Genomic DNA, 144179 nt, shown 5'->3' on the forward strand with positions numbered 1-144179 from the left:
GGTTCCTGAGATTAGCATTAGAGAGAGCAGGTTGGAGAGCAGAGTAAGGGCATGTGGAGGAGAGGAGAGGCAGCCAAGATGGTGGAGTGCTGAAAGAGAAGCCAGTTAGTGCAGAGTTTGTGTAGAGAGAAGGAGATGGGGAACAAAGGAGAATGAGGCTAGTGTAAAGCCAGTTGCTAGGGTCACCATCACAACCACCCAGTCTGTACAGGTTTGCATTAGATTCGGACAGACAGTAATGAAACAATGGAGCCACGAACTAGGCCATTATCTTTAATCCTAGCTTGCACCCAGCGGGCAAGTAAAAACACACACTGGGCTCCAAAACCCACTCATTCAGCGCTCACAAAGCTACTGACTTATCTGAGTTTCCTAAAATCAAAGGTTTCTACCTCACCAGCCTTATTCACCTCTGTTCCCCATCTCCTTCTCTCTGCACAAACTCTGCACAAACTGGCTTCTCCAACACTTTACCATCTTGGCTATTTCTCCTGGCCTCCTCCACATGGCCTCTCTCTGCTCTCTCCTCTAATGCTAATCTCAGGAACGAGAGAGCAAGCCCCAGTCTGCCCCACTTTACAGTGCAGAAAGCAAAACCTTTAATCCAATATACAAAATAGGGAAGTCTCTAATACAAAGTCACTTATCTGAGGCATGATGGGATTGCATCACCCCACATCAAAAAGGGTGGGAAAGGCTTAGTCCTAAAACCAAGCCCCAGGCTACAGGATCCTTCTTGTCCACAACCTGCCCCCAACACACATTTTTTTTTTTTTTTTTTGCATTTTTTTTTCTGAAGCTGGAAACAGGGAGAGACAGTCAGACAGACTCCCGCATGCGCCCGACCGGGATCCACCCGGCACGCCCACCATGGGGCGATGCTCTGCCCACCAGGGGACGATGCTCTGCCCATCCTGGGCGTCACCATGTTGCGACCAGAGCCACTCTAGTGCCTGAGGCAGAGGCCACAGAGCCATCCCCAGCGCCCGGGCCATCTTTGCTCCAATGGAGCCTTGGCTGCGGGAGGGGAAGAGAGAGACAGAGAGGAAAGCGCGGCGGAGGGGTGGAGAAGCAAATGGGTGCTTCTCCTGTGTGCTCTGGTCGGGAATCGAACCCGGGTCCTCCGCACGCTAGGCCGACGCTCTACCGCTGAGCCAACTGGCCAGGGCCCCCCAACACACATTAATATCACCTGGGCGATGGGCATTCACGTGAGCAGCGCCATCTTTAACAAAGTGAGCATAATATATTTTATCTGCCCAACAGCTAGTGAGCTAGAAACCTTTGATTCTAGGAAACTCGGATAAGTCAGTAGCTTTGTGAGCACTGGATGAGTCGGTTTTGGAGCCCAGTGTGTGTTTTTACTTGCCCGCCAGGTGCAAGCTAGGATTAAAGATAATGGGCCACCAGTTCATGGCTCTGTTGTTTCATTACCGTCTGTCCGAATCTAATGCGAACCTGCATGGGCCAGGCGGCTGTGATGGTGGCCGTGGATTCTGGTTTTACAGAAGAGAATGTGCAAACAAACGAACCCTTTTTCTGCAAACACAACAATTAAAGTAGAGAAGGCAAGCCCCAGCCTCCCTCTGGGCCAGGAAGTCCTTTTTTTTCTTTTTCTTTTTTAAAAATTTTAATTTAAATTATAATTTATTATTATTATTATTGTTATTATTATTATTATTAGAGAGAGGCAGGGAGAGAGAGACAGGAACACTGAACTGCTCCTGTATGTGCCCTGACTGGGAAATTGAATAGGCAACCTCTGCGCTCTGGGACGAAGCTCCAACCAACTGAGCTAGGCCAGGACTTAATCTTTATTGATTTTTAAAGAGACAGAGAAAGGGTGGGAGAGAGGGGAAGGGGAAGGGAAGCATTTGTTGTTCCACTCAGTTGTGCATTCTTTGGATGCTTTCCATGTGTGTCCTGACCAGGGATCGACCCTGCAACTTTGTTGTTTTGTGTTAACTCTCTAAACTGACTATGTTAACTGGCCAGGGCCCAGGATGTCTTTTCTATTGAACTCAGCTCCCTCTTGCTGGGGTATTTTCTCTCATTTGGCTTCTGAGTGCTGAAACTCTGAGTTCTTACAGTTAAAAGCACATTGTTAAGAAGAATCAGTCATACCGGACCAAGCGGTGGCGCAGTGGATAGAGCGTCGGAATGGGATGTGGAGGACCCAGGTTTGAGACCCCAAGGTCACCAGGTTGAGCGCGAGCTCATTTGGTTTGAGCAAGGCTCACCAGCTTGAGTACAAGGTCACTGGCTTGAGCAAGGGGTCACTCGCTCTGCTGTAGCCTCCCGGGTCAAGGCACATATGAGAAATCAATCAATGAACAACTAAGGAATTGATGCTTGAAGAATTGATGCTTCTCATCTCTCTCCTTTCCTGTCTGTCTGTCCCTATCTGACTTTCTCTGCCTCTGCCACAATAAATAAATAAAAAGATATTTTTTTTAAAAAAAAGAAGAATCAGTCCTGCACTCTTAGCCGCTAGATTGGTCTCAATGGTAATCCTAGGTGACTGGTTGTCTGGATACCTGATCATTCCCTCCTTAGTCCTTTGTGAGGGTAACCAGAGGGTTATCTGGAGATGTGATGTAAACCTAGGCATTGACACAAGACTGAAAAGTTAAAATTTTTAAATTTCCAGTTAAAGCAAGAATAGAATCATTTCCTCATGCCTCAATCTACTTGATTTTAGTAATTTAGCAGCTTGACTATAGCAACTTCATTTTATTTCTTCACTTTGTTCCTCATGAGGCACCCTCCTTCTGTGTAACAGCTATTCAGAGACTTGAAATCTGCCACTCCAGTTCCTTAGTCTTTGCAAATGTCACATGAAAGAGAACAAGGCGATTTAGTCTCTGCCTGCCATGTATCCCTGGTTACTTTTCTAATTGCATCTCACATCCTTCTCCTCCTCATTCTGCTTCGTGTGCTCTAACCACACCAGGCTTCTTTCAGATTTTCAAATGTGCTACCACAGGCCCTTTGCACTTGCTATGTGTCAGACACTTTGAAACACACTGCCTGTGGTACTTCCCACGCTGTTCATGACCTCTCATTAAGTTCAGGGTTCAACTCATATGTCACTTCTAGAAGGAAATTTGCCCTGCCCCCCATCCCCGAGATCAGAATCTCCTATTTTACATCTGCAGAACACCCTGTATTTTTGGGTGACTGATAATATCTGCTTCCCATTAGATTGTCAGCTCCAAGAGGACAGGGCCCATAATGGGTTTACTCCCATGGTATCCCCGGCACCTAGCAGCAGCTTTGAACGTAGAGTAGCTGATCAATATATATATGTGTTGCCTGAATGATCACAGAATTCTCAATTTAGTCTACCTGTGTAGGATGTGGCCTTAGGCCTAGAATGAGTCCAGAACTCATTCCCAGACTTAGTTGTGTGGAAACTTGGCCAACTGACTAGATGTGCTGACTAAGGACAGCCCTGGCAGCTCAGCATGTTTTTATCTTCCTCTGAGTGAACTGCCCCACTTAGGAATCTTCCTAGTCTTGGGCAGGCCTGTGCTGATGGAGGGCCTTGAGGGCCAGTGGATAGGAAAAGTCCACCCCTTATGCCAATCCAGATGTGCCCGCCAAAATAAGAGTCCAACCAAAATAAGAGTTTTTCATGTTTTTCGTAAATTGTGTAATTTTCAAGACACTCTTTGTAATTGACCTTAATTTCCCAATGAGGCGTATTAGGCTGAGAGAGTTTGAGTGACAAGTTCAAGGTCATATAGTTAGTAAGGTGACTAAGGGGAAACTGGAATGTAGGTCTTTTGAAGCCAGCCAGTTTTCTGGAGGCAATTAGACAAGTAGAGGAGATTCTGGCCTGGCCTTTTGGGCAGTTATTGGATTCTTTCATTTTTTTAAATTAATTCCTTCATACATGCATTTATTCATTTTTTCAGGAGACACGAGGTTCAGTCATTGCCTCTAAGGGGGCCACAGTCCAGGGCTAGTATTCGGAAGCTATGGTCCATAGTGAATGTTCTGCCTTATTTATATACTGTTTTGGTGTTTATGTACACATTTGCCTTTTTCATGTAAACTTTCAAAAGGTTCCATGACTTCAGTTCCCCTTCCCTCCCGGCCCTGCAAAAATGTAAGAATCTCAGTGTGACACATACTGCTTAGTGTACAAGGACAGCAGCCAGGGCTCATCAGTCTCTCCTGCATGTTTGGGTGACTAAGGCCCCAACACGTGACCATCTCTGGCCCAAGTGATAAACCTGGTGTCTGGACCACATGACCAACCTTGGACAGCTCCTCTCAGCCACTGCTCCCAGAAAATCAGACAGAAACACTCACATACACACATTCACACCCACACCCACACAGGACTGCCCATGCTGCTATGCTTTGGAGGGCATGTGTGTGTCAGACACTGTGATACTTACACCCTCATTTCTTTAATTCCTACAACAGGCCTGTGAACTTGGGAATGCGCCCAAGTTCACACAGCTGGAAAGAGGTGGAGCTGAATTATAAGAGGGCATCGTGGGGGCAGGGTAGGGGGTTGGGCAAAGCTGAATTTGTGTGTGTGTGTACGTGTGTGTATGTTTTAAAATTGGTTTTCCTGAGGTCGCCGGTTTGAAACCCTGGGCTTGCCTGGTCAAGGCACATATGGGAGTTGATGCTTCCAGCTCCTCCCCCCCTTCTCTCCCTCTGTCTCTCCTCTCTCTCTCTCTCTCTCTCTCTCTCTGTCTCTCCCTCTCCTCTCTAAAATGAATAAATAAATAAATAATTAAAAATAAAATAAAATAAATTTGGTTTTCAGAAAGACAGAGGAAGGGAGAGACAGAGAAAGAGAGACATCAATTTGTTGTTCCACTTATTTGTGTATTCGCTGGTTGATTCTTGTATGTGTCTTGACCGGGGATTGTACCTGCAACTTTGGTGCATTGGGATGATGCTCTAACTAACTGAGCTAGCTACCTGTCTAGGGCCAGGACTAAGGTGAATATGTTTAAGATCCTTCAGGGATGAGGCAGTGGTCAGGGCTATTAGGCTCCCCATGAGAACTGAAGCCCACACTAAGCATTTTCCTGAAATTATTCCTTTTTTTCTCTTAGCTAATTTTTGAGCATCTTCTATATGCCAGGTATGTGTTAGAGATTGTGGTAGCCAGCTTCCAAGATGGCCTCAACATCTGTGCCTGGTGTCTTCACCTCCGTGCAGTCCCTTCCCCCAGTGTGGGGCTGGGTGAAGGTGGCATTGTGCAGAAGCCAAGGTCCGTCTCTTCCAATACAGGTTAGAAAAGGCAGTGGCTTCTGTCTTGGGTGCTCTCTCGCTCTCCTCTTGCCCTCTGCTTTGGATCACTTGCTCTTAAGGGAAGCTGCCATGTCGCAGACAGTCCTCTAAGGAGGCCCACAGGGCATGGAACTGAAGCCCCCAGTCAGCTGCCTGCAGATCCAAGGCCTGCCCCCAACCAATGAGTGAGCGTCAAGGCAGACCCTCCAGCCTGGTTCAGCCTTAAGATGACTGCAACTTCATGAGGATTCCTGACTGTGGAGATAATACATATTTTTTTAAAAATGTTTATTTATTGATTTGAGAGAGAGAGACAGACAGACAGACAGACAAACAGACAGAAACACCGATCTGTTCCTGTATGTGCCCTGACCAGGGATTGAACCTGCAACTTTTGTGTGTGGAGATGACACTCTCACCAACTGAGCTATTCAGCAGGGCACATCCAGTTTCCAGTCCCTGCCACAGGCAGAGGTAACAGCAGGTGCAAAGGCCTTGAGATAAGAGTATGTCTGGATCATGTGACCCGCCCAGAGAGTGCACTTTGTATATTTTGCCACTAGATTGATTGTCCTCACTATCCCTGGCTTTGGTCACCTCCTGATGTGACCTCCAGAGGCAGGGAGATGAGTTGCTGAGCCACCCTTGCTCTCTTGTTCCCTCCCTGGAAGGCCTGGCCCCAGACCTTGGCTCCATGGCTGTGCTCCTGGAGTGAGTCGCATGTTCTCAGGAGGTGGAGACAGATGCAGTGACCATATTTTCCCAGCCTCCAGGTGATCTGGGACAAAGTCACGTGAAACTACAGGTTGAGAGAAATGATCAAGGAAAAGCAATTTGGATGCAGAAAGACTCAAATTCCAGAGGTCCTGCAATATTTATAGGGATAGCAGGTAGTATAACCTAACGCCAGCTTCGTTGCTGTCGTTGTAGGTTAGTCTGCAGTTTCCTCTTTGGAGCAAGCAAAATACATAGTGTATCTCTGTACGCGACAGAAATTGCCAAACTAGCCTGACTTTCCCATTGGGCATGCGCATCTGCCTTGCCTCCTGGTAACCGATTTGTTGCTTTTAAGTGACTCATGGACATGAGGACTCCCTCATTCTGTGTCTTCCTCACTCTCAACCCAAAGAAGCCGTTCTCTCTTACAGTGCATCCTCAGAGCTTCTTGAGGCTCCCACCAACAAGCAAGCTTATGGCCATGGCAATCATATTTTCCAGATCAGATAAATAGACAGTGCAGCAAACTTGAAGTTGCCTGACTAGGCGGTGGCGCAGTGGATAGAGCGTCGGACTGGGATGCGGAGAACCCAGGTTCGAGACCCCAAGGTCTCCAGCTTGAGCGCGGGCTCATCTGGCTTGAGCAAAAACAGCTCACCAGCTTGGACTTAAGGCCGCTGGCTCGAGCAAGGGGTTACTCGGTCTGCTGAAGGCCCGCGGTCAAGGCACATATGGGAAAGCAATCAATGAACAAATAAGGTGTCAAAACAAAAAACTGATGATTGATGCATCTCATCTCTCTCCGTTCCTGTCTGTCTGTCCCTATCTATCCCTCTCTCTGACTCTCTGACCCTGTATAAAAACAAAACAAAACAAAAAAAACCTTGAAGTTATGTACAGAGGAAAAAGCAACAGAACACTGAAGTCAAGGCTTCTAGGAAAACGAAGGGCACAAAGTAGCAACCCCCCCCCCCCCCCCGAGAGACCCACTCATCCTGAAGGGGTAGAGCAATCACTCATTTATTCATTCATGTGTTCTTTCAACACATTTTCCTTGAACACGTTTTGTATGGCAGGACTGGGCTAGATGCTGGAAAAACAATATGAGCAGAAAGATTCCCTGCCCTGGGAGCATTTACAGTCAGCTAGGGAGACAGACAAGTGCATTGGTGAGGGCCTGGTGCTTCTGGTGAACATGGGCAGGACACTCATCCCAGTGCAAGGGGAGGACCCGGGAGACTGTGTATGTGTGGTGATGTCAGCTCTGTGACAATTGACTTCTAAGCCAAGACCTGCAGGGTGAGTAGGAATTAGACGAAGAGGAGAACTGTATCTAGGCACAAGGAAAGCCTATGCAAAGGTCCTGAGGTGAGAGAAATGGTACAAAGGGCAGAGGAGAAGGGTCTTATGAGCTTCACCCCTAAGGGCCACGAGGAACCACTGAAGGTTTGGAGCTAGAAGGTGACACAATCACATTTGCATTTTAGCAATACCACTTTCATTGCTGTTATTGAACCTTCACCCCACCCTTGTCGTGGCCTAAAGCTGAGCATGCCTAGATGAGGCAGGGGCCTTGGGGAGACTATGGCCCAGGCTGACCCAGTCCCCAGGGTGTTGGAGGGGTTATGACAGGCTCTCTTCTTTTCTGCACCCCACCCCACCCCACCCCACCCCACGCCAGCAGACTGCAGGGTCAGGCTGCTATATTGAGCTCTCGTGGGTGAAGGTTTCATCCCGTCTCTGCCCACATTGGCCGGCTTCCCCCAGGATTGAAGAGTCATTTGTATCTCCAGGGTGGCAGGGCCTCCTCCCGAGAGCCACAGCGCCCAAGATAACAGGGCAGCCTGGGAGCTGTTTATGAAAAGGCAGTCTAGCGGGGTGGGGGTGGGGGGGTGGGCAGGGCCCTCGGAACGGTGACTGCTGCCACAGATAGCAATTGGGGCGGGGAAGGCTGTCTAAATTACAGCTCCCAGAATAGAGGGCCAGAGGGAGTGGAGGGAGTGGCGGGGCATCCTACCAAGGAGGCCCTGGCAGCCTGCCAGGCACGGCCGGGCTCCAGTCCCTGCCGCAGGCAGAGGCTGGTGACCGCACGCCAGTGGGGCCATGGGTGATGCCGTTCATCCTTGGCCAAGACAGCTGGCAGCTACAAGGTGGGTTCCGGCCCTGGCAGGGAGGCCCCTGGGGTTTGGGAAAGAACTAGCCCAAGGTGACCTCCTGGAAGCCCGAAGTGAGGGTAGAAAAAGGCTGAGATGAGGGAGGGGGGAGATCTTGCTTGCCCCCAGAGGAGATGCTTGCTCACGTCTCTGTGGATATCTCACATAAGGAGTGTGAGATACTGTAAGAAAACAAGAATGACAGGCATAATAATAGCAGCTATGTGTCAGGCATTGCTCTAAGCAATAACATACATCACTCCATCCCCACAGCTCACCAGTATTATCCTCATTTTACAGATGAGGAGACTGAGCCCCATGGAGGTCCAGCGCGTGCCAAGCGGCTTGTGAGTGGCGGACCTCGGACGAGAGCCCAGGTTTGTCTGACTCCCAAACCTGGGCTCTGATGCCGGGAACCTGGCTGGAACCTTCGCCTTGCTGGTGTTCTCTTTGATCACACGGATCATTCTCGTGCTCTGTATCCACCTCCCAGAGCTCTCGGCGGAACCACACGTGGACAGCGTGATGTGCTGGGAAGAGCTTCAAACCCAAGGCCTGGCTGAGCTCTGTGACTCCCCCACTTCAGGCCTCTGTTTTCTCATCTGCAGGATGGGGATCATTGTAGGTAATGATCCTCTAAGAATCTGATGACAGTGTGTGTTCATCAGAAAGTGCCACATGTCCAATGATTACCGTGTGGAAGCTGAATGTTTATAGAGGAGATGGTTTCCAGTTGACCAGGGAAGCTCACATGCACAGGTGCCCAAGGAGCAAGCAGCCTTCTTCAAAATGAGGAACAAGGCCCTGGCCGGTTGGCTCAGCGGTGGAGTGTCAGCCCGGCGTGTGGAAAATCTGGGTTCGATTCCCGGCCAGGGCACCCAGGAGAAGCGCCCTTCTGCTTCTCCACCCTTCCCCCTCTCCTTCCTCTCTGTCTCTCTCTTCCCCTCCCGCAGCCGAGGCTCCACTGGAGCATAGTTGGCCCGGGTGCTGAGGATGGCTCTGTGGCCTCTGCCTCAGGAGCTAAAATGGCTCCAGCCACACAGAGCAACGCCCCAGATGGGCAGAGCATTGTCCTCTGGCAGGCATGCCAGGTGGATCCCAGACGGGAGCATGCGGGAGTCTGTCTGACTGCCTCCCTGCTTCTAACTTCACAATAATACAAAAAAAAAAATTTAATTAAAAAAAAAAAAAGGAAGAACGAGCCCTTTCTTTATCCTTGGTAAATGTTTGGTTTTCCTATAAGTAGCGACTTAAAGCAAGGCACCCCTGCATTCATTTTCTGTGAGGGTTTGCTGCTTTGAAACCATATTTCTTCAAACGCTTGTAGCTGAAGTGCTGATTTTCAGCTCAGGTTGGGGACCCATCCACCCTCAAGTTCCCTGCACCAGCTGTTTCCCGGGCTGAAGTTCTCCATACAGAGACACAGGCGTGCTTGGCCCTAGATGACCCTTGTCTCAGGCTGCTGCTGACTTTCTGAGCCTCCTGCCCTCCCAGGGGTGTTACTTAATGTCGTGCAAGATCCTCTCATCCCAAGGGAAGTGCTGCAATGGCCCCCGGAGGCTGGAACTTGCTGAGTCATCTGAGGAGCCAAGGGCAGGTTAAGGACAATGAGGCAGGGGCGAGGGGGTACCTGGCTGGCTGCCTCACTGACACTCCGTCGTGACTGCCTCCTCCCTCTCTTGGTTCCCCTTGGCTCAGTGTCTGTGGTGACCAAGCAGCACGCAGGGAGCAAGGAACCCCACCTTTTACCTGCTCCTCTCAAGCCCTATGGTGGTCCCTTTCCAAGGCCCAGTCTTTTGCTCTCCCCCTAGGATCCCTGTCATCCACCGTGACAAGCTGGTTCAACTTGGCACCTGTACCTTCTGGTAAGATTTGTAATGCTGCTGTTAAGACTACTCATGGCGTGGCGAAATAGTACCAGAACATACTGGCTCTTACTGTTCACAAAATCCAAGCTCCTGGCCATCGTAAGCACCCCTCTCCATCCTAGGGAGAGATCTGCAGAGAGGAAGGCTGTAAGAGGGAGCCGCTCGTGCACTCCTTCATTCGACGAATGCTTGGTGAGTGCCTTCTATGTGTCTGGAGCTATTCTAGGCAGCACAGCACAGACGACTTTTGCCCTCAAAGATCTAACATCTAGCCTGACCTGTGGTGGCGCAGTGGATAAAGCATCGACCTGGAAATGCTGAGGTCGCCGGTTCGAAACCCTGGGCTTGCCCGGTCAAGGCACATATGGGAGTTGATGCTTCCAGCTCCTCCCCCCTTCTCTCTCTCTGTCTCTCTCTCCTGTCTCTCTCTCCCTCTCTCTCTCTCCTCTCTAAAAATGAATAAATAAATAAAAATTAAAAAAAAATAAAAAAAATAAAAAAAAAGATCTAACATCTAATGGGACAGGCAACCAAGTAAAGATATAGAATGCCAGGAAGTGACCTATGCCATGAGAACAGAAAGCAGGGAGGGTGTTGAGAGTAGGGGGAGGAGCGAGACTTATTCAAAGCTGGAGAAAGCCTCACTGAGGTGTGGGCACAGCGAGCGACCCAGCTGCGCAGATATGGGGGGCAGCCCTCGGCAGAGGGCGCGGCTATAGGAGGACAGTGTGTGCGTGGAGGAGAGTGACCCAGGGGCCATCGGAGGGGAGTGCGGGGGAGGAAGAGTTAAGATTTGTGGAAAGAAGACCCAGAGGATGGAAGAATTCACTGCGAGGATCTGCTGAAACTCTAGCTCAAGTTTCTCAGATCGGTTAGTCTAATTAAGCTGGGGGTAGGGTCCCAATCTGCCGCTTCTTGGAGTCTGACCACGACTCTAATGCATCTCGAGGGACAGTGGCCGAGCGTCCCTTGGAAGGTAGTTCTCTACCACCCTGTAGTTCCTTTTCACCCCACCAGCGCCAGCCTTTCCCGGCCTCCCCCCCCCCCCCCCCCCCGTCCAGCCCTTCCCCTGCTCCCCTGTATCCAGAGAGGACTCACCTGCCTGCCCACCTGCCTTTACCCCACCCAGCAGACCCCTGTCTAATGTCCTTATCACTTCTTTTTCTATCTGCGCTCTCCAGCTATCATGAGAGCCATGAGAGGGAGGGACTAATTTCAAACTGCTTGGAGTTTATTGCGCGGGCACATCCGGGGTCTCCGTAGCTGCGCCTGAATCGATCCGGATGTGGATGCTCAAGGGAGGCCATCTCTCTTCATGGGGACACGTGGACTCCGAGCGGCCTCTGTACAACAGCCCTCTGTGGCCTCGAAGGATTTGAGAACCGGAGTTGACGAGGCTCGAGGGCCGGGGTAGGGAGGGGTCCAGGGCTCACATCCAGAGCCTTGAGCTGGAACTCTGGTTTCCTTCTCCCAGCTTGGATTTGAATACCAAGTTCCTGTCGCCTCTAGGATGTCACCTTAGATGAGAATGTAGTCTTGCAACCCCAGGGTTCCAAGGAGGCTCCCCGAGTTCGCTCTACCACACCCCCACTTCAACAGGAGGAGGAGCTCTGCCTTTATTTCACACGTGCTTACAGCTGTGATTTCATTTCAAAAACAGCTTCGTTTCTAAGGACACGCACACAGTGTGCGCAACACTGGTGTAGCTGGAAGTGTCGCAAACTCTGGTTCCAGACCTGGCATTCTCTGACCAGGTCTGGGCTCAGTCTCCTCACCTAGAAACAGGAACATGTGAGAGTGAATCCCTTTCCAACCACAGGGTGAGAGCCGTCGAACTGGTCAGCGCCGTGTCCTCTGGCTTTAACGCCTGCTATCCAATGAGCCCACACTGTGGTGACTCCGATGCAGGTGGCCTAGAGACCACGACTTGACAAACATTGCTTTTTAAAAACTCCTTAAAAGAGGATGTTTGATTTCTGAAGGGATATGTGAGAACCCAGTGAGAGTGGGCTCCTCTGGGAAGGCACTAGGGGGCCTGAGAGCATGTGAGGGCGGAAGACTGACCTCTCCCTGGATTCTCTTTTCTATGTTTTGAATTTTGTACCACATGCATGTGCATTTTGGCCATATGACAGTACAAATAAGTGTACATTTATTTGAGAAAATACATTTTAAACATTTAGAGCATTATTCAAGTACAAGGTAAAAAACCCAAATACCCCAACTAGGACCACTTGCTGTGTTCACACTGCAGATGGGAGCTGAACCCCAGGGAAAGGCGGGAAACCGAGTTCCGAGGCCTTTGGGAGGGGTCACACAGAGACCCCCAAGAAAAGGGGACAGAGGAATCACCCAATAAACCTCTCCCTTGGGTGTGTCACTCAAGCTGGGTGAAGGGTGACAGACCCTGAACTGTGAATGTTTCCCTTAAGGGAGATGCCAAGAATGCCAGAGATGTTCAAACAAAGCAAAGCAAAACAAACCAACCCAGTACGCGGGGAGGGAGGGCCTGCAGCACCTGCAGCACGCTTTATGAAAACTGCCCGGGGGGGTTGTATCAATCTGTGTACTTGGTGTCCCCTACCCTCACTGTCAATTCCTCCAAAGGCCATGTCCTGTTCCTGCCTCTGCCCAGCCCTGTTTATGAACCAGATGCAAATACCTAAGGAGAGAACACTTCTCACGGCCCAGCGCCAGGCATCAGCGTTATTGCTAGAGCAGGTTACAGCTTTCAAACAGCCTTCCCTTCTCTTCCAGCCATCCTGTAAAACAGGCATTATTATGATCTGCATTGAACAAATGAGGAAACGGTTTTGTGTCTATGTAAAGCCAGTAGCCAGGGCCACCATCACAGCCACCTGGCCCATGCAGGTTCGCATGAGATTCGGACAGTCGGTAATGAAACAACGAAGCCAAAAACTGGTGGGCCATCATCTTTAATCCTAGCTTGCACCTGGCGGGCAAGTAAAAACACACACTGGGCTCCAACACTCATTCATTCAGTGCTCACAAAACTACTGACTTATCCGAGTTTCCTAGAATCAAAGGTTTCTAGCTTACCAGACTTATTCACCTCTGTTCCCCATCTCCTTCCTTCTCCCTGCACAAACTCTGCACAAACTGGCTTCTCACTCAACACTCCGCCATCTTGGCTGCCTCTCCTGGCCTCCTCCATGTGGCCTTTCTCTGCTCTCCTCTCCAATGCTGATCTCAGGAATCGAAAGAGCAAGCTCCCGGTCTGCCCCACTTTATAGTGCAGAAATCAAAACCTTTAATCCAATGTACAAAATAGGGAAGTCTCTAATACAAAGTCACTTATCTGAAGCATGATGGGATTCTTCATGAAAGTGTACCATCCCACATCAAAAAGGGTGGGAAAGGCTTAGTCCTAAGACCAAGCCCCAGGCTACAAGGATCCTGCCTGCCCACAGCCCGCCCCCAACACACATTAATATCACCTGGGTGGCCCTGGCCGGTTGGCTCAGTGGTAGAGCGTCAGCCTGGCGTGCAGGAGTCCTGGGTTCGATTCCCGGCCAGGGCACACAGGAGAAGCGCCCATCTGCTTCTCTACCCCTCCCCCTCTCCTTCCTCTCTGTCTCTCTTTTCCCCTCCCGCAGCCAAGGCTCCATTGGAGCAAAGTTGGCCCGGGCGCTGAGGATGGTTCTGTGGCCTCTGCCTCAAGTGCTAGAATGGCTCTGGTTGCAACAGAGCGACGCCCCAGATGGGCAGAGTATCTCCCCCTGGTGGGCGTGCCAGGTGGATCCCGGTCGGGCGCATGTGGGAGTCTGTCTGACTGCCTCCTGGTTTCCAACTTCAGAAATATCCATGTGGGCAGCGCCATCTTTAACAAAGTAAGCATAATATATATATTTTATCTGCCCAACAGTCTACCACCTTGTATTCTGTGGTATGTTCTTTTTCTTTTTTTTTGTATTTTTCTGAAGCTGGAAACAGGGAGAGACAGTCAGACAGACTCCCGCATGCGCCCGACTGGGATCCACCCGGCACGCCCACCAGGGGCGACGCTCTGCCCACCAGGGGGCGATGCTCTGCCCCTCTGGGGCGTCGCTCTGCCGCGACCAGAGCCACTCTAGCGCCTGGGGCAGAGGCCAAGGAGCCATCCCCAGTGCCCGGGCCATCTTTGCTCCAATGGAGCCTTGGCTGCGGGAGGGGAAGAGAGAGACAGAGAGGAAGGGGGGGGTGGAGAAGCAAATGGGCGCTTCTCCTATGTGCCCTGGCCGGGAATCGAACCCGGGTCCCCCGCACTCCAGGCCGATGCTCTACCGGTTGGCCTGTGGTGTGTTCTTGGCCAAGGCGCTTTTGTTCGATTTTAGCATCTGTAAAATGGGAGCCATTGTATTATTATTATTATTATTATTATTATTATTATTATTATTTTAGTGAGACAGAGACAGACATACAGAGAGGAAGGGAGAGAGATGAGAAGTATCAACTTGTAGTTGCATTACTTTTCGTTGTTCATTGATTGCTTCTCATATATGCAGTGACTGGGGGGCTTAAGCTGAGCCAGTGACCCCTTGCTCAAGCCAGCGAACTTGGGATCATGTTGATGATCCCAGACTCAAGCCAGTGACCCTGTGCTCAAGCTGGCAAACCTGAAACCTGTGCTCAAGCTGGTGATCTCAGGGTTTTAAACCTGGGTCCTCAGTGTCCCAGGTCAACACTCTATTCACTGCATCACTACCAGTCAGGCAATGGGAGCCATTGTTGATGATATATCCACAAGCCAGGAAACACCCAAGAATGCAACGTTCAAAAGGGCAACTGGCCAGAGGCAGTAAGGGAAGGGCAGAGATCAAATTCACGCCCAGCTTTTTTTTTTTTTATCCATTTATTTATTTTTGTGGCAGAGACAGAGAGAGTCAGAGAGAGGGACAGATAGGGAGAGACAGACAGACAGGAAGGGAGAGAGATGAGAAACTCTCATCAATTCTTCGTTGTGGTTCCTTAGTTCTTCATTGATTGCTTTCTCATATGTGCCTTGATGGTGGTCAGGGGGCTACAGCAGACCAAGTGACTCCTTGCTCGAGCCAGCGACCTTGGGCTCAAGCTGGTGATCACGCCTTGCTCAAACCAGATGAGCCCACGCTCAAGCTGGCGAACTCGGGGTCTCGAACCTGGGTCCTCCACATCCCAGTCCAACGTTCTATCCACTGTGCCACCGCCTGGTCAGGCCACACCCAGCTTTTAAACTGAAATATTTCTGCTGCCCCACCAGCCCTCAGAGGTTGTTCCTCATCCTGCAAGGTGGTGCAGAGATATTTGGAAAGGGTTGATAAGCCTACATATTTTTCTCTTCTTGCTTTTGGTCATCATTAGGAATTTGTTAGAAGAAAGGGAACAGGCAGAGGTATACCTTTATACTTATTTAATAACCTTTTATTGAGTAATACTATGTGCACAGGTGCCAGGGAGCCAAGTACAGCGGAAAGGAAGAAAATTTAATTCCTTATGGTGGGTTGTTGCCTGTGGAGAAAGTAAGTGAATGAGAATTCTGGAATATTTGTGCTGGAAGGCTTCTTAGGAGTTACTCGTCCCTCTTATACAGATGGAAAAATTGAGGCCCGGAATGGGGAAGGGGCTTGTCCAAGTTTTACAAAATAGAACACTCAAGTGGTCGTTAATGAGATTTATTAATGAGAAAATAGGAGTGTTGGTCCTTAGCCTCTGATTCTAATGGAGTAAAGCAGGGAAAGGTGGAGTATGGGGTGGGGGTGGGGAGGACAGGATGGGGTAGGACAGAGTCATCCTGCAGAAGGAAGCCCGAGAGCCCAGAACAGAATCGAAGACCTGGGTCCTCTCTCCTTTGTGGCTTGCAGATCCTGAAGCCTGCTATTCCCTCACCAGAGGATGCGGGCAGAAAAAGGGGGAGATGGTTGGCCCATCAAATTCTGAGCCCAGGCACAGAGGGCCTTCTAGAGCCTCACTCCTGGGGCTGACAGTGGAGGGACAAGAATTCTCTCATTTCTGCTAGTTTTATCTCTGGATGTGCTTTTGGTCAAGTAACTATGCCCCTTAGTTATGCCATCTGTAAAATGGGGCCATTGTCCCTGCCACATCACAGGCCAGGACGGAATGAGAGGATCAAAAGAAAGAAGCGCAGTGCAAGGTTATTTGTGCCTGGCTTTCACTGCACACGGATTTCTCCCTCCTCCCCCAGGACCTGTCCCAAAGAGGAGTCTGGAAATTCACCAGAGCCAGTCAGTCTGGGAGTTAAACAATCAACAGCCCAACGAGGGGGTCCGCCAAGACAGAAAGCTATTCAGGCGGCGGGGGCGGCGAGCGGGGGCCAGAGCAGCGAAATGTGGAGAAAGAAGCGTTTCACACGCGTCCCCGGGCCCACGCCCGTTGCCATGGCCGCCCCCCTCCCCTCTCGGCTCGCAGTCTGCCGGGAACCCTGGCCTCCCACTGGCCCCCGGCCCGCCGGGCTTTCCCCCGGGCTTCCTGGTTTGCAGTCGAGGGAGCGTGTCGGGGAAGGGTGAGTCGTGCGCTGCGAGGATCCGGAGTCCCGTGGGCGGCGGCCCCGCCCAGCCCAGCCACGCCTCTACAGGCGCCACGTCCCGGGACACGCGCGATCGCCTGGAGCGACGCCCTCTCGCGGCTGTGCCGGGCCGCGTCGGGACGGGAAAGGCGAGCCCCCGATCGTGACCCAGGAGCCCACGTGTCCGCCGCGCCCTCCACGCCTACGTCCCCGCCGCGCCTGGGACTCGGGAGCCCCGTGTCCCTGACACGCCCGTAACCCAGTGGCCGTGGGTCCGCCACACCCAAGACCTAGAGGTCCGCGTCCCCGCTGCGCCCCTTCCCCGCCAGACGCGGCGCTTTGAGGAGCGCGGGGTGTCAGCTCGCAGTTTGGAGGCGCACTGTTTCTCACTGACCTCCTTTTTCAGCTCGGGACACCTGCCCAACTGAGAGTTGCCAACTTGGGGCCCAACCATCTGGGGAAGAGACCCAACTTCCGCGGCATTCCCGCCTCCGCCACCTCGAGTCGGGTCTGAGAGCTTCCCTCCACGCTTGGCTAACATTCCCCTGTCCCCGTAGGAACTGTAGGATGACAGACAACCTAGGGCAGAGGAAGGTCTAGAGCGCCTATGGGGCAGCCCTGCGCGTTTTACTTATGAAGAGACAGGCGCAGAGAGAGGGGGCCTGACTTGTTCAAGGTCCCACTGTAAGTTATGGCGCAGCTGGGAACTAGAACCCACTTTTTAGTCGTCCAGCCCAGGGCCCTTTCTCCACACTCCCATACCCTACCCCAAATTAAATCAAATCCACCCAGGGGCTAAGGACAGCCAGACTTTTTTTTTTCGCCCAGAGTGGTTTGGCTAAAGTTGCGACATGCCAGAAAAATGGAAGGTTTCTAATAAAAGCCGTCTCCACAGGCCCAAGCGCTCACCCACTGGCTCCACACATCACCTGCACAGCCTCCTCAACATTTGCAGCCTGGCAGCTGCAGGCCCCCCTGCATCCCCTGACCCCCACTCTTTGGCATTTTCTTCTCTGGAACCTGGAAGGGGCAGAAATGTCCAAAGCCTGGTTTGACCTCTACTGCGTGTGTGTGTGTGTGTGTGTGTGTGTGTGTGTGTGTGTGTGTGGTGTGTTTCTCTGCCCCTTTAAATAATGCTTGGGGCTGGGGAAATGGGAATGGCTGGTAGGTTTGATTTTTCTGCTATCTTATACCTCTGGATGAGATTCTTCCAGGCTGTCCACAGGCGGTTCTCAAACCCTGTCCCATAGTTATATTTAGACATTCCTTCATTCCCAGTCTTTATGGAGGGCTAATTTAGACATTATCTAAACACACCATGACAATGTTTCAAACCACACCAAGGAGGACCCTCTGCTTAAAAGTTCCACATCAAAAGTAGGTTTTCCTAGATCCCTGCCCTGCCCCCAAACAGTCGGGAGAGGACACGGCCAGCTGCAGCTCTTGTGGTAGATTGCAAACCTCCCCCTGGCCAAGGCTTTCTTTGGCCAGGACAACCCAGAGGGGGGACAGAGAAGGCCGGCTGAGGATATGGCTCACCCTCACCCTGAGTGTGCTTTAATCAGATTTGCCCCCTTAGCCACCCATTCCCCATTCCCTTGGAGACCCACACCATCTTCTCACCTGTTAGAGAAACACCGTCTCGTGGGACACTGTGGTGACAGGCCTCACAATGCTTTCTGATGACTGATCTATGCTCACAGGAGGAAAAGAGGTACATCTAGCCCCCAAGTTCTTGTCATACCAGTGTCCATGGTGTTTCTGTCTCAGGGACCAACTAGGTTGGGACATGCTTGGTTTGAAGGTTTAGGAATCTTAGGTCTTTCACTTCTTTGTGCCTCTCAGGCATTAGGGCCCAATCCTGGAAGTGAGCTTGAGGTCATCACAGACATTTTTTTTTTTTAAGTGAGAGAAAGACAGGAAGGGAGAGAGATGAGAAGCACCAACTTGTGTGGCATTTCAGTTGTTCATGGATTGCTTTCTCATATGTGCCTTGACTGAGGGGTTCCAGCTGAGCCAGTGAACCTTTGCTCAAGCCAGTGACCTTTGGGCTTAAGCCAGCGACCATGGGGTTATGTCCATGATCCCACGCTCAAATTGGCAACCCTGCGCTCATGTTAGTGCGTCCACACTCAAACTGGCGACCTCAAACCGGGGTTTCAAACCTGGGTCCTCAGCATCCCAGGTTGACGCTCTATCCACTGTGCCACCACCTGGTCAGACATCACAGATTCTTAAGTAAGGAAGCCACCTTCATGACCAGCCAGCCTGACCATCTCATTTTGGTGTGATTCCATAATTATTTATTTGTGTACTGAGTACCTGCTGTGTGCTATAGCTAGAAAGATGAAAAGATCAAGACAATTCTCTTTCCTTGAGGGACCCAAGATAGGACTAAGAGACAAGCGAGTCTACCAATAATTACAAACAGTTGCTAATAACTCTGACAGTTCTGTACAGAGCGCAGGAGGCTCCAGTTCTGCTTGGGGAAGAATCAAATACACAGAGCAGGTGATGTTTGAGCTGGGTTTTGAAGAAAGGTGGGTTGGGAGAGAGGCTGCATTGGGACTAAATTCCGATTTCTAGGCTGGTGCTCTTTCCATGTAGGCTCACTATTTCTATCACCTTGAGGTGACTTGCTGAGGAGTCTGGAGCGCTGAATTCCCAGTTGCCTGAGGTGGGGCACCCATATCAGCATGTCTTGGCCGAGCATCCATCAGCAAGACCAAACCTGCCTGGGCGACAGAGGGAGGAATTGAGAGTCAACCTTTCAGGCAGACGGCAGTAAAGATTTGACTCCTTCAAAATCTTAGCTTGGGCCTGGCCAAGCGGTGGCGCAGTGGATAGAGTGTCGGACTGGGATGCGGAAGACCCAGGTTCGAGACCCCGAAGTTGCCAGCTTGAGCACGAGCTCATCTGGGTTGAGCAAAAAAAGCTCAGCAGCTCGGACCTAAGGTCCCTGAGCAAGAGGTCACTCAGTCTGCTGAAGGCCCATAGTCAAGGCACATATGAGGAATCAATCAATGAACAACTAAGGTGTCGCAACAAGAAACTGATGATTGATGCTTCTCATCTCTCTCCGTTCCTGTCTGTCTGTCCCTGTCTATCCCTCTCTCTGACTCTCTCTCTGTCCCTGTAAAAAAAAAAAAAAATCTTAGCTTGGGCCTGACCTGTGGTGGCGCAGTGGATAAAGCATTGACCTGGAAATGCTGAGGTCACTGGTTCGAAACCCTGGGCTTGCCTGGTCAAAAGCACATATGGGAGTTGATGCTTCCAGCTCCTCCCCCCTGTCTCCTCTCTCTCCTCTCTCTCCTCTCTCTCTCTCTCTCTCTCTCTCTCTCTCTTTGTCTCTCTCTCTCCCTCTCTCTCCTCTCTAAAGTGAATTAAAAAAAAAATCTTAGCTTGGGCCCTGGCCCGACAGCTCAGTTGGTTGGGGCATCATCCTGAGTGCAGAGGTTGCTGGTTTGATCCTTGCTCAGGGCACATACAAGAACAGATCGATGTTCCTGTCAACAGCTCAAGCTCTCTCTCTTTCTCTCTCTCTCAAATCAATAAAATAAACATGTAAAAAAATAATTTTTTTAAATCGTAGTGTGACCTGAGGGATAACAGGGTCTAGTTGTTCCGTTTGTCCTAGGCAGGGAGAGAAGAGGCAGTCTCCATTTCCCCCTCCGTTCGTAGGCATCAGGACAGCCTGACGCAATTGAGTCTGGAGTCTCTGTGCGTGGCTTATCCACTAGTGAAGAAACTTCCAGACTCTGTAGTCCCTGACATCTGGTTTGGGATGCTCAGAGGATGCCAATGTCTTAGCACAAGACAAACGCAGCTCAGAATGGCAACTTGCTATATTAAACATGCAATGAATTATAGAATGAATATCCAATAAAAATAAAGTTGGAAAAAAAAGTGAAGTTGGAACCTACTGCTCTTTTCTGGATTAATTTCTATATTGGCCCTGACCAGTTGGCTCAGCGATAGAGTGTTGGCCTACCATGTGGAAGTCCTGGGTTCAATTCCCAGTCAGGGCACACAGAAGAAGTGACCATCTGCTTCTCCCTCACCCCCATTTTTCTTTCTTCCCCACCCGCAGCCATGGCTCAAATGGTTTGAGCAAGGTTGGCCTTGGGTGCTGAGAATGGCTCCGTGGCCTCACCTCAGGTGCTAAAATAGCTCAGCTGTAGAGCAATGGAGCAACGGCCCAGACAGGCAGAGCATCGCCTGGTAAGGGGCTTGCCGGGTGGATCCTGGTCGGGGTGCATGCGGGAGTCTGTCTCTGCCTCCCCGCCTCTCACTTAATAAAAACAATTTCTTTATATATATATTGCTTCCCTTCCTTTAAAATATGAATGAATTAAGAAGTATGAATATACAGCCAAAGAAAATGATTTGACTGTGGGTGATGGGCACACAACACAATCAACAGTTCAAATGCTGTAGAGATGTTCACCTGAAACCTATGTACTCTTATCGGTCAATATCACCCCATTACATTTAATTTCTAAATAAAACATGAATGAATTGGAATTTCTATATCTATTTGAATAACTGAAATACGAGAAATACCAATTTGCACGTGACCAGTTGAGTAGGGAGTGCTGCAGGGAGGTCCTGGGACCATCGGCGGAGGGTGCAGCCTCGCTGGGCCATGAACTTGCAGTGTGGCCTTCTGTGCCGGACGGAGCCGGTTCCCTCGTAAAATGAGGGATGAGACACCAAGGAACGTGCCGCATGGAGTTTTGACTTAGAGAGCTTTGACTCTCGAACCTAAAGCCCAGCTGTTCGCCGTGTCTCCTGGGATTGTCTCGCACATCGATGGAGAACAACAAACGGAAGGAACGTGGCAGGATGGAGGAGAAGGCCATGCCCAGGGTGGCCCTGGGGGAGCGTGTGGGAGGATCCGCTCAGAGACCGGAGAGGGGCCGTGGGGGTGAGAGGGTGGGCCCGCAAGAAAGCAGAGGAGGCAGAAGGGGCTGTAGCCGGCCTGCCAGTTACAGGTCAGGTGACTTAGATGGAGCCTGCTTTCCTGCCATTCCCCCCAACCTGTGGTTTTATTTGCGGCGGCAACCCTCAGTATTCACTCCAGTGGTCCCTGAGTTGTGTGGAGGTTTCCACTATTGGTCTCCTGAGCTGAAGTCCCCAGCTGTCCCCTTGACCCATCCCTGGGGTCTGGGAACTTGGATCATAAAAAGGTGGAAAAAACCAACCTCTTTGAAAAGGGCCCTGTTCTTCTACTCAAGACAGTGGGTGTGGGTCTTAACAGACCCAACCCAAACATGGCCAGTACCTAATTCTAGGTAGTCTCCTGTGGCAGCAGCCTGGGCAGAAAGCTGTGGCTCCCTGAGGACATGCAAGGTAAATAAGGCAGTCTTAATTTGTAACTAGCACTTATTTGAAGTTCTAATTTTGTAGCTTTTCAGGGTGAGCACTATTTTGTGGTCTAAGATGGTCTGGGATACTATTTGCTAACCCAAACCACTGTCGTTCACCTCAGCTCGCCTACATTCCTCCTTAAAACTGCTGTCCAGGCCTGCCTTGGGCTGGCCCCTTCCCAGTGAGCTTGCTGGATTTGCTGGCTTTTAACCCACTGTGCTGGCTTACAGTAATGAATTCTCCTCTCACCTGGGCCCAGCATGAGGCAAAGTAAAACCCAGCTGTGAAACCAGTGCATCAGTCAAAGCAGCTCAGTGGCATTCTAAACTGATTTTGCAAAGTCACAACCAGAAACCAAGAAAAGTAATTTCCACATGCTAAATACCAACTGTTCTTATTTTTCAGTTCAATTTCCTGACTCCAGGGGAGCATCTCTCATTCCTCCAACTGGTCGAGATATCATTCCTCAGCTTCTGACCCCTTTCAGGGCTTGACCTGGTCACCTCATATTTGAAGGACTGCAGGGGACTGTGCTTCTGCATCCATCGTACAGGGACCCCAGACCGTCACCCCACATCAACACCTGTCCATTTACTCAAGGGAGGAAGCCCTCTCAGCAAGTCTTCTTTGGATGAGTCTTACCCACCCACTCAGTCTGGCCACACTCTAGTTACCATTCCTGTCATCCATTGACAACATTACACATGTGATTTACCACCATCTGTGGTTATTAACATTTCCTGGGCCTCAGTGGGCAGCACAAAATACCAGCCTCAAGAGTTCTGATCCTGAAAAGTTCTTTCTCTTTCTCTCTCTCTTTATTAAGTGAGAGGTGGGGAGGCAGAGACAGACTCCTGCATGTACCCCAACCAGGATCCACCCAGCAACCCTCCTACTGCTCCGCCCATTTGGGGCTGTTGCTGTGTTGCTCAGTAACCAACTATTTTAGCACCTGAGGTGAGGCCATGGAACCATTCTCAGCACCTGGGGCCGACTTGCTTAAACCATTTGAGCTGTGGCTGTGGGAGGAGAAGAGAGAGAGATGAGGAGGGGGAGGGGGGGAAGTAGATGATCACTTCTCCTGTGTGCCCTGACTGGGAATCGAACCTGGGACTTCTACACACTGGGCCAATGCTCTACCATTGAGCAAACCAGCCAGGGCTCTGAATAGTTCTCTTATTCCCTGGTATTGTCTTTAACATCAAGTCCATGTTAACACATGCCACACACTAGGTGCTTAGGACAAGACATGGCCTTAAGTCGGGTTCCCTGGAAACTGCTGATCTGGGAGTGGAAGACTCTACTGCCCACTGTCACTTCTGTTTTCTTAAAATAAACCCACAGATAGTGATGCTGACACAGACCCATGTCAGTCAGGGCCCTGCTGGAGAACACAATCAGTAGATGTGTGTTTCATATCTACTTTTATTCATAGGTATAGTTTTAGGTATAGATAGATAGAATTGATTTATTGCAAGGCACTACACAATTGTGGGAGGCTGGCTAGATGAGTCCAAATCTATATATTAGGTGGGTGGCAGGCCAGAACGCTCAGATAGGAGCCGCTACTGCAGTCCACAGTGGAATTTCTTTGTTCTCAGTGTTGATCCTAAGGCCTTTCAACTGATTAGATGAGGCCCACCCAGATTATCAAGGATAATCTCCTTTATTTAAAATCAGTTGACTGTAGATGGTAAATACCATCACAGCAACACCTGTATATGCGTTTGATTGAATAAGGGTACTATCACTTGACCAAAATGGCACATAGAATGAAGCATCACAGGCCTTGTGGCAGGAAAGGCAACCCCATCCCCAAAATATGTGTTGATTCCAGCCAAGGTGAATTGTTGCCTCATCCAGACTGGAAGAGATCCGGTGTAATCTACTTGTCTTCAAGTGGCTAGTTGAGCTCTGAGAAATAGTGGTGCTGTATCGGGTCCATGGCATTGGTCTCTTTTTTTTATTTTTTTATTTTATTTTTTATTCATTTTAGAAAGGAGAGAGAGGAGAGAGAGAGAGAGAAGGGGGGAGGAGCAGGAAGCATCAACTCCCATATGTGCCTTGACCAGGCAAGCCCAGGGTTTTGAACCGGCGACCTCAGCATTTCCAGGTCGACGCTTTAACCACTGCGCCACCACAGGTCAGGCCGGCATTGGTCTCTTACTGGAACATTGGTTGGCAGTAGCTAAATGAGTCTTGGTGAACGAGAGCCCATGGTATTTTGCCCAGTTATATCTTCCATTCCCTGTCTCCATGAATCTCCACGTACCCACTGAGTGAGCACTGGATTGACCAATGAAGAAGCTGGCTAATGGCAATTGACCCAGTTATTCTGTCAACGTAGCATGTACTTCTTCTTCAGTGGTGCTCACTGATGGGGGTTCATGAGGAACGTGAAAATCTTCACATTTCATGCCCATTCCCATAGATTCATCCACAATCTCTCTCCCATACCTTCTTGTCCCTGATCCTTCAAACTTTATTTCTCAAGTCTTAAGCCCCTGGCCAACTAGTCAAGCCATTTGCCACTGTGTATGCCTCTGATATAGTCTTTTTTGTGTGTGTGTGTGTGTGTGAGAGAGACAGTTATGTCACTTTAGCTGTTCATTGGTTGCTTCTCATATGTGCCTTGACTGAGGGCTCAAGCTGAGCCAGTGAGCCCTTGCTCAAGACAGCGACCTTGGGCTTCAAGCCAGCGACCTTGGAATCATGCAGGCGTCCCCAAACTACGGCCCGGCCCGCGGGCCACATGCGGCCCCCTGAGGCCATTTATCCGGCCCCCTGCCACACTTCCGAAAGGGGCACCTCTTTCATTGGTGGTCAGTGAGAGAAGCACTGTATGTGGTGGCCCTCCAACGGTCTGAGGGACAGTGAACTGGCCCCCTGTGTAAAAAGCTTGGGGACCCCTTTTTGTTGATGATCCCATGCTCAAGCTGGCAACCTGCGCTCAAGCTGGTGAGCTTGTGCTCAAGCTGGATGAGCCCGCGCTCAAGTAGGTGGCGACCTTGGGCTTTTGAACCTGGGACCTTAGTGTCTCAGGTTGATGCTCTATCCCCTGTGCCACTACCAGTCAGGCATTTCTGATATGTTCTTACCTTGAACAACTTCTCCTTCCCATTCTCCTCACCGCTGTTTTTCAGGACCTCCCAGAATAGGACTGGAGTGTAGCCGTAGCCTACTCCCAGCTTGCATCCACCAAGCCGACCACTCTGTGAACGAAGCTCTGCTTTTCTCAGATGACCATAAGGAACCACCCGGCCCCGCTCCCATGCGGCCAGCACGCATGTAAGCTATAGGAGAGGTACCATGGTGACGGTGGTGGGTGACCTGGGGCCCAGGCTGTGTGCTTGTGTAGCTTCCTCGTACGTCTTGCTTCTGTTTTCTTTTCCTGCTCAAGTTCAATCCTGAATATATTCTGGCATCTTAGAGTACTGCTAGGCCCACCTGACCTTCTGAACTGGTGGGTCTGACAGAATTGAGCTCTTGATGGGCAGTTCTTGCTCTATGGATGTTGATGGCCATGCTCAGGTGTTCTGTTTCTACCCGAGTCCAGTGGCATTCCAGAAGCTGTGTTACAAAAGGTTTATACTGATCTTGTACAGATGGTATGGACCTGCTCCAGACTGTATATGTGTCTACATAGTTCTCCTGGTGGGGTCTGCATAAACTCCACAGCATTTCTTCAGAAATAGCTCTAAGTTCATCGTTGTCTTGTTCTTTGTTTTTTTTTAATTTTCATTTATTATTATTATTTTTTTTTACAGAGACAGAGAGTGAGTCAGAGAGAGGGATAGACAGGGACAGATAGACAGGAATGGAGAGAGATGAGAAGCATCAATCATTAGTTTTTCCATTGCGCGTTGCAACACCTTAGTTGTTCATTGATTGCTTTCTCATATGTGCCTTGACCGTGGGCCTTCAGCAGATCGAGTAACCCCTTGCTTGAGCCAGCAACCTTGGGTCCAAGCTGGTGAGCTTTGCTCAAACCAGATGAGTCTGCACTCAAGCTGGCGACCTCGGGGTCTCGAACCTGGGTCCTTCTGCATCCCAGTCTGACGCTCTATCCACTGCACCACCTCCTGGTCAGGCCGTTGTATTGTTCTTATCTGCAAGTGGTCGGCCTGCCTAAACCTGCGGAAGACCCTTTTCTACTCTGGACCCCACACAAAGTGGGCATCCTTCTGTGCCACCAGTTATATGAATTGACACGGCATTACTAAGTATGCAAAGGCCCCAGGACACATCAGGCCTCCAAGGCATTGGACTTCTATTTATAGGGCTTAGAACCATCTTCACTGAGCAGGCAATGGAGGATATATGTGGAGCTAAGAGGCAAAAAGTGACAACTGGCATGTCCTTTTCTTCCTTTAGGAAGGCCAGCACTTCCCTGACCAGGTTATGCTGTGACTTGACTACTTATTAGTCTGGTGGCCAGGAGGAGAGGTGAGGTAGACCCAGAGAGGTGTGCGTTACTACAGGCGAGGCCTTGGCATCTTCTTCAAGCAACTGGGGAATGTCAGCCTCTTACAGGGAGGAGCGAACCGCTCCTGCAGTCCCAGCAGGTGCAAGGAGATCTGGGATTGCACGAACCCAGATGTTGCCATTAGAAATCTCAGGGCCCCTCCCCTTCCCAAGCAGAGCCCTGAGCGTGCCATAGTAGGCTGGCAGTGGATGAGAACTCAACTGGACCTGGAGCTGTGCTGCTCATATAATGAAGTCAGGGGCCTGATCCTCATCTTTTCTGCTTTCTGGCTACAGGAGGTGAGAGTTTCTCTCTCTATATGGCTGAGGCAGTTGATTTTCTATTGCTGTATTGCAAGTTATCACAAAAAGCTGCTTAAAACAACATCTGTTTACCATGCAATTCTGTAGGCAGGGCATCTGGGCAGGCTAGACTGGGCTCTGCTCAGTGTATTGGGTCAACGGTGCCATAGAGCATAACATAATCACAGGACTAGTAGCTCATCATATTAATGAGTTCCAGGGACTAGGGTGTGACATCTTGGGGGACCACTTTTAGAATGCTGCCTCCAGCAGTCTACCCTCTGGCCCCCCCGAATTCACATCCCTACCAAATGTAAAATACATTCATCTCCTTCCAAGGTTCTCAAGGGTCTCACCCTATTCCATCATTTATTCAAAGTCCAGAATCATCTAAACATCATCAGCTCAAAAGTCCAAAATTTCATCATTTAAGTCAGGTACAGATGAGTCCTTGGAATATAACCCTGTAAGCACAGCTCCTGGACACAATTCTTTTCTGTCTATAGGCCTATGAAACTAAAGAAATAAATTATTTCCTTTTTTTGTTTTGTTTTGTTTTTATTTATTGATTTTTAGAGAGAGGGAAGGGGGAGAGAGAGAGAGAGAGAGAGAGAGAGAGAGAGAGAGAAGAGGAGCAGGAAGCATCAACTCCCATATGTGCCTTGACCAGGCAAGCCCAAGGTTTTGAACTGGCAACCTCAGTGTTCCAGGTCGATGCTTTATCCCACTGCGCCACCACAGGTCAGGCCAATAAATTATTTCTTTACTTATGCTCCCAACGCTCCCAACATACAATGAGGGGACTGGCATAGGATGACAGTTACAAGAACTTTGAGGGAGTGTCAGCCCTGCATGTAGATGTTCCAGGTTCGATTCCTGGTCAGGGCACACAGAAGTGACCATCTGCTTCTCCTCTCTTCCCCCTTCTCTCTCTCTCCTCTCCTCCTCCCTCAGCCATGGCTTGATTGCTTTGAGCACATGCCCTTGGCGCTGAGGATGGCTCTGTGGAGCCTCCGTGTGAAGTCCGCTGAGGCCTTTGATATGCACACATCACACTTCACCCCTGCGCCCTACTTGATCCCGTCCATGCCTCTAGCAAGGGAAACTTGGAAGGAGATGAATGTATTTTACATTTCGTAGAGATGTGAATTTTGGGGGGCCAGAGGGTAGACTGCTGGAGGCAGCATTCTAAAAGTGGTCCCCCAAGATGTCACACCCTAGTCCCTGGAACTCATTAATATGATGAGCTACTAGTCCTGTGATTATGTTATGCTCTATGGCACTGTTGACCCAATACACTGAGCAGAACCCAGTCTAGCCTGCCCAGATGCCCTACCTACAGAATTGCATGGTAAATAGCTCAGTTGGGAGCATGGCCCCAGACGGGGCTTGCTAGGTAGATCCTGGTAGGGGCGCATGCAGGAGTCTATCTCCTGTTAAATTCTCACATTAAAAAAAAAGGAAAGAAAGAAAGAGAGAGAGAGGGAGGGAGAGAAAGAAGGAAGGAAGGAAGAAATAAAAAACTTGTGTGCTTTGCATGGACAGCACAGAGATTCACTCCATTAGGCAAAAGGTTCTCCCAACAGATCTTTCTGGGATAATTTCTCAGAATTTAGCTTTTGTTGAGAAAGCAAAGGGAAAATACACCCTTAGCCTCCTAGAGGTGCGCTGGTTTGATTGAGTTCTGAAGAATACCCTTGCTAGAGGCATGGACAGGGGTCAGGTAGGGCACGGGGTGAAATGTGACGTGTGCACATCAAAGGCCTCAGCGGACTTCACAGGGAGCTTAGGAGAGGGTGGCGCTTCAGAACTGCCCCGCTTGAGGCAGTGGGTCTTGGTCTTAGTGCCTCTGCACCAACCAGGCATTGGGTGTGGGCTGCCCCTGGGGAGAAGCGCAGGTGTGACTGGGGAGGTGGCGCTCTTCAGCTGAGAGCCACTCCTGGAGAGGACCTCAGATAAGAGCTGGTGGCACTGGAGAGGACCTCAGATGAGAGCTGGTGGCACTGGAGAGGACCTCAGATGAGAGCTGGTGGCACAGACACTTGGGGGCAGCTGGGAGAACGAGTGCCTCAAGCCCGAAGGGGAGAACGCGGGGCACCCCACAGCGCCCACTCCAGTGACCGTTTCCTGTGTCTCCTAAGAGCTAACATCTGTACTTTTATTAATTGTCTACTGCTGCATGATAAATTACCCCCAAACATAGCAGCTTAAAACAACAAATAGTGACTATCCATAGTTTCTGTCGGTCATGAATCGGAGTTCAGCTTAGACAGTGTCTCTGGCTCAGGGTGTCTCTTGGGGTGGTCATAAGCTACTGGCTTGGGCTACAATCACCTCAAGACTCTCATGGGGCTAGAGAGCCCGTTTCCAGCTCCCCCGTGTGGCTGCTGGCAGGCCTCGGAAGACCCACTGTCAAGGTCATTTACGTGGTTGCTGGCTCACTTCAGTTCCTGGTCATGTTCTCCTTGGGCTGCCTAAGTGTTTTCATGACATGGCAGCTGGTGATTGGAGAGTGAGAGACCACACCCAACTAATCTTGGAAGTGACATCACATCACTTGTCATAGTATTCCTGAGAAACAATCACTAAAGGAGAAAGGACATACAAGGCAGTGACTACCAGGAGGTGAGGGTCACTGGGATATCTTAGAGCGGCCTGTCACAAATACAAACTGACAAAGGCTGAACTGAGCGTTTCACCTGCCTTGCTTTATTTAATCCTCACACTGACCTTAAGGGAGTTGCTATTAATATCCTCTTTTGCAGACGTGGGAACAGGCTCAGAGTGGTTAAATAACTCGCTCACAGCTACACAAATTACTGTGTGGGAGAGAGAAGGCTGAGCCCAGGTTTTTCTGTGAACAAGCCTGGGTGTTTCTAACTCCTTTATTGTACTGTCTCCCTCAATGACATCTTCGGAAGGTCCAAGATGTTGCAGAGCACTGAAGCTAAACAGGGTTCTATTATGCTTTGGGTGCAGGGACTAAGGGACACGTCAGAGGGCTCTAAAACCAGGCATTTTCTAACTCAGGAAGGTCAGGAATAAAGCTGGGAACGTAGAAGAGTGAGCAGGCCAGAAGACTGGGCGGAGAGGGATTCTGAATTGTGTTATTGGTGAAATCAGCTGTGAGCATGAAGCCCTCCTTCCTTTCCAGTTCATAGTGTCTAAGTATGGATTGGAAAGAAAGGTTGCAGGGACCTAGAAACAAATGAGCTAAAACTATTACTTGGCTAAGGCCAAGAAGTCCAGCTTCTTTTTCTTTTTTTTCACAGAGACAGAGAGAGAGAGAGAGTCAGAGAGAGGGGTAGACAGGGACAGACAGACAGAAACAGAGAGATGAGAAGCATCAATCATTAGTTTTTCATTGCGCGTTGCAACACCTTAGTTGTTCATTGATTGCTTTTTCATATGTGCCTTGACTGCAGGCCTTCAGCAGACCGAGTAACCCCTTGCTTGAGCCAGCGACCTTGGGTTCAAGATGGTGAGCTTTTCTTTTGCTCAACCAGATGAGCCCGCACTCAAGCTGGCCACCTCGGAGTCTCGAACCTGGGTCTTCTGCATCCCAGTCCAACGCTCTATCCACTGCGCCACCGCCTGGTCAGGCAAAAAGTCCAGCTTCTTGCATAAGCTATATGCCCAGGTATAAGCTCTTAGTGACTGTCAGACCTAAAGCCGAGGGCTGTTCCAAGTTATCTATTGCTGTGTAACAAACCACCCCAGATCTCAGTGGCTTGTAACAATAATAGTTAATTTCTAGGAATTTTTTGCATTGGCTGGGCCATATTCCTCCAGTCTCACCTGGGCTTCCAAGCTTGTGTTTAGTGGGAGGGTCTGAGATGTCCTCACCCACAAGTCGGGAGCCTCGGCTGGACAGCGGGACCTCCCCGCGCTGCTTCTCGTCCGCAGTGGTCCAGCCTGAGCGTCTACCTGCGCAGTCGCGCTCCAAGAGAACGGAGGCAGAAGCTGCAGGACACCTCGAGGCACAGGCTCCAGGGCTTGTACATTATTTCAGCCACTTTCTCTCTTGGTCACAGAAATCACAAGCCCCGCCCAGATTTTATGGAGTTGAGAATGGCCACTCCTCTTATTGGGAACTTAACTGGGAGGAAAGGAAAGGACACACTACAAAAGAGCATGGAGGCCCTGGCCGGTTGGCTCAGCGGTAGAGCGTTGGCCTGGCGTGCGGGGGACCTGGGTTCGATTCCCGGCCAGGGCACACAGGAGAAGCGCCCATTTGCTTCTCCACCCCCCCCCCCACTTCCTCTCTGTCTCTCTCTTCCCCTCCCGCAGCCAAGGCTCCATTGGAGCAAAGATGGCCCGGGCGCTGGGGATGGCTCCTTGGCCTCTGCCCCAGGCGCTAGAGTGGCTCTGGTCGAGGCAGAGTGATGCCCCAGAGGGGCAGAGCATCACCCCCTGGTGGGCAGAGCTTCGCCCCTGGTGGGCGTGCCGGGTGGATCCCGGTCGGGCGCATGTGGGAGTCTGTCTGACTGTCTCTCCCCGTTTCCAGCTTCAGAAAAATACAAAAAAAAAAAAAAAAAAAGAGCATGGACACAAAGAGCTGTGACTCATTGATGATCATTGTTACCATTTGCCATGGAGATCTGGAAAAGGGAGTTCATGTTTAAATTATAAGGAAGTAGCTCTAGTTACTTTGGTATGGGCAGTGGTTACAGTGGGTTACATGCAAGAAAGGGCTGGAATGGGCCTGAGATCTGGTGTCCCCACCGCAGGCACTAGAATGAGACCACCTGTGCAGGCAGCCGCAGAGCTTGGACCCAGTCAGCAGTAGAAACGTAAGACCTCAGATACTGGAAGAACTACGTCAAACAATGTGATTCTACACCAAACTGAGTTCAGGCTGCTGCTGGCGCACAGTGACATGCGGACGCACCGTGTAGAACAGGCCTCTCCCAGCTGCAGGCTGCTGCTGGCGCACAGTGACATGCGGGCGCACAGTGACATGCGGGCGCACAGTGACATGCGGACGCACCGTGTAGAACAGGTCTCTCCCAGCTGCAGGCTGCTGCTGGCGCACAGTGACATGCGGACGCACCGTGTGGAACAGGCCTCTCCCAACTGCAGGCAGGACTGCTCAGTGGGTGCTAAAATTAATTCAGTAGTTCATGACCAGCCTTTAAAAAAGTGGAAAATATCAAAGTGCCACGCAAAGGTGTTTACTTGAACTTTTAATTCACTTACATAAATAAGCTCATAAATATGTGTATCGGGAAACCAAGCGATGGAAAAACACATCTTCCTCTGGGTCATGGTCAAAGTTTGAAAGCCACTGATGCAGTATATTTTGGGGTAGGGGAGTATCTACTTTAAAGCCATGGAAGAATGTGTTAACAACAGTATCTGGCCAGAGTTACAAGATGATAGAGAATAAGAACGGTAATTCTATGGTCCGGGCAGTTTCCTGCAGTTGTAAGAGGTTTGAAACAAAGGGAACCTTGAACAATATGATTTCCTTCCCAACTGCTTAACTCCCTCATTGGAATCAGACAGAACAAAACAGGGTGGATCCGAGCTGGGAAGACTTGTGGCAGAAAGTAGCTGATCTTCCGGGTTGGCTGCAGCGACAGCTCCGAGGCAGGCCTGACACTGACCTCCCCCCGACATTCTACCAGGTAATGGTTTCCTGTGGAGCTTCCTCCCCTGGAGCCCGGGCCCCTCAGAGCAGGGGCTCTGTCTGTCTGGCGCATGGCCGAGTCCCCAGTGGCTAGATGGGTGCTCAGCACATCCTAGGCACTCAATCAATGCTTGTGAAGTAAATGAGTGGACGGATGAATGGTGTTGGGCAGATAAAAAAAATTTTTTTTTTTTTACAGGGACGGAGAGAGAGTCAGATAGAGGGATAGATAGGGACAGACAGACAGGAACAGAGATGAGAAGCATCAATCATCAGTGTTCCGCAGCGACACCATAGTTGTTCATTGATTGCTTTCTCATATGTGCCTTGACCACGGGCCTTCAGCAGACTGAGTAACCCCCCAAACCCCCCCCCCCCCCCCCCGCTCGAGCCAATGACCTTGGGTCCATGCTAGTGAGCTTTTTGTTCAAGCCAGATGAGGCCACGCTCAAGCCAGCAAACCCGGGGTCTCGAACCTGGGTCCTTCCACATCCCAGTCCGACACTCTATCCACTGCGCCACTGCCTGGTCAGGCCAGATAAAATATATTATGCTCACTTTGTGTTTATTTTTTGTTCTTTTGTGGGTTTTTTTTGTATTTTTCTGAAGCTGGAAACGGGGAGAGACAGTCAGACAGACTCCCGCATGCGCCCGACCAGGATCCACCCGGCACGCCCACCAGGGGTGAAGCTCTGCCCACCAGGGGGTGATGCTCTGCCCCTCCGGGGTGTCGCTCTGCCGCAACCAGAGCCACTCTAGTGCCTGGGGCAGAGACCAAGGAGCCATCCCCCAGCGCCCGGGCCATCTTTGCTCCAATGGAGTCTTGGCTGCGGGAGGGGAAGAGAGAGACAGAGAGGAAAGGAGGGGGGGGTGGAGAAGCAAATGGGTGCTTCTCCTATGTGCCCTGGCAGGGAATCGAACCCAGGTCTCCCGCACACCAGGCCGACACTCAACCACTGAGCCAACCGGCCAGGGCCTATGCTCACTTTGTTAAAGATGGCACTGCCCACATGGAAGTGCATTGCCCAGGTGATATTAATGTGTGTTGAGGACGGGCTGTGGGCAAGCAGGATCCTTATAGCCTGGGGCTTGATTTTAGGACTAAGCCTTTCCCACCCTTTTTTTTTTTTAATTTTATTTACTTTTTATTTATTCATTTTTAGAGAGCAGAGAGAGAGGGCGAGAGAGAGACAGAGATAGAGAGAGAGAGAGAGAGAGAGAGAGAGAGGAGAGAGAGAGAAGGGGGGAGGAGCTGGTTTCGAACCGGCGACCTCAGTATTTCCAGGTCGAAGCTTTATCCACTGCACCACCGCAGGTCAGGCCTTTCCCACCCTTTTTTTTTTAATTTATTTATTTATTTATTTTAATTTTTTTTAAATTCATTTTAGAGAAGAGAGAGAAAGGGAGAGAGAGAGAGAGGAGAGAGAGACAGAGAGAGAAGGTGGGGAGGAGCTGGAAGCATCAACTCCCATATGTGCCTTGACCAGGCAAGCCCAGGGTTTCGAACCAGCGCCCTCAGCATTTCCAGGTCAACGTTTTATCCACTGCGCCACCACAGGTCAGGCCCTTTTTTTTTTTTTTTTAATATTTATTTATTTATTTTATTCATTTTAGAGAGGAGAGAGGGGGGAGAGAGAGAAAGAGAGAGAGAGAGAGAGAAGGGGGAGGAGTAGGAAGCATCATGTGCCTTAACCAGGCAAGCCAGGGTTTTGTTTTTATTTTATTTATTCATTTTTTTTTTTTTTTAGAGAGGAGAGAGAGAGGGAGAGAGAGAGAGAGAGAGAAGGGGGGAGGAGCTGGAAGCATCAACTCCCATATGTGCCTTGACCAAGCAAGCCCAGGGTTTCGAACCGGCGACCTCAGCATTTCCAGGTCGACGCTTTATCCACTGCGCCACCACAGGTCAGGCCCTCCCACCCTTTTTGATGTGGGGTGGTACAATCCAATTATGCCTCAGATAAGTGACTTTGTATCAGAAACTTCCTTATTTTGTATATTGGATTAAAGGTTTTGATTTCTACACTATAAAGTGGGGCAGACCGGGAGCTTGCTCTCTTGGATCCTGAGATTAGTATTAGATACCAGAGCAGAGAGAGGCCATGTGGAGGAGGCCAGGAGAAACAGCCAAGATGGTGGAGTGTTGAGTGAGAAGCCAGTTTGTGCAGGGAGAAGGAAGGAGATGGGGAACAGAGATGAATAAGTCTGGTGAGCTAGAAACCTTTGATTCTAGGAAACTCGGATAAGTCAGTAGCTTTGTGAGTGCTGAATGAGTGAGTTTTGGAGCCCAGTGTGTGCTTTTACTTGCCTGCCGGGTGCAAGCTAGGATTAAAGATGATAGCCCACCAGTTCGTGGCTCCATTGTTTCATTACTGTCTGTCCGAATCCAATGCGAACCTGCATGGGCCAGGCTGCTGTGATGGTGGCCCTGGGTACAGGCTTTACAGATGGAGATGGGGGGATGGGAGGATGGGGCACCTCATGCTAAGTGCCGTATTTTATAGGTACTGCTTTTCACTGAATGCACTTTGTAAGCTGTTTCCATCTGTGCTTATTTTTATTCAAACCAGTTCAGATCCTTTTTTTCAAATACTGCGCAGCTGGACAGTCGTGTTACTGAAACCGTCAGCATGGGGCCAGGCAGCACCGAAAGAAGAGAAGCATCGCTCTAACTTTGGCGGGCAGCCCTGTAGACACGTCCTTCAGACAGAGGTGGGCGGGGTTTGCGGGCTGGCAGCCTATCCCCAGGGCCAGAGACAACTGATAATAGCAGATAAGGATTGTTCATGTTACAGAAAAAAGACAACTCGTTGAGCAAGGAGACCTCAAAATGTTGTGAATGGAGGATGAGGAAGAAATGAAGAAAGACACACAATGGGGGGAGGGGAGAGGATATGGGGGGCTAGATGGTGATGGACGCAGACTCGACCTGGGTGGTGAACACACAGTCCAGTGGACAGATGATGTGTTATGAAAATTTGCACCTGAAACTTGTATCATTTTGTTGACCAGTGCCATACCCCCAAAAATTCAATAAAAAACAAATAAATACAGATAAACATAAGAAAAGACAACAGATAAGGCTTTTTGTATTTTTGTTTTTTACTTTGAACATTAGCATTAAGTCGGTTACCGTACACATCCAAAGGCCCAGCATCTCGGAAATATTATGAAGTGGCACACCGTGCACCAGAGTCTCACAGAATAAAATAGACAATGCTACATCAAGTGGTTAAAAATACACAAAAAGTAGTTTTAACAGTCTATAAATTTTTTATACTTAAAATCATGATTGAGTTGAAATAAAAAAGTGCATTTCAATTGCTAAAAAAATAATATTGGTACAGTTAACACAAGGGGGGATCAGTACACGGGGGGGGGGGGGGAGCTGACAGGATGCTGGAGAACGTGACTCAGGGAGCGAGGCTAGTGTGCACATCCTGGAGAGCGTGGGCCCGCCGCACCGCGCGCCTGCGGCCACCGGCTCTCCTGACCCCAGTATCTTTCCCATCTCAGGAGATCCTGTCCTCCCGACCTGTCACACCCCCAACCGAAAGTCTCTTCTAAACTTCATTGCAGCATGAGAGTACCTGCCCTACACGAGTCAACTTGACCTTCAATCGCGCCTTGGCAGAGGGAGGACTGCGCTTGACACAAGTACCCCAGCCGCCGGCCTGGATCTCCACGACCGGGCAGGCAGAACAGGGACCGAGCAGCTTCTGTTTTGTCAAACTCCTTTGGACAAATGTTCAACATTCAACAACAAGCTTTGTAAACCTAACACTAAACAATTTCTGGCAAGCAAACTGGATTTTCTTTTCTAGAAGAAACGAGGAAAAGTGCAAGTGATTTCGGTACTGTTGGGGAAAACAAAAAATTCAACAAACAAGCTACACCCGGCCACCTGTCACCTAAACAAATCACAGCTTCAGTGTCATTTTTTTTGTCAAGTGTTGGAGTCACAAGCGGACACCTCTATCTACCTGTACTGCTCAGGGTCAGACGTGGCCGGGGGGAAGGAGACGGGTATGTGTTAGGAAGGCCATTCCAGGGGTAGATGCCTCCTGGCTCTACACGGAACAGTTATGGTCCGCGGTTGCGAGGAGCCACAACTAGATGGAGGTCAGAGAGCTGATGAGGGTTAGGGGCCCTAAGACAAGGAGGTGACAGAGAGGGAACACAGACGGAATTCCAGCCTGGAGGCCTCCGGGACCCAGGGACTGCTCCCTGGTGTAACAGACAGCCACGTGGAGCGGAACAGGGGAGAAGTGATACCTTCCCGAGTTACCCACTCCACTCTTGTCCTCAGAGATGTGTTGGGCCTGCGCTGGTGGTGGGATTTGGAAGAAGGAGGGTCGCCTTCCTGCTTCAGCATGGAACACATCTCCCACGGGAAGGTCCTGGCTTTGACTCTCGGGCACCATTATTTTAAAAGCCTAATTAAGATGCCTGACCCACAAGGACCTCTGACCCACACATCAACCGTTGTTTGCACTGTGAAGGCTGAGCAACTACTGGACATAGTAACAAGGGAAAATGTCTTAAAAACTATGATCTATAAGTAAGCATTGAGTCAAGAGAGGATATTCTATAGGAGACTTAAAAGCGCGCTCTTTCTTTAGAAGGCTTAGAATTAAGAAGCTGAAGTACTTTGTTGCCCCCTTGTGGACAAAGCCAGTACTGCTGATGAAATAGAATCAGTTCATGTCAAGAAATGAATAAATGCATATTCCAAGGACCCATCTGATTTTCAGAGGCTGTATATATATCCTTGGGGACACAACTTCAGAAGTAAACAGAAAAAGTATGCCATATAGTTTTTCTTTTAACTTTTGAAAAACCTAATGAGTTGAATAATCAAGCACAGATGAGATATTTCTGGGAGGGTTAGATTCTACTTTTTTTAAAAAATTTTTTTATCCCATTTTAGAGAGAGAGGAGAGAGAGGGTGGAGGGGGGAGGGAGGGAGGGAGGGAGAGAGGGAGGGAGGGAGAGAGAAAGAGAGAGAAGGGGGTTAGAAGTAGAATGCATCAACTCCCATACCTGCCTTGACCAGGCAAGCCCAGGGTTTCAAACCAGCAACCTCAGCATTCCAGATTGACGCTTTTACCACTGCACACCACAGGTCAGGCTGGGAGGGTTAGATTCTAAAAGAATATTTCTCACCAACTTGCAAGTGCAATTAAACACAGCCCCAAGTCCTATGCAGGATGTGAGTTGGCATCCCTGTCCTCTGACCACACGGTCCCCTCACTGTAAAAGACAGGTAGGGAAGGCAGCTGTGTTTGTTCAGGAGCTGGATATTAAGAAACGACTTGATTCTTTGGTAAATCCGGTACAGAGACAGGCTCTTTGGTTGATCAAAACCAACAACACAAGTATCAGATTTCTTTCTGAAGTTCAGCAAAATTCAGCTCCTACCCTTTCTTGCCCCATCTCAATTTCCTGCATGTCCCCCAAATCGTTTTCAAGTAATCTGTAACATGCCCAGTCTCACCAGCAAAGCTCAAATCACGTAAAAGGAACCTGGAACTAGAAAGTGGGGGGGCATTTCTCAGGGGCAAGGGCCTTCTGACACTTGCACCAAACGTTTCCTATCATAGAAGACACGAAACAAGCCAGCATTGTCTCTGGGCGCAGCTCCTCCAAGTGGGAAGCCACTACGGCTCTCCACTCGTCCTGCCCGTGACTCAGATGAGAAAAGACATGCGTTTCCAAGTGGTTACTTTAGGTAGCCAGTTACTACCAAAGAGAAGCAAGCTTCCAGGTCAACAATAGGAGACTATCAAGACAAATCAAAGCCAAAAGTATTTAAAACAAGAAACCCTTGTTAGTTATTTCTGTAGAAAGAGACTTGTTGTGCTGAGTAAACTGGTCTTCCCATTCCAAATAGCCAGTGAAGGTTTCCAAAGTCTTGAACTTACTCATTATCAGACACAAACCAATTCTCACAATTTTGCACCGTCCCACCAAAACATACTGTCACCAGACAAAAATGATCAAGAATTATTAACAGCTGCCTTCTTAGAGTCCCACTTCATGTGGTTATTAGTCTTGAAAACCTGAGCATTACTATTATTAATTTGAAGGAAAGAGGCATGATATTTTAAATCAAAAGGGAAGATTACTGACTAAGGCCAAAATACTCAATGCAATAGTTTTCGTTCATTGAAAAAAATAAATAAACCTCCTCAATCCAGTTTCCTCATTTTGAAGTTTTCAGTTTGGGGGGAGGACTGGAAGGGAACCAGAGACCTGTACACAGCACAGGCTTCCGTTCTGACTGAAAGGTTAGCCAGTTGCTACAGTTTTATTAATAAGGTGCTCATATCACATAGAGAACACATGGCAACCCCCTTTTTATTACATCCTTCATATATTATCTATCAACCATATTTCAATTAGATGAGAACAAGTAGGAAAGAAAGTATGAGGGACAGGAGGATGAGAGGCAGGTCAAAAATCAATCAAGGATTTTTGAAAAACCCAGAGAGCACTTTTCATGATTTGATAAAAATAAAAGCATGGGTACAACCTTGCAAACTGTCTCTGGAAGAGAGAGGGCACACAGGAACAGGGCATAGCAACAGCAGCATCAGGACCCCTTAGAAACAGGAGGCATTCAGGAAGACTAGGGTGAGCAGAAGGTGTTCCAGAGAGATACTCAACAGCCTTTTTCGTTTGAGAAGAACATCTGGCTTCCGGTGAAAGAAGAGCAAATGAAGAGCAAGGTAAGGATAAAGTATTTTATCAATAGAGATGAAACATGTGAAGAAATAAGATAGAAATAAAAGCTAAAAATGCCACCTACACATGACGGGGGAATAAAACCAAAGCACGTTTGAAACTCTGGTCCAAGGTTTCAGCTGTTTTGTAGAGCCACAGCCATCGGAATAGGGCGATTCCAATACTCGTGGAGAATGAAATAATCAGAGGTAGGATTTAAACCAGGAAAAGAATGTTCCAGGACGCTGGCTTTTCGAAGGCACTCAGGAACAGAAGCTGCAGTGAGCTAGTTGAGGGTGGGAGAGAGGTGTATGTTCATGTATCTGTTGTGTGGAAATAAAAACTCCAGGAACATTGTGACAAGACATGTATTACCGAGTAATACACGGCGGAACAAGGTAGAAATCCACTTTATAAGTGGTTTCTTACAAGAATATATTTTTGCTTCCACTTAGGAAGGAAGAGAAATTCACTTTCTGAACAGGCAACTCTGCAAAAACAGTTTGGACTTAAATGAAGAATTTGAAAAATGGTACATTATCTGGTTCTTTATTCAAATTTACTGAACCTCAAGCTTCAAAGTTGGGACAACCAAGGGGTTTGGTTTTCTTTTGAATCTTGCAAAACCTATCCTCTGAGTCTAAGACAAAAAGACCTGATCATAAAGTCTATAAAAAGTCTAGAGAGTATAAAAGTATGGAACTATGAAAGTGGATATACTGATGGCGACTTTTATGGCTTCCATAGAAAGTGTAGAGAGGATCTCTGGTTTGCTTTAACGAGGTAGTGTTCAGGGTGGGAAGGTCATTGTTACCTATAATAAATGCTACAGATGACAGAAGCAGGTTCACAAGGGTGTTGTTATTGCATAATAACGCCACTATCTCATTATAATGGCTAATGACCTCTCACTCCTGAAAAGAAATGACCTTTTGGGAAATTTCTTATCATGGTTCAGGCAAAGGAAAATGAAAACCCAATATTTACTTGCTCCATTTTACAGTCTGAAGAGTTTCAAGTGAGTTTATTTTTGCAAATATACATAACTGGTCAAATTCTTAAATGGAACCTAACCCCTTTTCCATAAAACACTTCCCATACAGTCTAAACAGCACTGAAATGTTCATCATGTAGATCAGCAATGTAATAAAAGCTGCCGCTTCTATACACTAGCTCAAACAGAAGGGTTTTCTAACTTTAGTTTTCTTTCTTTTTTTCCTTACAATAAAACCCATCACCATCTGTGTTTCACAACTGAAATCTGCTAGGTGGGGTGAATATATATACATCTGCAATGGATTTCTATTTCTGCTTGATCTTTTTCTTGAAATTTAAAACTTCTAGTGAAATAAAAATTAAACATACATATCCACTCAACAAACATAGAAACTGAAAATTTTTCAAGAAGTAGAAAATTTAAAGTTCGCAAGCATCTCTTGAGAGTAGTTTGCCTTCACTTAGAATGTGAGGGACAATCAAGTTACAGGGAGCATCCGACCACAGTGGAAAGGGGGCTCCAATAAAAGTAGTTTTTAAAAAGATGGTACAGCTATGGCGATGCCTGTGCTCGGTCATTAATGTAATGAAAGTCAATGTAAATGGTAGACTGGAAAAGCATACGCAACTGATTTGCAAAGGTTTCTTTAAACTCCTGTAAAGTTTTATGTGGCAACCTCCCTGCTTGCTAAAAATAAGAATCAGATCACAAATATACGTGGAAATGAAGCCACGTACCATTAAACTGATCATCTTATATTCCTCATTCAAATTTTAAAAATCTAACTCGGTATGAGCTCACCTGATTTAATTTGAGAAAGCAGCAAGCAGCCTTTCATTAAGGCTGAGAAAGAGTTTATATTTGAATAATCTATGAGAAAAAAAATAGAAAAATGGGGAAAAAATGACCAGAATCAACTCAAGAAAGTCCTTGTGAATTTTCCTCAAGTAAGTCTTAACCCTAGCAATGAGACAAGCCTCTGAAGACAGTAAAATTAAGTGTTGAGAAACAGACTCAATTTGATATCTGTATAATGCTGTGATGGGGCCACTGTCGTCTTAAAATGACTTAAGTACAGACAATGGCTGAGAACTCCAACTCCTCCATAGTTATTTTTTCACAAACAGACAGCAAATAGGAAGAATTCTGAAAGGCGTCACGGGGCGCCGTTACCTGGGAGAGCACACACCATGCAGTGCCAGCTCTCATCTTAGAAACGAGTCTCAATCACATGTTCAGCCCCGAGTCTGAGTCTCGAGCATGTTAAGCCTGACGTGCGTTTAAGGCTTAATCCTGCAGTTCTTATATTCAGAAGCATTCAAGTTGTGAATATTCTTAATGCATTTCATTATTCACATGTAATATGACACTGACGAGGAGTCATTACGTTCTGGGCAATTTTCCTGAAGACCACAAATCAGGAAAGGCATACTTATATAGGAAAAAAGATGGAATTTTCCAGATTGTTCCACAATATACTTTACTGAGAACTGTATCGTGTGACAATTCTGATTTTTCTAAACCCCCCTATTTTTTTTGCTTCTGTTAAGGGTGGTGGTGATGACTTGCTTAATACTGGTTTTCCTATGTAGAAGATACTTTCCTTATGGCTATATTCACTTGAATAAAAAAAATTAAAGATGACTACCTGGATGTTCCAGTTTATAATTGTAGTACACCTCATAAAATCATTGCTTCAGTGGTCTCAAGTCAAGAATTCAGAATTGTTGCCCTATACCAGAAATTCACTTACAACAAAATGAGGGATAGCCAATTAACTGGTCTGCAATTTACATCTTTAAGAAATAATTTTAGTATTATAGGTTTGGCTATGAGATAATGGTATGTTTACATAAAGGTGTATAGACCCACAAACTTGTCATGAAATTCAAAGGAAGAGTGTGGGGGCAACAGGAGGCAGTCACTGAAGATAGAACACTCATAAACAGGAAATTAACTTTCCTTATTGGTTTGGGTACCTGGGTGTCCCAAGAATGTATAAAAATGTTTAAAATACCACTCTTTCAAACTTATATGCAAAACCAGGAAAAAAAGTGAGTTTTGATATACTTTTCTGCCTCATTCCAAAATTTTTCTAGATCTATAACAGAAGACAAAGGTGAAAATCAGAGGGAAAAGGGACATATTAAACCAAAAAACTAATAGAGATTGCAATCTTTTAAAAACAGTGATTTAACCTCAATGGAAAAAGTTTTATTTTTTCTACCACAGAGCTAATCAGCCAGAAAGGTGCTTAAAGTATGTCTGCATATTTAATATTAAACACAAAAATAAATAAAAGCCAGGGTTCTGATTCAGGCAATGATCTATGAGCCTGAGGAAAGAAAATGAAGAAATTTTGAGATTAAAAAAATCAAGGGAGGGAGAGAAAGGAAGCAAACCGAACTTTGGAACTCAGTTCTCAGAGATGGAAAAATAAAAAAATTTTAACTACATTGAATCAGGATAAAATTGATCAGTTAGATACATTTATGTTAGCCCTTCTGTCCAGCCTTTCCTATAATAAGCTCCTGATTGTGCTCTTTCGAAGTTTTCCAAAATTAGAAAGGTAGACCGCCTAACGGTATTAGAGCCGCCGCTCTCCCTACCACCTACGAACACTGCTAGGACATAATTATTTGCAGAGGACAGGGCAACAAAACGCAGTTTTCTTTCCCTCATTGCAGTTTAAACTGCGCTGGAATAAGCTCACAGTTGTGGACCATCCAGTGATATCACGGACATTGTAAAACGCAAGCAATCTGTGTTCTCATCCAAATTTCTCAGCCACTAGCAGCCACGTCATGCTTGTGATTTTAGTATACTGTTTCATCTTTTCATGACGATTCTAGAAAAATAAAGCAATCTCAAAACGGGAAGTGTATTCTGAGACTTCAGCTTGCCATCCCACCAAGGTTGATGGGAGCACAGTTCCTCGGGAAGTGAGAAGCCGATGCAACTGGGATGAGCCAATCTCCACGACTTCCTCCTCCGGACAATGAACAGCTCTCCTCAGATTTTCAAAACATGCACGCTTCAGGTGACTTCCCTGGAAAAGGCCCAACACTCTGCAACCATCCATTTAATGTGCTAACTGAACCAAACAAAACATGGAGGACAAGAGCGTGTCAGTGAGCCCAACAGACACTTGAGTGTTAAGCAGAGATTAAAAAACTACCCAGGACTAACGCCAAGTTCTGAAAGCAAAACCTCGTTGTTGTAGGAACTTGGTCTGGAGACCTTCTCAGATACAGCTAGTTTCTGAAGCACCTTTGAGTTGTACGGATGTAAGAATAACTTTAAACTATAGAAGTTATATGCATCTTTAAGAATCACATTTTGATGATTATAAAAAATTTTTTCTATTATACAACATAGGTCCAGCTACACTGAAAAAATTACACCGCTTATTGAAATACATTTCATTTTAGAAACAGATTACTAAAGAAGTCTATACAAAAACTCTAAAATAATTTCTGTAGTAAAATAAAGAGTGTGTTAGGAGAGCTACACAAAGAAGAAAATTTCCATTTTTTCTATAATGCTTGGTATACTGTGAAACACAGCCAGCTCAACTCTGCAGCCAGCACCAAAAGCTGAAAAGAATTCATTACGATACACAGTGATACAATTAATGCTCTGGGTTAATCTCACAGCCTTCCCGATTAGTACAAAGGACACCAGGCCTATCCCCTCTTTGAGGAGAAGTCCAGGATATAAAAGCAAGCATACCTCATCAGCCGATATGAAATTATAAAATTCCACAAGTCTGAGTATTTGAAATTTATAAAAGTCCCCAGAAAATGCAAGCGAATTGGGCTCTGGTTTGGTGGTTCCCCTGGTTTAGGTGACAGTTCCCTCCGTGAGCTCAAGGTCATCTTGTTCGTGTTTGGATGTGTGGACTCACCCAGACAACGACGACAACGACGACAACGACGAGGCTCTAGGTGGAGGCTGAGGAGAGTCTGCCTGCCACAGAAACGCGCAGCGACTCCCTCTGCGGATCACACGTGGGCACAGAACTCGAGGAGAACGCACTTAAGGGGACGGATGTTAGTGATGCTGTGCCGAACTGTTCTTCTCCGCCAGGTGCCGCAGAAAGTTGTCCTCGCCCTGGCCTCTGTGATTTAAAGGCTCGCTCTTAAAGAGAGCTGGAGGTGGGGGGAGGTGCGGGACTGGAGGGATGGGCAGGTGGTGCGGATGGTGCGGGTGCGGGTGGATGTGGAGGTGCGAGAAGGGGTGGGGCACGGGCCGAGGGGGCAGCGTGCTCACAGGACTCATGTTGATTGGAGGGGCTGGGGCTGTGGGCGTGTTCACCACAGACGGGACTGGGGCGGCGGGGGAGGTGGTGAGCGGGATCTGGACAGCAGGCAGCACGTTCACGGGGCTGGTCACCCGGAAGCACTTCTCCTTGTGCGCCTTGAGCATGTTGGAGAAGCGGAACCGCTGGCCACACACGTCGCACGGGTAGGGCTTCTCGCCTGTGTGAGTTCTGCGGTGCCTCTTCATGTTGGGGCGGCTGGTGAAGCTCTTGCCACAGATTTCACAGATAAAGGGTTTCTCTCCTGAGAGGGACACAGACACACAAAAATGATGAACTACGAGGTGGAAAAGATGTGCTTATGTGATTCCGCAGATTTAAAAAGGAGAGTACTATTCCTCTCCTGCGCCATATTATGTTTTCATTGTCAAAAACGAGTCTTCCAAAGTTGGGACTTGACAAATATGAGCAGGTACGAGTCAAACTTACACACAACCTGTCATCCGGGCTTGGTTAGAAACAAAAACAGGGGGGGCCCTTCACATCCCACAGGAAAAACTGCTCACATTGCGTTCCTGTGCTCAAGGGGGCTAACACTGCTGATGAATCTCCGCCTCTAAATTTGGACAAGTTACTCTGTAAGCAGCGTCTGACACTCCAACCAAAAGTAAGACTGTGCTGGAAATGTCCCGTGGTGCTGACTCGTGGTGGTGCAGTGCCGCCAGTTTGAAACCCTGGGCTTGGCCAGTCAAGGCAGATACGACAAGCAACTATGAGTTGATGCTTCCCACTTCTCCTTGTCCCCTCCCCTTCTCTCTCTTTCAAATCAATAAAAAATGAAATCTTAAAAAAAAGAATCTGTCCTGTGGAGCAAATACGTCTCGGTGTCCACTTGTGCCTAATCCTCAGCATGGGCTTCCTCTTTGGTACTAGACTTGGAAAACACTGGCCTGGCAGCCTACAGCGTAGATGTCACACGGCAGAGTGTTTCTCAATGGAGGGCTACGGGCACTCCCGCTGACAATCGTCAGTATGTGGGACTGTCCTGCACAGCAGAGAGCACTCAGCATTCCTGCTGCCAGCCTACTACTGCCCCCAAGAGATTCTGACAATCAGAAATGTCCCCATACCATTTCCAATGTCCATGGATACAAGGAGAGTTGAGGGGGCATGGGCTATAGCTTCTGGTCGAGAACCACTGGGCCGGTGCGTCAAAAAGGAAACGAAATCCCAAAGTTCTAAGAGCATTTAAGGAGAAATTGGGTTTGGGTTCTAAGAACTTGATGTTGAAGCTTCCTAACTTCCTTTGGACTTTCTGCTTAGTTCTGTGCTGCGTCTGCCTGCTTCTCTCCGCAGGCTCTGGGGGGACGCAAGATGACAGTATAGGGTCCATCAATCACTTCACGTGGGATGCCGAGGTGAGGGGCGGAGTGCCTGTGGACCCGGGCTTCCGTGACCACACGCTTGTATTACCAATTCCTTCACCCAAGCTCAGTGTATATAGCTTGTATCCTTACAGTAACTCCTGCTACAGTCTGCTGTCACTCCAGTATTGCTCCCTTTCTTCCCACTTGGTGGCTTTACTCCATTTTATATAGATGCTATTGTATACGGAGCCTACTGTGTGCTCTGGTCTCATTTTTTTCAGAGAGAGGGTTAGACAGGGACAAACAGGAAAGGAGAGATAAGAAACATCAATCATTAGTTTTTTGTCGCACACTGCGACATCTTAGTTGTTCATTGATTGCTTTCTCATATGTGCCTTCAGAAGACCTGGTGATCCTCAGTGACACACCGATAGACCGACAGACCCTATGAGCAAGGTTTGTTATCATCCCTATTTTACTGATAAGGCCATGACAAAACCTGCCCAAGATTCTATAGCTAGTGAACAGCCAAGATTTAAAACTCTGCATTCGGCCTGATCAGGGGATGGCGCAGTGGATAGAGCATCAGACTGGGATGCAGAGGACCCAGGTTCAAGACCCCAAGGTCACCAGCTTGAGTGTGGGCTTATCTGGTTTGAGCAAAGCTCACCAGCTTGGACCCAAGGTCGCTGGCTCGACCAAGGGGTCACTCAGTCTGCTGTAGCCCCCTGGTCAAGGCACATATGAGAAAGCAATCAATGAACAACTAAGGTGTCGCAAGGAAACACTGATGGTTGATGCTTCTCATCTCTCTCCGTTCCTGTCTGTCTGTCCCTATCTGTCCCTCTCTCTGACTCTCTCTCTGTCTCTGAAAAACAAAACAAAACAAAGTAAAACAAAAAAACCTCTGCATTTGAGGCCTGGCCGGATAGTGATTAGAGAAAGCATTGTCTTAATATGCCAATATGCAGGTTTGACGCCTAGTCAGGGCACATACAAGACTCAACCAATGAATGCATAAATAAGTGGAACAACAAATCGATGTTTCTCTCTCTCAAATCAATCAATAAAAATGTTTTAAAAAGAGAGAAGGGGGCCCCTGATCTCACATAGGCCCCACCCGTTCCCCTGCAAAAACACCTGCGTTCTAGCTCGAGTCATAACAGCAGCCCTGCCCACCTCACTGCTCTGTGCATCCCAGCACTCACCAAGGAACGCTCTTTTCTTATGCTGCCTCCACCTCGGGACCCTGGTACACTCACTAGGAGCGAACACCTCCTAACCCACATGGAGTCCTTATTCTATCTCCCCGCCTCTAAGGGCGGCTCTGGTGCCCTCCTGCCATCTCCTCACTTCCCTGAGTGACGGACTGGACAGTCAGGAGGGCTGTTTTCTCTGTAACCACCAGTACTATTTTCTGACTGTCATATTTCTCTTATCTTTCAGCTTCTCATTGTTCCATCACTGCCACAGCGAGGCTCTTGGCTGTGATTCATATCCCTCTTTCTGGGTACGTCCCGAGCCCAGCCTGCTGTCCTTTCCAATCCATTTCCTCCAATCACCTTAAAATTTTCAAATTCTAGGCCTGACCTGTGGTGGCGCAGTGGATAAAGCGTCGACCTGGAAATGCTGAGGTTGCCGGTTCAAAACCCCGGGCTTGCCTGGTCAAGGCACATATGGGAGTGGATGCTTCCAGCTCCTCCTCCCTTCTCTCTCTCTCTCTCTCTCTCTGTCTCTCTCTCCTCTCTCTCTCTCTCTCTCTCTCTCTCTGTCCTCTCTAAAAATGAATAAATAAAATAAAATTTAAAAAAAATTTTCAAATTCTATATTAAAATCAATTGGTTAAATCAACTGATTATGATATAACCACCTGATGGAAGTAAATTAAAAACAATAATATAAAAATATAGAAATGTAATTAACAAAAATCTATGATCACATCTGACCAGGCGGTGGCGCAGTGGATAGAGCGTCGGACTGGGATGCTGAGGACCCAGATTCGAGACCCCGAGGTCACCAGCTTGAGCATGAGCTCATCTGGTTTGAGCAAAAGCTCACCAGCTTGGACCCAAGGTTGGTGGCTTGAGCAAGGGGTTACTTGGTCTGCTGAAGGCCCGCGGTCAAGGCACATATGAGAAAGCAATCAATGAACAACTAAGGTGTCGCAATGTGCAACGAAAAACTGATGATTGATGCTTCTCATCTCTCCGTTCCTGTCTGTCCCTGTCTATCCCTCTCTCTGAAAGAAAAAAAAAGAATAAAAACCTTGTTTAAAAAAAATCTATGGTCGCTTAAAATTATCTATAGTCTACTAAGTAACAAGTTATAAAAATATACACATGGCATACCGGGTAAAAATCGCTGCTGTAGACTAACAGAACCTAGAATCTTATGATTAGATTTTATTTAGAAACCTGGAAAATATTTCATACTGTTCAATTTGTGCAAAGACGCTAATCCCACAATATCAAGTTAAGACTGAGATAAAGGGGAGCTGTTATTTTAGTCAGTTCCCTGGAAGCTAGATAGTCAAAATGCTATGAGATTCAAACCCATGGAGCTACAGAGCATGTAACCTTAGAAACACAATATGGTTAAAGTAGTTTTTAACCTCATTGGGTGGACGTGTTCCTGAAAAGCAGTGAACTTTGGTAAACCAAATCCAATTAAACTTCTAAGAGTACTAAGAGGGTATTCTACTTAAAGTAGTCAGTGTCCTCCAGTTTTTAAAAGTCCAGAACCCTTTCCTGAGAAAAAATACACCGAAAATAGGTTTCGCACCATTTCAGCAGACCCTGTGCCCCAAGTGAAGAATTCATCCTCTTGAATAAACCTCCAGTTACAAGGCACTAACAAATAATCCTTTTAAAAATAGTTATAGAGCCTAACTGCTCAGTATTATATACTATATTTTTATGTATCAGGTTTGTTTAAAGTGAAACTTCCACTTAGAATGCAAATTGGTGGTTTGGACTCGGAAAGAAAAAGCCTCACAGGTGGCCATGCACCAGTACCCGGGACACTACTTTCCGAGGAGCTCTTACCAGTGTGTGTTTTCATGTGCTCGTCGAAGTACTGCTTCATGTTGAAGTCCTTGCCGCACCACTGGCACATGAACTGCTTGTGCCCGATGTGGATGCTCATGTGCGAGCGCAGCTGGTACTTGTACTGGAACCTTTCGTCGCAGTTCTGCATTGGACACATGGAGCCCTCTGAATGCCAAGCGTCAGAGCTGCCCCTGAGCCCACCCGACAGAGGCGGCAAGACCGGTTTCCTTTTCATACCCAAAACAGAACCCGCTTCTATCAACTCTGGCTCTGCCGTAATTCTGTAGCTGGGTTATTAATAAAAGGGAAATTTCTCATAGTAGGATCACTGAATTATTAAAAGAAAAAACACCCATGTTATTCCCAAATTTAACTTAACCCAAGAAATGAATGTGTTAATGGGGACACTTGTCTCCCTAGCAGGGAGGGAGCTCGCGCTGCTCCTGCTCCCAGCACGCGGCTGGGGGCTCGGTGCAAACCCGCCCAGGGCCTTGCACTGCAGCACAGCCTCTCTCACTCTGCTCCATGTGGACAAGCGCCAGCCGCCGGCCTGGGCCTACTGGGGGCACTCCTTACCTCACACCTGAAGGGCTTCTCTCCTGAATGTTGCAAGGAGTGCACCTTGAGTGACATACTGCGTTTAAATGATTTCCCACAGGTTTCACATGTAAAAGGCATGTCTTTCGTGTGTGCTGCAAGACAGAATGCACTTACACTCAGTTCACCCAAAAGCTCAAACTGAAAAAGACAGGTGTCCTACTTGCAAGGTTATTGTGCCATCTTGATTTTCTACACTAATTTGTGAGGCTTTAACAGCAATGTCCCGAAAAGGAAAAGAAACAACAAAGCTGAAAAGAAAGCTAGGTGTGGAAACTCCCAGTCAGTTTGGCGGTGCTTCCTGAGACATGTTGCATTTGGTTTCAACAAGTCAAAAGTGACTAAAGCAAGGTAGTCCCTCATATCCTGCCCAATCCTGGGCATAAAACACACCAAAGAACAAGGGAAAATTATAGGTGTGAGAGAAAAGAAGCAGACAGAACTTACCAACCATGTGTTTCCGCACATGAGCCATGGTATAGAATTTCTTCTCACAAATTTCACAGGAAAATTTCTTTTCTGCATATCCATGGACAATCTTGATATGTTCATGAAGAGACCAGAGTTTCTTGAATGATTTGTTACAGGAAACACACTGAGCAGGATAAAGAGAAATAATCTTTATTTATAGGGGCTGGCAGAAGGCCACACCTGCCTACTGGCAGATGACAAGGGGGTGTTTGGATTCACGGCACAAGGCCAGAATCCAAACAAATGCTATACTTCCATGGAGTCCAGGTTCCAACAAATATCTGTGTGTTCTACTTTCCGAGATGCATCTTTGAGAGACACGTTGGGAGTATGAAAACAATGTCAAAAAGTAAGACAAGAAGAGATGGAAAGTTCCACTAATATCAAAGAATTGACTGCTTTTATCAAGTCTGTATTATCCCTATAAAAAGAACCTTCAAGTTAATTTTTTTAAAAAAAATATGGATTACCAAAAGCAGCCACTACATAAGGGTCACTAATAGGTGTTTACCAGAAAATACAAACTAATTTAAAATTACAATAAAAGCAAGAAAAAATACATATTAATTGTTATAGATCTGCAGAAGGATAACAATGATTCTGTACCTTAGAGAATGTATTTGGAACTTTAATGAACACAAATTATTGAGATTTCATATTTTTCCAAGTTTAATTTGCTCTAATATTAAATATTTCCCTCTGGGAGAATTTATACAACCTCTAAACTGTCAGTATCATTCCCCCTTTTCCTTTATAACCCAGCTTGAGATGTCTCATACAAGTATCTATTGCAGCGATTTTCAACCGGTGTGCTGCAAAAAAATTTAAAACATGCTACACCTTACTACTTAGGGGCACTGACCTCTTTTTCCTTAGAATGTCAAATAAAAATGACAACAGCCAACACAATAATACCCAGTGTAAATGAATCAAAATTATAACTATTTTTTGTCAGATCAGCAAAAAATATATTTTTCAGTGTGCCGCAGAATTTCAATAATTAGTCTAGTCTGTGTGTGCCCTGAGGTGAAAACGATTGAAAACCGCTGACCTATAGGAAACACATGCAACACCACTATGAATCATTAATAGTCTGGAATACCAGGCATAAAGTGTATAGAAATAAAATGCTTCTGGTTGAAGCAAAACAATACTAGAAAGTTCTAGGTAACCATCAGACTCTAGGATACTTAAGAGAACAAGCTGGTATTTCACTGTAAATAAAGATCTCTTAACATTACTGTCACTTCAGGGAACAAGGAGACTGAGATACTGTGTGAGAAAAGGGCAGACAGCTCCTATAAACCACTGTGTGGGGCCAGGTTTTAATTTTCGCTTCTTACTAGGTCATCATGACTATTAGGTTCCATACTTAAGAACAAAGCAGTGTTTTTTTTGTATTTTTCCGAAGTGAGAAGCAGGGAGGCAGTCAGGCAGACTCCCGCATGCGCCCGACGGGGATCTACCCGGCACGCTCACCAGGGGCAAAGAGAGATAGAGAGGAAGGAGATGGGGAAGGGTGGAGCAGCAGATGGGCACTTCTCCTGTGTGCCCTGATCAGGAATCGAACCCGGGACTTCCACAGGTCGGGCCCATGATCTACCACTGAGCTAGCCAGCCAGGGCTAACAAAGCAGTGTTCTTGAGGAATGTAAAGGGCGTTCACTTAGCACCAACCAAACCCCGGAATACATGTTTAAATGTACTACGGTGAGGGATAGTGAGGAGAGTCACAAAAAAGATTTATTAAGTGTTTTCATTTCTCTAACTTAATAAAGTAAACAAGATAAAAAGTAAAAACTATATAAAGGTCTTCAAGATCAAGATACACCTTTTCAGCAATGATCGTACGGAACCTATTTTGACCCCTAGGGGGCAGCACCACATCACACTCCTTTTGGCCTGAACTGGTGCACCCACTTCAACGCCAAAACCCTGTAGTACTGGAAGATATGGGCGCCATGACTCAGTCTTCTTTTATTTACCCAGCGTTTGCGAGATCAAATCACAACTGACAATCCAAAAGCACTGAATTTTTAGCGAAGGTAATTGATATTTTTTAAAAACTCTCTTCAAAGTAAAGCAATGATCTCTGCTGTTGATTAAAAGCAAGAGGAAATGTGAAAAATAAGCAGTACTCCAGGAAACAAACCAAAACAAATTTTAAAAGAAATTTAGCTTAAATTTGGTATAAAATATGTCTATTTTATGGATGTATTAACAGACTTACCTTTCATAAGTACTCATTAATATGCTTTCATATATGCAAACCATATAGTTCAATATAATAATTCATTCAATGTAATATAATTAGCACATCTAGTCCTTTCAAGGCACCAGCCTGCTTTGAACACCAAAATTTGTTACCTTAACGATACGGTACAGTAGCATTATATAACCCTACTGCCAGGTGGGCATTTTCAACCAGCTCAGCCTCTGTTTAAAGTTTGCATATTCCCATGGGCTCAGCCTCTTGACAAATTTAATGTTGTCATCTCTCCAATGGCAAAAGCAAACTCACTCCTGGAGATCTTCCATTTCCACTGGTCTGAGTCATGAATGACGGTGTTTGTCCCCATCGGCTGCCCTAGAATCTGGCATCCTTTTAAGCCTAGAATGGGACTGCTCTCTATTCCTGAATTTTGCTCTATATTTCCCACCTTGACAGAGAAGATGCCAGAATGAATTATAATACATGTCCCACAGCTGTGACTGTCAGTGCAGGGTCGGTGTTGACTTTACCTCCTGGGCACTCACCTCTAACAAATCCCCCTTCCAATGTACCTGGGTTCCCACTAGTCCAGCGTCAGGTCAATTTAGTGCTTTTGAAATGAAATGTTAAGCCCGGGTTGTGAAAAGACCAAAACAGGGGCTTTTAAAGAGATAAACTGGTGAAATCTGTCCCTTCAGCCTCTATTGTACTTATTCTCTTGGGCAGATACCAGGTGCGTCTGAACAGCCAGGTTCTATCCTGGAAAGTGCCCTCTCGGTGATGAAACCTACCTGAATATTTTTTTCACAGTCTGTTTGCTGGTGAAGGGACAGCTCACTTTCCAGGACAAACTTCTTGCCACACTTATCACAAATCTGCATGCGCCTGTGAGTAACGTTCATGTGCTTCTCCAGGTACCAGCGAGTATTAAACACCCTGGGGCACTTCTCACAGGTCAGAGTCTCTTTCTCTTCACACTTAGCTCTCTGGACTGGCGCTTTGGGCTCCTTTGCGGCCCGCTTCTTACGCTTAGGTGGCTCTACACTCTTCCTACGACCTCGTGTAGTTCTGGGAGTGGGGGAAGTGGTAGCTGCGGCAACAGAGGCAGCTCTCCTCGTTCTCCTCTGTGCAACGCTGACCTTCTCCACTATCTTCTTCTTCTTCTGCCTTTCGTTCTCTCCGTAGTCGTTGCTGTCATCTGTGGCCTCTTCCTCACCCTCTTCCTCTTCCTCCTCACTGCTTGTCTTAAGAACAGGAGTCTCTTTGGACTGAGAAGAGACACCCTTTTCCCCTTTAGATACATTTAATGTTTGATTATTAAGGTTTACCTCCACTATGATCTGCTCCCTTTTGTAAGAGACTTCTTCCTCCTCCTCCTCCTCCGTGTCATCGGAATTCTCCCGGTCTTCCTTAACAGCATGCACGTCAGACACGGCCCTTGTCTCCCTGAAATATGGCTGTTCTTCTGTTTCATGGAGATGCGGTTTGCTCATCTTGGTGTCCACTAACACAGAATAAGGACTTCCCGATTCCCTCTTGTACACTTTGGTGGACAGGTCGAGTTCTTGGTTGGCACCATGATAAAAGGTAGATGGCACTTGACCACGACGGCTGTCTTCCTGTGCCATCCCTGCTGCATGCACAGCACAGTTTTCAACCAGCTCCTGGCAGGCGCTGGCTGTGTGGCTCATTGGTATGTGGCCCACTTTATTAAGCAGTTCAGACTATAGAGAAATAGCTTTAAAACAGTAATTATCAAGACTCAAATCTTTTTCCATCCACAAAGGACCACTCAAGTGGAGAAAAGGTGCCCCGGAACCTGGGCGCAAGCCTTCCGGCGCTGCAGCACCAGCGCGAAGTCGGGTCTGGTTGCAGCAGGAGCAGAGCACTAGTGATTTTTCTTTTGAAGACAGCTGCAAGTGGCTTGGAGCATCTTATCTACAAAGAAGAGCAAAGAAAAAAAGGTCAGACACCACTATTTCCTTTGTACAGCATGCACTTACATCATACAACAAACACAGCTTAGAATGATTCAACTCTTTATAATATACATTGCTTTATCCTGCTTAAATGGTTCAGTGTGGGCCATTATTTCACTGAGTTACATGAATTCAACAAACATTTTGTTAGAATTAGATTCTAAGTAAATTTAAAAAAATTTTTAAATTGATTTTAGAAAGAGAGGGAGGGAGGGGGAAGAGAAGAGGAGGAGGAAAAGGTAGGGAGGGATGGAGAGAGAGAGAGAGAGAGGAGAGATCGAAGATCATTTTCTTTTCACTTATCTATGCATTCATTGGTTGTTCTATGTGCCCTGATCTGTCATCAAACCCATAAACTTGGTGTATTTAGATGAGTTTCTAACCAACTGAGCTAACCAGCTAGGGCTCTAAGTAAATTCTAAGATGGCAGGAATCACTATCCCTCTACTGAAATAAGCTTAGAGCTTAGCACAGTGCCTAGCACTTAGTATCGTGTGTTCAGTATATATTTGATGACTGAATGAATAGCTACTATTTGCATAGCATTCATTACCCTAGATGCTATGGGGCATACTGATATGCCAAAATGTATGATCTCTGTCCACAAGGAGTTTACAGTCTTGTTATACAATATAATGCGTGTTGTACACGAAACACACAAGAGCTTTGCGCTGGCTTTCTTTTCAATATCAGACACCATCGTCCACTACAGTGAGAGAACTCATAGAACAAAGATGGTAGTGGGCTGTTCACTGCAGACCAGGGAAATAAAACAGCTAATTGACATAACTAGTCAAGAGAGAGAAAATGTCCTTGCCTTTAAATAATTTTAAACTAGATATAGATACTACTACAGATGCTATTGTTTTCAGGCTTATCATTGTAATTACCAAGTTGCCAAGCATTTTAAAATTTGTTCTATGCAGGGCTCCCTAGATCCATTCAGTAACTGGATGGTTTTTCATGTGTCAGTTGCACAGAAATCTAAATTCCAAGAAACAGTAACCATCATGTTGATACAGTTCCAAGAAAAATAAAACTATCAATTAAAAAAAAAACTCAGAAAGTCACATAATTTGCTTTGTGACATACCTCACACTGCTGTTTGGCCAACCTCCTAACCTCTGAGTCATATATTTTTGCAAACACATACCCTGTCTAGTTGACTCAAGGAAGAAACGTAGTAGTTACTGAATGCCTGCTACGTGCACATGCGCTGTAAAGGGGCTTATTATCTGTGATTTCTATTTAATAACCACCACAAAACTTTAGAGTTGATTTTAAAAATTATTCTTCTCTTCCACTTTCTTTTTCTTTATGGATTTATTATTTTTAAATTTTTTTTAAGTGAGAGGAGAGAAGACAGAGAGACAGACTGCCGCATGTGCCCCGACCAGGATCCACCCAGCAAGCTCACTAGGGTGAGATGCTCTGCCCACCTGCAGCCGTTGCTCCATTGTTCTGCAATGGAGCCATATTTTAGTGCCTGAGGTAGATAGAGGCCACAGAGCCATCCTCAGCGCCCCAAGGCCAACTCTCTCCAATAAATTCAGCCATTGCTGCAGGAGGGGGGGAGAGGGGGAGAGAGAGAGCAAGAGAGAGAAGGAGGAGGGGGAGGAGTGGAGAAGCAGGTGATTACTTCTTCTATGTGCCCTGACCAGAAATCAAACCTAGGACATCCACATGCCAGGCTGACGCTCTACCACTGAGCCAACCAGTCAGGGCTGGGTTTATTCTTTTAAAAATAATTTTACTTTCATTTCAGTGGAATTTCAGAAAGAAGTGGTAATAAGTGCTACCATGCTTTATTTGATATCTGAATAGATATATTTATACTATTTTGTATTTACTGAGAAAATTATGCCTCTAAGAGGCTAATTTGTCTAAGATCACATATCTATCCAATGACAAAGCAATGTTCGACCCCAGGCCTGCCTGACTCCAAAGCTCGTGGTCTATCTTCACTGTGACAAATGACAAGCCAAAAAAATCATTTAAAATCAATTACTGATGTAACCATGTGTCTTTTTGCAACAGTTTCACACTTCATATTTTAAGTAGGAAAATCCTAGTAGCTTTATTTTGCATATGCCAAAACTTCTGACCCATGGAAATAATGTAAACTACTATAAGTGCTGTTATATAAACTTACATTAATTATCTCAGATTAAGCAAGGGAGGAGAGACAACAGAATTCAACTAACCAGCAAAAGCTAGAGTTAAATAAAATTCAGGGAGCCTGACCAGGCAATGGCGCAGTGGATAGAGCCAAGTTCGAGACCGTGAGGCCACCAGCTTGAGAGTGGGCTCATCTGGTTTGAGCAAAAGCTCACCAGCTTGGACCCAAGGTCGCTGGCTCGAGCAAGGGGTCACTAGGTCTGCTGAAGGCCCATGGTCAAGGCACATATGAGAAAGCAATCAATGAACAATTAAGGTCTCACAAGGAAAAACTAATGATTGATGCTTCTCATCTCTCTCTGTTCCTGTCTGTCTGTCCCTGTCTATCCCTCTCTCTGACTCTCTTTGTCCCTGTAAAAAATAAATAAATAAATAAATAAATAAATAAATAAATAAATAAATAATTCAGGGAGACAAAGAAAAAATAAATGAAGAAAAATCCTCTGTGGTAGTCAATATTTCTGGGTGCATGGTAGAACAGACTTTCAACCCTGCCCCCTCCCCTATAGTTGGGTGGGGCCCTCTTACTACTTCTGGCCAGTACATCAGGAATAGATGTGACACACAGACCAGGGCGTTTGCTAACCAGCATGAGACCCTCCCGACCTATTTCCTCTGCCACAGGGACCAGCAATCTTCAAGGTGATGACTGCTGTCACTACTATCAACCTGGGTCCTTGAGGGACTAAAAGGACTTATCTTTATTATATGCGGCTTAAATGTCTGTTTGTCGCCAATAGCTTATTGGTTGCTTGCGTAACTGTACTAGCCAATGGGGTGAAGTTGCCACAGCATTCAAATAGTCCCGCCTTCTGGCATGCCACTTCACAAATTGAGGTTAAAGATTGGAGCAATTATTATGCTGTTAAGAAATCTTAACACCAGAAGGGGTCTTTGCAATGGTACAAGACTAGAGGTTCTCCAATTGAAAAATAATGTCATAATAGCTAAGTCTTTGACTGGCTCCTCTAAAGGTGAAATACATGTCATTCCAAGAATTGATTTGGCTCCATCTCAAACAGGGTTGCCGTTTCAATTGAGACGTAGACAATTTCCTGTAAAACTTGCCTTTGCTATGACCATCAATAAGTCTCAGGGCCAAACGCTTAAGCGTGTTGGCATTTTTTTACCTGTGCCTGCATTTGGACACGGTCAACTTTATGTTGACTGTTCAAGAGTTCGTGAAAGAATGGACGTAAAATTAAAAATAATTGATGGTCCTCTGCAAGGCGAGCTTAAAAATGATGGAAAGATCTACACAAGAAATGTTGTGTACAAAGAGATCTTTGACATGTGAATTAACATTTTATTATTTAAATCGCCTTTATTTATTGAGCTAGCGGTGGCTCTTAAGAAATGTACCGCCAGTGGTTTCCTTCATTGCACTCTACTTTAAGCAATTAAGCAAATAGAAGGGGGAAACCCCGTGGGGCAGTAAGCAAAGGGGCGTCCTCGCCGCCTGCCGTGGGTAATTCAGTTTGAATTAGCAGACACCTTTGCACAAATCATTTTAATTACAATTTATAATATCTAGAACAGCAGTCATTTCGTATGACCGCCGGGCTTTCTAGTAGGATATATGCACAGTGCAGTGATTTTTTAAAAAATCAACTTTTACCTAGAATGTGTATTTAAAGATTTTATTTATCGATTTTAGAGATAGGAGAGGGGCGGGGAGAGCAAGAAGCATCAACTTGTAGCAGTTGCTTCTCATCTGTGTCTTGACCAGGTAAGCTCAGGGTTTTGAACAGGCAACCTGAGCATTCCTGGTCCACACTTTACCCACTATGCCACCACAGGTCAGGCCATAAAGTGTGTTTTTAAAGCCACTGAGATCTTGTGCTGTTTACTACTGCTGCATAACCTGGCCTATTCTGATACAGGTGGAGTCTAGAAGTGGAGTGCTGCTTCATTGAAAAACCTAAAATATATAAAAAAGGGCTAGGGGCTGGATAGGAGGAGGCAAGAAAACTTATTGGAGGTAAAAGAGGAGCAATTTATATTATGCAGTCGTGAATTACTGGTGAAACTATCATCTAATTATCTCACAAGGTAGGTAATACATATGACTCAAAACTAAAGCTCTAGTGGGAAAGTGGACTATTAAACTATTAAGAGATTGTGCTGGTTACTGTTGGCTGTATTTGACAAATTACTACATACAAAGAATGAATTCATAAAAAAATGATCAGTTTAGCCTGACCAGGCGATGGCACAGTGGATAGAGCGTCAGACTGGGATGCTGAGGACCCAGGTTCAAAACCCTGAGGTTGCCAGTTTGAGCGTGGGCTCATCTGGTGTGAGCAAAGCTCACCAGCTTAAACCCAAGGTTGCTGGCTCAAGCAAGGGGTCACTCGGTCTGCTGTAGCCCCCCGGTCAAGGCACATATGAGAAAGCAGTCACTAAGAAACTAAGATGCTGCAACAAAGAATTGATGCTTCTCATCTCTCTCCTTTCCGGTCTGTCTGTTCCTCTCTCTGTCTCCCTTCTGTCTCTGTCTCTGTCTCTGTCTCTCTCTCTCTCTCACACACACACACACACACACACACACAAAGATCAGTCTATACACAGGAATAAAAGGAGTCCAGAAAGCCAGCAATCTGTAGGGTTAGTTAAGCAAGTGCTTAACATAAAACTAAGGTCTTTGAGCTACAACTGCTGATTAGAATTCATGCTGGAGGCAAAATCAAATATTTGGACTACATAACCATTGATAAAACTTCCCAACTGATAAAGGTGGGGTCCAATAAAACAGCTTTTCTAAAATGAAACCAAAGATGAGGTTCCCTCCTCAAAGTAGTCTCTTACTCTATTTTGTTACAAAGCATATTTCTCTAATGTGAATTAGTTCAAATGCTACTAGTAAATAAAGAAATGAACCCTGGCTGGATAGATCCATTAGCATCATCCCAAAGTGCAGAAGTTGCCAGTTCAACCCTGGCCAGGGCATATATGGGAACAGATCAATGTTTCTGTCTCTCTCTCTCTCTCTCTCTCTCTCTCCATTCCTCTCTCTCTAAAAATTGATAAACACCCTGATTGGTGGTGGCGCAGTAGATAGAGTGTTTAACTGGGATGTTGAAGTCCCGGGTTCAAAACCCCGAGGTTGTAGGCTTGAGCACGGGCTCACCAGCTTGAGCATGAGGTCACTGGCTTGAGCATGAGATCATCAACATGATCCCACAGTCACTGGCTTGAAGCCAGGCTTGCTGGCTTGAGCCTAAGGTCACTGGCTTGAGCAAGGGGTCACTGGCTCAGCTGGAACCCCCCCCCCTTCAAGGCATGTATGAGAAGCAATCAATGAACAACTCAAGTGCTGCAACTACAAGTTGATCCTTCTCATCTCTCTCTCCCTTTCAGCCTCTCTCTCACTCACGTGCACTAAAAAAGAGAAAGAAAGACAGATGTCAGTATAACAGAAATCATGTTGGTTCCCATGAAATTTTCCCCTGCAAGTTAATGTTTGAGGTCATCAAGAGAACCTTTCTCTAAATTAAAAAAAAAAGCCCTAGTAATATCTGAAGGCCTTAAGAATAAAGCTAAGTCTCCTACTTCTGTACCTTCCTTTCATGCAGGTGGTTAGCTGCTTCATGGTCACTACACTTTCCACTTTATGTCTGGTGAATTTGAGGTTATGTTTCTCCACCTGTTTTTTTAAAAAGAAAGTTTTTGACTGCTGAAGCCTACACCACACCATAGACAAATATTTTACTGTAAGAAAGTGTTTGCTACTGTAATGTCTTTACGACCCCAAAGCTCAGAGGAGGAAGCAACCACCTAGGGGATTACATCTATAAAGAGTCACTGACTGATGCTGGGTACATGAGCCAGTGGAGATTTAATATGTTGTTTTATTATAATTATTGTTTCACTAGTGCACTGGTTAGTGTTGCACAGATTTTGAGTAGTCTGCCTTAATCCATAAGCCCTGTTTATTTTAGCATACAATTTTGCAGAATTCAGGAAGGCTTATATGGCATTGTAACAGAAATATCTGTACTGAAAATTAAGTCAAGGAAGAAGGGAAGAAGTATGGGACAAATAAGGCAGACTTACGCAGCAAACCTATGAAATATGGTTAGAAATGAACTCTGGATGCAACTAGGGCACATGGAGCTCCCTGGAAACAAGTAATAAAAGGCCAAGTAACTTTTTGAAAGTTACAATGCCAAGCCTGACCTGTGGTGGTGCAGTGGATAAAGCGTCAACCTGGAATGCTGAAGTTACCGGTTTGATACTCTGGGCTTGCCTGGTCAAGGCACAGATGGGAGTTGATACTTCCTCTTCCTCCCCCACTTCTGTCTCTCCTCACTAAAATAAATAACTCAAGATTTTTTCTTAAAAAAAAAATTACAATGCCAAAAGAACCACCAGCCAGGGCTAAAAGAGGTTGTGATTATTCAAGACTTAAAATGGTCTTTGGACCCAAGTACTTTGGGGCAGGAAGTGGGCTAATAAAGCTATTCATCTCCCTAAGAGGGCATATTCCTCACTGCCCATTTTAGATATAGCTAAGGAAGATTATAGAAACAAAAAGAGGATCCAAGAGGATGAAGCTAAAGAGCAAAGAGAAAACCAGACAGGCGAGCTACTGCTAAGAAGCCAAATCAGGGTCTATCCAAGAACATTCCCCAGCCCTGGGGGGCCCTCTCAATGACTGCTCAGAGGGATTTCAGAATTCGCACTGACTGCTATATGTCTCCCATCCCTCTTCTCCTCCTTTCAAATGAGAGTTGTTGTTTTTAAAGTTTTTATAAGATTTTTGATTTATTGGTTTTAGAGAGAAGATCAAAGAAAGGGGGAGGGGCAGGAAGCATCAACTCAGAAGTTGCTTCTCATATGTGCAACACCTGGACCTGATGTAGAGACTACTATGCACTGTCTCCTAACGAACTGGCCACTAATCATCGTACCCTTGCATTACTCAAGAGATCCTGGACTTTGAGCCTGATGGTTGGTAAGACCTTGGGGTTCTCTATAACTGGGTAAGAAGTGAGAGGGAGCAGAATGAATATCTAATGACCAAAAGGATGATACTATTTATCAAGTATTTTCAGCTGTCCACCTGGCACAGGCAGTGCTGGACTTGCTGGCCCTCGTAGTTGTCCGGGACATGACTAGTTCTGGGCCACCATGTCATGAAATGATCGATGCGAGTCACTTCTGAGCTACCACACTTCACTGCTAGAGATGGCACTCCGGACCTACGGTGATGACCAATAGTGTACAAGAAGATGCTTGCTCTGTCAGCGGGTCACTGAGTGATATGAGTGGAGCTCCCTGCTCCTCTGTCATGGCCTGTAGTGAGAAAGAAATCCTTCATTGTTTTAAGCTACCTAGATTGGGGGGGGGGTGCATAACTTAGCTAATATAGTGTTTTTTTAAAGATTTTATTAATTTTATAGAGAAAGGAAGGGATAGGAAACAAGAAGTATCAACTCATAGCTGCTCACTTTAGTTGTTCATTGATTGCTTATCATATGTCTTGACTAGGCAAGCCCACGGTTTCCAACTGGTGACCTCATGCTTATCCACTGCACCATGACAGGTGGGGATAATACAGTTCATTACAAATATGCGTATGTATGCACATTATATGTATCAATTGCCTGAGTCTTAAGCTAGACAGCAGACATAGTTGAATTACTAAGTGAAAGTTAAAAAATAAAAAAGACAAAGGACTGACTTAATAAAGGAATTCTCTAGTTAATAACTTAGAAAGAAAATAAGATGATTCTTCCTCTTAAAAATCAGAATTAAAATGTTTTATTCTATTTTAAATGATGTGCACATATATGCACTCCCATATGAACCTGTGGCATCTCACCACTATTAAAATCAGGAAAACTTACAGAAACATCAATAAATCACATTGTCAACACAGAAGGTGCAGTCTAATCATTTACTTTGAAACATACATGGGCTTTCTGCTCACATTTTACTTTCTTCTTTAAAAAAAATTTTTTTAAAGATTTTATTTATTCATTTTAGCCTGACCAGGCAGTGGTGCAGTGGATAGAGAGTCGGACTGGGATGCAGAGGACCCAGGTTCGAAACCCTGAGGTTGCCAGCTTGAGTACAGGCACATCTGGTTTGAGCAGGGTTCACCAGCTTGAGCCCAACATCGCTGGCTTGAACAAGGGGTCACTCGGTCTGCTGTAGCCCCCACCCCGGTCAAGGCACATATGAGAAATCAATCAATGAACAACTAAGGTGCCACTATGAAGAACTAATGCTTCTCATCTCTCTTCCCTCCCTGTCTGTTCTCTCTGTCTCACACACAAAAAAATTATTTATTCATTTTAGAGGGGGGGGGAGAGAGAGAGAAAGAGAAGGGGGGAAGAGCAGGAAGCGTCACCTCCCATATGTGCCTTGACCAGGCAAGCCCAGGGTTTCAAACCTGTGACCTCAGCATTTCAGGTTGACGCTTTATCTACTGCGCCACTACAGGTCAGGCCTCACATTTTATTTTCTTCATTTGATTTTGGTACCTTTCCCATTGTCTGAGTTTTGGTGCTAATCTTTATTTTCTTTCCAGAATCCTTAAAATATCTCCTAAGGGCAAAATAAAGTAGCCTTTACAAAACCAAAAACACATTAGGGAAATCAGAATATTCCCTGTTCCATTATCCAACTCTTTATTTATTATTATTATTATTTTTTTACAGAGGCAGAGAGAGAGTCAGAGTGAGGGATAGACAGGGACAGACAGACAGGTACGGAGAGAGATGAGAAGCATCAATCATTAGTTTTTCGTTGCGCACTGCGACACCTTAGTTGTTCATTAATTGCTTTCTCATATGTGCCTTGACTGTGGGCGTTCAGCAGACTGAGTAATCCCTTGCTTGAGCCAGCGACCTTGGGTCCAAGCTGGTGAATTTTTGCTCAAACCAGATGAGCCCACGCTCAAGCTGGCAACCTTGGGGTCTCGAACCTGGGTCTCGAACCTGGGTCTTCCGCATCCCAGTCTGACGCTCTATCCACTGCGCCACCGCCTGGTCAGGCCATTATCCAACTCTTAATGTGCATTCTCAGTTCTAACTCATAGTATAAATCATCTTAAGTTAGTTTTTTAGAAGAGTAGGTGAATACATTGAGTTCTAAGAACCTGAAAGTACACAGAAAAAGCAAATAATAAATAACCCTCATTGATTGATATTTAAAGCTGTTTAAATTAATCTCTTATGGTATTAAGATAACACAAGTTCATCTGCTTTTAGAGATCATTTTCTATTGTTTCATAAAATAAAGTAGGTCAGTTTTTAGTGTCTTGCTATAATGAATGTATACAACTTATGGAAAAATAAGGTGTGTATGTTGGTATACAAATTGAGAAGCAACCAGTCCTACTATTTAAATTACAATTTAAAAAATTAGAAAATGATAGTATGTTATAGATAAAAATACCATTTTTCCCCAAATGGTCTATAAAATAAATTTATATAGTCTTCAACAGTGTTTAAACTGAAAAAATTCTGTTCCCTGAAAAGTTTTTTTTGTTGTTGTTTTGGGGTTTTTGTATTTTTCTGAAGTTGGAAACGGGGAGGCAGTCAGACAGACTCCCGCATATGCCCAACTGGGATCCACCCGGCATGCCCACCAGGGGTGATGCTCTGCTCATCTGGGGCGTTGCTCTGTTACGACCAGAGCCATTCTAGTGCCTGAGGCAGAGGCCATGGAGCCATCCTCAGTGCCCGAGCCAACTTTGCTCCAGTGGAGCCTTGGCTGCAGGAGGGGAAGAGAGAGACGGAGGGGAAGAGAGAGACAGAGAGGAAGGAGAGGGGGAGGGGTGGAGAAGCAGATGGGCGCCTCTGTGTACCCTGGCCGGGAATTGAACCCGGGACTCCTGCACGCCAGGCCGATGCTCTACCACTGAGCCAACCGGCCAGGGCCCCTGAAAAGTTTTAATAGTTCTTGACAACAGGGTTTTGCCCCTATTAGAGTATGTACCTATGCATCCTCCTTATATTTCGGATGCGTCTTACCAAGTTGAAAGGGCAACCTTGCAAGGCATGTCCACGCTTCCTCTGCTTCCTCTACTTCCTTTGGAACTACTTCCAGCGACCTGTTTCCAAAGCTCAATCCACTCAGGTGGATTGCCCTAGCCCTTGGTCTTAGGCAATGGATACAGTTTTAAAGCATACAACTATCAACAAGGATCAGGCCCAAACTAAAACTACAAAAAAAATGGAAAAAAACAAGGAGGGGCAGTTAAATGCATACTGGCAAAATTTAAAAAAAAAAGAGCCACTAGGAAGAATGGACAAGTGACATTTGGGTCTGTGATAGTAATGCTCTGGCACTTCATTTGACTTTTGCCAAATACCAACTAATCTTAAAGTCTTTGGACAGTTAACAACTACTATACACCTAATATGAGTAAAAAAAAAAGTAGAGATCTGAAGGTTTAGAAGAGAGAGAAACCACACTCAGTTGGGGAAATTGGGAAAAGGATAGTACATTTAGGAAAACCTTAAAAGGCAGGTATATTTTGGATTAGTAATGAAGGTCAGTCTTCAGGGTAGAAAAAGTCATTTGTAGTGAGGGAAAATCAGAATGGGATGATAATGGAGTACATTCCTGAACAAGAGACAGTTTCAGTTGTTCAGCTGTGCTAGAATACAGGGCTCAGGAAAGGAAGAGATGGTACAAAAGGTGAATTACTGCCACATTGTGGCCAACTTTGAAGTGCGATGGAGTCTGTAGTTAGTACAGATAGGCAAGGCAGAGCCATCAAAGGTTTTTAAAGAAAAAACTAATCCGAGTTGTGCTTTAGGGATCAAATTATATGACAGCAAACAATTGTAGGCCTATGTTTAAGTATATCTTTGAAATATATATATATATAATAAAACAAATATACAACTAAGCAAGATAGAAGAGATTTAAAATAAGGAAGTTTAAATAGAAAAAAAGTAGGAAAGTAAGATATACCTGGATTAAAAAAAAAAAAAGCACAAACTCATCAGTATTGACCAAAACATAATTTAAAATATTTGAATTATATATTTTAACATTTTAAAAGAATGTGTTCCTTATGAAACAATTAATTTCCTTACCTAGTAATTGAGTTTAAAACTCATGTCCACACTAAAAGCTTTTTTCTCAGTACTTGCCTGATATGAATGAAATCATAACATGTCCTATCTTTCCCTTAAAAAGAATCTCTAAGAATAAGAAACCTTTTAGCATAGTTATGGTGTACATTGGACATCTGAACTACTTACAGTGCTAAACTACTATGTAATTTTAACAAGTGTAGTTAGAGTCATTTAGACCAGTGGTCCCCAACCCCTGGGCTGTGGACCGGTACCGGTCCGTGGGCCATTTGGTACCGGTCTGCAGAGAAAAAATAAATAACTTACATTATTTCCATTTTATTTATATTTAAGTCTGAATGATGTTTTATTTTAAAAAATAACCAGATTCCCTCTGTTACATCCGTCTAAGACTCACTCTTGACACTTGTCTCGGTCACATGATACATTTATCCGTCCCACCCTAAAGGCCGGTCTGTGAAAATATTTTCTGACATTAAACCGGTCCATGGCCCAAAAAAGGTTGGGGACCAATGATTTAGACCCCTCTGATCTTGTTCTTTTATATAAAATAAACCATAATATTATGGCAAAGAATGTGTGACCAAACAGGCTAATCACGGGATAAATAACGCTCAGTTTAAACCTAATTTTTGGTACTATAAACCCTTTGCACATTTTTTACTTTTGTGATTTTATTGATTTTAGGGAGAGGAGAGAAAAAGAGAAAGGGGGAGGAGGAGGGAGCATCAACTCATATAGTTGCTTCTTGTATGTGCCTTGACCAGGCGAGACCAGGGTTTTTGAATTGGTGACCTCAGTGTTCCAGGCTGATGCTTTATCCACTGCACCACCACAGGCCAGGCGGTCCTGTCAACCCTTAAAATTTTAGCATTTCATATACTTCAATCTGTCAACTTGAAAACTGGGAGCCAAGAAAAACAAACTGCAAAACTGAAAAGCTCAGTAAATTATATACTCTGACCTACAAAATGAATATAGTCATAGCGATACTAATTTGCATTTATATGATGCTTTATAGCAGCGGTTCTTAACCTGTGGGTCACGACCCCGGCGGGGGTCAAATGACCAAAACACAGGGGTCACCTAAAGCCATTGGAAAATACATATTTATTATACAATACATTTTTAAATAAAATATGTTGAGAACCGCTGCTTTATAGTTTACATAAAGCACATTTAGCACACTTTTGTTAACCATTTATTAAGTGCCTACTGTGTTATTAGGCAGCGTAGGAGCTGGAGCCATTCAGGTGTTCAGAGATCTAACTGGGGAGACAGACATGAAAATTGCAATCAAAATACAGTGTGATAAGGACAATTACAAAAGACAGCGTAGCACAATGGTTAAGAGCACAAATTCTGAAGCCAGAATGCCTGCGTTAAAAATGAATGCCGACTTTCAGCCCTGGCCAGTGCTGCAGTGGAAAAAGCATTGTTCAGAGGCCGAGGTTGACAGCTCTATCTAGGCGGCACCTGCTTGACCCAGGTCGCCAGTTCCAGCCCTGGTCAGAGCGTGTATAAGAAGCAATCAATGGGTACACAACTAAGTGAAACAATGAGTTGAGTTTCTCTCCCTCTCTCTATTCCCCTTCTTTACCCCCCCTCAAAAAAAAAAAATTCTGGCTTTCATTAGCTGGGAAGCCTTGGACACATTACTTAATTTCTCTATGCCTCATTTTCTGCATCTGTAAAATGGAGATAATAGTATCTACCTCATGGGGCTGTTTCCTGGGATTAAATGAGGTATACATAAATGTTTACAAGAGTCTTGAGCAACAGTGAGCTCTCTTGTGTTTCTTAAATAACCACCCTCACCCATACACATAATGTACAGTGGCAGTGTGGGAAAGGCCACTAACTGGTGTAAAAGGTGGTGAATGCGCCAAAGAAAGTTTCAAAGGTGAGACAAAGCTGGAGCTGGTCTCGAAGGACAAGCACAAGTCAGAGATGGAGAAGGGAGGTAGGCAAATTGCACACAAGAAACATTGTATGAAAAAAGACAGTAATAAAACTGCATAGGTTTTTGCTTCTTTTATTTAAGTGTCACTGCCCTACAATGACTTGGACTGTCGTTCCTTTTCCACAGCCAAGACTCAGTTTAGTAACTTTCCCATTGTCACCGCTGGCAAGAGATGAAGCAACGGCTAGAATTCTGGTTTTCTAACTTGTAGTCCCAATGGACTCACCATCCCCTGTTGACTAAACGTAAACAACAATTATCTTAAAAGATGCACTTAGGCCCTGAACAAAAAAATACCTACACAACACAAAGTAAAAATATAAATTTTCAGGCTAGTATTTAAAGGTCTAAGTTTTATCCTTAGCTGGTGGAATCGGCACCTTCCATCAGAATGCCCTGTAGTTTGTGTTTCACAGCAGCCACTCTGACAAACTACAGATTAAACATTTAAATTATATTTTAGTTCAATTTCTTGCAACAAAATTAAGTTTTCAGTGGATGAAACCTAAATAATTTTAAACTGAGTGTGTAAAGTGGAAGTTACAGATACAAAATTTACAGGAAAAAGAGGTAGGACCAGTAGCATGCTTATAAACGCCCTTCACTTCCACAGATGCTCACAGAATCAGCCTGGGACAACAGAAAAGCCACCAGTACTGACATGTAAAAGTCAACTTTCAACAAACAAAATCTCAAATCACATGTATCACTGGGCTATATTTTATTTTATTTTATTTTATTTTTTATTTTTTTATTTTATTTATTTTATTTTAATTTTATTATTTTGAGAGAGGAGAGAAAGAGAAAGGGGGGGAGGAGTGAGAAGTATCAACTTGCTGTTGTAGTTGCTCCCCATATGTGCCTTGACCGGGGCAAGCCCAGGGTTTCTCACTGGGGACCTCAGCGTTCCAGGTCAGTGCTGTCCACTGTGCCACCACAGGTCAGGCACTAGGCCATATTTTAGATAAACATTATAAGGTGTCCTCAGAGGCCTGTATTTTATAAATCACTGAAAAATATTAATTTAATGCAATCTCATTTAATAAAATGTAATGTCAAACAATTATTTTGAAGCAGTCCATCTAATCCATTATCTGTAAGAAATGGAATTAGAAATGCCTGTCACCTTCAGGTGTAGACAAAGCTTTTATAAAAATAAATTTTCACTGTAGTTTTTTTACACAGACATCTAAATGACACTGCCATTGTGTTTTCTCAGTAACATGCAACTGAAACTAGTACGTAAGGACAAAGGGGAGGTACTCCCCCTAGGCACTACTTAATTACCTTCCAGCATCAACAGCCTCACATTTCCATATAAGACAATAAAAACTAATGAGCATTACTCATCACACAGTTGGCTTAAGCAACTTTAACTTTTACCAGTAACCCCCTCAGGCCAAAGAAGAAATCAAATCCTAAGTAGGCTATATACTTCAGGACCTCATGATCACATGTATATTCAAATCATCTTTCTATTATTCAATTCCATTTACAAACATTATCAACAGAACATTAATTTCAGCAAAGGAGTTATTTTTTAATTTTTCACTGATTTGAGAGAGACAGATACAAGCATCAACTACATGTTCCACTAAGTTAAGTTGTTCCATTTAGTTGTGCATTCACTGGTTGCTTCTTGTATGTGCCCTGACCAGGGATCAAACTTGTGACCTAGATGCACCAGGACGACACTCTATTATCCACTGAAAACACCCGGCCAGGGCCAACAAAGGAGTTCTTTTTAAAAGAAGTGTAAGAGTTTTGTACTACTGTTAACTTTCTTATAAAATCTATAAATCCCTGACTACATGAATGCTCAAATAAAATTCAGTGCCCTTAAAAACCACCAGAAAAACATATCCACAATATACATAATCTTGGAAGGTTGCCTGATCAAAGGTTGTTTTACGAAATGCAATTACTTTAATGAACTAGTCCATTTTCAAAACGCTTTCATGGTAAGTACCTTGATAATTATTAATTGATATTCTGCCTGTTAACTTTGCTAAGAAAAATTGGAAACCTAAAAGGCCTTGAGAATCTTCTTTTTCTTAAACTCCTATAGGTAACAACTTAGGTCAGAACTGAGATCTCTTTATTGTAGGTATGGGTGTTCATATGGCTGCTATCTATAATGTAAGCCATTATGAGAGATCTATGAACATTTCAATTTGACTAGATCATTGGGAATGTGAATTAAAACCTCACTGAGAAAATAAAAATAACTGAGAAATGGCCTTATTACATTCTCATAAATTTAATTTTTAATTTATTTATTTATTTATTTTTTAACAGAGGCAGAGATAGACAGGGACAGACAGACAGGAACGGAGAGAGAGATGAGAAGCATCAATCATTAGTTTTTCGTTGCGCGTTGCGACTTCTTAGTTGTTCATTGATTGCTTTCTCATATATGCCTTGACCGTGGGCCTTCAGCAGACCGAGTAACCCCTTGCTGGAGCCAGCGACCTTGGGTCCAAGCTGGTGAGCTTTTGCTCAAGCCAGATGAGCCCGCGCTCAAGCTGGCGACCGCGGAGTCTCGAACCTGGGTCCTTCCGCATCCCAGTCCGACGCTCTATCCACTGCACCACCACCTGGTCAGGCACATTCTCATAAATTTAATAAAAAATAAAATCACAAATATTTTATTTTAGATGCATGAACAACATCAGGAAATGATGGGATTTAATTTATATATCTGACCTACCAAAGGGATGTTAGTATTTTCTCATTAACTCAATTTTTTTGACACTTCAAAAATTAATACTTGGAAAAAAGGTTTAACTGATCTAGTTCTAAACCAACAGGTATAAATAAATAGTCTAAGACAAAAATATTTGAAACCAGATGGAAAGGTCTAACTGAAACCATAACACACCCAAAACATGGCCAATAGAAAAAGACAAATTGCTAATATACCACCTGCCTTTTCTTTCCCATAAGTGTGTATGTTCCTCTCAGCAACAATTCTTCAACTTTGGAGCATCTTTGGAAACTACAAATCTTCTCCCCCAGAAAAGTGAACACACAGTCTTTGCATGCAATTTCAAGGAGTTTGCCCATTTCCAGAAATCTATCCATGGATCCCCTAAGGGTCCAAAAAACCCCAGTCTAAGTACTGTTACAGAGCAGATTTAACATTTTTGTATTTGTAATGTATACTTAGATTATGTTTGTAAATTGAATTTTTCTTTACCTCCTTTGCTTTTCTTCCTACCCCCTTTTTCTTCTAATCTCTCCAGCACATCTGTAGTCATTAATGAATTAACAGTTAAATGAAAGAACACTTATAAATTTGGAAATAAAATATCTTAGTGTGAACCCTAATATGTCACTTAACCAGGTAGTTCACCCTGGACAAGCCGATTAATCTCACTCAATCTCAGCGCGTTCCCTGTAAAGCTAGAACAACAGTACCCATGCACGTTTAATCTGACAACACAGGCCAAGTTCCCAGTACATGTGGATTTCAGTACTGGCTCGTTTCTCCTTCCTTTTTGAGATCTTTTAAAAAGAAGTTATAGATTACGAATGACAGAGCACAGATTTATGTAATTTTAGAGTTTGGTGTGCGCATTTTTCCATAGCAAACATGAGGTAGTGAAGATAAGAGAAAGGAAAGATTGTGAAGGAAAAGTAAGCTTCAAAAATGAAATAGGTTACAAGCAACCAAAGAAAGAATAAAACCAAACTTTTGTCAAATTAAAAATATATTCGTGTCGCCTGACCAGGTGGTAGCACAGTGGATAGAGTGTCAGACTGGGATGCAGAGGACCCAGATTCGAGACCCCCGAGGTCGCCAGCTTGAGTGTGGGCTCATCTGGTTTGAGCAAAGCTCACCAGCTTAGACCCAAGGTTGCTGGCTTAAGCAAGGAGTTACTCAGTCTGCTGTAGCCCCACGGTCAAGGCACATATGAGAAAGCAATCAATGAACAGCTAAGGTGTTGCAACAAAGAACTAATGATTGATGCTTCTCATCTCTCTCTGTTCCTGTCTGTCCCTTATCTATCCCTCTCTCTGGCTCTCTGGCTCTGTAAAAAATAAATAAATTAAATAAATAAATAAATAAATAAATTTCATGTTAAAGGATACTATCAAGAAAGTAAAGAGACAACTCACAGAATGGGAAAAAATGTTTGTAAATCATAGATCTGATAAAGGTCTAGTATCCAGAATATAATATAAGAACTCTTACAATTCAACAATAAAAAGACAAAGCACAATTTTAAAATGGGTAAAGCATTTGAATAGACATTTCTCAAAAAAAAAAAAAAGGTATACAAATGACCAATATGTACAGGAAAAAAAATGCTTAATATCTTTTGTCACTAGAAAAATGCAAATCAAAATCACAGTAAGATACTACTTCATAGCTACTAGGATGGCTATAATAAAAAGTTGGAAAGTAGCAAGTGTTGGCTGGGATGTGGAGAAATTGGAAGCCTCACACATTATTGATGGGAATATAAACTAGTACAGCCACTTTTGAAAACAGTTTGGCACTTCCTCAAGATGTTTTTAACATAGAGTTATCATATGACCCAGCAATTCCACTCCTAGGTATGTACTCAAGAGAACTGAAAATATATGTTCAAACAAAAACTTATGTATAAATGTTCACAGCAGCATAATAACCAAAAGGTGGAAACAATCCAAATATACCCCAACTGATGAATGCATAAATAAAGCTATATCCACACAATGAAATACTATTAGTCATAAAAAGGAATAAAGCTCTGATACCCGGTACAGCATAGATGATCCTGAAAATGTTATGTTAAGCAAAAGAAGCCAGACACAAAAGGCTACACGTTGAATGATGCTATTTATGTGAAATGACCAGAATAAGCAACTCTATGGAGACAGAAAGTAAATCAGTGATTGATAGGAGCTGGGGGTAGGGAGGAGCAGGGATGGGTTCCAGATTTCATTTTGGAGTGATGAAAATGTTTTGGAAATAGGTATTGGTAATGGCTGCATAGCCTTCTGAATATACTAAAAACCAATGAATGGAACACTTTAGAATGGTAAATTACATGGCAGATGAATTATATGTCAATAAAAAATAATAAATAAACAAAATAAAATAGACTACCTGGGTATTAATAGTCCAAAGGTGGTCAAAACACTAAGATTATCTGAAAACAGTAATATTTTACGTAAAAATGACACTACTGATTCACTGGACAGGCCATAAGCCACAGACTGGCTCTAACAGCCGTGATGCAGAGAGCGAGTGGAAACAGGATCCGCACAGTGCTGAGTCAGGGCTCTGGACGGCCCCCTCGGGGCTCTTCCACACCGCTGGGCAGAAGACCTCACCTTTCGAGTCCTCAGTCTTCTCCACTGTACAGTTAAGGGATTGCCTTCTACCACTGACATGTACTGTTTGTACTGATGCTTTGTTTCCATTCGCTTGCCTAATTCATCTGGTTGCCTGCTGCCACACAGTAATTCCCACTCAGTCCACATTGAGGCCTATCATGTATGCCCTCCTCTACCCATCCCTACCCCCTGCCATGTTCCCATGGGGCATTGTTTTAAAAATTGTAGGACTTTGCATTCAGGCCATACTTTTTAACACTTTACTAACCAAATATAAAAAAAATAGCCTATGAACTTTTTGGTTAGACTGTACAGTTTTGCTATAATTTCCATTTGACTTTTCAAACACAAAAATTAGCTTACGAATGCCTGGATGGGGACACCTGGGTTAAAGGGCTATACTATCTACAGTTTGGTTTTTTTTGTTTGTTTTTTTTTTGTATTTTTCTGAAGCTGGAAACGGGGAGAGACAGTCAGACAGACTCCCGCATGCGCCCGACCGGGATCCACCCGGCACGCCCACCAGGAGCGATGCTCTGCCCCTCCGGGGCGTCGCTCTGCCTCGACCAGAGCCACTCTAGCGCCTGGGGCAGAGGCCAAGGAGCCATCCCCAGCGCCCGGGCCATCTTTACTCCAATGGAGCCTTGGCTGCGGGAGGGGAAGAGAGAGACAGAGAGGAAGGAGGGGTGGGGGTGGAGAAGCAAATGGGCGCTTCTCCTGTGTGCCCTGGCGGGGAATCGAACCCGGGTCCCCCACATGCCAGGCCGACGCTCTACCGCTGAGCCAACCGGCCAGGGCCTTATCTACAGTTTTGAAATAAGTATGACACTAAACGGGACTGAGACCACAACCTAACCATTGTATAAATAAGTTTTTCCAAAGACAACACTGGTCTACCACACTTTCTCAGGGTGGAGAGAGACATAACCACACTTAACACTGTTCCTTGGATGATTCTATTCAGTTCTCTGCCTTCATCAGAAAGCATGTAAGGCAATCTGCCAGACAGGACATTAAGGAAATCTACGAAGCCTCAGATACACTGCTACCTTTGCTTTTTTAAAATTGAATTTTATTGGGGTGACACTGATTAACATAATAAACCGTAATTATATCAAAATATATCATTAAAATATAATTAAACCAAATTAAAATGTAATTAAACCAAAAATATAAAAATAACATAAAACATAATTATACAGGTTTCACGGGCCCAATTCTATAACATATCTCTGTACACCATATTGTGTTCCTTCCCGCCAGTCAGCCTTCTTCCATCACCATTTATCCCTCTATACCTCCTCCACCTCCCACCTTTACTTTTTAAAATTTTTTATTTATTCATTTTAGAAAGGAATGAGGGAGAGAGAGAGAGAGAGAGAGAGAGAAGAGAGAGACAGAGAGAGAGAAGGGGGAGGAGCAGGAAGCATCAACTCCCATATGTGCCTTGACCAGGCAAGCCCAGGGTTTCGAACCGGCAACCTCAGCATTTCCAGGTCAATGCTTTATCCTCTACGCCACCACAGGTCAAGCCCACCTTTGCTTTTTTAACAGCCTCTTAGAAAAACAACAACACGAGTTATAGGCTGAGTGAAACAAAACCAGGTAACAATGCCACGACTATGTCAAAATTCAAGGCAAAAGTGTCCAACTACTGTGTAAGTGGCAAAAAGCACAGCTTATATACAAGTTCTATGTTGGATGTTGGCAAACTCACCAGATGGCTCCTCCCACCCTGTTGAGAACTACAACTGAATATAAAGAGGCTCATTGCTGGGGTTTGGGTTGCTACTCTAATCACAGTGAGTTATGGTTAATGAACCTTCACAAGATGGTTAGTACATCAGTCTTTGTTTTTTGTTTCGTTTTTTTAAGAATATATATATATATATATTGCCTGACCCGTGGTGGCACAGTGGATAGCTTCAAGCTGGAATGCTGAGGTTGCTGATTCAAAACCCTGGGCTTGCCCAGTGAAGGCACATACAGGAAGCAACTACTATGAGCTGATGCTTCCCACTCCTCCCCCTCTTACTCTCTCTCTAAAATCAATAAACAAAATCTTAAATGAAAAGAGTATTTTTTAAATGGATTGATTTTAAAGACAGAGAGAGAGAGACATATTCATTTGTTCCACTTGGTTGTGCACTCATTGGTTGCTTCTTGTATGTACCCTGACTAGGAATTGAACTCACAACCTTGGTATTTTAGGACTACTGTCTAATCGAGTGAACAAGTTGGCCAGGGCTAGGACATCAGTCGGAAATGATGGGACTGCTGAAACTGCTGCTACTCAAACACAGGGGTTTATTTGTGAATGCCCAGACCTCCTTTTTTCATCTAAAGAAAGAAATCTATTTTTTTTTTTTTTTTTTTGTATTTTTCTGAAGCTAGAAACGGGGAGAGACAGTCAGACAGACTCCCGCATGCGCCCAACCGGGATCCACCCGGCACGCCCACCAGGGGTGAGGCTCTGCCACGACCAGAGCCACTCTAGCGCCTGGGGCAGAGGCCAAGGAGCCATCCCCAGCGCCCGGGCCATCTTTGCTCCAATGGAGCCTTGGCTGCGGGAGGGGAAGAGAGAGACAGAGAGGAAGAAGGGGGGTGGGGTGGAGAAGCAAATGGGCGCTTCTCCTATGTGCCCTGGCCGGGAATCAAACCCAGGTCCCCCGCACGCCAGGCTGACGCTCTACCACTGAGCCAACCGGCCAGGGCCGAAAGAAATCTATTTTTAATTTTTTCTTATTATAAGGGTGAAGTGTATAGGTTAAAAGGGGTTATACACTAAGCATTCTCTGTCCAATTCCCACACTCTCCTCTTCATTCACAAGCTTTGACTATCACCTATGTGCAACATATCAAGGAGTCTAATCTAAGAAGATACTTATTTATATATATCTTCAAATGTTTATTATATTGGCCCTAACCCTCAGGAGCTTAAAATCTGTTTGGGGAGCAAAAACCCCACCACACACACACCCACATACAGAGTCATAGTTGTCAAATAAAACAAATGGTATTTTTGAAAAAGGTGCCATATAATTTAAAAGGACAGAAAGATGTAGCGCGAGTAGGCTGAGGAAGACCCCGTGCAGAGCATGAGATCGGAGCTAGGTCCTGAGGAACGGGAGGGACCTGAAAAGGCAGAGGGCAATCAAGACAGGTGGAAGAGGCTGTGAGTCAAGCTGTCACCATGAATAAGCACACTGCATTCAGGGGGTGATGAAGGTACAGGCTAGCCAAAGAAATCTTACAGGGGATTAGCAGGTGATAAGGTTATTAACATAAAGAGTAGGGACAAAAAACAGAGGTTTTGATTGGACGGCTGAGAAACTATGAATCACCAGAAGTGATAGAGCCAAAAAATGAGAAATCAACAGTTTTATCATTAGATATAAAACATAAAGAAAGAAAAGGATCAGATGATTTAGACAATTTAAGTTCCCATCTTTATATCTAATAGTAAAACACAGGTGGGAGAGGCAAGAAGGCACATTTTTTTTTATTACTGTTAAAACAATGAGTCTCAAATTCAAAGATAGTATCTAACTCTATCTTTTGCACAGTGTCTAGATAAGTTTTTCACTAAGTACAGCTAAGATTCCTTTACAATGACAACCAATGCCAAAATACCTGTATTAAGTCCAAACCTGCTTCAAGATTAGACCCCTCATCTTACCTTTCTAAACTCATTTCCCGGCTCCTCCCTCCATAAATCCTATACACCTGCCTCAGGGTCTCCTCAGTGTTCCCTGAGCATGCCACAGAATCTCCGTGCCAGTCATGAGTGTATGCAGCCCCTTCAGCCCTCGTTTCCTTCCCTAACAACTGAGTCTCACTAATCTCTCAATATGCAGTTCAATACCCACTTACTTTCAGAAATTCCCCAGCCCCTAGCACTTCTCCTCTCCACAGCTTCTGCCTCTATTATACCTTATTTCCTTCATATGAATACTGTTTATAAGTCCACATTCCCATTGCCAGTCATTGGTTTATAAGTGGGCCCCATGACCACACTTTGGACAGTAAGATTTAAGTGGAAGTCAGCTGGGAGACTTCTGAGAAAGATTTCCAAACTCTTAAAAAGCATAAGAAAGCAATAATCACCACCTTCTGCTGGATGTTACCTTGCCTGGAAATGCTTCCTGGAGCCATGGTACCCATCTTGCATCCCATGATGCAACTGGTCAAAGGGCAAAGCAGACATGTCCAACATGACAGAGTAGAAGGTGGAAAGAACACAGTCCTAATGATGTTGCTAAACAACAGATTTAAAGCAATCTTAGAATGAGGTAACTCGTTACTTATAGTGATAAATTATCATTTTCAAATTATTTTGAATTGGATTTTTTATCATTTGAAGCCCAAAGCACCCTAATTTCCAAAGTCACCTCATGTTTGAGGTGCAAATCTGACATCTAAGTTCAGATGTCAAGTAGTCAATTGGACATAAGAAGAATGTAAATTTGAGGGCTGGGCAGACAGAATAAATAGTGAAAAGAAAGCTTTAGCACATTCTAAGGGCAGGGAGAAGGAGGCAACAAAAAAAGGGAGAAAGAATGAACTTTGAGATAAACTAAAAACACTAAACTGCAGTGCTAAGAGATCTTTTAAAAAGAGATAGCTTTTGGCCTGACCTGTGGTGGCGCAATGCATGGAGTGTCGACCTAGAAATGCTGAGGTCCCCGGTTCGAGACCCTGGGCTTGCCTGGTCAGGGCACATATGGGAGTTGATGCTTCCAGCTCCTCCCCCTTCTCTCTCTTCCCCTCTCTCTCTCCTTTCTAAAATGAATAAAAAAAATAAATAAATAAAAAAAGAGATAGCTTTTATTTATTTTTTTTATTTAATATTTTTTTCAGCGAGCGAAAGGGAGAGACAGAGACAGAAAGGGAGAGAGATAAGAAGCATCAACTTATAGTTGCATCACTTTAGTTGTTCATTGATTGATTCTCATACGTGCCTTGACTGGGGGGCTTCAGCTGCGCCAGTGACCCCTTGCTCAAGCCAGCAACCTTGGGCTTCAAGCCAGTGAGTGACCATGCAATCATATCAATGAGCTCATGCTCAAGTCGGCGACCCCAAACTCATGCTGGCAAGCCGGTGCTTAAGCTGGTGACCTTAGGGTTTCAAACCTGGGACTTCAGCATCCCAGGTCAATGCTCTCTCTATCCACCAGTCAGGCAAGTAAGAGATTTAAAATTCTTTCAAGAAAGAATTGGTCAACTCTATCACATGGTGCTAAAACACTAGGTAAGAGAAAAGTAACCACTGAATTTATTGACTGAATCATTCCATAACATGAAGAGCCCCTTGTCCTTCCAGAAGACTTCTCCCTGGAAAAACAGCAGTCCTAAGTATGATGACTAAAGGATCAGACTTGGGCTGAGTTCTGGAGCTATCATTCACCAGCTGTGGGGCTGGCTACTCAACCAGCAGGCTGTAGTGTGATGAGGAGGGAATGGAAGCCGAGGAACAGAAGCTGGAGTGGGACTCGAAACAGAGAAAAGATTTGAGTATGATTTTTAAAGATGGGTGAGACTTGAATGTGTATTAATGCTGATGCAGACTGCCTGCCTAAGAGAACTCCATTACAATAAACATTTTGGAATTTAATTATAGTAGGAGCTTACTTCATTAAGCTTTTAAAATTGTATACAGAAGAAAAGGTATGATAAAGGCACAATCATAAGCTCCACATCATTTCAGAACATACCAACCAAAAGAAAAAAAGATATATTACAAAAAGTAGTAATAGTAAATGAAAAGTGCCTAATTTTTTCTTGGTTATACTATAAAGATGATTCCAATATTAAAACACAAACTCAAAGTACTAAACCACAAAAGCCCAGATACTTTAAAAGCCAAGGAAATCTGTAATATAGCTACCTAAAACCATTTGGAATACCCTTCTAAAACACTTTCGGTCATCAATACGTTCTCAAATCTGAAGTATTTTTCCCCTTAAGTGTTATTGAAAAATACGCTGCCTGGAGATAAAGCTTTCTATAAATTTGTGTACAACAACCACTTAAGAAAATATAAAAACATTTTTATGTTCACTTCAGGAAATCCTAAAATTTAAAACCACTCCAAATTAGAATATTACCACTTCAAAGAAAAGGGGATAATTTCAAAGTCAAGACCAAAACAGCTTTTGATACAAACCACGCATGTTGCAGAAACAGTAACCTAGTTTCATTTTGAGTATTGTGTTTGTTGCCCTCAAGGGATCTGCAACTTTCAAGCAAGATTTTATTCATTAAATGCCAGATAGCAGGTAAAGCAAAGGGAGGGGTGTAAATACATCTTCATGTGCTACAGCACATTTCAACTTTTCAGTTTAAGGGAAGAAAAGCACACTCCCTATGAACACACACACAAATACATGTATCATACTGACAAGCACCTGTTAGTTATTGTGACATAATACTAAAATATTAACTCAAGTCTAAACTAAAGAACATTTAGTAATTTAACTATCTGCTTGTAAGGACAAAAAAAAACCCCTCAGCATCACACAAAATCATTCTTGGTTACTTGCTTTCTGGCACAATTTGTCAGTAATAACAAGCAGGGGAAGCCAATAGAATACATTCAAATAGACCTTTTTTTTTCAAATAAAATTAACTACCTTTTCCTAAAATATGGTTCTCTATATTGATTTGTGAATGACAGTACGTTTCAGTAAGGCAAAACCCCCAAACAATCATATTTCTGAACAAACAACCTGTTTCAAAACACTATCGCTCCATAAACTCCAGAGAAGTCACTTTTAGGATATAAAATAATTTGTAATAATATACACTCTAGACATTTATATTTTACCTGCACTAGGATGTCTAAGAAATGACCCTATGAACAGCAAAGGCACTGAGCCCAAAAGGAAGTGAGCAGACTCCTGGCTTGTAGACAAATGAGCAGGTGAAAAAAATGTCTATGTCGGGAGATGAATTTTATACAATGCTTTAAAATTTTTTTTATTGAGCCTGACTGGTGGTGGTGCAGTACATAGAGCATTGACCTGGGACACTGAGGTCCCAGGTTCAAAACCCCAAGGTTGCTGGCTTGAGTACATAGCTGACAGCTTGAGTGTGGGATCACTGACATAATCTCACGGTTGCTGACTTGAGCCCAAGGTTGCTGGTTTGAGCAAGGGATCACTGGCTCGGCTAAAGCCCCCTGGTCAAAGCATCTATAAGAAACAATCAATGAACAACTAAAGTGCCACAACTATGAGTCAATCCTTCTTATCTCTCTCCTGTCTCTCACTTAAAAAAAATTATTGAACTTATTAGTGACATTGGTTAAAATTATATAGGTTTCAGGTGTACAACTCTATAACACATCATCTGTGTTCACCATCCAAAGTCAGTCTCCTTCCATCAACATTTACTCCCTGTTCACCCTCTTCCACCCCACCCTCTACGTCTGGCAATCACCATACTGCTGTCTGTGTCTGGGCGTTTGTTCTTGCTTAATTCGTTCACATTTTTCACCCAGCCCTCCAACTTCCCTCCACTCTGACAGCTGTCAGTTTGTTCTCTGTCTCTATGAGTCTGTTTCTATTTTGTTGGTTAGTTTATTTTGTTCATTAGATTCCACATGTAAGTGAAATCACATGGTGTCTGTCTTTCTCTGGCTGGCCTACTTCACCTACCATAACACTCTCCAGGTCCATCCATGCTGTCATAAAACACAAGATTTCCTTCTTTACGACCAAGCAGCACTCCATTGTGTAAATGTACCACAGCTTTTTCTTTATCCACTCTTCTACCAATAGGCACAAAGCCTTTATTGGTTTCTATAGTCTTGGAATAAAGTACAACTCCTTAGCAAAACATTAAGAAAGCCCTGTATCATCCGAGCCCAACTGAGTTTTCAGTCCTGGCTCCCAAAGTCCTCCTCTCCCAACCAACATCCTCATGCTATTTCTTAAATGCACTTTGACTTTTTCCATCACTGAACCTTTGATTGTCACTTTTTCCTTCTACCTGTAACACCGCTGCCACCCCCCACAAACGATTATAAAATTCTAACCCTCTTTCAAGACCTAACTCAAATGTATCTTCCTGAAGCTTTTCTTAACCACTATTTCTGTTTCCTAGAATACTTAAGGGGATTTCTTTCTTTAAAAAAAAAAGATGTGGTATGCTAATGGAAGGAACACTCAAGAGTTCCATTTAAGATGGGAGGAAAGTGATTTTTAAAATCCGTATCTACTTGATGTTGCCAATTTCTTCCTCCTCTTCCTAAACTGTTTCAAGGAATGATTCAAATTAATACAGTAAGTTTGGATGCCAAGGTTTACCTCAGAAGGGATTCTCTGTAGCAAATATGGAGTAAAAGATACCCAAGCTCTACCCTATCTATGATGGTATTATTCCTCAAGACCAGCACCTTTTTCTTCAAGAACCACTTAATATTTAAATTTTCTCAGAGGCAGACCTTACAAACAGAGAAACCTGGCATAGTAGGCTGACTGTTACTTTCAAGGAACAGACAAGTTAATTTCCTATTAAACAAAAGGTGGCTATTTTCCATGTGCTCCTGACAATAGGGACTTGTAACTGTACTGAAAAGGGTACCACTGTGCAGGAGCTATACTCATTGATACTATAAATCATGTTTCTACACGGAATACAGAAAGGGAGGGGGAAAACGTCTTCTGTGCTATCTTAAAATGGCCTTGGGCAGAACTGTCTGTAAATGTCAGAGATAACTTTCAAAGATATTAATGTCAAAGGTAACTTTGTTTAAACAAATACAGAGATCCAGATACATTATATAAGGTACATACATAGGTACGACTAAAATTAATCTATGAGCAGATATTCAAGCTTATTTAAGTAGAGTTTAAAAGCTTGATTTAAGATGTTTCCAAATAGAAAAAGAGTATTAGTTGCAAAACTAGTGAAATCTGAACCAAATCTGGAGTTAAGTTGATGTATCAGTGTTGGTTTCTTAATTTATGTAAGATTTTTATTTATATATATTTATTTTTTTTATTTAGAAGCGGGAGGCAGACCAGGCGGTGGCGCAGTGGATAGAGTGTCGGACTAGGATGCAGAGGACCCAGGTTTGAGACCTCGAGGTCGCCAGCTTGAGCACGGGCTCATCTGGTTTGAGCAAAGCTCATCAGCTTGGACCCAGGATCGCTGGCTCAAGCAAGGGGTTACTCGGTCTGCTGTAGCTCCACGGTCAAGGCACATATGAGAAAGCAATCAATGAACAACTAAGGTGTCGCAACGAAAAATTAATGATTGATGCTTCTCATCTCTCTCCGTTCCTGTCTGTCCCTATCTCTCTCTCTGACTCTCTCTCTGAAATAAATGAATGAATGAAGTGAGAGGCAGAGAGACAGACTCCAGAATGCACCCCGACCAAGATCCACCCTGCAAGCCCACTACCAGGCAGTGCTTTGCACATCTGTGGCCATTGCTCTGTCGTTTAGCAACCAAGCTATTTTAGCACCTGAGACAAGGCCTTGGTGCCATCCTCTGCATCTGGGCCAAATTGCTTGAATGAGCCATGGCTGCCAGGAGGAGAGGAGAGAGAGGGAGAGAAAAAGGGAAGGTGTGGAGCAGATGGTTGCCTCTCTTGTGAGCTCTGACTGGAAATCGAACTTGGCACTTTCACATGCCAAGCCGACACTCTACCACTGAGCCAACCAGCCAGGGTGTAAGATTTTAACAATAAGGGAAACTATATGAGGGAGACATAGGTAATCTCTTTGCAAATTTCCTATAAATCTTAAATGATTACAAAATTTAAATTAAAAAATATTTTAGCCTGACCAGGTGGTGGTGCAGTGGATAGAGCATCAGACTGGGACACGGAGGACCCAGGTTCGAGACCCCGAGGTTGTCAGCTTGAGTGCAGGCTCATCGGGTTTGAGCAAGGCTCACCAGCTTGAGCCCAAGGTCGCTGGCTTGAGCAAGGGGTCACTCGGTCTGCTGTAGCCCCCCCCACCCCCGTCAAGGCACATATGAGAAATCAATCAATGAGCAACTAAGGAACCGCAACAAAGAATTGATGTTTCTTATCTCTCTCTCTTCTCTCTTCCTGTCTGTCTGTTCCTCTCTCTCTCTCTCTCTGCCACAAAAAAAAAAAAAAAAAAAAAAAAATTAACGAGAACTTATTGGAATAACACAAACTGAGTTATAATCACTTTAGTTAAAAGATTTTCTTTAAATTAAAAAAGCAGCCTGACAGGTGATGACACAGTGGATAGAGCATTGACCTGAGACGCTGAGGTCCCAGGTTCGAAACCCTGAGGTCGCCAGCTAGAGTGTGGGCTCATCAGCGTGAGCACAGGATCACTGGATTGAGCTCAAAGGTCAGTGACTTGGGCCCAAGGTCGCTGGCTTGAGCAAGGGATCACTGGCTCAGCTGAAGTTTTGGTCAAGGCAATATGAGAAGCAATCAGTGAACAACTAAAGTGCCGCAACTACAAGCTGATGCTTCTCATCTCTCTTCCTTCCTGTCTGTATCTCTCTCTCCCCCTAAAAAATAAAAATAAAAAAGCAGGTTGCTTAATTAGTTTATTTTTCTCAAAAGTGAGATATTTAAAAACTGACTTTGTTTAAGCTTTGATATTTTCAAACATTCTCAGATTTACTTGGTAAAGACTGTCAATTAGCAAATGAGCTAGATTTTTCAGCGGGATCCATGTATAAACATGTGCAGATATGTTTTATGGCTTAAATCTCAAATTGGCTAATGCCAAGATAACCTGACTGACTTATGATATTAACTGGCATGGCCACCTGCAGATCATAATGCTATATGAATATGTAATAACCTTCTTTAGAGCTGTTCAGCACTATTTTCCTAAGTGTAAAGTGTGGATATTTTTGGACCCAACCATCAAAGAAGAGAATAACTCAGAAGATTATGCCCTAAGTATAAAAAGATGGGTATATAAGGGCATTCATTATAGCACTGTTTATTATTTATTTATTTATTTGGGGAAAACTAAAAATCTTTTTATTAAAAAAATTCTTTTTTTTATTAAGTGAGAGGCAGGGAAGCAGAGAGACTCCTACATGCGCCCTAATTGGGATCCACCCGGCAAGCCCCCTACTGGGCAATGCCCTGCCCATTTGGGGTCATTGCTCCACTGCTCAGCAACCAAGCTATCAATATTTTAGCACCTGAGGCGAGGCTATAAAGCCATCCTCAGCACTTGGGGTCAACTTGCTTGAACCAATCAAGCTATGGTTGCAGGAGAGAGAGAGAGAGAGAGAGAGAGAGAGAGAGAGAGAAAGAAAGGGGAGTGGGAGGGATGGAGAAGCAGATGGTCGCTTTTCCTGAACAATCTTTTTTTTTTTTCCCAGAGACAGAGAGTCAGAGAGAGAAACAGACAGGGACAGACAGACAGGAACGGAGAGATGAGAAGTATCAATCATTAGTTTTTCGTTGCACATTGCGACACCTTAGTTGTTCATTGATTGCTTTCTCATATGTGCCTTGACCACGGGCCTTCAGCAAACCAAGTAACCCCTTGCTGGAGCCAGCGACCTTGGGTCCAAGCTGGTGAGCTTTTGTTCCAACCAGATGAGCCCGCGCTCAAGCTGGCGACCTCGGGGTCTCAAACCTGGGTCCTCAGCATCCCAGTCCGACGCTCTATCCACTGCGCCACTGCCTGGTCAGGCCCTGAACAATCTTTTTAGAATAACAGGTATCCCTCCATTAACTAAAAAATCTTTGCTTTCATTTTTGATGAAAGCAACATTTTCATTTTGTTTTACATGACAAAGTAAAACAAATGTAATCATTGTCTTTTTCTTCCAAGTCCTTAAAGAGATTACTATCTAGCACTGTTTATTATAACAAAAAATTTAAAACATTATATAAATAGTGGTATATATAGACAATACCATCTAAATTATGATATAGATTTACATGAACTGACAAAGAAATATGTCCACATGAAACATAGAGACTAAAGAACATGTGCAAACAGGATGATACACTCTTGTAACATGAGACCATGTACATACATGTATGTATATGTACACTCGAGAAAAATCTCAGGATAAGCATGTATAATATTTTAGAAAAATAATAAAGCTATTCTTTTTTAAATGCTACACAGATACAATCTGTCTCACACTTAATCAAATAAAACATTAAGGATAAGTACTGAAATATGTAATTTAAAAAAAGTGATCACTGCCCTGGCCAGATGGCTCCAGAGATCGTGGGTCCAACCCTTGGTTGGGGCATGTATGAGAAGCAATCAGTGTGTACAAACAACTAAATGGAACTAAAGAAATATCAAGTGGATCCTCCCCCTCCCTCTCACCCTTCTCACTTCTCTTTCTCTCAAATCAATGGAAAAAAATTTTAAAGTAACCATCTATTCATGGCAAAATAATGGCAAAATATTTGTTATTAAACTTACTGTAAACTATAACCCTAGAAAGCTAAACAATAGTTATGTTATAAAAACACCAAGCCCCAGCCAAGTAGCTCAGTTGGATAGAGCATTGTCCCAATATGCCACGGTTGTCCCGTCAGGGCACATACTGAATCAACCGATGAATAAGTAAATAAGTGGAACAACAAATCTATGTTTCTCTTTCTCCTCTCCCTTGCTATCTTAAAATCAGTAAATAATAAAAAATGTTTTTAAATCAGACATTAGTCAGCCTATAGTTTGTCAATGTTAACTACAACACTAGCTATATAATTGTAGATACAGATATGACACACACCATCACAATATTATGTTTAGCTGCAAAGGACAAATTAGAGCTATAAATTGTTATTTCATATAAATTCTATATATAATTAATTATGTACACTGCTATAGTATTTGTCCTTTAGCTGAGAAGATCGGTCGATACAGTATTTTTGCACAAGATTAACATAAATCTGTCCTCTTGCTAAGGATCTTTCCCTATCAATGAATTTGGGAGCTACAAGAGAACTTACAACTCATTCAATATTCTCTGTTATATAAGAGGTATAAAAACCAAGAGGCTCAGGAAAGTTAATGGCTCCTCTAAGGTCAATAGCTAGGTCACGGCAGAGCTGGGCCTACCACCCAGATTCTGGTCTTAAAACTCAAAATGAATTGTTCCTATTTACCTATTAGAATGGCTGTAAGAAAAAAATATTGACAATTTCAAGTGTTGATAACTGGAACTTTCATGTTTTTGGTGGGAACACCAAAGAGCACACTCATTGTGGAAAAATTCGGCAGTTTCTTATACAGTTAAACATATATGCCATATGATCCAGCAGCTCCACTTGTAGGTATTTACTCTAGAGAAATAAGAACACTTTCACCCCAAACCCTGGTCATGAATGTTTATAGTGTCTGTGTTCATAATCACCAAAATCTGGAAACAATCCAAATGTCCTTCAACTGGTACATGGAAAAGCAGTGTGTGGTATGGCCACACATGGAACGTCACTTGGCAATAAAAAGGTATAAGCTGCTGATATATGCAAACACTTATCTAAATCTCAATGGCATTAAATGAGTAAAAAAGTTAGTCTCAAGCCCAACCTGTGGTGTCACAGTTAAGGCGTCAACCTGGAATGCTGAGGTTGCTGGTTCAACACCAGGCTTGCCTGGTCAAGGCACATGAAAAGCAACTGTGAGTTGGTGTTTCCTGTTCCTCTCTCCCCCTGCCTTTCTCTCTCCTGTCTCTAAAATCAATCAATAAAATTATTTTTTAATTATAATAAAATGTTATTAATTATAATGAAAAAGTTGTTAGTCTCAAAAGGTCACATTCTGTATGGTGTCATTCATATAACAGTCCCCAAAAGACAAAACTATAGTGATGGACAATGGTTGCCAAGGGTGGTGGGTAGGGCAAACTCAGGGCTTCAAACCTGGGACCTCAGCGTCCCAGGTCGGTGTTCTATCCACTGTGCCACCACTGGTCAGGCACTTTCTATATACTTATTAATCCTCTCAGCTCTGCCTAACTTAATAAATTGGTAGACAGTGTTTGTATGCACACCCAAACTAAGCAATCGTAAGTGTACTATCTCTTAGAAGATCATAATTTAAATGCTAAGACAAAATGAGGATCCAATCATAATCTTTCTCGAGTTTTAGGTCTTTAAGGATTATTCCACTATATGGCATAAGGAAGGTCATAAATATCATGCTTTCTTCACGCCACATTTCTTAGCTTTCTACTTCAAACTCATACTTTTTTTTTTTTTTTTTGTATTTTTCTGAAGCTGGAAATGGGGAGAGACAGACAGACTCCCGCATGCGCCTGACCGGGATCCACCTGGCACGCCCACCAGAGGGCGTCGCTCTGCCCACCAGGGGGCAATGCTCTGCCCCTCCAGGGCCTCGCTCTGTTGCAACCAGAGCCACTCTAGCGCCTGGGGCAGAGGCCAAGGAGCCACCCCCAGCGCCCGGGCCATCTTTGCTCCAATGGAGCCTCGCTGCAGGAGGGGAAGAGAGAGACAGAGAGGAAGGAGAGGGGGAGGGGTGGAAAAGCAGATAGGCGCTTCTCCTGTGTGCCCTGGCCGGGAATCGAACCCAGGACTTCTGCACGCCAGGCCGACGCTCCACCACTGAGCCAACCGGCCAGGGCCAAACTCATACTTCTAAGCATAGATTATTATAATTTTATCACTCCTATCTAGTAATAATTTGCTTAACATCTACATCAAGAAAATACTTTTTGTTAAGCACTATATAGGCCAATGATTTTCAAGCTGCCTGTCCCAACCCAGTTTTTAAAAATGAAATAGAATAATAACAAAAAAAGATTGCATCACAGACACTAAGGGTTAAGTTCTATTTCAGATTTGAGTAGGGTATGAATGTGAGTGATTACATGTCGGCACATATGCAGTGCTTCTTATTGTGGATCGCAGTAAAAAGTTGAGAAATAGTACTCTCGGGAACTGAACAACAGTTCTAGATTTAGAACAATCCAGGCCTGCAACAGTTGATGTTTGTAGACATATCTTTTATCGCTCAATGTACCACCTGGCCTTAAGAGACGAAAGTCATCTTTAAAGAAACGAAAAAACCTAACTTTCCATTTGAGGTGACGAAAATGTTGAGGAGATTGGAAGGCAGAAAAAACTCTTTTGGATTCTGTGATGATACCTGACAAGTTAGAAGAGATGCAGAGATCCATATATTCTTTATCATATCATGACAGGAAAAAATTACCATTGGAAACTAGACCACTTTTCCACTATGCATGCATTTTCCAAATCTAAGTTAAACATTTCCTCACTTAACAATATTGAGGGTTTTTTAGGTTACCATATTATATAAACTTAAAAAAGAGTTTATGCCAAACAGCCATAAAAGAAAAATGTATCTTTTTTTTAAAAAAAATTACACCCTAACAATCTTTGCTGGTAATATATACAGACAATTCTTTTCTCTTCATGAATAACCTTTTAGACAGCAGCTATATTCCAAGATAATCTGGCTTTACCCACTAGGAGACTATAAATAGCCTATTAAGAAAAAGACAACTTGTTCACTAAAACTTATATTAAAATCAGTCTTCATATTTAAAACTCTATTACTATTTAGAAAATTACCTAATTTTTTCTCTAGACTACACAAACTAAGTATGAGTTTCATATGCTCAGTGGCATCAGTTTAGTGACTGGCTGCTTCACAGAAGGGTTTCTCAACCTCAGTCCAGTTGACACTCAGACCAGATAACTCTTTGTTGGGGGCAGGGGCTATCCTGAGCACTGCTGGCCTCTACCCACTAGATGCCAATAGCACATGGCTAGCCCCACTTGTGACAATCAAAGATGTGTCCAGACATTGCCAAATATCTCCTGGAGGCAAGAGAGCCTTTGGATGAGAACCACTGCTTTCCCAGCTTATACTTTAATCATCATTTCCATATTTGAGCAAAAAGAAAGGGGAAATGGCATTACAGCAATTAAAGCAAAAAATTTGATCAAATGCAGTTTTTAATAGAAATAACAATGTCTCAGCAGTTATTAAAGTACAATGGGTACATACAATTATATGCCACCAACCAACTCATTGATAGGTCCACCAAATTTCTTTCTTTTTTTTTTTTTTTTTTTTATTCATGTTTCGAGGAGGGGGGGGAGAGAGAGAGAGAGAGAAGGGGGGAGGAGCTGGAAGCATCAACTCCCATATGTGCCTTGACCAGGCAAGCCCAGGGTTTCGAACTGGCGACCTCAACATTTCCAGGTCGACACTTTACCCACTGCGCCACCACAGGTCAGGCCAAATTTCTAAATATTCAAAACAAGGTTAACTATATTTAAGTTTTTCATGTAGAGTTTAAATATTCAGCAGTCATAAAAATTACATTAAATAAAAATATTTTAATAATTAGCAATTCAGGAAGGATTATGACTTCAATATTATGAAATGAGATAGTAAAATATTTAGCAGTTACAAAAACAAATCTAAGACATTTTCCATCACACTTAACCCCTACTTAAGAATAAAAGAATACAGAGTTTTCTCTTAGGTTGGTTTGGGAACTCTCTTAATATTGTGAAAATACAAGCCACGTATTTGAAAATGTAAAAAATGGTTTGAAATTATCCCCCCCAAGTATCTTAATATTTAATTTAAAATAGCACATTACAATTTCCCTATGGATTAACTCAGGGACACTTTTAAAATAAAAAATTTTAATAGGTATACATTCACATGAACCAAAAGTCTTAAGTACAGAAGAATATATAGTAAACAGAGCAGCATTACTCATGCTAGCCAAAACCAAAACAATCCAAATGTCTAACAATGGTAGAATGAACAAATCAATTATAATATGTGCATGTAATGGAATATTATGAGTTATACACAATATGGGTAAACTTTATCTATAAACATAATTTGAGCTAAGGAAGGCATACATAAATGAGTACATTTATGCATTACACTCATATGAACCAAAAAAAGCAAAACATAGCAAGCAAAACTAATCTATGATGAAAGAACTCAGAACAGTGGCAACCTCTGGGATGCTAATCTATTTCTGGTTCTAGAAGTAATGTGTAATCTGCTGATTACACAGAGAATATTCTATGATTTCTGTGTATACCTATGATTTCCCCACTTTTCTATGTTATTGTCTATTTTAGTTAAAAGTTTATTTTTTTAAAAATAATACAGTGAATCACCCCCCCTCCAACCCAGTTTCCTGTTACCCAGTTAACTCCTCCAATTGACAACCAATACTAGTTTCTTATAAAATTGATTATTAACTTCTTAAGAGTTATTTCATGACAGGCAGGAAAATCCCAAATATAATCAGTCTCCCACTTAAACTTTTACACAAACTGTAACACATTCTACACACTGTTATATGCCTTGCTGTTTTCATTAACAATATAGCGTAGAGATTTTCCACAGCAATATATAAAGTTTCCTCATTCTTTTTTGCAGGTATATAAAATTTGTTCTATTTCATGAATATACTCTAATTTATTTAATAAATTCTATACTAATGGGCATTTAAGTTTCCCCAAAACTTCTGCTGAGTTAATTTAAATTACAGGAGGGAGGGAGGAAGGGAGGGAAGGAGGGAAGAAAGGAAAGGAAAGGAAAGGGAAAAGGGAAAAGGGAAAGGGGAAAGGGAGGGAAGGAAAGAAAAGGAAAGGAAAGGAAAGAAGAAGAAAGGAAAGGAAAAGAGGGAGGGGAAAGGAAAGAAAAGGAAAGGAAGGAAGGAAGAAGGGAAAGAGGGAGGGAGGGAGGGAGGGAACTCTAGGGGGCTCTCTACAAGGAGGACCTTCAAACTCCAGCTCTAACGGTAACTTAACACAGGGAAAGTCCCTAGGCATCTGGGTCACAGTCTTAAGAGGAATTAAAAATATATATTTATATAGATTTATTCATATACTTGAGATCACCAACACTCGCCTTGCCACCTCCTCAAACACACACACTTTACCATGTGTTTCAATGTTAAAGTCACTGAATGTTAAAGTTTCAATGTTCACAGGTCACTGATATTACTTTAGATACATTAAAATGATACATTCAAACAGGTGAAAACAATTCATAAGAATCTACCTATAAATCTCATTTTGTAAGTCACACAGTGAATTAAAGTGAATTAAGAAGCTATGTCCCACTGAATCCTCAAAACTGAATCAAAATTTCAAAGCTGCAAAGTGTAAATATGTAAAAGACAAAAGTCATCCCCCAATACTGGATACTTTCATGAAATCCAGGTAAGAGTCATCCAACCTCTGCCCCCACATGCATAGCAAAGATAAAAAAAATCAGGCACAGAGTTGTTCTTCCAACAATCTCTTCTCACCACACACTGACTGGTTTATCAATAAACTGACAGCCTGGTCAGAGATGGAGCAGTGGACAGAGCATCAATCTGGGACGCTGAGGTCCCAGGTTTGAAACCCCAAGGTTGCCCGGTTGAGTGCAGGCTCACAGCTTGAGCGTGGGGTCACTGGCTTGAGCATGGGTTCATCGACATGATCCCACGGTTGCTGGCTTGAAGCCCAAGGTTGCTGGCTTATGCCCAAAGGTCGCTGGCTTTGAGCCCAAGGTCGCTGGCCTGAGCAAGGGGTTACTGACTCAGCTGGAGACCTGTATGAGAAGCAATCAATGAACAACTAAAATGCCACAACTATGAGTTGATGCTTCTCATTTCTCTCCCTTCCTGAGAGAGAGAGAGAAAGAAAGAAAGAGAAAGAAGCTGACAGAAGCATCTAGCTATCTACTAGGCCATTTTACTTTAATAAACCAGAAAAAATAATAGTTGGGGAAAAAAAAGCATCCCCTCCAGAAAAGGTTTACTTAAAAATGTATTATCACTGAGAAAAATAATATATAACTCAATCATCTAAATTTTATTTGTTTAATCGGTCTGGGTTCACATAGTATAAGTGCTGTTATTATTAAACATTCTGGCCAAGATTAAGTTCTTTCAAGTTTTCTGCAAAATCTAAGGTGAGGGAGGCTAAGATCGTTATTTGCAATCAGCAATCCAATCCTAGTGACTGATTCCACTGATGGGCAAGCCCCTAGAGGTGGCTCAATAATGAACGAAAATAAGGATTAGCAGATTCCCTTGAGGTAAATCCTGATGCCTCACTGATGTGTCTATCTTATCTGAAAAATCTTTAGGCAAATCTTGTGAGCTCACAGACTTATCACAAGAATATCCTGCAAAAGTGGCAGAATAATTTAATTCTATAGAACCCAAGAAATCTTATTTTTAAAGCTCTAAGCAAGCGATTCTCAACCTGTGGGTTGCGACCCCGGCAGGGGTTGAACGACCAAAACACAGGGGTCGCTTAAAGCCATCGGAAAATACCCCTGTGTTTTGGTCGTTCAACCCCCACCGGGGTCGCGACCCACAGGTTGAGAACTGCTGCTCTAAGCACTGAATAAAACTCCAACCATGCCCTTGAATCTACTTTTCAAAGTAATCAATTTCTTTAACTGTTTAAAAAAACAAAAGATGATGTCAGTCTATAAAGCTGCCTTTTTGGCTAAAAACAAGGCAAGGAACTACACACACAATCTATAGGAATGGATTCCATATAAAAGTGGAGAGTTGCCCTGGCCGGTTGGCTCAGCGGTAGAGCGTCGGCCTAGCGTGCGGAGGACCCGGGTTCGATTCCCGGCCAGGGCACACAGGAGAAGCGCCCATTTGCTTCTCCACCCCTCCCCCCCCCTTCCTCTCTGTCTCTCTCTTCCCCTCCCGCAGCCGAGGCTCCATTGGAGCAAAGATGGCCCGGGCGCTGGGGATGGCTCTGTGGCCTCTGCCCCAGGCGCTAGAGTGGCTCTGGTCGCAACATGGCGACGCCCAGGATGGGCAGAGCATCGCCCCCTGGTGGGCAGAGCGTCGCCCCGTGGTGGGCTTGCCGGGTGGATCCCGGTCGGGCGCATGCGGGAGTCTGTCTGACTGTCTCTCCCTGTTTCCAACTTCAGAAAAATGCAAAAAAAATAAAATAAATAAATAAATAAATAAATAAATAAATAAAATAAAATAAAATAAATAAAAGTGGAGAGTTGGCCCTGGCCGGTTGGCTCAGCGGTAAGAGCGTCGGCCTGGCGTGCAGAAGTCCCGGGTTCGATTCCCGACCAGGGCACACAGGAGAAGAGCCCATCTGCTTCTCCACCCTTCCCCCTCTCCTTCCTCTCTGTCTCTCTCTTCCCCTCCTGCAGCCGAGGCTCCACTGGAGCAAAAGATGGCCCGGGCGCTGGGGATGGCTCCTTGGCCTCTGCCCCAGACTACATAGTGGCTCTGGTAGCGACAGAGCGACGCCCCAGAGGGGCAGAACGTCCCCCCCTGGTGGGCGTGCTGGGTGGATTCCGGTCGGGTGCATACAGGAGTCTGTCTGACTGTCTCTCGCCGTTTCCGGCTTCAGAAAAATACAGAAAAAAAATTAAAAAAAAAAAAAAGTGGAGAGTTGATAAAATCTGATAGGTAAAGGGACTTGGTTCTTCTTTCTTTCTCCCACCAAAGCAAAAATGCCTAAGGCACTCAAACCTATAGCTAATTCTAACAACAGTTTATAATCAAAACCTCAGAAGAGCAATAAGAATTCTCTAAGAGAAAATGTTCATATGTGTTTGTAAAAATCAAAGATAAATGCTATATAAACAAACAGATTAACTAAAATAAGCATCTGATGTCTCCACTGATTCTACCAAGCACTTTATGGCTTGCATTACCCAGGAAAATTTACACAAGGCTTTTCACATGATTCAGCTCTGGATACAGAACTCCTTGAGATACATTAACGTCCAAAAACACCCCTTTTACCATATAAACTCTATATAGGCTTAAAACAAGCACAGACTGTGGGTAATACTGTAGAATTTGAGGCCAAGTTTTATTGTCTCCACCAAGTTCAGTGAGCCATAGAGCAACAAATCAAAGTTCCAATAAGCACAGTGCACCTGCAAGACTTAGGTATGCTCCAAGACAAATATTTACAATTTTTTCATCCCAAATCTGCACAAATGAAAGTATGCAGATTGCAGCACCAGAATTCTAAATCTTGTAAGCCAGAACGATCTGTAGTAACATTCTACATCAATGTGTCCTACCATTTACTGAGTCCTTATATTCCCTTAATACAAGTACTAGCAATTGTACTATAAGTTTTTATGTATTATTGCTAATCCTCCTAAAAAATTCCACCCTGCTGATCAGGAAACTGAGACCAGAAAGGTCAGGAGACTGCCCAAGGCCATAAAACCAGTAAATGGTGGAGCTGAGATTCAAACCGAGGTCTGGCTGGCTCCAAAGAAACATCTCCCTGCTCCTCCTTCAACTCAGGTCACTAACTGCATACCAGTTCACCTCTATCCAAGTAAATTCAAGTGCTAACTGTCAGAAATGATGACAAATAGCTAAGAAAAATATCATACCTAAAACCGTGGCACAAGACCCAAGAGCTCCCAGCAAGGAAGTGCAATCACCTCCTTTAGGGTAACTGGTTCCAAAGGCTATGCACAAAATACAAGACAATCCACAGGTTTTTTAAATTGTGTTGTTGGCTGACTCTCAACTTTTTAGAACAAGGGAACTGAAACTTGAGAGTATCTTCACATTTTTGGTCAAATTATCTAAAACCCTTTAAAACGGGCTTTTTAAACAATTCACTTTGATAGGCTTCAGACATGCAAAAACAAAATCACATCAGTAGCATTACTAATCAACTTTTTTTCTACAGACTTGAAAAGTATTTTCTTACCATACTACAAGATTACTTCCCATACTTAGAGCAGAAATGAAAACAGCTCTGGGTGTCACGATCAGATCTTGAGGCCACAGTTGCAGAAAGTAGGTGCTGTTTCACTTGAGTAGAAGCTGCTGATCTGAAACGTCCTAAGGGAAGGGTGTCTGAAGAAGATTGTTGAAGAAACTAAAGCAAGCTGTTTGTATTAATGAGTGAGCTGCTGGCACGCTACTCCTTAAGTGTTTCACTGCGATGCAATTGTTTTCCAGCTTCCAAGCTCTGAATCTGGCAGAGAGCATGCTGTTCTCACAGCCATATGTGTTATATGATCAGCTGCTCTGTGGTGTGTGGGTGTTTAACTAGGTAAGTGACTGGTTAGAAGAGGTTCCGCAATACCAAAAATCAAGGAAGCACCCTGCCCAGAGATTTTAATGATCTGTCCCTACACTATGCTGACAAAGAAAAGTGACATATTAGCAACTTTGAAATGGTTTGGGTTCAGAATAGGCAAATAATTTCCAACAGTAAAACTTCAGGCAGGACATGAACAAAAAATATAACCTGTAATATAAGCCACTTCAAGCATGTTTATTAGATAATAAAAAATGCAATACTTGCAGTCTCAGCATGCTTTCAAACGTCATTGGGCACACTGCATAATTATTAGAATAAATGCTACTTTTCAGGTATATGGAACAGGTTCTATGCAAGTTTCCAAGACTCCCTTGCCTTTCAAAAAGCTGTTAATACCATGAATTCCTTAGTCTCTAGGAATCCTCTAAATGCAAAAATATTAAGGTCTCAGAGGATTCTTTAAGTGAAAAATATTGTCAGAACTGTAAGCTCCTGGAGAGCTGGAGACTGTGCTTCTTTAACCCTGTGAGCAGTACGAACGTTCATGTACGTCCTCGTGCCTTCTGACCATCCAGAGTACAACCATACATGTATAAGGCAACATTAAAAAAAGGCAAGTGTATGTTCTTCTTGTTTCCATAAATTGGTTATCAAACAAACATGATTTTAAGTTAATAAAACTGTAACTGGAACTAATTTCATTTTTTGAAAAAAAACTCACTCCCAAGGGTCAGAGAGCATGAAAGAAACTCACTACTCAAAGGGTTAATGTCACTGCCCATCACACCACCATCACAAAGCTGGGATAAAGGTCTTTTGACTGAAATATGATCAAAATAGTTTCAGTGCAGGGTAATTTAAACAAGAGTAGCTGACAGTTGTCCCCTGCTTATCGGTAGAATGGTGCAACATTCATCCCTAATTCTAGATTTTAAACTAGAATGGGGCTGGAACTCCATAACTACAATTAAAATCCTGCCATTAAAATAAAATTTAAGAATGGATGATTCTGATGGTAAAGTTACCCAGAATAAAGACATGAAACCATATTTAATAAAGTTGAAAAAAATCTTCCTTGTGGAGCAGGTGCTCTACTATGGGAATGGTGAAGCCCTCTTTTAAAATGTAAGGTCATCATCCTCAACCAACATACAAAGATTCTGAATAGGCCTCATAAAACAGACCACTATGCTGTTGAAATCTGCTACCCTTAGAACATAGTGCAAAGAACACACGCTATCAAGTGGTCAAATTTAGACAAATTATCTTGAATCCAGTTTTAACTTTTTCTGAAACTCTCATATACATCTCTTCTACAGAAAGACAGGGAAATGATACCTTACAGATATTTAACTCACTGTCATAAAGTAACAAAACACAAGGAAGCATAAGTAAAGGGTGGGGCAAAGTTAAGTTTACAGCTGTGAGTTCCCAAAAGTTTATTCTTGTATTATTAATTATGTATTATTTTCCATATGAACAACTATAAACCTACTTTTGCCACACCCTGTGTATAATCTGTTTTGCTGCTTATTGCTCAGGACCAAAGAGATATCAATTCTTAAGAAAAACAAAACAAAAAACCCCCCACAAAACTCTAAGTTCCTTTCACTTTTGCATAACATAGATCTTAACTTGAGGTCTCAGGACCAGCTCCAAAATGACTATAATTACATGCAGAATTATGTGTCTATTTCACTAGGAGGGCCCTAAAGGTTAAGAACCATTGAAGACATTTCCAGGTTCACTGAAACTCAGCAGAGAACATTTTAAACAAAACTGTACTAAAGGCGGTATTTATCTGAATACATGTGCAGTCCAACCACACTGCCTGCCAGTTCGGAGGGTCACAGTGCAGCACACCACCCTCCAATAAGCTTTACACGGAAACAGCACCTGCATTCGGCACTCACACTCATGCACACGCACGTAAGCAAGCGCGTGCGCACACACACATACACACACACACACACACACACGTGTCAGCCATAGCAGCTCTTCATTCCCTGAGCATACACATGTTGTCAACAAAGCATGTGCTAGTTGCCATTCCCAGAACAATACCCAGCCTGGCCATTTCTGAAGGAAAAAAATACATATTCTTCCCAAAATACTACCTATCACTATGCCATGATGAAAGTTGTTAAACATTACAAAAAATAAATCCCCACGCGATGTATGCATCTAATTGGGAAAAAGGCATCACTCAGGTATAAGTGAGGGTCCACAGAAATGCATATATGGTAAACACTATAATAATGATGCTTGAGCATGTGGACAATCTGGGGACAATCAAAGACAGACTCAGGAAGGTACACCTAAGAACATGGCTGTGGAAAGCACTCTTCTCCAAAGGCAAGAGCACATTCCTTTGATTGGCACAGGCCATTCCTGACAATGGATCTCGATGACAGTGGCTGCTCAGCAATCAGGAAGTGTGTGTGTGTGTGTGTGTGTGTGTTCGCACGCGCGCGCGTCTGCGTGTGTGTGTGTGTGTGTGTGTGTGTGTGTGTGGTGGGGGAGGAATGTACGAGATGTGATCAAAGACTCGCCCTCTTTAAAGAGCATATGGGATCTCAAATTGTGAAGGCTGACCTGGAGGGTGAGGCAAGGGGATTTATCATTTCTACAGGAGACATCCTTCGACAATGAACATGTCATGTGCCGATGTAACAGTGGTGTCACTACCTTCAGTGTCTCCCATCTAAAAATCTTTAGTAGAGCCTGATTGGAGAGGAGGATGAGGTGGGGGGTATAGAAAGGGCTGCATTAGCCTTTAGGGTAGAGTGTTGGGAGGCTGTACACTAGATGCATTTTATATCAGGCGACACAATACTCCCGGGGGCTGGAGGTTTGGGCGCAACCGCAGGGCGGGGGAGGCAGTGGGTGCAAGCCACCAGCTGCAGGGCAGGAGAATGTTCGCAGGAGTGGTGCAAACCTCCCTTCGGCCCGCTAACCCGTGCAGCCCCAGCCTCCCTTTGGGCCTCGGGGCCAGCAGACTCTGCAAAACTGGAGCCAGCCCGTATCCGGGAGGGAGGGAGTGAAGGGGCAAAAGCAAGCGCCCCCGGCCCAAGCGCGGGGCCAAAGCAACGCAGCGCCCGGGCCTCCCAGTCGGACAGGGGCTGCTCCGGCCTAGTGCACACAGCTGCCTCGGCGAAGGGTTTACCCGGTGCCCAGAGCCCCGCCGGCCAGGCGGACGGCTGCAAGGGGCGCAGCCGCGACCGTGGCGTGTGCGTGGGGGGGCTGGGGCCCCTACTCACCCAGGCCGGCCGCCTCCGCCTCCGCCGCCCCGACCGCCGCCTCGGCGGTCCATCCTGCGGCGGGGGGCCTGTAGCCGCGGCGCTCGAGTAACAACCGCCGGCCGGCCGGCCCCTCCCCCCCACCCCGCCCAACGTCTTTCCTCCGGGCCGCTCCGCAGACCCGGCCTCGGCCGCCGCCGCTGCCGCCGCCGCCGCCGCAGCGCTACGTGGCCGCCGCTCCGACGTCTCGCGACTCCCTTCCGAGCGCGCGAGGGCGAGCGGGGCCGGCGGGGCGGGCGGCGCGCGGGGAGGGAGGCAGGGGAGGGGGTGTGCGCCTGTGGATGTGTGTGCGGAGAGGGGGGCAGGGAGGGAAGGAGAGCGGCGGCGAGAGCGCGCGCGCGCCCGCGGCCCCTTCCCTTGGCGGCCCCCCCGCCTAACAGAGATCCCGACACCTCCCTCCGCCCGCCCCCCCCTGGCATCCCGGCCGCTGGGCGCGGCGGCGCGCATGCGCAGCCCCTGGAGCTGGCCCTAGTGCACCTTTTCTCCCTCCTGCAACATTATGAGCGCTCCACCGCCCAGATAACCGCCGACTCCCGCTCCACCCCCGCCTTCCCCCCACTCCGCCCACTCCCGAGCGCCCAGGTAAAGGCGTGAACTGCGCGTGCGCACAGCTCTCCCAGAGTCTGGGGGCGTGGTTGCTGAAAGGAAGCCAAAACGTCGAGTGGGAGGGAGCTTTGGGCAGGGGTGAGGGACTCCACTAAATAGGCAAAGGTAAAGTGAAGAAAGGGGGGCCAAAATAGAAAAATGAGTCCCAAGTGAGATTTAGAAGTAAAAGAGCCTTTGGTTTAAGAAATAAAGTAAAAAACAAATCTTGACTGTGGCCTCCTTGTTACAGGAGGCAGTGTGAGTGACAAGAGGACAGAAATGAAGGAGGCAAAATATAAGCAATGTGGTCATGGGCCAGATGAATGACATAGCTAATAAACACAGGAGAAATTTAGAGATTACCGGAGTTGTTTGAAAACAATTTGAAAGCCGCGATCATTCTGTGGCAAGGAATAGGGAAGGAGATGTGTGTGCACTTGAGACATAGAGCTGCTGCAAGAACGGAAGCCTCCACTGTAAGTGTTACAGCATTATGACTAATTAGTTATTGATCACCAATATAATTAATAGTCTGTTAGCTAACAAGGTAGCCTGTATCCAAATTCAGAGCTAAAAGAGGGTGCCCATAATTGAGAATGTTTGGAGTACAGAGAAGGAAGATGAAGGAGGCAAGCGTGGGCAAGACCCAAGACAGCGACCAAAGGATCCGCTTGAGCTTTTCTCACTATAATCCAAACTTCCTTGATGTTTTCCAAATCTTACCCTATATGCAACTCTTTGTTATCCTTCCATTATTAAAAAGCACACTTAACAAATGTTCTTTCACTGAAGCTGACCTCTCTACACATTTTTTTTATACAGATGCAGCCACTTCTTCCCAAAATAGCTTCTCCGTACCCAAAAAAAAAAAAGGGAGGGGATGTAAAATGACTTGAGCCTGGGACAAGGTTAGGGAAAAGATTGAAACTTTATAAATGAAGGGGTTCGAGGTCCCTTCCAAAAACAGATGATTGGTTTTTATTACACTTGGGCTCCAGCCCCCAGGGATGGTAATTTGGCAACTTTGGGTTATGTTTTTCAATAGTGGATAAACACTAAAAATGATAATCATGCTTCATCGGGTAGAGAAAATCTCCAGACAGAACACGAAGAAATAAGCATGAATAGTAAAAGGAAAGACTTAGATCGAATGCAAGAAACAACTTGGCATCTTGTGGGTGCTGGTGAGCCCAGAACATCTGACTGAGATGTCTAGCTTTGCCTTCTACGACACTTGATCTCTTCCCCAACCTCACTCTGTCAGGGCTTCCTGCTTGGAAGAGGTGAGGGTGCAGAGTGATGGCTAAAGGAGCAAGGTGACCTTCCAGTCTCTATAACTCTCCACCCACAGGCCAACCCTCTGAAGGGCTCGTAGTAATTAGAATAGAAATATTCTTACCTTTTGTCTGAAGAGTACTTTATGTTTTTTTCAGGGAGGTTAAGTTCATTATCTCATCAGATCTTCCAGCAACCCTGTGAGGCAGGCAGGACAGGTATTATTCCCAATGAAGGAAATTCACGCCAAGGAATGTTTAATAACTCAGCCAAAGTCACCCAGCCCTGTAAACAGTGGAGGCAGAGCAGGACCCAGGTTTGTGACTTATGGTGTGCTGTTCTTTCAGAGGGTTTACAGGCCAATTCTGAAAAACTGCTGCTTATTCCTGAGGAGTAAAAACAGGTGGCCTTGGCATCAGATGGAGAGTAATTCTAATGTTCAGTTCTACATCCACATCTCCTTTATTCAATGTTTTATTATTTCTTTATCTCTCTGGGATCCTGGGATTTGCCACAGTGTATCTGCAACCATGGTGACCAGTACCTTGAAAGGCCTTGGGCCTCAGGACTAGCAAGAAGATCCCTGTTCCTCTGCTCTCTCTTACCTCCTCTCCTTCACAAACCTATCAAAGGAAGGGGCTGCCAACCAGTGTCATCGCTCAAGAAGAAAGCATTGCGGCCTGACCTGTGGTGGCACAGTGAATAAAACGTCGACCTGGAAATGCTGAGGTCGCCGGTTCAAAACCCTGGGCTTGCCTGGTCAAGGCACAAATGGGAGTTGATGCTTCCAGCTCCTCCCCCTTCTCTCTCTCTTCTCTCTCCCTCTCAGTTTCTCTCTCTCCCTCTCTCTCTCTTCTCTAAAAATGAATAAATAAAATAAAATTAAATTAAGAAGAAAGCATTGGGCCTGACCAGGCGGTGGCACAGTGGATAGAGCATCGGACTGGGATGCCGAGGACACAGGTTCGAGACCCCGAGGTTGCCAGCTTGAGCATGGGCTCATCTGGTTTGAGCAAAAAGCTCACCAGCTTGCATCCAAGGTCACTGGCTCCAGCAAGGGGTTACTCGGTCTGCTGAAGGCCCGTGGTCAAGGCACAGATGAGAAAGCAATCAATGAAAAACTAAGGTGTTGCAATGTGCAATGAAAAACTAATGATTGATGCGTCTCATCTCTCTGTTCCTGTCTGTCCCTCTCTATCCCTCTCTCTGTTAAAAAAAAAAAAAAAGCGAAAAAAGAAAAAGAAGAAAGCATTGGTCAGACTACTAATTTCAGTGCCTCCCTTCTTCAGCTCTTGGCACTGCAGCTTAGCAGTCATGGCAGACAACATTTAGCCCCCACACCTGGCATTCATGGAAGAGCAGGCTTCTTTTATCCTGGTTTCCTGGCCTTGAGTACAGTTCTTCTCTAATGTTCTCATTATGGCAGAAACCAAAGAAACCCATTTTTTAAATTAAAAAATTTTAGTAAAAAGTTCTGTGTATTTTGATAGTTCTGAAAACCTTCAGAGGTTTAATTTAAATAGCAGCAAATCTGCCTGACCAGGCGGTGGCGCAGTGGATAGAGCGTCAGACTGGGATGCAGAAGACCCAGGTTCGAGACCCCGAGGTCGCCAGCTTGAGTACGGGCTCATCTGGTTTGAGAAGAAAAAAAAAAGTTCAACAGCTTGGACCTAAGGTCACTGGCTCCAGCAAGGGGTTACTCGGTCTGCTGAAGGCCCGCGGTCAAGGCACATATGAGAAAGCAATCAATGAACAACTAAGGTGTTGCAACGCGCAATGAAAAACTAAATGATTGATGCTTCTCATCTCTCTCTGTTCTTGTCTGTCTGTCCCTGTCTATCCCTCTCTCTGACTCACTCTCTGTCTCTGTAAAAAAAAAAAAAAAAAAGGCAGCAAATCTAGTTTCTTCCTTTTTTTTTTTTTTTAACTGAGAGGAAGGTTTGCCTGACTAGGAGGTGGAGCAGTGGATAGAACGTTGGCCTGAGACGCTGAGGACCCAGGTTTGAAACCCTGAGGTCGCCGGCTAGAGCACAGGCTCACCAGCTTGAGTGCAGGGTCACCAGCTTGAGCAGGGAATTATAGACATGACCCCATGGTCACTGGCTTGAGCCCAAAGGTCACTGGCTTGAAGCCCAAGGTCGCTGGCTTGAGCAAGGGATCACTGGCTCGGCTACAGCCCCCTGGTCAAGGCACATATGAGAATCAATCAATGAACAGCTAAAGTGCTGCAACTAAGTGAGAGGAAGGAAGATAGAGAGACAGACTACTGCATATACCCTGATCAGGATCCACCTAGCAACCCCTGTCTGGGGCCGATGCTCGAATTAACCGAGCTATCCTCATTACCTGGGCTATCGCTTGAACCAAGCAACCCAAGGGAAGAGAGAGAGAAGGGGGTGAGGGAGAGGAAGCAGATGGTCACCTCTCATGTGTGCCCTGATCAGGGACTGAACCTGGGATGTCCACGTGCTGGGCCAAAGCTCTACCCACTGAGTCAACTGGCCAGGGCTGCTATCTGGTTTCTGTAAAGTGCACTGGATGGCTTGGAATAAACTCCCTGTTCACTGCATTTCTTTGCTCCCCAAGTTTCCAGGGATGTACCCCTAGTCTGTTACAATTCTTACCACCTGTAGTTACATAAGGGCAGTGGCTGCGGCATCCTGCCCATGTATTAACTAATGTAGTCCTGTCCTACTACACCAGACTTGGAGCCAGAGCCTTGGTCATGGTGGCCTCAGCTCTCCTCATACTGTACTTCAGTGTTGTGACCTTTGCTCAATCACTTCGCCTTTTAAGCTCTGTAAAAAGAGGAGATTATATGGCTCTTAGAGCCTTCCAGATTGGATACCGAGGATTCTACTCTAGAAAGCTCACTGTGTTCATTAATACCTTGTAATTCCATTCCTTTCCTAAGAATTACTATTCAATTGTCATCTCTAAGCCCTTCTTACAGGAAACTGTCCTTTTTACAAAATGGGTAACTCTACTCCCCCTTTTATATTCACTTTTTATCATAGCTCTAAGTGGCAGTGTTTAGAGACTGCTCAGAAAGCTGGCCTTTTGACTTTTCTATCATGGGGCTTGGATGCATATGTGCACTTGTGCATGCATAAGTGTATATCTTAGAGGGATATGGACATGGGCACCTGTACTCTGTGCCCCTCACTTCCCACCACCCCCACTTGAATACTAGTGAAAAGTTAGAAATAAATAAATGCCAGCGTGCCCTGAAAGAAAAAAATCGAGGATGCACTAAAAGACCAGGTGTGTGACTAAAGATGTTTCACCTTGGGGATAAACAGGAGGGAAGCTATTGGGATAGCCAGTCCACGTGGGTCTCAAGGTTACTTGTAACTGCAGCATGCCCTGGGACCGTCACTGGGTTCACAGCCCCCTACAGCTATGATCTATCAGCTATCAGCTTCTTTGTTTGGATCTCAGAGTTTAAATTTTGATTACTCTGGTGTCCTATCATAAAAATGCATTTTATAATTTTTAAAAACTGTTTTTATGTAACAATTTCTACAAATCTTTCTTCTGCATTGCCCTCATTTAATCCTTCCCTCAACACTAGGAGGTAGGAATGGCAGAAAATGTTCCCACTATTTATTTTGAACAGAGAATGAAAATGAAGGTCTAGATTGTAAGGGTCTCACGGCCAGAACTAACACCTGGGTGTCCGGGGTTTAAGTCCAGGACTGTACAAGTCTGTGACACTGTACTGCAGCCCTTTGCTGGACACCATGCCAAGCAAATTGAACTGATGTGTTCTCTACTTTCTGGAAATTTGAACTCCAATGGACAGCCACAATTCCAGCAAGCATAAAAGGACAAAGTGATTCCCAGTCAACTCACACCAATAAATAAATGGGTTAAAAAAAGAAATCCACGTTTACCTGATCTACTAACATTTTTACCTTCCAGTTGGGTAGATAGGACAATGTTAATGAGGCTAATGTTTTAGTCCAGCCCCACCTCTGCCTACTTGCTTTGCACATGGAACAATATTTGTAGCTGCACTGCATGTCCTCTCCCCTCTTTATTTTCAACATTCTATCGAGTTCCCTGGAGCATCTACCAAGCGGCACATGAAGTGGGAATCAAGGACCAGAAAGAAACGTCTTCAACCATTTTCCTAATTCAAACCACCGTGAAAGCATCAGTTAACCCTGCATATACCATCTCTGCTGATGGAAGAAAGATCATCGCAGTCCCTGCCTTATTGTTACAGGGCCCGAGATTCATCTTGACCCATTCAAGATGGCCAGTTAGGACAGTGAGGAGGTGGACTTGAGGATTTGAGGGCATTGGTACTAGCTAAGTGAGGCCACCACACCACTTACAACAACTCAACTTCCTGGATAGCTAAGCAAAGACATAAAGGAACCCTGGGGTTAGGGGGTGTGGGCAACTGAGGGCAGAGGCCCCGCAGGAGAGCATCCCCCTGTCTCTGAGTGGACTGTTGCAGCCCAATTCCTCACCTGTGGGACTCTGCTGAGGGTCTGTCTGCAGCAGAGTGCTGTAAGGTAGTCAGGCCCAAAGTGTGTTTGAGGCCTTAAGGAGGCTCACAGACTCTTCTAGGCAGCAGGCTTAATTGTTGTCTGTAATGGATGTGACAGATGCCCCAGGGGCATGTACTGAGGTCCAATTGAAGAAATGGTTTAGTAAATATTGGAATTAATTTTAAAAGGCAGTTACACGGGGCTGTGGGTTAGTGCCAAACTTGTAACCCTAAACCAGCCAACCCACCCAACCGGATTCACCACCTGAGGAACAATCCCAAAGTTGTGTAGGTGGGATGGGAGACCCCGGATGCACTGTGGGCAGTGGGGACTGAAAGGGAGAAGGGTGGGGCTCAGGGAACCCTCTCTTAGCTTCCATGATCCCCAAGAGGCTTGGCTGTTGAGAACTGTTTGGGCACCAAAAGCCCTGTGTTGAAGGCTAAGAAACTGCAGAAAAGGGGAGGCAAATTCAAAGGTGGTAAGTGCGAGTGTGGGGGAGGGGCCGCAAAGAGAGGAGGAAGGTGCAGAGCCAGGGGCTGGACCTGGAGGGGCAGCTGCTAGCAGGGTAAGGAGTGATGGAGCCCCGCGGTAGAGACCCGGAAGATGCCGGGTAGAGAGGACCCTGTGGGTGGGGCTAGGGAGAGGGAACACGGATGTGGGGGCGGCAACATGGTGCCTGGGGCCTCTGGCATTCAGAGGAGGTATTAATTAACGACCTGACCTGAGGTCGTTAACAGAGTTGTGGCAGCTTTTCATAGGAGTTAACAACAATAACAATAGTAACAATTAACGATAATTAGACCTTATCTGCAGTAAGTTGTTTCTAGAACTTTGTAGGCATTAAGTCATTAATTTCCCTGGCCCCTGAGGACTTTTTCTAGAAATAATGGAGGTGCAAGAGGACAGACAATCCTTGTGCAGTTCAGCCTGCTGCCGCTGGCTGGGGAGGTAACTCATCCAGAGCAATCAAGTCCAGGGTTCCTTCATAAACATTTCGCATTTAGAGTGTCTGAAATGGTGCTTAAAAGGGCTAAGTTCAGAAGTGTGGAAATTGGCCACGACAAGATAGCTATACTTTGATGTGAAAGCTAAAGTCGCACCTGAGAGCACCCGAGTGACCAAACGCTGCTTTGGAGAGTGGCCTGGAGATGACCATGGAGTGACACGGTGACCATCTTCACAAAGCTCTAACGCAGGGGTTGGGAACCTTTTTGGCTGAGAGAGCCATGAACGCCACATATTTTAAAATGTAATTCCGTGAGAGCCGTACAATGACCCGTGTATGTTACGCATTATCCAATAAAAATTTGGTGTTGCTCTGGCCAGTTAGCTCAGTGGTAGAGCGTCGGCCTGGCGTGCAGAGGTCCCGGGTTCGATTCCCGGCCAGGGCACACAGGAGAGGCGCCCATCTGCTTCTCCCCCCCTCCCCCCCCCTTCCTCTCTGTCTCTCTCTTCCCCTCCCGCAGCCGAGGCTCCATTGGAGCAAAGATGGCCCGGGCGCTGAGGATGGCTCCTTGGCCGCTGCCCCAGGCGCTGGAGTGGCTCTGGTCGCAACAGAGCGACGCCCCGGAGGGGCAGAGCATCGCCCCCTGGTGGGCAGAGCGTCGCCCCCTGGTGGGCGTGCCGGGTGGATCCCGGTTGGGCGCATGCGGGAGTCTGTCTGACTGTCTCTCCCTGTTTCCAGCTTCAGAAAAATACAAAAAAAAAAAAAAATTTGGTGTTGTCCCAGAGGACAGTTGTGATTGGCTCCAGCCACCTGCAATCATGAACATGAGCAGTAGGAAATAAATGGATTGTAACACATGAGAATGTTTTATATTTTTAATGTTATTATTTTTTTATTAAAGATTTGTCTGCGAGCCAGATGCAGCCATCAAAAGAGCTACATCTGGCTCGTGTGCCATAGGTTCCCGACCCCTGCTCTAACGGGAAAGACTGAGCATTGGCCTGCAAACAAGTTAACTTGAAGGACTTAAGGTATCTATCCCCACCCACCAACAGACCAAGAAGGGAAATTTAGAGGGAGGGCTCCAGGGAAATAAAAAGAGGAAGTTGGCTCTAGAATGGGGTAGTCACATGGGATGGAGCTTGGGAGCCAGAGTCTTGAGCGAACCTTAGTGCCAACAGTTACTACTGGCCGTGCAGATTTCAACTGTTCATTTGTGTTCCTGGTAAGAGTGGTTATTACAAATTTTACACATTCAACCCAAAATCACACTGTCATTTGCATCCCAAAGTTGATGAGATTATCATCTTAGTCAAGATCCAGAACAGCAAATAGAGCATGCATTGTCTAGCACCTTTTATTTTTAAACAATAACTTCAATATATTTAAGCAGATAGGTACTCTGGTGGTTCTTAGGTCATGGAGGAACAGGGATGACGCTCCCCATTAATGAAGGGGACAGGTGAGAACCAGAGCAGGGACTGAGCTTGTCTGAATCTTAGAGTTGGGCAGCAGAAAATCTGTGTAACAGCTGAAGAGCCATCAGCATTCGTGACAGTGAGATAAGGGGGACCAGTCCTCATTATTCTGACCCTTGCCATCTCTCTTAGAACCATAACTTTCCTTCCTTCCCCATCTTACCACTGTACAAACAAAGTTATTTATAAGAAGATACTGAAATTTTCTGAGTTTGATTACCAATTTACCTTATAGATTGCATCAAAGAAGATATCAGTAAAGTTTATATAATGGAGTCAGGGAATGGAGTGTTCTGGTTAATTAAATAACATGGTTAACAAAGTATCGCTAAACATATCATAACATTGGAGACACACTAAAATTATTTATTGTTTATCTGAAATTCAAATTTTAACTGGACATCCTGTATTTTATTTGGCAACACTACTTGCAGGTAAACCACTAGGAGATTCTTATCAACTTCTTTGGAGTTCCTTAGATAAAAATGCAATAAGAAGGAGATAAATACCGTGATAGCTTCAAGTTCATTGGTACTTGGAAAAGGCGACAGAGAGGAAGGCTGAAGACGTGTTAGGGAAGCAACAGATCCAGACCCAGGTGCCCACCAACTCTGGTAAGCACTCTCATCATCACACTGGGTGAGTCGATGGATGAGATGACACCAAGTCTTAACTAAACAGTTGCTTCAGTGATCTCAGGAGAGAAAGCTTAAGACAAAACATCAGCTACTTTTTATCCAACACCCAGACAGATCTCACTATAAAATGGGAACTTATGGAGGCAAATTCTATCCCTTATTTCTTTATGCCAGCAGAGAGGAAGAAGGTGAGAGGAAGAAGGTGAGTGCTCCACTGGGCAATGTGGTGCCATTCCAAAGGGGCTACAGGTTTCCTCTGTGCTAGAGAGTCCCCTGGTGCAGGACCCTTCTTCCCTATTGTGCTGATGGTCCTTTGGAAGTAGGTCCTCTGAAAAGCTAGGTTCTGCTTTTTGCATGAAATTGACTATGAATGTCTTTTTCCTGAATAGTCACTGTTCTTAGCATGTACTGAGCACCAAACATGTACTGAACACCAAGATGTTCCCAATTTTTTTTCTCTTTCTTTTTTTATTATATATAGAGAGAGTCAGAGAGAGGGATAGATAGGGACAGACAGACAGGAACGGAGAGAGATGAGAAGCATCAATTATTAGTTTTTTCGTTGTGACACCTTAGTTGTTCATTGATGGCTTTCTTGTATGTGCCTTGACCGTGGGGCTATAGCAGACTGAGTGACCCCTTGCTCAAGCCAGTGACCCTGGGTTTGCTCAAACCAGATGAGCCTGCGCTCAAGCTGGCAACCTCGTGGTCTTGAACCTGGGTCCTCTGCATCCCAGTCCAGTGCTCTATCCACTGCGCCACCGCCTGGTCAGGCTAAATGTTCCCAATTTATTGGGTGCTTTCTGCTGTCCTCAGTATTTCACCTCTATTATCTCATATAATCTTTACGTTTACCTTTTGAGGTAGATATTCCCATTTTATAGGTGAGAAAATCAAGGCGGAGAAAACTGAAATAGGAAATGACACAGGTCACATACCCTTACGTGACAGACTCAGGATTGAACCCCGGTGGTCGGACTTCTAATCCTGCTCTTTTAACCGCAAATGCGATGCTGCCTAACACTCCAATTCAGTCACACCACTCTCCTGTGCAGAATTCTGAATGGCTTCTATGGTAGGTAGAATAATGACCACTCCACAGATGTCCATATCCTAACCCCTGGAACCTGTGAATATGTAATATGGCAAAAGGGACTTTGCAGATGGGATTAAGGATTTTGAGATGCAGACTCTGTCCTGGATTATCTGATGGGTCCTATGTGATCACAGAGGTCCTTAGAATAGGGAGGCAGGAGCATTAGAGTCAGAGAAGATGCAACCACAGAAGCCGAGATCAGAATGATAATGCTTGCTGGCTTTGACGTCGGGAGAGGGACACGAGCCAAGGAATGCGGGCAGCCTCTAGAACTGGAATAGGCAAAGCACTGACTCTCCCTGAGAGCCTCCGGAAAGAACACGACCTGCTGACACCTTGACTTTGGCCCGGTGAAACTTCTAACCTCCAGAGCTGTAAGAGGATAAATCTGTGTTGTTTTAAACCACTACATTTGTGCTAATTTGTTAGCATTAGGAAACTAAATCCCCGTTGCCTAAAGGGAAGTCTGAACTACTTTGCAAGGCATTCAAGGGCTTGAATGTTATCAGCCTACCTGCCCTCCCCCCATGCTTTACCCACCGAACTTCTCCGGGATCCTCAGCAAGTCACACCCTTTCTTATTTCCATGCGTTTGCATGTGCTGTTTCTTCCACCCGAACACCCTCTTCTTACTTGTCTGGCAAAATCCTCATCCTTTTCACATCCCAGCTCAAACAATACCTCCTCTGTGAAGCCTTCCTGCTTTCTCCCAAGGAATTTAGGGCTCCTTTCCCATGCCGCTGCTGCCTTTCATTTGCACTACTGTTAAAGCAGCTCCATATTTTTAAGGACCCATCTCTTTCTTCCCTGGATTAGAAGCCATTTGAGGGCATAGAACCTGTTAGACCGTTGGTCTCCCTTAGAGCTAGTCTGGGACCTGGCATATCAGATAAAGGTCCCCAGAGACGAAAGCTCATATCCTGACTGCCCATGTGCCCGCAACCAATGCTTCAGCCCCTCCAGACCAATTCTCCATCCATAACAATCCCTGGGGACCTCCCTTTCTAGTGAGAGATGATGACAAAGGAAATCAGACAGGGAAGTGTTTCAAGTCCAAAAAAGAAAAAGGTGCTAATCAGAGTTTGGTGATGTTCCAGTTGGACCCATGGTATAGAATGCTCCACGTCTCAAGTCTTCAACTGGGAATGCATTTCACGTGCTTCACAAAGACAGGAGCCCTATCCGCCTCACTCCCCATTGTGTCCCCATGTCTACACTGCTCTTTAGGGTGAGTTCTCGGGCGTTGATGATGGTGACGCTCGGGGAGGCTCTCCCACGTTCTTCAGATGCGTGGTTTTTCTCTGCCGTGCACGCCGATGTTGGGATCATCTGGAGGGAAGGTTCCCCCAAAGTCACTGTCCTCATGGAATCGAGTTCCATGATACTGAGTCAGATGTGCCTTCCAAACTCCCAACTCACCCCGAGGGCTCTCCCACAGACACCCCAGATTCAGGGTTCTTTCCAGTAGGAGTTATCTGATGTTGTATAAGATGATTACTCCACCCAAATAAAGGCTTATTCACATTTACTACATTTATGATTTTTTTTTCTGTGTGAACTGTTGTTTAAGGAGAAGTGAAAGGCTAATGAAGGTCTCTGTAAAGGCCTGTTGCACCCCCAGCCCTGTGTCCAGTGTGCAGAGGGACTCCAAAATGTAAGGAATGGCCTCTGCCCCCTGACGGTTTACAACCTAGTTGAGATTCCATGTGTCCACATGAAACTGCTGGGGAACACGAGACAGTGTGTGATCGTACCAAGCCACAGAGGTTAATGAAATTAAGAGAAAGGAGCACTAACCAGAGATTGACTAGATGGGAGGGGACACACAAAAAAACACTAGACTTTAGATCAACTTGAAAGGATAGTAGAATTGAGGCTGGAAAAGAGAAGAGGAGGGTGTTCAGAGGGTGGCTTTATAGCAGGGACAAAGACATTCTTCTGTAGGGACTCACTGTTTTAGATTCTGGAGGAGAAAGAGAGAGATGGAGAGAGGAGGGGAGAGAGAAGAAGGGAGGAAGAAAGGAAGGAAGGAAAGGAAGAAAGGAGGGTGTGGAAGAGAGAAAGAAAAAGACATTTTTTGTCTGATGTCGTGATTTGCCCTTTGATTTAGGAAACACGCACAAACTTAGGGCAGTAGCCTTTGGAAATTTTATTTCTCTAATGCCATTCTCGTTTAAGAGCTCAGGCCACTTCCACTTTTACGGGGCTCACCTAAAAAGGAACGCTTCACCCCTGCACTTCAGAAGCACAGAATCCCACCCCCCCCTCGCCCCCAGCATTCTTGGGACCCATTCCAGTTCCACAACCATAACTGTGGCCCCAGGTGACAGAGGCACCAAATGCGGAGAGAATATTCGGAGTAGGGAACACTTGATAACTTTTCCACACAGGGTGGCGGATTACCAAGAGGGTGGAATTTGCAGTGTCTCGTCTTGGTTAGACAGTTGGAAGACTTTTCAATCAATTATAGTGATTAAACACTGACTCAACATCCAACAACTGCATGAGGTATTAGAGCCTTCATTCATGGACAAGTTTAAAACAAGACACAGGAGGATAAGGGACCTGTCATGGGCAATGTCGTCAAAGAACAGAGTGGATTTCACGCCCAGTATGGTGGTTGCTTCTGGCAAGGTTGCAAGACCTGTTATTTCCAACATGGAGAAAAGATGAAGTGTCTTTTCTCAATATCACTGGCCAAAGGGTTTGTTTGTATGTGGAATTCTCAGGCTCTTAATTCCGTCTCTGCTTCCTGTGTCGCTTCCCTAGGAGACTAAATCTGAAAAGGGAGGGGCCTCACCCAGAGAACAGATTGGGGCTGGTGCTTTTGGGTGGACATCCTGTTGGAACATTCTCTGTTCTTCCCCAGTGAGGCACGCTTTGCTCTGTGGAGAATGCAGGCAGGAAGTGAGAGAGATTTGTGTGGCTTTTAGTGGAAGTTCCCAGACTCTCAGGGACCCTGATGGTCATCTAGTCTGACCACGCACCCCATTCCACTTTCCTTACTAGTGTCTGCCCTGCCTGCTAGTTCATGGGCTCCCCCAAGGCAGGCAGCATGTCTGCTGCAGCCACCATCAGAGCCATCTCAGTACCTGTCTCAGTGCCTGGTACACAGCAGCTGTTCAGGAAGTATTTGCTGAATCAATCAACTATAAACACGAAGCAATCTCCTTAAAAGAGCTCTTCTCCCTTGTGCACATGTAGAGTTGATTTATAAATGTTGGTATCTGGGATGGGAAGGGACTCTGTTGGGTAGTAACAATAATAAGAGCTAGAAACACAGCAGGGCGCCCTGGTCGGATGCTCAGTTGGTTAGAGCATAGTCCCGAAGTGCAGAGGTTGCTTGTTCAATCCCTGGTGGGCACATGCAGGAACAAATCGATGTTCCTGTCTCTCTCTCCCTTTGTCACTCTCTAAAAATCAATAAAGAAAAGAAAAAAGGAAAAGAAAGAAAAAGGAAACACCAGTAGGAGTGCTCTGGAAATAGCCCAAAAGTTCAAATGTATCCGATAAGCAACAGGGAACCACACTGCAGGTTCTTCGGGCCACGATAAGAAAAGGCAAACGGGTGGAGGCTGTTCAGGCTGCATTTGACCCAGAAGATGGTGGGGTCACTGAAGAACAGTGCCTCTTGGAGCAGCCTGATCACAGTGGTAAACTCAAGAAGGGACGACTTTGGAGGCTGAAGGCTGAATGTTTCAGCCAGATGGACATCAAGAAAGCAGCAAGAATTCTAGTGAGTCCCTGACCAGGTGGTGGCACAGTGGATAGAGTGTCGGACTGGGATGCGGAGGACCTAGGTTTGAGACCCTGAGGTCTCCAACTTGAGCACGGGCTCATCTGGTTTGAGCAAAAAAGATCACTAGTTTGGACCCAAGGTCGCTGGCTTGAGCGAGGGGTTATTCGGTCTGCTGAAGGCCCGTGGTCAAGGCACATATGAGAAAGCAATCAATGAACAACTAAGGTGTCGCAACAAAAAACTGATGATTGATGCTTGTCATCTCTCTCCATTCCTGTCTGTCTGTCCCTATCTATCCCCCTCTCTTCCCTCTCTCTGATTCTCTGTGTCTGTAAAAAAAAAAAAAAAAAAAAAAAAAAAGAATTCTAGTGAGGGCTGCTTCTGGGTGAATGCGGAAAGCTGGTGGTGGGAACAGAGCAGGAGTCAGTACAGTCATAGCCAGACATGTTCAGGGAGGAAGAAGATGCCTGGTGGTGTAGTGTGTGGAGTGGGGATGAAACCAAAAAGGAAAGCTTGTTTTTCTCCAGAGAGTGCCTCCTGAGGGCAGAGGCCATGTCTTATGCATCTATATCCCAGCTCCGAGCATATAGTAGCTGCCTTCCTAAACGCTTGATCAACGAATGCTTGCCTGGTTGGCTGGCTCTGGGAGGCATTGAGGATCTGAGAGCCTATGGAGGCCCCTGAAGCTCAGTTTACTGTGTCATTGGCTCCAACTTCCTTAGCCTACCCTTCTGTGTTGTCCGACCTCTGCTTCCTGCCAGATGTTCCCAGAGACTGCTCCTCTCTAAGTGGACAGCAATAGTGGGGAAGGTGACTCTAGCACCTACAGGCTGAGTCTTTCTGGTCACTCCCTCCCTTCTCCTTGGGGTTCCTGCTGCCAATCAAGAGCCATGAGTTTTGTAGGGTTGCACTGAGCCCCCCACCCAGTCATCAGGTAGGTTGTCGTTGACTTCTCTGGTGTTTCTTTCTTTGATCTCATCTCAGCAGGCAGGGACCTGTCACCACCGGAAGCCTGATGTTAGACACACACACACACACACACACCCCTTTCCCTGTCTCCTAGCTATTGTCTGTCCCTCTGTCCCTGGGCCTGGCTCATCTCTACAAGACCCGAGTTCTTCCTCTCCGAGAACACTGAGTGTGGCTTCCAATGCAAGAAGCTGGACACTTCGCACGTCAACAGCATTTGGCCTCGCCCTGGGGCTTGAGGAAGACCCACCCAGAAGGCAGGACCTTCCAGAGAGACGCGAAACCAGGAGCCTGACCTCATGGTGCCCGCAGCAGCTGCCAAGGAGGGTACCAGCTCTGTTGTCCTGGCACCAGCCCAGTTCTCTCTTCTAGAATCCACACCTTCCCTGGCTCCCCTCCAGGCTGACAAGATCTGCCCCAATTGGGGAAGGATAAGCATGACCTGGTGAATAGGGGCCACCAGGGGAGGGAGGGGGAGGCTCTCTGACAAGATCTTGCTCAAATTGGGGCCTCAGTTTCCCCCGTTAGAAATTCTGCCCGTGCTTCCAGGGTTAGGAAGTTGCTAAGCTCTTGGAAGTTCCCCGAGCAAAGTGGGGAAGAGATCCAGTCACGTTGTGTTCCCTGGCAGCAGGAGCCGCCCGCCCCGCCCCACCCCAGGAGGCCTTGCTGTCTGGGACACCGGGCCAGCAAGGCAGGGTCCTGCAGGATGAAAGCTCAGCGAAGTCAGAGCAGGAATAATAATGATAATCATCAGCCTCAGCGTCTTAACCATCCAGGAATGCAAGGCCCACGCCCTGCGCGCCTCACACCCCAGGACACTCCAAGGGCTCCTCTCCCTACCTTTTATTGCTGCGGTCCCACACTCTGCCATTCCCAGCCCAACCCTGGGTTCTCAAGGGCTGCAGTCCATCTGCCACTCAGGTTCCATGGGAAGATTCAGCTCACCAAGGCCCGGGCCAGCAGCAGGGTAGGACGCCCAGCGACTTGGAAACTCAGTATCCCGGCTTTCCCAGAGAAGCCAGCCGTCCGCCCTTGGCCTGGAGCGCTTTCTCACAGACCCGTCTCTGTCGGGCCAGTGTGAGGTCCAGGAGCTCTGTCTGTGCCAGCACAAATCCGAACTCAGGTCTTGGCTGGGCCACAGACTAACTCACCACAGGACCCCGAGTGAGCTCTCTTTTTAACTGCTTCAGCTCACTGCCTTACTCGCGCCCACACTTTCCAAGGCTCCCCATCGCTCACTGCAGACAAGCGCTGGACCTCGTAGTCCAGCATGTGGCTGTTTAAAGTCGGTTTCTAACTCACCTTCCCAACCCCACTCTGCTCTTCACCTTCTGGATGCCAGCTGGAAGTGTCTTCTCGCTGCTGGTCACACATACACCAGGCTTTTCCATTCTAGGGCTTTCCTCCTTCTTCTGGAATGCCATCTCCTCCTTCTCCACCTGGCCTTCCGGTCCAGGCCGGCGGTCATCACCTCCATGACCACGTCTGATCCTCGTCCCACCTTGGACCATTGGCTTCTCCTCATCTGGACCCCTCCAGCCCCTCTGCCCACCCTGTGCGGTGGTTATGTGCATACCTTAACCTGCCCACTGCATCATCAGCATGCTGTGAGGTCTTGCTCATCTTTGTGTCCCCATGGTGCCTAGTACAGCACTTGGCACACGGGGCACGTGCTCAATAAATATCTTGGACATAAATCGTGGCAAATAACCATCCCCAGCCTATTTCCTTCTCCACATAAATGTGTTTAGAAAAAATTAAAATAATTATTTTAATGTAAAATTGTATGCGTGTATGTTCTCTCCAACTTTCTCTGCAGCAGGTGAAGGTAGCAAAGTCTGATGAAGGTGTTAGTTAGCACCATGGCATCGGCTCTGGGCTGACACGTGGGATGCTGTCCTCAATTGGTTGCTGGTCCAGTCTGATCCTGGGCTCTGTCTAGCAGGAGGTGAGCTCTGTCCTTCTCAGAGAAGGGCCATCCCACCCTTTGGGGGCTTTTTTGTCTATAAGTCTTAGAAGCCTCTGTGCCCATAGTATTCATACCCTAGAAGTCCCCAGGATTCCTGTGGTTAAGAGATGAATGGTTGGATGTGTTTAGAAACCTCTTACCTGGTTCCTTATGAGAACTCCTTGGAGCAGCATTTACAACTGTCACTAATAGTGTTTAAATAATAGTAACCATAACTTCAGCAACGCCTTGTATTTAATACCTTTCTCTAGGGAGCTCAACTAGTCACTCCCTCATTTCCATAAGGAAGAGAAGGACCAAGGCGATGAAAGAGAAGTGAACCATTGCGGCCACACACTCTAGAATACAAGTATCCTTTGTTTTAAGAGGTAACAGCAATACAGGGTATTTCAGATGCGTAGAACTGATAAAGTAGAAAACCAGTTCCTTCCCCAGAACCCAAAACCTGTGACTGAAGAATTTTTGCCCAAATCAATTCCTGTGTGAGCTGAGAATTCCCACATTGAGTAGTTACATCTCATTAATAATGAAAGTTGAGCATGCACCTTAATATACGTTCAAGTATTTACAAATTGTGCATGTGGCCAACTCTCATTAGTATCTCAAGCATAATGTATATTCAGGGTGAGATTTGGGTTTTTTTGTTTAGTTTTTTAACTGAAAGGAGAGGAGATAGACAGACTCTTGTATGCATCCCTATCGGGATCTACCTGGCAACCCCATCTTGGGCCGATGTTCGAATCAACCAAGCTATTTTTACACCTGAGGCTGATGACTCAGACCAACTGAGCTATCCTCAGCACCTGGGGCTGCCCCTGGAACCAGTTGAGCCACTGGCTGTGGGAGGGGAAGAGGGAGAGAAGGAGAGAAAGGTAAGGAGAGGGTTGCTTCTTTCGTGTGCCCTGACAGGGAATTGAACCAGGGATGTCCACATGCCAGACCAACGCTCTATCCACTGAGAAAACAAGCCAGGGCAAAGGATCATTTTTAAGAATGATAGAAGTGCAGGTTCAGATTTCAAATAGTCGCCTTGATCATTACGAATTACGAAAGATGTTTGTGTTTGTCCTCATGTGAGGCCTGATCAGATTGTCACTGTTTGAACCTCAGGATGGGGCTGACGAAGAGCTCATGAGAGAAGCACCAGCGTTGCCGTTTTCTTGTGTGCTCATGCTTGCTTTGGGTGGCATTTAATCTGCAATTTTCTATGCAGAAATCTTTGTAACCCTCTTGTCCATTTCGTGAAGGCAAATTTAGGTCAAGTCAAATAATAAAGTCCATAATGTCATTTAACCAGGCAATGTATATTATGACACTGCAATTTTCTAGCCATAAACAGAAGAGTGAGGGATCCCTGTCAACGTGTCCCATGTGGCCCATGACTCAGTGCCTACCCATATGTTAAAATGATAGAAAGCTTTCTTGACCCATCTGAAGGGAGTCCTCTCTGCCACCGCAGCTCATGTCTGTCTCTGTACCTACCATTGCTAATACCTCCAGGCCTGGCTATCTCAGCCACCTCAAGTTCACCCATAAACCCACTGCACTTTGTAAAACCCACCTCTCTCCCTCGATTCCCTAGTTCCATTAACGGCACCACTAAATGCTTAGTTATCCAGACTAGAAACCATAGAGTCAGTCTCACTCCCTCCTCTTTGTCGTTTTTCCAAATCAATCCACTTCCTAAGGGTCTATAATGTCATCTCTGACCCCGACCATCGCTGGACCACTTACCCAGTTGGGCCCGCTGCCACCAAACTTTTCTACTCTCATTTCCCCTCCACATTTTGCCAGAGAAAGCTTTCAAGTACGCGAGTCTGATTTGGGTCTCCCTCTTCCTAGTCTCTCTCCACTGGCCTCATGCCTACAGGATGAAGTGAGAACTCTTGGCAGTGTTGCAAGGGCAGGCCCTGCTGACCTTTCCAAATTGGTCATCCCCAGCCAGCCACCCAGGAGCCACCACCTTGAGTATCATCTCCCTCTTACTTGGATAGCTTTTCATGGTTTTTCTTCTCAGTCTGGGGAATGATAGGACTTAACCTCCATGACCGATTTGCCTGGCCCCTTCCAAACACTGAAGGTGGAGAAAGTTACTCCATCTCTCTGCACCTCAGCACTTGGTATAAAACTCTCTTATAGTATGCTGAAATGTGATGGTTTAGTTCTTGGCATCCTTTCTAAGATACTGATTCCTAAACACTTGAGCCCATATTTTATTTCTCTCTATGCCCTCCTTTGTCCATGCCCCCTTAGCCTGGTGTGGTGGCAAGCTCTCTGTGAAGGGCTGTTCCATTGATATGAGGTGTTCGGAACTTCTTTCCCACCCATTCCCTATCAGGGGTCCCCAAACTTTTTACACAGGGGGCCAGTTCACTGTCCCTCAGACAGTTGGAAGGCCACCACATACAGCGTTCCTCTCACTGACCACCAATGAAAGAGGTGCCCCTTCCGGAAGTGCGGCGGGGAGGCAGATAAATGGCCTCAGGGGGCCGCATGCGGCCCGCAGGGCCGTAGTTTGGGGACGCCTGCCCTACATTGTCCCCTTCCCCACCACCAGTAGCTAAAGCTTTAAGCAATTACAGTAGAGATATTAGCTTACTTAATCTTCACCACAATGCCACGAGGTCAGCACTATTGGCACCTGCATTTTACAGATGAGGAGACTGAAGCACAGAGAAGTTTTGTGATGCTCCAAGGTCATGCAGGTAGTAAGTGACAGAGTCAGGAGTCAAATTCAGCATCCTGGACCCAAGGCCTGGATCGTAACCTCCGCGGCATGGAGTCAGTGCCATGCCCCCTCATCCAGGCTTCTCATTGTCCCCTTCCCACCACAGGGGTGGCCTGTTCCCATGACCAGCTGAACACCTTACCACGCTGCCACTCTGCCCACGGCTGTGGGTCTGCTGGCTTAGGAAGCTCCCCACCCCCCAGAGAGTTACAGCCATGGAAGGCACCCTTGGGGCACCCATACCCCACTGTTTTTTGTTTGTTTGTTTGTTTTTAGAGAGGAGAGGGAGAGACAGAGAGAGAAGGTGGGGAGGAGCAGGAAGTATCAACTCCCATATGTGCCTTGACCAGGCAAGCCCAGGGTTTCGAACCGGCGACCTCAGCATTTCCAGGTCGACGCTTTATCCACTGCGCCACCACAGGTCAGGCCATACCCCACTGCTTTGCGAGGCCTTCTGACCGCCCACTTTGTCCCTGGGCCGAGGTTCATTCAGAGGATCTGAATCACAGTCTCAGTAGGTCCAAGCTGTGTCTCTGGGAGGGCCTGCCGGAACCATGCCTGTGACCCCACCGCCTGCCCACCAGCCCCTCAGGCACCTGGAGGATGTTCCCTACTTGTTTCACCTAATCAGCTTCTGGCCATTAATAACAGCTTGTGCTCCTTCTCGGGGGCTTTTTCTCTATTCTGCCTGCCTCCCCACACTTCCTTCCTGTTCTTTCTCTTTACAAGACGGGGTATTTTTAACTTGAGGTTTCCACTCACCTCTCACTGTCCAGTTGGTACTGGGTGGGGCTGCTTGTGCACCGGGAGGGCTGGGACCATCTGGTCAGACTTGGAGGCTACAATCTGTGTCTCTGACCGCTGGGCCCGGCCTTGCCCTCCTTGTCACCCATCTCTGTTAAGCTGTCCCATCTCTGCTGCTGGAATAATACCCTAAAGCAGTTGTGGGCTAAAGCTTTGTAAACTACACAGGGCACGTGGCGAGCCGAACTCCGCCCCCCCCCACCCCCACCCCAGCCCCACTACCCCGGTGATGCAGTGAAGATTGGATGCGGAACTGGGTGAAGGTCAAGGAGCACTGGAATCTCACACGTCCCTGGAACAGCCAGGGATGTACATCTTCGCTTGGTCCCCTAGTGCCGCCCACATCATTGATGCCCGTTGGCGGTATAGGGGACTCACAGAGCTGCTGTTTCCTGGTCTGCACTGTCTCGACTCAACTTTGGAGATGCGGCCCAGGGACCTCAGCACTGCCTCCTGGTCATCCTTACCTTCCCAAAGGTCTCTGCTAGCAGGAGGCCCTTTCTGCTCATGCGCCCCCTCAGCCCCAGCCCGGCCCCGCCCACTGGTTCTCTCCATCCTCACCTGTTGGTCTCTAACCCACAGGCTTACGCTTCTCTGCACCCCAGGTGCTTAACAGAGAAACTTTTATTGGAAGCCCAAACAACTACAAAGGAGACTTAACTGGGTTTTCAGGGTTTCGGAGTTATAACTATTTGTTTTGAAGTTTGATTTCTGTGCCCAGCTTTCTTAAAAAAGAGAATAGTGGCAACTCAAAAAGTTGGTATCAGAGATTTTTTTTCTCTCTCAAGCAGCTGACAGTGATTCACAGGCTGCGAGGCCCACGGCTAATGTTCTCTAAAGTAATTGATAGTCCTACTGATTGCCCCGGGAGCGGAGGCACCCTGGTGCCTGCTCTGAGTCACTGCAAAGGATTAAATGCACTCAGCATTGTTTTTATGTTGACTGTGTTGTTTTTTTTTTAAATTCTGAATCCTTAAAAACAGGCACCCTCTGTATAATGCATATCATAACTAATTGATTACTGATTGAAAAGCAGAGGCCCCATTTTCCACGGGGCCCAGGGGACCTTCAGAACTAGTTGACCAGACAGAATATATGCAGCTCTCCTCGCCAACCTCCACCCCAGGCACACCTCTGCGTCACGCTTGTAACTGTCCCCACTATCCCCTCCTTCTTCAGCTGCCCCGTGGCCCCAAGTAGCAATGCCTCTGGCCCCACCATGAGCTGTGGCAGCAACTCTGTCCTGCCTCCCTTGTTCCTGGCACTCCTTCTAGAGTTGGTCAGTCATTCGGTCTGCAAACACTTACTGAGTGTTACCGTGAGCAGAGAGCGCTCTGCTGGGTGGGTACTGGAAAAAGGCAGAAGAACATGTCAGAGCTGCCTCAGGGAGAAAGAAGACAGTCTCCTACCACGAACACCTAGAGAGCTGCTTACTGCCAGCTCAGAGCTTCATCTCAGAAGCAAAGGAGGAAGGGGCTCTAACCAGGATGGGGTTTATGAAAACAGGTTTTCCCAAGGGGAGAGATCTGAGCTTAACTTTTTGATTGTCGGGAAGGCTGTCCCAGCCGGGCAGATAGGTGCGCAGAGCTGGGGAGCCTAGCCCGGCTGTGGGACCCGGAATTCCCCCCCTCCACCTCCGCCAGGAAGCTGCCTTGTGAATCCTGGGCTAACTGGGCGATAAGGACAGGAGGACCAGCCTCAGCAGGGAGGAAGCGGACTGGCTTCCTGTTTGTTTGTGAATGTCAGGGCAGCACCGTGTGGCCATGAACACCGGTTGATGAGAGCAACCCTGGTCTGAGGCTCCCTCCTCCTCAGAGAGCCCGTCCACCAACCCAGCAAGCCCACAGTGGGCTGGGAGGTAGAGGGACTCTGTCCCAGGGTAACCACGCTTGGGTGGCTGGCCTAGTAGCAGCCATACCAACTTGGCAGAGACAAGAGGTGGAGTAGCAACTTCCCCAAAGAAGCCAGAGCCACATATTCACAATAGGAAACCTCTGTGCAGCTCTGGGGCCTCTAGCATTGTCATGTCTCCACCCCAAAGGTTACTTCCTAGACCTCTGGGCACAACCGTTTTGCCCTGTAGCAAATCTCGTGCAGAGATCACAGAGCCCTTTTAATAATCGGGCAGCGTGCATTGTGGTTTTGTTTGCAACAGCAAAGTACATGAAAACCACCACCAAGTCTGCAAAAGCCTACTGGTGGCAACAAAACATGATAGATCCATGCCAAGGGAAAGGATGTTGCCATTAAAAAGAACGGGTGGATTTGTAGGCGCTACTGCAACGACACATCCAAGATACTTCAATCGGTGAAAACAGCAAGGCACAGAACAGTGTGATTCAGGTTGTGTCAATAAGCAGAACAGCAGGGGACATCTTCATAGAGGCTTAGAGGTGTATGTACAGCGGAATGCATGACATTTTTTCTAGAAGGAAATTTAAGCAACCTAACAGTGGTTAATTTGGGGGCAAGGAACTGTAGGAGAAAAGTGGTAAGAAGGCTTCCACTTTTAAATTACTTATCTTTTCCTTACTGCTTGCATTTTTTAGTGATGTTTATATATATATTTTAAAAATACTACCTGTGGGCAAAGGCATTATGGTTCATTCTGTTCTGCTCTTTATATGTCTATGTTGTTTACAAGAAAAAATGTATTAGGTCCGTATTCTTTTTAAGACAATTTCAAGAATCAAGCAGTGTGCATTTGCAAGATGAAATAGGGCAGAGTGAGGATCACAAATTCTTCAGGAAAACTGGTGGGATAGGGGGGGATGCTTTGCTTTGAGATCTCTACACATCGGCGACGAACAGAATAGCCGCTTCCACACTCCACTTTGTGGATTCTTTACGGCAAACATTTGAACTGTCTCTGGCTTCCTTCCAACCACTCTATTCTCTGTTTCTTCATCAATTTCATGGCCTCATCATATAAGTTTAGACTTGAACCACACAATAAGGAGTAGAAATCTGAAAGAAGAAGAACATCATAATATATTTCAATAACCATGACCTGATCCCTGTCATTTGAACTAGGTTGTATTAGTCCTTTTTCTTTAAATGTTTATTTTTATTTTTTTAGAGAGAAAGGAAAGGACAGGAAGAGAGAGCGAGAGAGACAGGAACATCAATCTGTTCCTGCATGTGCCGTGACCAGGGATTGAACCAGCAACCTCTGTGCTTTGGGATGATGCTCCAACCAACTGAGCTATCTGGCCAGGGCTGTATTAATCTTTTTATGAAAGACCTATGTCTGATTCATCTTCTAACCCCCTGAAGCATATAGCCCAGGACTGCACATAGTAGGGACTCAATAATCTCTGGATGAATGAGTGAACCAACTTGTATACACAACACTTGTCCTTTTAGGTCTATCCATTCATCAAGAGCATTCCACAAAATGCAAGATCAAGCCTCTCTCAAGTGCTTGTCAGCCTCTTACATTTAATTTTGCTCCTCCTGAGTGTTTTAAGAAATTAGAAGAAAACTCCTGGGGCTTCAGAAAGAGAATCTGAAGTCCCCTCTGTGTCTTATTAATGCGTTAGCAAGTGGGTGAGCTCCACAAACTGACCTCGGGCTTCTAAAGCTGAGTATCCAGTGCCCTGGGTTAAGGAAGAGTTAACGCTGAGCTGACGGTGATCTCCCTGGCAGAGCGAGGGGTAGCACCAGTTTGGCTGGTGCTTGGGACAGAACAGTTGGTGTATTTACAGACACAGATGCCCAAGGGGTTCTATATCAGGAAGTCATCCACATAGGGTCACTTTGACCTATTATCCTCAGAGTTGGTGCCAACGTCCTCCTAGTCTCTTCTCCGGGATCTTTTTCCGAACATCCTGTACTTGTTGACACAGCCTGGCACCTGCAGCAGCAGGCACGTTGCTGCCATCTGGTGGAGATGAGAGGCCACAGCTTCGTGGGGCTCGGTCGGAAACAGACTTGAGATGATAAAATGAACCTTTGAGATCATCTCCCACCGCAGCGGATTTTGAACTTTTGCAGCTGTGAAAGAACCTGTCCTTCAAATGACAGCTGTGACTAAGTCCTCATGCAAGGCTGATAAACTCACCACTGCTTGTAGCAGGGAAGGAGGGACTCCCCACTGGTCCTACTCCGTACTCTTCCAACCTCAATTGGCAAACAGCTGATAGACTTCCCCCTCCAGGTAAGGATGAGGAACCTGAGACCTAGGGGTGCAAAGGGACCTGTGTAAACAATCACATAACAAAGGCTAAAGCACAAATCTCTTTATCAAAAAACACTGGAATTTGCCAATCTGTACCCTCAACCTCAAATAATGACCAAACACAGCCTACTGAATGCCCAGTCAAGCTACCTACCTCAAGACATTGGGACTCTTGGGGAAGGAGACCCCAAAACACTATGCTTCCTGCAGCTTCTTGTTTGAATCAAAGCAGATTAGGACCCATGATGGTGCCTATGCCCCTTCTCAATAGCTGGCATAGTATCAGGGCACACGGATGCCCATTGCATTTTTCCTGGTCCCTGGCACTAGGGAGAGGCAGGCGGCCCCCTAGGACATAATAGGGAAAGGAATGAGAATATTGGAGCATCTACATGTTAAGCCCTGTGCTAACTATTTTCACATTTGTTGCCTCGTTTACTCCTCAACAACACTGCAATGTGGATATTCATATCCTTAGTTTTTTGAGGAGAAAAAAATAAGCTGTTTGAGTTATTTAAGTAATTTACCCAAGGTCTCCCAAGCTAGTAAGTAGCAGAGGGCAGAGTCAGAATGCAAACCACAGTCTTCCTAGCTCTAGAACCCATATCCTTTCTACCGAACTGAGTTGCCTTTTGGAGGGAGAAGTCTGGGAAGACCAGCCGAGTGTGGAGTTTCACAATGTCAGAGAGGAGTGCTGGCGTTCACTGGTGTGAAGAACCTCACAAAAGAGAAGACACTGTCTCTGCTTCCCCCCCGTCACAGTCTAGCTGGGGATAAAAGTACGCTCATGAAAGGAATAAAATTACACTTGTACCCACCCACCTGTGAGTGCAAAGTAAGGATTAACAGGACAGGGAGCCCCAGGTGCAGAGCATTCAGAACCTGAGATATGGGATGGAAACAGCATAAGATGCTCTGGCCAGATAGCTCAGTTGGTTAAGAGCATCGTCCTAAAGCACAGAGGTTGCTGGTTCGATCCCTGGACAGGGCACATACAGGAACAAATTGATCAGATTGATGTTTCTGACCCTCCTTCTCTCTCTCTCTCTCTCTCTCTCTCTCTCTCTCTCTCCCTCTCTCCCTGCCTCTCTCACTGAAATCAATAAATAAATATTAAAAAGAAAAAATAAAGAAATAGCACAGAACAGAGTGTCTGGGGACCAGGATTCCACCCTTGGTGTTGCTGCCTGCATCCTGTGTGACGTTGGGCAAGTGTCCTCACTCTCCTCACCCAAATGAAGGGGTTATTCTTGAGGATCCGAAAGCCTCTTGCTCAGTTCTTGCTGCTGTGATTTCAGTGGGGCTGGAGTCAAACAGGAAAGGAGCCCTGAAGGAAGTGAGTGTTGGAAGGACCTTGAGGAGAGGAGGGGTGAGGACACAGAGGGGGAAATGGCATTTCACACAGAGAGGCTGGTACAGGCAAGCAAGGAGAAGAAGCAGTTGCCAGCCAAAGATGGCAAGCTCATCTGTTCTCAAATGCTTGGCAGAGATTAGATTTGGCACAATCCACAATGAGGAGCACCTGTAGGTTTTTGGGGTCTCACGTCATCTCCAGGGTGGACAAGGTCTTTTATTTTTATTTTTTTTACAGAGACAGAGAGAAAGTCAGAGAGAGGGATAGATAGGGACAGACAGACAGGAACAGAGAGAGATGAGAAGCATCAGTCATCAGTTTCTCATTGTGGCACTTTAGCTGTTCATTGATTGCTTTCTCATATGTGCCTTGACCGTGGGGCTACAGCAGACTGAGTAACCCCTTGCTCGAGCCAGCGACCTTGGGTTCAAGCTGGTGAGCCTTGCTGTAACCAGATGAGCCCGCGCTCAAGCTGGCAACCTCGGGATCTCGAACCTGGGTCCTCCGCATCCCAGTCCGACGCTCTATCCACTGTGCCACCACCTGGTCAGGCTGGGTGGACAAGGTCTTAACCCAGAGACTCTTCAGCCCTGAGGCTAAAGTTACCCAAGGCCCCATTTCTGGGAGTCATCAATGAACGGGGCTCCCTTTTCCAGCTGTGGTCTCCCCTGGCTTTAGACGGGCAGTCCTGGAGGGCAGAGGAGTGGGAAAGAAAAGTGGTTTTACCCCAGGCCTGGAGATCCTCAGACCTTGTAGAACCATCGGGTTCTTCCTTCCTAATTCCCACCTGTTTGCTACGTCCATTTCCACCTTCTGCCTAATTCAGAAACGTGTACAAGCCACTGAAGACAGCAGCTATTATATGTTATCAGTCGAGGGCCTCACCCTGACCAGATAGCTCGGTTGGATAGAGCATTGTTCCCAAGTGCAGAAGTTGCTGGTTTGATCCCTGGCCAAGGCACATACAGAAACAGATCGATTTTTCTGTCTCTGTCTCTATCCCTTCCTCTCTCAATAAAATCAATAAATACAAAATTTTTAAAAAATCTAGGGCCTCAGTGTGACCTTGCTTCCCAGATCACCATAGGCTTGGCCACAATCAAGGACTCTGATGACAACTGCATAGAATCTGACTTAAAGCTCTAAGCCTTTCTTGGTGTCAGAGACTTCCAGATTCCAGGGTTCTTCCCCTTCTTCTCCACGGCTATCTAGTCCTCTAAGTCAGGGGTCAGCAGACGTTCGTCAAGTCACAGACAGTAAACACTAGAGGCTTTGCAGGACATGTGGTCTCTGTTGTAACTAGTCATCTCCACCACTGTAGTGTAAAGGGCACAGCTATATTCCAGCAAACTTCACTTATGGACACTGAGTTTGAATTTCATATGATGTTCACGTGTCATGAAATATTATTTTATTTTGTTATTTTTTACTTTTCTTAAGTAAGAAGCAGGGAGGCAAAGAGACAGACTCTTGCAGGTAGCCTGACCAGGATTCACCTGGCAAGCCCCCTACTAGCGATGCTCTACTCATCTGGGGTCATTGCTCTGTTGCTTGGCAACTGAGCTATTTTTTAGCACCTGAGGTGAGGCCATGGGGTATCCTTAGTGCCCAGGGCCAACTTGCTCCAATCAAGCCATGGCTGCAGGAGGGGAAAAGAGAGAGAAAGGAGAGGGGGAGGGGTAAAGAAGCTGATGGTTGCTTCTCCTGTGTGCCATGACTGGTAATTTAGCCCAGGACATCCACATGCTGGGCCAATGGTCTACCACTGTGCCAACCGGCCAGGGCCTAAAATACTAAAATACAATATTATTCTTTTTTAAAAAATATTTTCCCAACCATTAAAAAGGGTAAAAATCATTGTTAGCTCATGAGTTATGTAAAAAGCAAGTGGTAGGATATACTTGGCCCACGGGTCATATATACGATATATAGTTTGCTAGTTCCTGACCAAAGTGCTTGCCATTCATTCAGCCAAATTTAGACAGTGCAAGCTTTTCCTCAATCACGGCTTTTCTGGCTAATCCAGGTGGTCTGTCCTGTCCTCCAAGAATGTGTACAGCTCTAAGCTCCTCCAGGGTCTCTTTGTCCTTTCAGCCTCACTCTCTCTCCCAAAGTGGCTCGATTGGAGGGTGCTGGAAAGACTCCCTCCTTCCGCACCACCCAGAGGCGTTTTCTTTCATCTATGAACTGGTCTCCCCAGCCCAGGACATTTCCAGCCTTCCTTTCTTCCAGCTCTGCGCATCGAGGCCTTGCCAAAGCATCCCAGTCATTGCCTTTTTTTGTGTTCAATTCTCAGGCCCTGTGTTGCCAGAGTTCCAGAGCCAACGTCCTTTTTATAAAGGAAGACTTAAACACAAGGAAAGCTAGGAGGAGGTCAGCCAGAGGTCAATTCCTGGGGAAGAGGGATCTTAAGTTGGGCTTGGGACAGGGATTGAAAAAGGGAGAAGAGATTTTAATAACTATGTATGGCACCAGGTGGGTACTGGGCTTATCAGGGTGATTACTTTTTAAAGTATATAATGTTTAATCGCTATGTCATACACCTGAAACTAATATAATATTATGTCATCTATAACTGAAAAAAAAGAAAAAAAAATTTTTTAAAGGAGGAGGAAAGGAGAAGTATACCAGGCAGAAGCAGTAGAGAGTGAGCTGTGGGCAGGTGACAGTGAGGGGACAGCCCCACACAGAAGCCATATGAAGAGAAAGAGTGATGAGACTGGGGTATGGGTAGGACATTAATGGAGGGTTGAACTGTTGGATCCTGAGGACCTTGACTCAAAGTAGCTTGAGGTAATTTAATGTAATGGTGTGTCAGGAGAACGCAAAGGCCTTAACTTCCAGCCCACATTCTCACCTCAGCCCTCTGCTCTGTATTCCTTCATCTAGTCATTCAACAAACATTCAGCGATTCCCATCAAGCGCAAGGCATGTTTGGCTCGTTAAGGGAAAGAAGAGGAAAGGGGAATGAGAATGTGGAATCCTGTCAATGTCCTGCACTCCAGGAATGTGGAGTAGGACTGAGAACACACCCATAACTACAGCCCAATGAAGAGAGCACTAAATGCCTCGTGGGAGTGTGGACAAGGAGTCCAGGCAAGGCAGCAGGGGACCTCAGGGGAAGTTTTATGGAAGAGAAAGAACTTAAGCTAGGGTAGGATAATCTGAGTCTGTGAAACATGGGGGAAGGGCTGTCCAGGAAGACGTGGCGCTGAGCAAGGGGGCGCAGTGAAAGTATGGGGGTAGGCAGACAAGAACAAGGAAATCATTGGTGCGTGCTTCCCGTGGGGGCGTTACTGGTGTTACCTTTGGGGCAGTTTTTGTTGCACGAGTCTGTCACGTACAAAGGAGGCCTTGCAGCATCCCTGCCACCTCCCCTCCTGCTCCCCGAACTCGGGTAGCCACACCCTTTCTACTTGCATTTTCTTTTAAAGATTTTATTTATTGGTTTGAGAGAGAGGCATGGGGTGGGGCAGAGAGTGGGAAGCATAAACTAGATAGTAATTGTTTCTCATATGTGCCTTGATCAGGCAAGCCCAGGGATTTGAACCTGTGACCTCAGCATTCCAGGTCGATGCTTTATCCACTGCGCCACCACAGGTCAGGCTCCACTTGCATTTTCAAACAACACTCCCCACTCTGTGGGAACCACTAGACAGGTGTGTGAAGGCAAGCAGCAAAATGGAAAGTTGGACTAGAAAATGAGGCCAGACCACGAGGGCCTCAAGTGCCAGGACAAGACTTTTGCATTTTATCGAGCAAGCAAGGAGTGTCCACTGAAGATTTTTTGGGGAGGGAACATGATCCACTTTAGAAAAATGAAGTTTAGAGAAGGATGAATGAAAGACCTAGGAGAGGTGGAGAATTCAGCTACAGCCTCCTGCAACCCCTCACCCAGGTTATTTTCAATCAGGGGGGGCTGCTTTCCCCACAATCACTGGTGGAGGGCAAAGGTCAGGGGAGGTCCTTTCTACATATCCCTGCTGATTGCTGGAATCTCGTATTAGAATAGAATTTGCGGCCCTGGCCGGTTGGCTCAGTGGTAGAGCGTCGGCCTGGCGTGCAGGAGTCCCGGGTTCGATTCCCGGCCAGGGCACACAGGAGAAGCACCCATCTGCTTCTCCACCCCTCCCCCTCTCCTTCCTCTCTGTCTCTCTCTTCCCCTCCTGCAGCTGAGGCTCCATTGGAGCAAAAGATGGCCTGGGCACTGGGGATGGCTCCTTGGCCTCTGCCCTAGGCGCTATAGTGGCTCTGGTCGCAACAGAGCGACGCCCCAGATGGGCAGAGCATCGCCCCCTGGTGGGCGTGCCTGGTGGATCCCGGTCGGGCGCATGCGGGAGTCTGTCTGCCTCCCCGTTTCCAGCTTCAGAAAAATAAAAAAAAAAAAAAAAAAAAAAAAGGGAATAGCATTTGCTACAACAGGATTTGTCTGACTAATATTCCTTTGTTGCTGTCTGTCTTTTGGATCAGCCCACCCGGGAGTGACCACAGTACAATGCCTCCCCCATTGGTCTACACTGGGAGAATATCCATAAAACCCAGATTTTAAGGGCAATCTTCTGAGGGTTTTCTCTTCCCTCCCTGTCCAGGGTCCACTGCCTTCTGTTTGTTTTTTTTTATGTCAACTTTATTATTTTTTTATTGAATTTATTGGAGTGACATTGGTTAATAACATTATGTAGGTTTCAGGGGTACAATTCTATAATACATCATCTGTATGTTGTATTGTGGGTTCACCACCCCAAGTCAAGTCTCTTTCCATTTCCAGTGCGTTCTCAGTAAGCGACCCCTTGGTGCCTGAACAAGGGAACTATTCAGCCTGACCAAAGGGAGAGGAAAACCCTCCCTGCTCTGCCCCTTCCCTGCCCAGGACAGGACATGGCTTTTGATCCACGGCCCAGAGAATCCCCCAGCTGATAAAGGCCCATTGTGGCAGCTTCTGGAAGAACCCAGAGGCCATCGGGGGACTCTGGGACTCAGCAGTCAGTTAACAGGACATGAACATTTGTGAAAAGAATTACTACTTGGCAGAAGTCAAGGCAGAACGAGGCCCCCCAGGCTGCCACTGGCACCAGCCCGGGCAGGGAGACTAACAGCAAAACCAGCAGGAGTCCGGCCGGACTGCGGAAGGACTGACTGGAGGCAGAGGAGCCCAGAAGCGGTGCGGGGCTCCCTGTGGACACCTGGGGCATGAAACCCAATCTCCCAGCCCATCGAATGGAAGAAACACAACTGCTCTTTTAAAATGGTACCGGGGAAGAGAAGAGCCCCCTGCCCTCACCCCCCAGAAGGGTGTCCAAAGCCATAAACGGCAGGAAAGGAGGACAGCTGCACCGAAAGCTGGCCTGGAACCTATTTAAGAATTACGCCCTTTCTGCTTCAGTCTTGAATGTGTTTGGAGTTCAGGCACCTCATCACATGCAGGCCTTGCTATTCCTTTTTATTTTTTTTTATTTAAATTTTTATTTACTGATTTTAGCGAGAGAGGATGGGAGGGAGAGAGAGAGAGGAACATTAATCTGTTCCTGTATGTGCCCTGACAGGGAATCGAACCAGCAACCTCTGCATTTCGGGAAGATGCTCTAACCAGCTGAGCTATCCAGCCAGGGCCAGGCCTTGCTATTCTTACTGTAAAAACACAAAAGTAAGAAGAGACATCCTGAGATAAATGGTGCTGGGGAGGTAGGTGGGGAGATGGGCTGGATGGGAGGCTGGTGGGAGTACCCAGCAGGACGAAGCCGTGGTGGGGGGTTTGAGGTTCAGCGGAGGGTCAGGAGCCCTGTGCACACGTGTCTGCGGGGAGGATGGGAAGGGCTTCTTTCTGCTGAGGCCCTGGGAGGGGAGCGGCGTGCAGGGATGGGAGAACTCAGTCCCCAGACCCATTCCAAATCCATGCATCTCCCCCATCTCTCTCAGCGGACAGCTGGCCTCATCACTTAAAAGAGGAAATGCAGAATGGAAGTCAGGGATCCCCGCCACGACCAGGTGCTGGGCCCAGGGGTTAAACTGAGAGCAGAGGTGAAAGCAGTCAATGTGAGCACGCTCGTTTCCACTCTGTTCCTGAAGGGCTTGGAGGGGGGTGAGGGGCCCGGCTCACCTCTCCATCATTCTGCTTTCCCTCCCCCATCCCGCATGCATAACCATGGCCTTCTCCAAGCTCATTTCTACATCAAAGCAAAATAAACCCACAGCAGAAGCCATCTAATGTACATAAAAATCAAACTAGAGCACATCGAGGGCTGTCACACACATGTATTTTGTCAGCCACTTCCCTTGTCAGGGGAATGCCGCTGACAGTTGGTGGGCAGGCCTGCAGCTCCCAGTTAGCAGTGGTACCAAAGCCACAGGAGAGTTAATGACCTCCACTCACCGGCACCCACTAAGAGCCCATCTCATGACAAACCTCACCTAATAATACCACTGAAAATCGGTTCCGGTGGGGATGGGTCTGGAACACAACTGTTTTCTGAAGCTCACGCGTTTTCTGCCTTGCTGGAGATTTTGTCCCAGCTGGCGATACACACATGTGCACACAAAACCTGCTAGAACACTCTGTTCAGATCCCATGGCTCCCACAAACCAAAGAACAAACTCAGAAGACCGAGCTGGAAGGTCTGGGTAGCATTTATTGACAGCAGTTTACACGCATTTGTTTTCTTCCCATGGTCGTTTCCTTCAAAGCCCAGGCGCAGAGCCCCGTAGAAGGGCAGCCTCGGGACGAGGGCCAGGAACGCAGGATGCATACGTCCTTGGCAGGCACGCTCGGCCCCGACAGGATGCAATCCTTCAAGACGGAATTCCACTGGGTATTGGAGAGACACCAAGGTGGGGGGTGGAGAGGAAGTCTTCCCCCGGACTCACATCTCAGTCCAGGCTGACTCGCTCCCAGTCCAAGTCCATCCATTTTAGGACCCTTGGGGGGCAGCAAATTAAGCCCACCCACCTTCACGGGGGTAGAATTCTTCAATCCGTGCTGTTTGTGCACACCTGCTTCCGCTGGCCCCCGAGTTAAAGAGAGGCAACCTTACCGTAAGAGATTGACCACTTCCCCTCTGACCCTCTCAGCACCGCCTCAGCTGGGTCTGTGCAGCAACTGCTGGGAAAAACGGAGGCGTGCATCTCAGTGCAGCCGGGTGCCACCTTCAAGTCTGCAATGGGGGTTGGGGACCACAAGGCTACTCAGGCTGACAGCTGCGCTCCCCACACATCACGCACGGCCCCGCTTTTCTTCTGCCAATCACCAGTGCCCAGGCCCCAAAGACGAGAGTCAAGCTGGTCTGTGCAGGCACTTGGCAATTCTTGGTAGGGAGGGAGGTGAAAAAAAAAAAGATGGGTAGAAATGAGAAGAGAGTTTCATCTGATAAGAGTAATTAGAGATCTGACGTGATTTTACTTTTATTTCCTTCACTTTAAGCCAATCATGAAATGTCACAGTGATTCTGGGGCAGGGGGCAGAAGGGTGGCGATGCCGAGGACCCTCGGGGCTGCGGCCCGCAGGGCCGCAGGGGGCGGTCAGGGCAGGCCTCACTGCGGCAGCTGGAGGAGCACTGACTGCCCGGACGGCAGGTACGTGATGTTCCGCGAGCGCGAGAGCTGGTACGCGATGTCCTCCGCGGCTTCCAGCTTGCGCAGCTCAATCAGGCCGTCGCCTGCGGTCGCCAGCGAGTTGGCGATCAGCTCGGCGGCCTTGGAATCGCCCTCAGCAGAGATGATGGCTGCCTTCTTCTGCTGCTCGGCCTAAGGCAGAGGAAGTGGAGAGAGACCAAGATCACACCTCAGGGCATTGGAGGGCAGGCGGAGCCTCAAAGGCACCTTCCCTGGTTCCTGAAGGACCGACCTCTGGAAACTGTTTCCTCCTCTCGATGGGGTCAACAAGCACTGTCCACACCCACCCAATCCTCTCCTGTCCTGTCCCACCCACATCACATCACTGCAGGGATACATTCTGCCGGCTGCATAAATAGCTGTCCTATTTCTAAGTCTTCACTAACATGAATAGCAACCTAGTCCGGCCATGTTATTCTGAGCATCCCCGGCCAAGGAAACAGGAGAGAAAGGTACATCAACCCTCAGGCTCATCTTCCTCTCTAATCCCGGGTCGAAGTGACTTCCACCAAAACCAGAGTCGCTACAGCTCTGCAGAAGCAACAAGCATATGTGACACTCCCAGAGTTCCCTGTGAGCTAACATGGTTCCCCGCCCACAACCCAGGCACCCAGAATGAGGCCTCCTAGGGTCTGCGTGCTCACATCAATTCACCTGTACCTGCAGCGTGGGAGGAGTATAGGAACAGGCCAATAAAATTAACACAATTTTGAAACTGCTAGGCTCTGTGACTGTTCACTCAACAAATGTTTACTGAGCAGCTAGTATCCTCAGGAACAGTCTGAAGACATTTTCTGGGCTCTGAAGACAGGCAGTTTTACATAAAGCAAAAAAAGGTCCCTGCTCCTAGAGTGTACATTCTCTACAATGAAATGCTGGCCACCAGCCTCTCCCTTTTCCCCTGATTTTTAAGGACTAAGGGATGTCGGATTAGAGTGATTTTCAACCTTTTTCATCTCATGGCAAACATAAGCTAATTACTAAAATTCTGCAGCACACCAAAAAAAAAATTGGGGGGGGGGTCAATTTGACTAAATAAATAAATAAAGGTATAAATTTGATTCACTCACACTGGATGGCTATTGTTGCGTTGGCTGTTGTCATTTTTTAATTTGACAACCTAAGGGAAAAGAGGTCAGCGCCCCTGACCAAATAAGCACTGCACGTCTTAAAATTCTTGCTCATACCGGCCGAAAATCGCTGGATTCGAGTACCAATTCAGGAGAATCAGCGGTGGGAAGAAGGGGACAGCAAGGAGTAAATGCGCCTTCGCAGGCACCAGAAGACCGGCCTGCTGCGCAAGCATTCTGTGTCCACCGCGCGGGCACATCTGGAGGGAGTTAGCGTTTGAAAAAATCCAGTGACGATAGCGCATCTGGCTCAACGTTTGATCCCTTTTGCTGTCAGCTTTCACTGTGTAACTAGGGTTAAAAATGACTTCTCAGCGAAGCTGAAAATATTCCAGGAGAAACATTTTTATTTGTAGGAAGTGTTTTTGATCTTAGAGAAGTGGGGAAAAAAAAGACCCTTCGGTGATTTAGGAACAGAACTTCACATATCCCTGATTGGCCCCCAAAGACTCTGGAACCAATTGCAGGAGCACGGTCCCTTCAATCCCCTTCCAATGATCCCGGAAGAAGAGATGACAGATGATGAATTTCCAGGCCACCCAGCTAATGGGGAGGCTGAGCTCAGGAGAAAGGGACAAGAGGCTCCTGCCATCTGGTTGAACACTCACCTTTTCCACCACGAATCTGGCCCTCTCTGCTTCCTGCTGGGCCACCTGTTTGGCTTCTACTGCTTCTGTGAACTCCTTCCCGAAGGTCAGATGCGTCTAAAGGGAGAGAGTGAGCACGAGATGAGGCGGTGTAATTGCTAAGACAGCGTGGCTGTGAGGGCCCCACGGCCGACGGGAGGAAAAGCCCAGGAATGGCTCCAGCAGCTGGAGGAACTGCGAGGCCAGACTCTTCCACCTAGTATCTGTGTCCAAACTGTGTTTACACCCAGTCCTCGGCTGCCCGGTTGCTCCCATGCAGCCTGCTGTCACCCTCGGTGAGGCGATCTCAACTAGCAAACAGCCCACAGGCACCGAAGGTACTGACTCAACTTACCACCTCCCTAGGGGTGGAGACCTACGGGCTCCAGGACCCCCACCACTGACAGTGCTCTTCCAAGGCCCTTTGATGGCCTGTTTGAAGCCCCCCAGGGAGGCCAGATGGAAAACTGAGCCCGAAAGTGAGGGATGCAGCTGGTTCTCAGGGACTCAGCCCGATGCTGCGTGCTTATGGGTTAACCAGTCCCCTTTCTAACAGCACCTCCAGCCCCCACAGGAAGAGGGGAGAATGTGGATTGCAAATCATGGTATTCCTGGTGTCAGTTCTTCTGGTAAAGGGTTTAAAATATGGAGAAGGCAGGTAAAGCTATCGCTTAAGATGAGAGTTTAAAATTATGTTTATCCCTAGACCTTCCCTAATAACATAAATAACTGAGACTTGGCTGAAGTGACTGCCGCTAACGACCGTGCAATGGGAACAGATCTCAGAATGCCTAATGCATTCTGAGATGATTTACTGATCCCGCTTTTCATTCAGAAAGAAGAAATCAAGGGAAAAGTAGCATTGGTTTTGCTATCAAATTCTATTTGTTTTACTTCCTCTTCCACTCTCCCAACCTCTTTTATATAAAAACATCAGTAGCTCAAAATTCCTCCTGATGAGTAAATTCTAGTCCCACTGCCTTCCAGAACTTACTGCAGCTACTCTACTTAGGCGGCTCCATTTCTGGACCCTCGTTCAAAGTTTGGGGAAGACAATACTATCTTGAGAGATGAAAAATGAAATGTGCAATTAAGGAATGAAATTTCTCTCTGAGAGGGCCAGCCAAGGGCAGCAAATTCCCCACGAAATCTCATTTTCTTCTCACACCTCTTAGATACGGTTTCTTGTGGTCAGCCCACATTTCCCCAGAAAGGAGTATGTGGTTAAAGTCTAGCAAAACGCCAAGCTTCTCCTTAGGTTTTTACTTAGCGTTTGCTCACAGCCAAGGTGCTCAGGTTAACAGTGGAATTTCTGGTCTGAGCAGCTAAATGGCTGCAGCCTGGAATATTGCCAGTAGAGGGAGCCCACAAGCCCTTCCACCGCCGGCAACTGCCGCAGGCTATTGATGCAGGTGGGGCCGTGCCCCGCAGCGAGCAATGGGTGTCATGTAGAGTGTGACTGTTTAAACAGCTGCGGGGGAAACGGTGCCTTTCCCTAGCGAGGCACAGGAGAGCTGAACAGGAAACGCTCTACCTCACTACCTGAACAAATCACTCCAAACGATTTTCCCACCGAATCTAGAAACATAACCCTTCCCCTCACCTCCTCGATCTGAAATGCTATCCCGTCTGTATTGCTTTCCGTCTGAGTTATGGCATTCAGTGTCATGGCAATATACAGATATGCAGTCTCAAGAGCCTACCTCAGGCCTCAGAGATGTCCCTAGCCCCCCATGCCAGGCTCTGGGGAACAGAAGCATTCATTCACACTCTGTCACCTTTCACAGGGAGTTCCCAGAGCTCACTTCACTGAGATCCAGGCCCGTGTTAGGGAACTCCCACGGGTCAGGCTGGGAGGTCCGCACTAGGGAGAAAGGCTGGGCAGTTCCCTGCTCGCCCCCGCCAGCCTCTTCCTGTGTCAAGCAGGGTTAACAAGGCCTCACTTCCTGGGGAGCTCTGGGGAACAGTCACAGTTTGGGGATTGGAAAAACTCAAGGTTAGGTTACCCCCGCGGGTAGGGCCAGATGTCAAAAGAAAAACGTGTGGCAGAGGTGAGATAAAAGAGCCCCTGACTGAAAACAAGCCCGAGGAGAGGGCTTCAGACTGTCAACGTTTCATGCTTCCCAGTCTCACGTCTAGGGAAGTGGGAGGAGGCCCTTAGAGCGTGTACCCAGAAAGGGAGCCAGGCACCTCAGCGAGCCTGGGCCCTCCCTGCAGGCTCCCCAAGGCCCTTACCAAGGACACGTCATCCAGGATGAGCCCGAAGGTTGCAGCTCGCTCCGTAAGATCGTCGCTCACCTGCCTGGAGACCAGCTCTCTCTGGGTGATGAGTTCTCCAGCGTCAAAGCGAGCCTGGTTCCAAGGGAGGGCAGAGGGGCCAGTGTCAGGACGACGAGGGGGCAGAAAGGGAACCAGGAAACTGCCAGCCACATCCCAACCCCAACCCCCCCCCCCAAGCTCCTCCTGCCACCTCGTGATCACTGGGGGCCGCACTCCCGGCTGGAGGCGGAGGCCCCGGGCACTCACCACCACTGACTTGAGGATCTCCGTGGTGATGGACGGCAGCACGCGCTCGTCGTAGTCCTCCCCGATGCTGGTGTAGATGCGGGGAAGCTGGCTGGCCACCGGGCGGAAGAGGATGCGCAGGGTGATGTTGACGTTCTGTAAATCTTTGGGCGTGACGGGACAAATGCTGGAGTTAAACACAAAAGAACTAACATGGCCTTCTATAGGACCTCCTACCCCATCTTTGTTACAATGGATGCACGGTTGCCTCGGCCGAGAGCCCAGCTGAACACCAATTAGGAACTTCTTACAGGTTTCTGGTGATGACGGCTTTTCAGTAGGTCCCGGAAGCCCCTCATATAAACAAATCAGACATGGGGTGTTTAGAACACTGAACGTTTTAAGAAAACAGGGCAAGGACAAGAATTCTAGGGTGAGGCCTTTCCAGGGCCTGGCGAATGTGGCCCATGTCAGGAGCACGCTTTGGCGAGGTCACCGTGGGCTCGGCAGAAACAGTCCACTTTGGATTGGACCAACAGTCCAAAGGCCTGGGCTGCAGTCCCACTCTGCTGTTTACTAACTGTCTGACTTCACTAAGCGTTAGCCAATCGCAACTCAGTTCTGTAAGAATGGGGATGTCATCTGCCTTCCAGGCCCAGGGGGGGATACTGACAGAGAAAACAGCCATAGAGCACGGTCAAGTGCAACAGCTGTAAGAGGCTGTCAGAATCGCCCACAGCCCACTTCTCACTACCTGGCCCAAAGGACCCAGGGAGGGAAACACAGCTTCCCTTGACAATTCAGGCCTGCTCAGCTAAAGCACTACCACAGATTGCTTGCCGTCACCAAGAATTCGGATCAAGGCCACGGACTGTTAGTTCAGTCGGTTAGAGCATCGTCCCAAAACACCAAGGTTGTGGGTTCGATCCCCAGTCAGGGCACATACAGGAAGTGACCAATAAATGCAAAACTAAGTGTAACAACAAACGAATGCTTCCCCCACTCTCTCCCCCCTCTTGTCTCTCTAAAATCAATCAAAAAAACCAAATTGCCTGACCAGGCGGTGGCGCAGTGAATAGAGTGTCGGACTGGGATGCAGAGGACCCAGGTTCAAGACCTCGAGGTCGCCAGCTTGAGCGCGGGCTCATCTGGTTTGAGCAAAAAGCCCACCAGCTTGAACCCAAGGTCGCTGGCTTGAGCAAGGGGTTACTCAGTCTGCTGAAGGCCCACAGTCAAGGCACATATGAGAAAGCAATCAATGAACAACTAAGGTGTTGCAACGCGCAATGAAAAACTAATGATTGATGCTTCTCATCTCTCTCCGTTCTTGTCTGTCTGTCTCTGTCTATCCCTCTGACTCACTCTCTGTCTCTGTAAAAAATAAAATAAAAAAACAAACAAAATTTAAGAGCATGGACCTAGCAGCACCCATGAGATAGAGTCTTGAACCTCGCACCAAGAGAAGTGGGAAATGTATACACACAAGGCCCTGATCTCTGGGAAGTCCCTACCAACAGTTTAAGGTAGGTACAGAATGCATCCTTAGAACAACTGCACAACAGTAGAGAAAAAAACACCAGAGGTGGGAAGTTGAGAACGAGGCTTTTAAGTTAAAGTTTATGTTTGTCAATGAACCCCCCCACCCTAGCCTGGCCCTGCACGGGGGACTCCTTTCTCTCCCTTGTCCAGAGCTACAGGACATTTATGCCATACCAATTTACCCTGTCCCGTCCTCTGCCCACACACTGCCCACTCTAAAGTCTCAGTGCGGACGTAAGCCCCTCAAAGGAGCCTGCCCAGCCACCTGTGTGAGCGAGCTGCTCTCCTCTCTGCTCCCGACACGCCGTACAACCTCGGATCTAGTGCTCACCCCCCTACATTATACCCCGTTGCTCACATTTCTGTCTCCCTAGCTAGACAGAGCTCCTGAAGGACCCTGCTCCAGTCATCTCGGAACTCCCCCCACTGCCCTGCGCACCACAGAGCCTGGCACTGTCCCAGTAGGCGAACATCTGCTGAGGAACAGCACTGACAGCATCCAGCATTAGTGAGACGATAAGCCAACATCCACGTGACCCTGTTCTCTTGCTGAACTGGCACCTGCTACTCCCTCCACTGCCTGAGCACTTCTGTGTATAGGACGGGGTTCGGGGGGGAGAAGAGTGACAGGACTCATTTTAGGCTCCAACTAGAATCCGCTGTGTGTTGGACACCAGAGGACGGCTCTCAGGGACGTGGTTCTCGGCCTGTGAGATAACAATCCAAGGGCCTTGGAAAGTACGGCAGAGGGTCAGTCAGCTGCGGAGGCCACAGCACCACCAGAGACGGGTTTATGTAGTCACTCTGGGGAGCAAGAACCAATGGGGAGAGTCAACTGAGGAAGCAAAGGCGTACTCAGATTTCTTTACAATCAGATCACTCTATAACTCTTGAAACAGATCTTTTCTTTAAATTTGTGCGGTTGTCTGTGTGTGTACCTTCAGTATGCATTTCTTCCTGTGACTCCATGTACCACTCTCCGGGGAAAATATGCTAGGAATTCTCACATGCAGTTCAACCCCTTCTGGATCCCACCGCACCCCTTCCACCCTCTCTCCCCAACCCACAGGCGAGACTCACCTTTGCTACCAGTGATCACCGGCACGTTGCGTGGTCGAGAGCGGCAGTCAAAGATAATTGGTTTTTGTACCCAAGGGATGAGAAAGTGAGTCCCTTCCCCTACCACGATGTCTTGCACTCCACGGAACCGGTCAAAGATGACAGCTCTGTGCCCAGCGTCCACTAGGAATGGAGGATAACAATGGGTCAGAAAAATCCCCTCACCCTTTCACCAAAAGAATAGGCCCTTGAAAGATCCTTGGTGTCTTCTGCTCAGTTATCAAGTCTCCCCTCTCCTGCTCCATCTTCCCACACTTCTGGTCTCTGGAGGCTTCTAAACAGCTATGGAACCAAGCGGACTCCTCCCAAGGACTTGGGTAACAGGATCTATTCCTCAGCACCACTTCTCCTTGAAACAACTGGCTGCCGAGTTTCTGATTAGCCACCCCTTCCCCAAACTCCCATCAACACATTTCCAGAAACCCTCCCAAAACTTCTAAAACTCCCAATGTCCTCCCTGTTACCACTGTCCAACCTGGTTCAAATTCAACCTAGGGTTCCCAGAAACAGCACCCCCATAGGAGAATCCTGAAACTTGCAAGGTCCCCCTCTTTCTTTCCAATAGCTTGTCTCCTCCAAGGTTTCAAGGCGCTGTAGAGCTGTCTTGCTGATTCAGAGAGAAGTTGGTGATGACGATTACCGTCTAGTTATGCAGAGGAGGCCAGAAAGATGAGCAGAAAGTTGTGCCCCGTAAGCCAAGCAGGCTTTTCTGATCAACTGCTTTATGGACATTACCGTTGGTCCAAATTCCTTCACTCTGAAATGAATTCTCCTCTTGCCACACATCACATATGCCACACATAAGGTGAGTCCATCTACTGTGGCTTTCCAACAGTGAAAGCTGGAGGGGCTCTTAGAGAAAAACTAGTTCAATCTCACTGCACGACCAGTGAGAGAAGCTGTGACTTGCCTCAGGTCCACAGCAAAGCGGAAGAAAAGCCAACTTAACCCCCGTCACACTGTTAACAGCCAGACAGTGCATCTCAAAGAGACTTTCTCCTCAGTGACCCAACTGCAGCAGAGCAAAAGCTCCTGCTTAGAATAAGGTCAGCACAGGTGTAAAGGTCTTGCTGCGTTACTCCACACACAGGCAGCAGAGACGAAGGAGAGCTCCGTTGCAGCTGGCCAGGGAATGCCCGACAGCCTGCTGCAGCGTTTGGGTGGGCGGCACCACTTCAAACGAACCAGAGCAGCTGGCAACATCCAACTGGCAACTGGCTGGGAGGCTCCTTGGGAATAAAGGCTCTAAGAGAACCTATGGCCCAAAGAACAGGGGCTCTGCCCTGGCCGGGTAGCTCAGTTGGTTGAAGCATTGTCCTCACATGCCAAGGTTGTAGGTTCGATCCCCAGTTGAGGCACATACAGAAATCAACCAGCAGATGCGTGAATGAGTGGAATGACAAATAGATATTTCTCTCTGTCCCCCTCTCTAAAATCAATAAATAAAAACGAGAGAGAAAGAGCAGGAAGCATCAACTCATAATTGCTTCTCATAGGTGCCTTGACCAGGTATGCCTGGGTTTCTTTTTCTTTTAAAGATTTATTGATTTTACAGAGGGGTAGGGATGAGAAGTATCAATTCATAGTTGCTTCACTTTTACTTGTTCATTGCTTGCTTGCTGCTTGTTGTATGTGCCTTGACCAGGCAAGCCCAGGGCTTCGAACCGGTGGCCTCAGCATTCCAGGTCGATGCTCTAACTATTGCACTGCCACAGGCCAAAGCCTGAGATTTTGAACCCACTTTATCCACTGTACCACTACAGGTCAGGAAAAAATAAATGAACAAAAAAAGTTTAAGAATAGAATAAAAAAGCCCTGGCCAGTTGGCTGAGTGGTGGAGCATCAGCCCGGCATGTGGAAGTCTCGGGTTCAATTCCTGGCCAGGGCACACAGGAGAAGCATCCATCTGCTTCTCTACCCTTCCCCCTCTCCTTCCTCTCCATCTCTCTCTTCCTCTCCTGCAGCCAGGTTGGCATTGGAGCAAAGTTGGCCTGGACGCTGAGGATGGCTCTACGGCCTCCACCTCAGGTGCTAGAATGGCTCCGGTTGCAAAAGAGAAGGGGTCGGGAAACTTTTTGGCTAAGAGAGCCATGAATGCCACATATTTTAAAATGTAATTCCGTGAGAGCCATACAACGACCCATGTACGTTACGCATTATCAATAAAAATGTGGTGTTGTCCCGGAGGACAGCTGTGATTGGCTCCAGCCACCCGCAACCATGAACATGAGCAGTAGGAAATGAATGGATTGTAATACATGAGAATGTTATTATTATTTTTTTTATTAAAGATTTATCTGCGAGCCAGAGGCAGCCATCAAAAGAGCCACATCTGGCTTGCGAGCCACAGTTTCCTGACCCCTGCAATAGAGCAATGCCCCAGATGGGCAGAGCATCGCCCCCTGGTGGGCACATGCAGGAGGTCTGTGGTTTCAAACACATTCACAGACAGCAGTGCTACCATCAGGAATGTCCCATGGGCTGTGCAGACCAACAGAAACCCTCCAGCCAAGGAGCCTCACCATTATACAAGGCAGAATTCACCACGCCTCCTGCGACGGCCAAGGCCAGGCCAAACTTGCCAATGGATTCAAACACTTTGGCAGCCATGTCTCCTTCAGCTGGACCCACTCACACCTGAGAGGGTAAAAACAAAAGAAACAAGAAAACTTGATCCCAAAATACTCAGAGAATGCCCTCTCTGTCATGCTGTATTCAATTCTCAAGCTGGCTATTTACTTCTCCATTCCTAAGAACTTGAAATTATCCACTGAAAAAACAATGAATAACACTAAAGCTGGAAAAAATGTATTATCAATCCTTTTGTTCTTTTCTTTTCCTACCACTTAAGAAAAGAGGTCTGGAGAACCTGGTTCAAAAACGGGACCCAGGCATGGGCTTGATACCTGCAGGGAACTTAGCCACACACTAAACCATCATCTCATTTTCTGGACTAGCAGGCCACTGGGAGAGGCTGTGTGGATAGTTCTGTGCAATTTTGGCTTGGAAAAATAACTCAAAAGAATGTGCTAATTATGATTCCCACGGCAAAAATAACAATAGCTAACCTTTATATCAGACAGTCACTGAACTGCGATTTATTTCTTCCTCACACCAACCCCTGACGCAGATTATTATAGACGAGGAAACTGAGTCACACACTGAGGTTACACGAGGAGCCCAAGATCACACAGCTATTAAATGGCAGAATCAAGATTAGAACCTAGCCTGACCAGGCAGTGGCGCAGTGGATAGAGTGTCGGACTGGGATGCGGAAGGACCCAGGTTCGAGACCCCGAGGTCACCAGCTTGAGCGCGGGCTCATCTGGCTTGAGGAAAAAAAACAAACAGAAAAAAAAAAAAACCTCACCAGCTTGGACCCAGGGTCGCTGGCTCGAGCAAGGGGTTACTCGGTCTGCTGAAGGCCCGCAGTCAAGGCACATATGAGAAAGCAATCAATGAACAACTAAGGTCTCGCAACGAAAAACTGATGATTGATGCTTATCAACTCTCTCTATTCCTGTCTGTCCCTATCTATCCCTCTCTTTGACTCTCTCTGTCCCTGTAAAAAAAAAAAAAGATTAGAACCTAGAGGTCTAATTCTAATTTTTATTTATTTATTTATTTATTTTAGAGAGGAGAGAGAGAGAGAGAGAGAGAGAGACAGGGGGGAGGAGCTGGAAGCATCAACTCCCATATGTGCCTTGACCAGGCAAGCCCAGGGTTTTGAACCGGTGACCTCAGCATTTCCAGGTCGATGCTTTATCCACTGCCCCACCACAGGTCAGGCCTAGAGGTCTAATTCTAGAAGGCACAGCGTAACTCTTCATCATACGGCTTCTCAACATCAGGTATTAAGAATGGAAGCAAGAGCTGGGTGACATTCTGGGTCCAATATAACTCAGAGTAAGTGGGAAGGTAGGGCTGAGGCGGGGCGCGAGGGAGCTCGGTTGCCCTAACTACGTATGTAGAAACCACTCAGGCACTTAACTAATGCCCCGCCCCATGGTCGTCGTCCACTTCAGTCTCAAATCCTCCACCTTTCCTTCCCAGATCGTAACTCCTGAGACTACCTTGATCTCTCCTCGTGCATTTAAATATTTCTTTCCCAAGGCCAAGACAACCTGCCCTTACCATTCAACTCAGCCTTCCCATTTCTAATAGCTTCTGTATTATTCCTCACCCTGCCCCCATACACACCTCCCTTACTCTACGCAACTCCAGGCACGTCCTGGGCTCAATCCATTTCCCCTTTTACACAAGACGGACCCACGCATGCACGGTGCTAGTCCAAACTGCGAATAGGAGTGCAGAGAGGGGCTGCAGAATTGCACAGAAGCGGACCACGGCCGAACCCCTCCACTCTCACCTGCTTCCACTCTGACCTCCACATGAATTCCCCAGCGACACATAGTGCGCACGCGCTAGGCAGCTCCTCCTTTCTTCCCCGCCCCTTTCCAAGATCCGCACCCATGATTGGCCAGGAATAGCGCTGTGCGTTCTGGGAAGAGTGACTTTCAACCTTACCCTGGTTCCCGGCTCTTCTCAGGTGAACTACAATTCCCAAAAAGCCATGCAAAGGCTGACTCTAATTGGAAACCCTTTTCTCTTTGGTGGCAAAAGCAGAAGAGGCTACCGCAAAGCCTTTTGGGGGTTGTAGTTTGTTGGACGATAAATGCACGTGCTTATTGATGCTAGAACCTCCAGGGAGATGGGTCCTATATAACAGTGGTCCCCAACCCCCGGACTGTGGACCGTTACCGGTCCATGGGCAATTTGGTACCGGTCCACAGAGAAAGAATACATAACTTACATTATTTCCGTTTTATTTATATTTAAGTCTGAACGATGTTTCATTTTTTAAAAATGACCAGATTCTCTCTGTTACATCCGTCTAAGACTCACTCTTGATGCTTGTCTCGGTCACGTGATACATTTATCTGTCCCACCCTAAAGGCCGGTCCATGAAAATATTTTCTGACATTAAACCGGTCCGTGGCCCAAAAAAGGTTGGGACCACTGCTATATAACCCTCACAAAAAGCGACGAGACCCACCCCTAGTGGCAGAGATAGCCTGGGGGCAAACTGATGAAAGCACAAGTGGCACCTTGGAGAAAGTTATGGAGAAATGACCGGTGGGGTGAGACCTTGAAAGAAACTGAAGAGTGGTCTTCATTCCACAGCCCTGCCTGGAAAAGTCCTCAGAGTACTGGGACGTTGGTTGGCAGCACCATAAAGAACCTTAGAAAGCATCTGGATTAGAAAACGAGGCTCAGAAAGAGGAAGGGATTTGTTCAGGGAAAGCAGCTTGGCTTAGAGTAAGGTCTCATGGATTCTTTTTATAAACGTCTTATTGTAAAAGTTGAAAGAATAGTACAAAGAACCTTTGCATCCTTTACTCAAATTGATCAATTGCTAACAATTTGTTCCATTTGTTTTATAATTTGTTCCCTCCCTCTCTACTTCCCTTCTCTTCTCATCTCCCTCTTCCCCCCCTCTGTATTTTCTAAGAATACGCACATTTCTTTATATACACTGCTCACAAAAATTAGGGGATATTTTATCGTTTCGTATTCATTTTGAAATATCCCCTAATTTTTATGAGCAGTGTAACTTGAG

General features: G+C 46.0%; 2 protein-coding genes and 1 non-coding gene across 6 annotated transcripts; 1 reads left to right on the forward strand and 2 right to left on the reverse strand.

Annotated features, from left to right (window-relative positions):
• The first annotated feature begins 20454 nt into the window (after positions 1–20454).
• On the forward strand, positions 20455–20530 carry TRNAG-ACC (transfer RNA glycine (anticodon ACC)). The gene has a single exon. It is a non-coding gene; the product is annotated as a tRNA-Gly (tRNA).
• An 18915-nt stretch (positions 20531–39445) lies between these two features.
• Positions 39446–98042, reverse strand: ZNF652 (zinc finger protein 652). Of its 2 annotated transcripts, none has more exons than XM_066263889.1 (6): positions 97734–98042; positions 52737–53883; positions 49711–49858; positions 49243–49358; positions 48664–48808; positions 39446–44556 (listed from the first exon to the last, which is right to left on the reverse strand). In XM_066263889.1, exons 2-6 carry the CDS (start codon positions 53634–53636, stop codon positions 44045–44047), a joined length of 1821 nt encoding a protein of 606 aa, XP_066119986.1. In that variant the 5' UTR covers positions 53637–53883; positions 97734–98042; the 3' UTR covers positions 39446–44044. The 2 variants fall into 2 exon arrangements, with proteins under 2 accessions (XP_066119986.1, XP_066119988.1); XM_066263891.1 differs by lacking the exon at positions 97734–98042 and adding an exon at positions 94135–94249.
• Positions 98043–131414: 33372 nt separating this feature from the next.
• Positions 131415–142998, reverse strand: PHB1 (prohibitin 1). Of its 3 annotated transcripts, XM_066263893.1 has the most exons (8): positions 142929–142956; positions 141930–142121; positions 141082–141196; positions 138521–138682; positions 135923–136065; positions 135632–135748; positions 133379–133474; positions 131415–131772 (listed from the first exon to the last, which is right to left on the reverse strand). In XM_066263893.1, exons 3-8 carry the CDS (start codon positions 141167–141169, stop codon positions 131560–131562), a joined length of 819 nt encoding a protein of 272 aa, XP_066119990.1. In that variant the 5' UTR covers positions 141170–141196; positions 141930–142121; positions 142929–142956; the 3' UTR covers positions 131415–131559. The 3 variants fall into 3 exon arrangements, with proteins under 3 accessions (XP_066119990.1, XP_066119989.1, XP_066119991.1); XM_066263892.1 differs by lacking the exon at positions 141930–142121 and having other exon boundaries at positions 142929–142998; XM_066263894.1 differs by lacking the exons at positions 141930–142121; positions 142929–142956 and adding an exon at positions 142760–142921.
• Between the last annotated feature and the right edge of the window lie 1181 nt (positions 142999–144179).

The sequence above is a fragment of the Saccopteryx bilineata genome, chromosome 2 (genome assembly GCF_036850765.1).
Source record: "Saccopteryx bilineata isolate mSacBil1 chromosome 2, mSacBil1_pri_phased_curated, whole genome shotgun sequence".
NCBI classification, from domain to species: Eukaryota; Metazoa; Chordata; class Mammalia; order Chiroptera; family Emballonuridae; genus Saccopteryx; species Saccopteryx bilineata.

Coding starts and splice junctions, on each gene's coding strand:
- ZNF652 (XM_066263889.1), bottom strand. CDS start 53,636: ATGAGCCACACAGCCAGCGCCTGCCAGGAGCTGGTTGAAAACTGTGCT. Junction 49,859..52,736: donor ACTGTGAAAAAAATATTCAG/GTAGGTTTCATC, acceptor TATCCTGCTCAG/TGTGTTTCCTGTAACAAATC. Junction 48,809..49,242: donor AGAAGCCCTTCAGGTGTGAG/GTAAGGAGTGCC, acceptor TGTCCAATGCAG/AACTGCGACGAAAGGTTCCA.
- PHB1 (XM_066263892.1), bottom strand. CDS start 141,169: ATGGCTGCCAAAGTGTTTGAATCCATTGGCAAGTTTGGCCTGGCCTTG. Junction 135,749..135,922: donor AGATCCTCAAGTCAGTGGTG/GTGAGTGCCCGG, acceptor CCTTGGAACCAG/GCTCGCTTTGACGCTGGAGA. Junction 133,475..135,631: donor TCCTGGATGACGTGTCCTTG/GTAAGGGCCTTG, acceptor CTCTCCCTTTAG/ACGCATCTGACCTTCGGGAA.